Raw genomic sequence first — 144,179 nt, forward strand, 5'->3', positions numbered from 1 at the left:
CTTTAAATCAAATTTAACTAGTCCTTGTGAAAAATCAAAGTGCTGCTGCTGTAAATCAGGTCCTGGCACAGTGTGTGCCACCAGCCAGGCAGGACCTGCAGGATTTTGGTGATGACAGGGAGAGGATGCTCTGGGGATGGGAATACAGCTGATCCATGGGGAAGGAGCAAACCCAGAGCACTCTGCTGTGCCAGAACACACAGCAGCTGCTGGGTCCCACAAAACTGAGATGGATGGAGGAGTTACTTGCTCTGAGTGGGATTTTTACACTTCACTACTGCCAGAGGTTGTATCTCAGATTTTTCTGAGAGTGTTGTAGGAAAAAAGGCTCAAGGCAACACAAACTCTCACGATTTCTCTCTCTCACACACACACATTGATTTTACACCTTCTTGCAAAGTTCCCTTGGCTGAAGCCACTACCTGGATGGTTTCCTGCAACAGAAGTTACTGAAAACAGCAAAAAAAAAAAAAAAAAAAAAAGCAGTGGGAAGGTGAATCCAAGCTTTAGGTTGTGCTGACACGTCCCCTCTGATCTTTGTCCCAGACTATTTAATTCTTTGTTATAGTGAAAGGTGAATGGGCTCAGACTGTGTAAATTTGGGATGTCTTCTGGAGTGCAAGGCAGCTTTTTTCCAATTCCCTCCAGCTTGCCATGTGGCTTACGAGGTCAGAACAACCTTCCAGTGGTATTTTTAGCTTGGCAAACAGCAAACATGATGGCAATAAAATCTGAGCAGTCCTTAGCATCTCGATGGTGCTCTCCATAAAACCTGTGTGGACTCAAAGTCCCTGGGGTGCCCCAGACCAATTAAATCAACATTTCCCAGCAGTTCTCCATCCTGCACCTTTTTAATCTGGAGGAGCACCCAACTTTTCTCGTATTGCAGATGAATAAATAAATAATTGAAGGAGTTACGAGCACTTCAGTCCCACCTTGCTTTGTGGCTGCAAAGCAAGAAATCCCTGTGGCAGGTCTGAGAAACACAAAAGGATGTGAGCATGGGATGTAACATGGGACCAGGGCCTGGAGCACTTCAGCTGCTTGGCTCAGGTGATTCAAAACCCAGGAAGAGAAGGGAAGTGTGGATTCTGAATGCAGGATTCCCTGGATCAGCCCCCTGGGAGATGTGTGCCCTCCTGCCTCCTCTGGGGTTAGCTCCTGGCCCAGGGGAGCTCTGCAATTCCTGGTGCTTCCAGGGCCAGCAGCCCCAGCACTCTGTGGGAATGTCCATCCTCCCTTCAGCTGCAGGCTTTGGAGGTTCGTGGCCAAGATTTTCTGGTTTGTGGTAGTGGGGCCAAAGCTGCTGCTGCCACTCCCCTCTGGCAGAGTGTTAAAATCCCAAAGCAGCAGCCAAAGGCTTCCCCTTCCACCAGGATAATGTATGGAGGGGGGAAAAGGTTTTAGGAAGCACGGGTGTGAAATCCCAGTGCTGCCCTGCACGGATACCAGGGAGGGACAGGGTGACGTGCTGGGAGCTGTGTTCCCATGAGAACTGGATCTGTTCCCAGTTCCAGCAATCCCAGTCCTGGAGTCACCGGTGACGTGGGTAGGGTGGGGACAGAGCTCTGGGTGCTGGGAAGGACAAGGGGAAGCTGCTCTGACGTGGGATGGGGCTGTCCAAGCCACCAGAGCATCCAAGAACGAGGGCGAGGCTGCTCAGCAGAGAGGATATTCCCACTTTTCCCAGTGCTCTCCTTCATCCTTGTGCTGGGAATAACCTCAAGAGCCCAGCTCCATGTCTGCAGGAAGGCGACAGAGGGACGGGCAGGAATGAGGGCCAAGAGGATGTTTGTGGAAATGTCCCTGGATGTCCTGGCAAACGTGCTCTGACTGCACCTACTGCAGCCCTGCAGGCTCCAGAGCTCCACAGCTCTTGGCTCTCTGGGAATTTTCCAGATACACATTTTGGGAATTGTCACCTCAGCCCTGGGTCGGTGTGTCTAGGCTGGATTTATCCCTGGGAATTTCAGACACACATTTTGGGAATTGTCACCTCAGCCCTGGGTCGGTGTGTCTAGGCTGGATTTATCCCTGGGAATTTCAGACACACATTTTGGGAATTGTCACCTCAGCCCTGGGTCGGTGTGTCTAGGCTGGATTTATCCCTGGGAATTTCACAGATACACACTTTGGGAATTGCCACCTCAGCCCTGGATTGCTGTGTCCAGGCTGGATTTATCCCTGGGGAAGGCCAGGGGCTCTCACTCCTTCCTCAGTCCAGTGGGAATTCTCTGGGTGGGAAGGCAGAGCCAGCCCCCTGTCCTTGGGAAGAGTGGCTCCTCTGCAAACACCACACAGCTCCCAGGATCACAGATCACAGGAGATGATCCTCCACCCCACACTGAAAACCAGTTTGCTACAAAAACCACCATCATCTTCATCTCCTGTGCCTGCGTGCCAGCTCTGGTCCATCCCCAGAGCCCTCAGAGGGAGCTCCAGGATCTCCTGCTGCCATGGTCTGATGCTTCCAGCACATCCAGATGTGTCTTAGAACAGCTGGGAGCTCTGGGTCCTGCAGCAGGTCGCACCCAGGCCCTGATTTTTTTATCCTGAACTCCATGCAATTGCATTTTCCACGAGCTGTCCTCAGGGATTTGCCAGCAGAGGGGTCAGGTGGGGGGAATGTGCATCCTCTGCCCTCCTGGCCTCATGTTCTGGCTGCTGTCACAAGGGGAATTGGGAAAAATGTGATATTCCCAGATTTGTAACCTAATTCATTTCAGGCCCTTCACAAAAATCAAGACTGAGTCACTGCTGATTAAGCAAGAAAGGTGATGCAAAATTACATAAATATCTTCCTCTCTCCATGCAGCCTCAGTGCAGGAAAATATACATGAATTTATGTTAAAATATGCAAAACCTTCCGCCTGGGACAAACATATAATTTTATCTGATGCTTTCTAATGTTTGAAGTGGCTAAAGTATAGTGTTATAAAAACAAACTTGTGTTCAGGCATAAGAGAAAAGAAATTCAACTTTTCTCCAGGAACTTGCTACAGCTCCCAGAGTATTTCAGGAACATTTGGGGAGCAGTGTGGGGTGATCCAGCCCCGTTTGTGATGGGTGGAAGTGCAAACACCTAGAGACCTTTTCAATTTATTTGGGAATGACAAGGGTAGGAGCCCTGGGAATGACTGGCTGGAAAGAAAGCTCAGTTTTGCTGAACTGTAAGAGCTGGAACGAGGGATGTGGGACTCCCAAGTGGCTCTTTAAAATGCTGTTTATTGTATCCAGGGGTACAGCAGTTCAGGGGTGGTGGCTGACAGAGCCTGGCCTAAAGCTGTAGGTTTGTCTGAAGCCACTCTAGTTTTAGTTACGATGCACTATAGACTTTTCTTTGCTGAATATTCTAATACACAACAACCAATCAATACCTTTACTATTACCTACAGCCTTCCATAACTACTAACATCACCATATCCATGTCACTGTTCTCTAATCACAAAAAGTTACTGTGTTGCACTTTAAGCTAGAAGTTGTTTTTCTGTTTTCTTGCAGTAGAAAAGTCTAAGACCTTTTTTTCTACTTGCAACATTTGCTTTCTTGTTTGCCTGTGAAAATCTTTTTGCTTGGTAAAAACATCTTTTGTTTGAGGTGGATTTATCCCTTGCTCTGAGCTATAAAGCCCCCTTCCAACTCACAAGCTAACATATCCTTTGCTTTCTAGCTATCCAGTAAAACTGGCTCAGCAATTCTTTCGTATCAAAACTTGCTTTCATTTCCATTCCTTTTTCAGCTTCTACATCCAAAGATCTTTCTGTTATGCGTAGGTACCTGTGAAAATTTCTTGTGCAACCCCACCACTGAACCCTGTGTGATTTGGATGTGTTTGTGCTGGCAGGGGAGCCCCATCTGTGAGCTGGGAGCTGAGGGATGACAACCCCAGGCTCCATGTGAGCGCCTGCCGTGACGCCCCTGGGCTGAGCTGCAGCCAGCTCATCCTCAGGAGAGCCATGGCCAATGACACTGGCTACCTCAGCTGTGCCCTCAGCAGCACCCCCGAGCACCAGGGACCCGTGGCCAGGATCTATGTCTTTGTCCAAGGTAAGAATTCCACTTTCTGAATTGTGCTGGGATGTGGGAGCTGTGTGAAGCAGAAGCAGCAGTGCAGGGGTTATCACCTCTCTGCTGGCCCAGGAGGAAATAGCAGCTCTTTTTATTTTTAGAAAATATAAATATAAAAAAATAGATATGTTATATAAATTAATGGAAAATATAAAATAATATAAAATATATATTAATATAAAATATAACTATATCTGGGTTTTCATGGCAGCTGGATTCTCAGGGACAGGGATGTGAGATCCTGTGGTGGTGTTTTGCACTACTTAATTAGTGGTTTGTTTGGAGTCTCTTCTGTTTTCACTTAGAGCTAGGATTAAAAAAACACAAGGAAATGGATTTTTTTGTGTTTGTGCTCAGTTGTTGATTAAATTTTATTAAAAGTACAGAAAGCTCAGCAATGTTTCTATAAGTGTTGTGTTGTTTCCAGGTAAAAGTGAGGGAAATGGAGTGAGATTTAGCTAGCTACAAGGTCTCTTAAAGCTAAACAGTCCAATAGAGAAATAACACCTATATTATTTATACTTTTAACCCAATAAATAAATTACTGTGATTCTTAGTCCAATCAGAAATTACTGCCTGAAACCATGAAGAAAGAAGGTGAGCACCTAAAATTCTTCATCTTGTCCCACACCTATTACTGTATTATAAAAACCTCAAATCTAAAACTCTATGTGAAAGCACACACCTTTATTTAACTACACGCTTGTGAATTTTAACTTCATTACTTAAATTTGGGAGCCTTCTTTAAGGCCTCAAGCAGTGTTCTCCAGGGGGTCAGTGCCAGAAAGCACAGAAAGCTCAAAACCCAAGGTTTTTGGGATCCAGCAAGAACCACAGATTACCCATCCTGTTCATCTCCAGGATTTGAAAGCCTGATGGTCCCATCAGTTTAGTGGCCCAAATTACAGATATTTCCTTAAACATCCTTTCAAGACTAAATTCTTCAATCCTAAAGGATTTTGCTGTCACGGTGCTTTTCCAAAGATTCATCCTGAATGCCCAAATCCTCTCTCTTTCCCTTCCTCCCCAGGCATGGACCTTCCCAACAGGATTCTTTGTATTTCCTCCCCCTCCTACACATTTGTCCTTACATGTGAGACATTCCTAGAAGAACTGGGTGATTTCACTGGAAATATTTTACTGGAAAAAGTGTCCCATTGCTCATTTTTGTTCCCTTTGAGCTGCCTCCCCCCCCTCCCATGTGTCATTCTCCCCCAGAATCATTGAGTTCAGATCCAGGAACAAATGGAAGCAGGAACTTCAGAGGAGAGTGATCCTCTGTGATTAAGTGAATGCAGCCTATTGAATAACCATTCCAATTATGGGAATTTTTTGTTAGAATACCCCCCCAAAATGCTGGGGTTTTTTTCAAATCTACTTGCCAAATGTATTACTAAACACTGAATGATCTTTGGATTTTCCTAGCTGAGATTGTGACTCCTCAGATGAAGAAGGTGACTTTTAGTGCCTTGAACAGGGGATGACATGAACTCCTCTGGTGCTGGACAGGCTCAGCCTTCTCTTCCCCACAAATACTCACGTGGATGAATCCATTTCATTTTCCTAGTAAATGCTAAAATGTGGTTCTTTGAATCCTCTTACACAAATGCTGCAGAGACAGTGAGTTTGTCTGATGGTATTTGATGAGTGCTGCAAACCTACGCCTCCAGAAAACACAAATCTCTGCTGTCAGCTCTGACTCAGGGTCTCAGGGTGCTGCCAGTGCTGGTGAAAACCAACACAGGGAGTGATTTCCACCTCCCAGGGGACTCTGATATGCCCACACAGCTAAATTCAGCTTTTGCACCTCCAGGTGAACACACCTGCTCGATTCATGTGGGTGACACTTTCCTGCCTGCTGAAAGCAGTCCCTTTTTACCCTTATCCTGCTTTCCCAGCAACTTTTCCTCTAACTGGAAAGTGGCTTTTTGGCGTTACTTCTTAGTTCCTGAAGTCTTTTTATTTTTCTCCCTTTCTATTTCCTCTCTCTGTTGTTTTTTTTTTTTTCTTGGTGCTCAGGTTGCTTTATCCACCCTGCTTCTTGTGCTGAGCTGTTTCCTTTTCCCATTACACCCAGCTCAGATGCCCCAGGTCCAACATTGTTAACCCAGCCTGTCCCACGCTCCAGGAAATTCAATTTTTTGTCCAGATTCAGTGCCCTGGCTGCCTACCCAGCCCTTCATACTCTGTGGCAGGAGCACGTGCAGGAAATGTTGTGGATCTTTTGGGACTGCCTGAGCACTTTCCTGAAGAAAATATCCCAAGTTATGAAATGCCTCACCGGGGATGCTCTTGGAACAGAGCTAATCTTAAAAAAAAAAAAAATAGCAGGATGTCCTCCTGCTTGCCAAGGCTCCCCTGACAAACAGCACAAAATCACCCTCTCAGGTGCATTTTCATTGTGTCCCACGTCCTCCCTGCTCCAAAAGCTCCTGCTCAGACTCCTGTGCTTGAAAAGCCATGGAAGGAAAAGTGGGTGGAAAATTCTCTGGCTTGTCCTGTGCACCCCAAAGCAGGGCTCTGCCCCCACAGCTCAGTCCAGAAGCTGCAGGTTCCTGCTGGGATCTGGCTTGCCAGGCTGAGGAAGCTGCTTGGCCCCTGCAATGGAACTATTTATACCTCAGCATGGATCTGTCCTCAGGGCACGCTCTTCCTGCCCTTCAGCTCCTGTGGATATCTGCTGGAAGCCAGCAGGCTGTCCTGGGCACCAGGAAACTGCCCTGGATTTCTTCAACAAGGAGTTCAGAGCACACCTATGGGTTTCTTCAACATTTAAACGTGCCCTTGGAAGGAAATTGCTGTGACAGTGTCTGGGCAGCACTGAGAAACCCATCAGAGGTCTCCAAGTGAGGCAATTCACAGATCCTGGCAGGGGTGACCCCAAAACTCATCTCTGTGGATGTTTTGTGGGGAGAGCAAGTGTTCAGCAGAGAGTTTGTGAGGCTGAACCAGGAGGAGACAGAAAATGTGGAGCCAGCCCCTGAAGGCTGGAGATTCCTCTGAGCTTACAGGCCATTATTGCAAAAAAAAAAAAAAAAAAAAAAAAAGAATTGGAATGGTATTTTTCCCTTCATTTTCCCTTCATTCCTGGCTGGCTGCTTGACACCGAAATGGGAAGATGATTGTATGGCAAGCCCTGTTACTGGGCATTATTTCCTGTGCTGGCTCCTTTTTTTCCAGCCTCCCTGGAGGGGTTTGAGAGCTCTGGCAGGAGCTGGCACTGGCAGCTGTCCCTGTGGAGCTGTGACCCTGCACATCCCTGGGGTCAGGAGGGGCAGTGCCACCCTCAGCTGTGCTTGGGCACCAAGGGAGGCACAGCTCAGCCGCTTCATCCTGAATTAATTGTTCCCAAGGCCTTTTCTGCCCAAGGATCATCATTAAAAAGGAAGACAGCCCCATCTCCCTGTTGGAAACACAGAGTAGCCCAGGGCTGGAACAGGAATAGCTGGGAGTTCTGAGCTGTGTTCATCCCATCACAGCTCTGAGGGATAATCCCTGCAGGGAAAAGCAGGGTCTGGCCCCACACTGCAGTGGAAGCTCGGTGGAAAATGCTGCCACAGGCACCCAGACACAGCATCTGCTTCCATCTGCCTTCTGCAGCTTCCCTCCTGACCAAGGGACACCTCCCTGTGAGGAATATCCTCATTTATTGCACCCTTTGGGATCCCTGTGCCAAGGGACAGGGCAGGCTGTGAGAAAATACAGACAGTCCTCTTGACAGTGCTCCCCTCAGTGTGTTATCCACTTTATTCTTCCATTAAGTCCAAAACACAGCACTGTTCCACCTAAAGTAAACTATCTGTATCGCAGACAAAACCAGGTCAGCATCCACCCCTTATTCTGTAACTTTTCCATCGTGCCAGGTCCCACATCCCACATTTTCCAATGCCCCATTGCCTATCCTCTCTCACATATACACACAGATATCATTCCCAGCGCATATAAAATTTAACATGGCTTAGAGAAGAAGGAAAAAAAAAAAAAAAAGAACAAATCAAGCAAAGATTCATTCCACCTTCCCAAAGGGCTACCCCAGGCTCCAGTCTAGACAGGAGTCAGGACTTGCAGCTCTCAGCTATTTGAAATACTGTCAGTGTCAGCAAAGTCAGAGTCCTGGGGGTGTCAGCTGGAAGAGCTCCCAGCTCAAATCCTGCCTCAGCTCCCAGTTCCCCCAGTGTGTGTTCCCTGTGTCACAATCAAGGGTCTGCTGCACATTTTGTACCCCTGAGGCAGTGAGCAGAGTAAGGAACGAGCCCACCCAGCCCTGCTGCCTCCACCTTGGGTGACTTTAATGCTGTGGTCACTGGAGCTGGGCACATCTGGAAAAGTTCCTGCAGGTTTCCAAGTTGGGATTCCAATGCCATTCCAATGGCATTTGCTTTGCCACAGCTGTAGGGCTAAAAGAGGCACCTCCTCAAAGTGTGGGGCCAGCAACATCCTTCAGCATCTTTTATGTAAAGCAGGGCTGTGATTCTACTTCTTGAAATAATGATGGCCATGATAGAGCTGCTTTTTAAAATAACTGCTGCAGAAACACCAGTCCCACCTCCTCTGAGCGTGAGCCCAGTGCTGGCTGCCCACGAGGGGCTGAGCAGGACACGGTGGATTCCCAATTCCTGCTTGTTCCAGCAGGGCTGGCTTTAAACACACAAATATTTTAACAATGAACATTCTAACGGTGTGCTCCCACCCAAAGCCAACAGCTGCCAGCATTTGACCAGCTCAGTGTCAGTGTGAGTGAGGAACACAGCACTGAGGGAGTCACTTGCTTCCACCTGCTTGGTCCTTAGCGCTGGTGTTCATGGGAACACAGGAAATCCAGAAGATGCCCCCACAGAAAATTTGAGTTCTGGCTCCTTTTAAAGCTCATGTGGGCACCATGAAGGCACCAGCCACAGTGCAGTCCTGCCAGGAGTCCAGAGCACAAGGATTGGAAATGAAATTGAAGCAGGACACACATTTTTATGGGAGCACAAGTCCTGCTGAGGTCATTCCAGAGGGAAAAGGGGGATGCATCCAAGCACAGCTTGTCCTGCTGGAGCATCTCCCTGCTGGTGAGCTCCAGAGAAGGACGGAAGCTCTGCCTTGCTACTACAAAGAGTGAGGAGAGGTGGTCCAAGAGCTCACCAGGGTGGAGCTCACATCAGGCACAGCCCAGGGATGAGCAGCCCCATCGGCCCCATCCCTTTCCCACCACCAGAAATCCAAAGAGGCTGAAGTGCATGGAAGTGCAGTGCCCCTCAGATGAGATCATATTTTGGTTCTGCTGTTCTTTGAAGCTGATTTCTGCCTCCTTAATCCTCCTGACAGTTCGCAGAGATAATCTAAAAGTGAGAAGCAGATCTGCAGGGCTGGGGTGACAGCTTTGGGCTTTGGCTCACTTTTCCCAAGATATTACCAGTGGGAACAGAGCTGGAGCTGCATTTCTTCTTTCTTGGAGGCTGGGGCAGCTGAGATAGGCAGCCCTGAGCTGTGTGCCCTGCAGATAAAGCTGTGTCCCTGTCCCACAGCAGTGCTGGGAGCTCTGGCTGCACATCCCAGCTCCGTGTCAGAGCATGTGGAACACAGGCTGTGCCCTGGGCAGGAACCTGCAGGATCGAGGGCTGCATCCAAGGGAAAAGCAAGATGCTTTTAGCTCTGAATCAAGGCATTCAGTGTCTTCAAATCACATCCTGAAGGGTCTCACTTTAAAGCAGGAGACTTGTAGGATGCCGTGAGTGAGCAGCAGAAGTTCCTGACAGCCCAGCACGAGGAGAGGATCCCTCCTCATGGAGCAAGAACTTCGAAATTAAAGCCCAAAGGCTAAAATCACACACACTTCCCCCTCTGCTTCCTGTCTGGTTTTTATCCACTCAGTAGCTGCTAATTGCTGAGCTTTCCCCAAGGTGAGAGACCTGTTCTCAATGGGACTTCAGGTGAAACTGGGGGATATTTTCTCCAAAGCCAAACCTGCCTAAAATTTGGTGGCGGAGTCAGAATTTATAAATTCTTCTGCTGCTTGAAACATAATTCCAGACTAAAAGCATGGAGGCTTCTTTTTCCGTGGTGTTTTGTTGGGATTTTTAAAAAAATAAATCTTTCCATTTGCCTTTATTTGCTTGGCAGCAAGAAGCATTTTGCTTCTACAATTTTTGAAGTTAACACTTTTTAGAGTAATATTTTTTTTTTCTCAACAAATATTCCTGTGTTTCTAACAGTAATCTCCAGGGGAAGAATGCATTTCATTGGACCAAAACAGAATGCTTCATGTTGACGCAGAATGGCTTCTGGGGGTTTTGCAGTCACTTTTGTTTTGCCTAAAGAGAAAATATTCTGCTTTCTGTTTAATCTAAACATTCCACCACCAATTCTTTTCAATGGCCTGCCAAATTGAAAGGTCTTTTTATTTTCAAAGATCCAGTTTCAAAACAAGTGCCTTTATAGGAGTTACTCCTGTACCTAGAGGCAGCTTTGAAGGGTCACCAGGGGGAATTCAGCAGGCCAGGCTGTTTCCTTGTGAAGCTTTCCAAAATGCTCTGCCCAAATGTCACCACACTGCTAATGCTGCTATTACTGCAAAGAACAGGTTCTAAACCTCCTCTCGGTGTTTTTGACCTTGATGAAGACAAACTTCTTGGGATTATGTCAAAACATGAACTTAAAGAAGCTGTGAAGCTCTGCCCAGGCTCCCCGCTTAGGTATGGCTGAGTGAAGAAAATAAATGGAGAGGGAGAGGGAATTATATTTCTGTGGAACAAAGGGAGAGGCAAAATGAGAATGTTGAGGAATTTCACGGACATGAACAGCTGTGAATGGATGTCCCCAAAAGCCATTTAGTGCTCATCATCCTCGTGGGCTGGCAGCACCTGAAAGGAGAGGAGATGTCAGCTCTGGGGCTTGGGGTGTGAGATAAATACCATGAGACAAATCGCTGTCATGGTGCAGGAGACATGGGCAGGAATGAACAAACCCCAAATCCTGTATAAAATCTACTGCTTGTGGGTCAGGAGGAGGTTTCAGAGGTATAGGAAAGGAAATAAAGAGCTGTAGGGGAGATTGAATCTACAACATGCTGAGTGCAGTGCTGAGGGGTTTAAATGGGGATGGGGCTGTGATGCCTCTGGGAGAGGGATACAGGTGGAGAGCCCTGGAGAGAGGCCCCTGTTCTGCAGGGGACACTGAACAAAGAGCAGGTGTCACGGGGAGTCCTGGATCTGTGTCCTGGGTCTGTGTCCTTGATTTGTGTCCTGGGTCTGTGTCCTGGATTTGTGACCTGGATCTGTGACCTGGATCTGTGTCCCCTTGCCACCATGGTGTGAGGGGACAGCTGAGATTGCCCAGCTCAGCTGGAATGACCCTCCCAAAGCTCATCTCGAGTAGCAATTAATCTCCTCCTGGACACCACAAGCATCTAAACATGAAGGGCTTCACTGCCTGAAGGAAAACAAGTTCTTGTGGCTGCTTGACCTCTGAGTTGCTTTTGTGTGTTCTTGCTGTCCCTGGGGCTGGCCAGTCCATCCCATCCCATCCCATCCCATCCCATCCCATCCCATCCCATCCCATCCCATCCCATCCCATCCCATCCCATCCCTCAGCTCCCTTGGCTGTGCTGTTTGTGTTCCCCCCTGAGCCCTGCTGGCTCAACAGCAACACCTGGAGCTGTCTGAGCTTGCTGCAGACTTCACTGTCCTGGGCAGCCAGACCTGCAGTCTGAGAGCCAGGGGAAGGGTTCTTGCCCCTTGCTGATGAGTTCCCAGTGTGCTTCAGCTCTTGTCTCTCTTCACGTGGAACGAGCTTTGCAGCCTGCAGTAAATCAGTATTTTTAATTATCCTCTGGGAATTGCTGGGTGCTTCTTTCTGGGTGAGATTCACAGGGCATTTCACCTTCCCAGCTCGGCAGGAACAGATGTGCCAAGCTACAGGGAAATACTCTGTTTTCATTGAGGGTTTCTTTGCCGAGGAATTTCCCCTCCGAGTTCAGTGCTGGTGACAGTGGAGAGGACAACACCTGCATTTCCCATGCCACAGTTCTCCAGATTGCAACGCTTGAGTGCAATTGATTTACACCACCTGGAACTGGAGATCTTCCTCCAGGCTGAGGTTATCATTTTTAAAGAAAAGTGACCCTGTCCCTTTTGTTTCAAGAAGTTCTGTCTCTGAGAGGCTTTTTTACAAGGAGTTAACTGATTGCTGGTGGACTGGAGGTGGTGAGCATGGCTGTAAAGCTGGCAGTGACACTCCTGATGTTCCAGCAGATCATTTTTCCACGGCACCATCAGTCTGAACTACTGAAGGGTCTCAAGAAGGATCCGTTTTTCTGTCTGCACAAACCATAACAAAGGTATCAGCTGGCAGTTGATTAGCTCAGAATTTATCCTTTGCCATTTTGTCAAGCCCCAAAGCTGAGCCACTTTACATTTGCTTATCTGCTAAGTGAGCAGTCCAGCTGCCTGGAAAGTGCTGGGAAGCCTCTCCTTCCCAATGGCACTGCCTTGCTCCTGCTTAGGAGGGGGTTCGGAGCAGCACACACAAGGTTTGAGCTCTTCTCTGTGTCCTGGGGCTCTTTAGTGCTTGATGACTGAGATGCTTGAGGCTGTCCCATCCCTGGAAGCCTCCAAGGCCAGCTTGGATGGAGCTTGAAGTTCTTGGGGTGGAACTTGATGGGATTAAAGGTTCCAACCCAAACCATTCTGGGATCCACCCACAGATATCCACCCACAGGTATCTATATCCACCCACAGGTATCTATATCCACCCACAGGTATCTATATCCACCCACAGGTATCTCCACCTGTTTAAGAGCTCTGATATTGCAGATGGACACAGGGAGGGAAAAGCCCTTTCACAGGCAGAGAACTCTCCAGGCTTGGGTATAAACTGGACAAATCACTGAGATAACACAAATCACTGAGATAACTCAAGTAACTGAGATAACACAAGTCACTGAGATAAATCACTGAGATAACTCAAATCACTGAGATAACACAAGTCACTGAGATAAATCACTGAGATAACTCAAATCACTGAGATAACACAAATCACAGCCATCTGCTCTGGGACACCCCAGTGCTTAGCAAAGAGGAGAACCCATAAAACAGAAAACCTTTTTCTCTATTTCTGGTGAACCCATAAAAGAGAAAACCTTTTTCTCTATTTTTTTTTAACACAGTGAGAACGATGCCCAGGAGACCCAACACCCACGAGTGATTAACAGCCACAGCAGCTGAAGCCATCCTTTCCTTTTCCCAATCTTTATCACCCACAAACTGCCTCTTGCTGCCGTTCAATGATTGATTTTAAGATACCATCAAGATTTCACGCAGTGAATGCAGAATGCCAGATTTATCTAGTTTGGCTTCCAATTCAGATTGGAGCTTATCTGGGATAGTTTATCTGCAGCCCCTGGCTGGACATGTGGTAATTCAGGAGCAGGCTGCTATTAAAAATCAATTAGTGCTGAAATAAAGCTTCTGTCACAAGCCCTGTAAATCCCTGCCTCCCTTCCCATTAGGTGAATCAGTAGCACCATACCTCTCCTATTTGCAGCTGGGAAAAGGTAGATTAATTTTAGGTCACTTGTCAACCTGAAAATTTGGTAGAGATGAGTCTTGGAGGTTGGGAGAGATGGTGGAGAATGGAGTTAATTTTTTTTTTCTTTCTGAACAGGAAATATTTCTGAGGCATTTTATTCTCTTTTGACTAAGATGCATCAATCATAGCACAGTTCAATATTTTCCTGCATTTTAGGATTATTTCATATTTGCTTAGCTGCCCTATTTTGATTTATGTTACTTCTGAAACAAACACTGCTATTCTGAAATTCTTCCTAAAAACACTGGCAGAAATAGTTTTAAATTCAGTGCTTCCATCTTTTCTCTCAAAATTGGATCCTGAATTGTGGATAGTTTGGTATCAGGAGGGTCCTTTATTTCCCCAGCCAATTTCCTCTTGGCCTGTACCTTTATCCATCCATCCTATACCCTTGTCCATACCCTGGACGTGTCCTGTGGCACATTCCTTGTTCTTTTATCCACAGGACAAGAAAGAATTGCGGTCACCTTTCCCCTGACACCTTTCTGCACTTCGTTGCAAATACACAACATTTTACTTTCTCTGCTTTTTCTTATCACAAACAACCCAAGGATCTTCTTTTAATTATCCAGTGTCTTATTTTAAGAAGAATAAAAATAAAAATATTGTCATATTTGATACCTCCCAGTGTGGTTCAACTGGAGAGCAAGACTGTAGAGGGATTAAGCAGCTCAGGGATAAACACTAAACACATTTTCATAATGTGACTCAACAGGAGAATTTAGCATTTTTGGGAAAGTGCACGAGACACAGGACTGAGTATAAATATTTCCTATTTGTTTTGGGGCTTGGACAAAGCTACAAAGTTGTGGTTCCAAGATCAGGTTTCTCAGCTCAAGACTTGATTAGAACCAGGGCCTGCCTGGCCAGAAAGTTCAGATGTGTATCTGAAACTTCCTAAATGTGGGGAGATTAGAGATCTAATGCCTTAATTCAAATTAATCTCTCTCTCATAAGGTTTCCTGCAATGCCCTTACGCCAAAGCACAGCCAGAACAAACCAATGGTGTGGAAGAAAAGCTGGCATTAAAAGACAGCACTAGCAATTAGAGAAGTCATCCACATTTGGGGTTTTTATGTGCCTTGGGTACAGTGTTTGTGCTCAGCCCCTTGTCCACACGGAAATCCCACAGCTGTGATGCTTGCACAGTGCCCCGAGTGCCTCCTGTGAAACACCATCCTCACACACACAGCTCCAACCAACACTTGCTCTCCTCCTGATCAATCCCCTGGTTTGTTTTGTCTGCCGAGGACAAAATTCCCAGTTCTCAGAGCTAAAATGGAGCTGCAGACCCCACAAAAGGCAGCAGGACCACTCTGCTGTGTCCAGCCCTGCCTTGGTGTGAAACTGGGGTGGGCTGTGAAGCCAAGGAGCTCCAGCTCTGCCCTGAGCTCATTCTCTGAGGGTTAATTCCAGGTGACAACACTTGGGAATTTCCATGAGATTCCTTAAGCAAAGGCTGTCATCAGTCAGAAAATTCATTTTGATATGCCCAGGTGAAGGACAGGAGGGCTCCCAAGGCCCAGAAGTATCTTGAGCTGGTAATCCATGAAGTTTTTCACGTGTCTGCACAGCAATTTCTGGGCAATTTCTGTAGGAACGTGGGGCTAAATCCTAGGAATTGGTCATTGGCTCCAATCCCTGTGTGACAGCAGCAGGATGTCACTGGATGTCCTGACACCATAGAGCCTTTCTAGGCAGTTCAGTGCTCACGCTGAACTTTCCAAATGCATGTTCTTTTCCCTGCAGACTACAGGAATCCATTTGTGGAGATGCACTCGGAGCACCCTGACATCATCTACATCATGGATGATAAGAAAACAGTGGTGATCCCCTGCAGGGTCACCACACCAGACATCAGACCCAAGCTCACCCAGGTAAGAGATGGCTTCGGAGAAGCTCAGTTCAAGGTTCTGGGCTGCCAACAAAGAGGGGGAAAGACACAAATTCGTGTATGTGATAAGATACCTACTACTAAGATGTGATTCAAGATGTATAAACATGGGTAAATCATGTAAAAAATAGCAAAAACACTGAAAATGCAGAACCTGTTCCTGCAGTGTGCTACTGTTGAACTGGGCAAAAAGATTTTTTGAGGTTTAGGCTGAGTTATCATATTTTTTTTTATGCTGTTCCTCCATAAATTGGCAGAAGTAGATGACAAAGCACTATTTTCCTTTGTATAAAATTCTTTGTATAACTCCTGGCTCTTTCTGAAAGGTCCTCTATATCTTGAGCCCCCTTAGAAAAATTGCCCATTTTTGCTTCGTTTCATCAATTCAAACCAAGTTTCAGCCTTGGGAATAGCTGGCTCCAGCATCCATCCCTTTGGTAGCAGTTACACCTGAATGTCAAGGTGACAGCATGGTTTGTGCAGGCCAAGGCTGTTTGGGGATAATAAAAATGGAAATTTAAGGTCTGGGCCCTGATCAGTCTATGGAGTCACTCATTTAAAGGGTTTCAGAACTGCTCTCCAGAGTAGCCTCGTGGAGTGAAGAACAGTGAGGTCTCCTGGCTCCGATCCTGCATTTTACATCAGGAATTCTGTGCCTTTCCATTCCCCTGCCAGTCTGACAGCTCAGGAAACCCTAAAAGCAGCAGGAGCTCATCCTGTGCCCCTTTTCCAGCCTGTTCTGGAGGGGCTGTGAGGGATGAGGCTGTGCTGGATATGGCAGAGAGGGGTCTGAGCACCTCTGCTCCTCGTGGCAGCTCCATCCTTAGGAGTTCCCTTCTCCTGGGAGGCAGCCCGTGGGATCACAGGGGCCTGGGACAGGGCTCCAGCTCCTGCTGGCACCCATGGCACATTCCCAGTAGAGGTGCAGAGGGACAGCAGGAGCCTTATTGCTTTGGAGATCTCTATTTTTAAATTCCATCAGCAGGGATTCAAGCGGGGAAAGAGACTCCTCTCATTATTTTAGGCAGGATAAGTGTCACCACCTTCCCTCCTTGGCTATAAAAATGAAGCATCCCCATCTGATCTGAACCTGCTTCACCAAATTCATGGCTGGACCAGTGCTGCAGAGCCTGGCACCATCAGGGTAGCCTTGGAATTCCCATCTCCATTTATTCCCTTGTTTATTGATGGGCAGCCCGGCTCTTCCTGCTTCCAAAGACAAACTGTGGCCTGGCTGCTGGAATGGAATCTCCACTGAAATCCCTCCCACAAAATGTTGTCCCCAGAAGATTTCCCCCCACAAGGCTGAGCAGCTGAGGGTCAGGGCAGGGAGGCAGAGGCTGGGACAGATCCCAGAGGAGCTGGGAGCTGCTGCGACCTGGAGCTTTGGGAAGCTCTGGGATCCAGCTGTGGATGGCACAGCTGGCTTGGCCCTGGCTGGGAATCCCACTGATGCCTTGGAGTGGCTGCCTAGAACAGAGCCTGGGCAACATTCAGAGAATAAAATTAAAGGCCTTCTATAGGTTCTTCTTGGGCAGTCAAAAGCCTTGCAGAGGATACACCCAAGCTGGACAATGGTTTTCAGACAATTAAAAGTTTGACCCATTTATACATCAGGGGTTAATCCTCCAATTACCCTGGTAGTGAATTCATTTCAGGTAATGAATTCATATTCCCCCAGTCTGCTCTCCCTCAATTCACTTTTGTTGATACTTTTTGGGTCTTGAGGCTGTAGAGTATCCTTGGATTTCAGGCTTAGAGGGATTGTTTTGTCTGACCAAAATGGGAAAACTGTTAATGAACACTCTGTATGGAGTTTAGACTTATACATTAATGCTGTACAAGGTTTGAAAAATATAAAAGCTGAAACCCAAAGGCACCAGCACAGTGCTGGGAGGAAGCAGGACAGGAGGTGAGCGTGGGGGAGGAGAGGTGAGCGAGGCCATCAGACTAATTTAGAACATCCTCTCCTTCCAAATTTAATCTCCAGGAGACAACTGGAGAGGGAGGACAGCACTTCAAAGGGAGGAAAGCCACTGTGATTTCCTTCGAGCAGCATTGACGCTTTTTTGTTTGATTGTTTAAATAGGTGTTTGTGAATATTTTATGAAGATGTTTAATCTGTGTGTGGTATTGAAAAAGGCCTCCTGAGCAGGGTTATTTTTTTTCCCCCCTTCCCTCAGGCATGGGGGAGCAGAGCTGCCAAACCCTGAAGTTCAGCTTTTATTATTCTTGTGGAAAATGGACTCTTTGCCACCGTAAATTAAGTTCCTTACGTTACCATTATACTTTAAAATCATTGCAGTGTCTTTAAACGTGCTCAGAGAAAGGTACCTCGTTATGCTGAGCGGATCTCAGCTATCTCAATGCATCATCTTTGCTATTAGCAAACTCGTTCTAAGACACACAACTCAGGCTTTTAATTTGCTTAACGTGATTTTAATTCAGGGCAAAAAGAGCTTTTTCAGTCATGTCAGATCTGTTTAGTCACTGATGTGGCTCAGTGTGTTTGCCACTTCCAGCTTCGACCTTCATGAGTGCTAAAGCATGATTAAGCCTCAGGTTTCAGACCTCTTTCTGTAATTTTTTCCTATTTTTCCTCACGGTTCTAAACAGAGATGCCACAGCTTGATTATTTCAAAAGCACTTACAAGAAATCCTGTTTTTCTACTTCTGTCAGAAGAGATGCTGCTCCAAAAGACAGCGACTGTCTGGCTGTCCCCCCTTTTCCATGCAGCATCACCAGCTCCTCAGAGCCAGAATTCCTTTGGGTTTGTAATTGTAACAACTGACCCAAATCAAGGCCAGCCTGGTCACTTGTGTGTCCAGAGCCCCAAGCTGTGTGGAACAGGAGGATTTTTTCAACTGAATCCAATTTAAGCTGTCCTGCCAAACCAGAGTGCTGACTGCTGGGAGACAAGCAGGAGCTGCACACAACAGGAATAGGAGCAAAACTCTTCCATCGGGGTGAAATTCCTGCTTTCAGTGCCTTGGTTAGCTCCCAAAGATAAAACAGGGTCACTCGGAAAAGGAAAACCTCACCTTTGAGCAGCCAGGATATGAGGAGGAGGAGGGAGAATAAAGTTAATAAACTTTATTAAAATAAAGTTAATTAACATGAGGTAACTGCAGGCACACTGAGGTTTGCCCAAACCTTTCATTTTTGGGGCAGAAGTGATCTCAACACTCCCAAAGAGCATCCTCAGTCCTGAAGAGCCTCCCTGTGTCCCGCTGGGAAAGCCAGAGCTACCTGTGCTTCCATTCCCCACCTGCAAACACCTGAATTGGGCCATTTCACAGAGCTCTTTTAATTTCACTTAGTTCTTTTGTACAATATAATCCAGGATTTTCAAAATTTTTAGTAAGTAAAATGCATTCCCTCTAGCAAATAGAGGATTTCCCCATGTGTTAATAATAACAATAAACTGATTATTCCCCCCAACAAAAGCCAAGCTGCTCGACACTGGTGTTGTCCAAGGGTAGACAGAGGAGGGTTGATTTGCATTAAATGAATTTTTGCTCTAGTTTGTTTTCCACATTTTATATTTTCATTTCTTCCTCATAAGCAGAATTGAGAGTGTTTTTTCAAGAATCTCAAGACATTACATGTATTTATGAATTTAGGAAAAGAAGTGCTTTTATTTCTGCGACTCACACTCCTAAGTCACCCAGGCTGGAAATCCATGGGGTGCTCTGAGGGTGTCTCCCCCATTTCTGTGGGATAGAGAGAATCTGGGCAGTGCTTGTAGATAACCACAGATAGGTGAGTGAGTGAATAATTCTGATTTTAGGGAGTCTAATTTCACACATGTTTTTAAAGTATAATAAGGAAATTCTGTGGTGGCTGGGAGGAAACACCACCAAAAAGGTCCCCCCACAAAACTCATATAAGATGGGCATACTGATTTCCAGAGAAGGGAAATGGGTCCCCCACGTGACACCTGGGAGCACTGGGACTCCTGAATTGGATGTCCGAGTGATGAGTTTCTCTCACTCCTGCCTTGGGTGGTTTTTCTGTTTGCTCAGGCTGATGCAGATCTGTGTTCCAGATCCCCCAAAACCCTGGGATCAAAATCCTGCCCTGCCCCTAAAGCACAGCTCCGAGGGGAGCTGGATTCTCACTCCTTGTCTGCTCCCTTTGCAGTACCCTTCTTCTGCAGAGATCAGCTTCAAGAAGATGCTGTGGGACCCCAAGAGAGGTTTTGTCATCCCCTCCCACTCCTTTGTGCCCTCTGGCATCCTCATGTGCTCAGCCCAGGTCAATGGCAGCGTCTTCAACTCCTACTACGTGGCCCAGAGACTGGGTGAGTGCCCAGGGAGCACCACGGAGCCTCTGGCAGCTCCTGGTGCCATCCCTCAGCTCTAGCTGAGACATCTCCCTGAGCTGCATCTCTAGCAAGTCCAAGATGGAATGTAAAATTAAGCTCATTAAAAGTAAATGAAAAGTAAATTCATCCTTTCCCCCCCCTCCCCTGTCTATCAAATAGAACTTGGATTGGAGTCACTCCTGGTTTTGAAAAATGACCAAGTGCTGAGGTGGTACAAAACAGGAGTGTTTTACTCAAACCCCACCAAGGCTTTGGATTGAGCTGTATTTACAGGATAAACCAAAGAGCAGTTTTCTCTTTGCTTCTGGTCACTAACTACGTGATGATCGTATACAAATCTCACTACACTGCTAATTCACAACTTTGCTTTTATAGATTTTCTCTTGGTGATTCACTACACCATTTCCCTTGGATTTACAGCTGAGCTTCAGCTCATAATTAAAATCTGAATTTGAAGCAACTAAACATTAAATTTTTGAGTGCTGGGCATTTATATGAAACCAATTAGAATTTATGTTTCTTTTGTTTTCCATATATGTTCTTTATCTCCTCATAGATCTTCTATTTACTTGAACTTCATTCCCATTAGCTCATGGCATCCTTCTATACAATCAGCACTCAGCTTTGAACAACAGGCTTGTAAATCTGTGTGGCAGCCAAATAAAAGTCCTGCAAATCTCTCTCTTTCTCCTTTTTTTATCCTTGTTGGAGTAATTTTTTATTAAAATCGTGAATGCAAACCTACAAAACCTCTTAGGCCATCCCTCTGCTGCTCAAAAGGACCCAGGAAATCCCTTTTTTTTTGTGTTAGTGTTTTGTGTTACTGTCAGTGCTCAGGTGTGGTTTTGGTACTGGGCACCAAAAACTGGTGCAAGTTCAGGGTTGATGTATTTAAAACATTTTTAAATGTGTAAGAGAAAGACTTGGAGATCCCATTCAGGGATTGGGGGATCCCATTTAGGGATTGGGGGATCCCATTCAGGGACTGGGGGATCCCATTCAAGGATTTGGGGATCCCATTTCGGGAATTGAGAATCCCATTTAGGGACTGGAGGATCCCATTTGGGGATTTGGGAATCCCATTTATGGACTGGGGGATGCCATTGGGGATTTGGGGTTCCCATTCAAAGATTTGGGGATCCCATTTAGGGATTGGGGGATCCCATTCAGGTAGGAAAGGGAGTTGGGCAGGAGAGGGTAGAAGAAACACATTTCATGTCCAACAAAAGTGGATCCTCTCATTTTGAGGCTCTCAAAAGGAGGAAACCCCTCTGGAAACTTTTCAGTGGAGCTGCTGAGAGGGTTGGGGCCGTGGCACAGGGAAGAGCAGCCGTTCCTGACCGTGCCCATGGGATCGGGGATCCCAAACGGATGCAGGGGGTGCTGCTGCTCACAGCTTTGCCTCTCCCATTGCAGAGACCAGAATACAGAACCTGACTCTGAAGGCAAGTGCCAAAAAGCTGCTGGTTGGAGAAACTCTCAGGCTGGAGTGCAAAGCAGAGACCTTCACCAATGGCCGTGTTGAGTTCATCTGGACCTGTCCCCGTGGCACAGTGAGTGCTTGGAATTCCTCTATCCCCCCCTTCCCAAAATTCACAGGCCTGGGAAAACCTGATTATTACTTATTCTGAAATTATCCATCATTTATAAGCCTATCATTGATTGAACTTTGTTTATGGATGAATCTAAAACTCCTCTGCCTTTCTTGAACCTGCAGATTAAACTGCAAACCTCACTAAAGAAACCCTGGCAAGAAAAGCCAGGAGTGTTTCCTTCTTTTTGGGAAGAAAAACTCCCTCCCTTCTGTCCTGGCTGTCTCACAGTGACAAAATCTCAAATGCAGGTTGTAAGCTGTCAGTCTCCCCATCTATTTTGGTATTTATGAAGGAGGAAAAAGCAAAGGAAAACACAACTGAACCTGTGGAAATGATCCTCAAAGAATGCAATGTAAATTCTGAGTCTTCAGTTTCTGTGGTTACAATACAAAAGTGCCAAATGTGATGTAGAAATAAGTAAGAGGCTGAACATTTGAGGTACCAAACCATCTCACTTCTCCTAAAAAAAACCAAATCAGAGTGGGATCATTTCCCAAATCAGTTCATTTGTCTGAGATTCTACTCTTGGATCTTTTTGGCGCTGAGAATTAAAATAATTATTTTTTTTTCTTTTTACTTCAGCAAAATTCACATTGTAAAGAAGCATCTAAGCCTTTTGGGAAGGTGTAAAATGTGATTCCTAGAAACTGATTAATTCTGATTTGTTTCCTAAAATAAATAAATAAATAAATAAATAAAATTACTGAGTTTGTTTTGGTGAGGAAACTACAGAGAATATAACAAAGAATTTATAGAGGTCCAGGCACTACTGTGTTACTGAATTTGTTTTCTTGAACCCCATATGGCAGAAAATATTTGTTTTCCTGTGAACTCTCCTTATATTTCTAACATTATAAATGTAAAACTTCTTGGCCAAATCTCTGGGATCAAAAGTCCTATCAGAAGCGATAATGCTTTCTAAAATTCCCCAGGAATTTGCATTGGCACTTGGCTGTCATAATATATTATATTTCTGTCATAATACATTTCTTTGAGAAAGCAGGAGGTTTTTAATACAGAAAAAAATACTGACTGTGACCAAAATAAATTTTAAAAAAACCTCAAAACCAAACCCTCGGAGCACAGCTCTGACCCTTGCAGCAGTTTTTCCCTAAAATCCTTGGGATGTGGTCCTGGAGAAGGGCTGGGAGGTTTACCTGCCCAGAATTCAGTACAAAGTGCCACATTTCCACTCTGCTTCTCTCTCTTATTAGACTTGATAATGAAACTTCACACAAGAGCTCTTCCTGCTGATCTACCCTTTATATTATTTATTTCAATGATGGGGAGATGTGATGGTTTTGATATGAATCACTGATCTTTCCTTTCCTTTCCTTTCCTTTCCTTTCCTTTCCTTTCCTTTCCTTTCCTTTCCTTTCCTTTCCTTTCCTTTCCTTTCCTTTCCTTTCCTTTCCTTTCCTTTCCTTTCCTTTCCTTTCCTTTCCTTTCCTTTCCTTTCCTTTCCTTTCCTTTCCTTTCCTTTCCTTTCCTTTCCTTTCCTTTCCTTTCCTTTCCTTTCCTTTCCTTTCCTTTCCTTTCCTTTCCTTTCCTTTCCTTTCCTTTCCTTTCCTTTCCTTTCCTTTCCTTTCCTTTCCTTTCCTAAACTTTCCTAAACTTTCCTAAACTTTCCTAAACTTTCCTAAACTTTCCTTTCCTTTCCTAAACTTTCCTTTCCTTTCCTTTCCTAAACTTTCCTAAACTTTCCTAAACTTTCCTAAACTTTCCTAAACTTTCCTTTCCTAAACTTTCCTTTCCTAAACTTTCCTTTCCTAAACTTTCCTTTCCTTTCCTAAACTTTCCTTTCCTTTCCTTAACTTTCCTTAACTTTCCTTTCCTTTCCTAAACTTTCCTTTCCTAAACTTTCCTTTCCTTAACACAAGAATCCAGTTTTGCTGCTTTCTGACTCTTTTTTTTGTGACTCCCAGCACCCTCACCCCAGGAGAACCATGGACCGGAGCGATGTCATGTACAAAGCTGGCAGCAGCCTGATAATTGAAAATGTCACCACAGAGGATGGGGGGCTGTACATCTGCAGGACATTCAATGAGACAGAGGCTGTGACCAGGCTGGAGGCCAATGTCACTGTCACCGTGTACGGTGAGTGCTGCAGGATGGAGCAGGGACCACGAGGGCTCAGCTCACAGGGTAATGCCAGGCTGTAAAATCTGGTGGTTGAAATGGCATTAGGGAGAAAGTCAACCATTAATCACCCATAACCTCTAATTTGTCAATGAGAGTCGGCTCCCACGTGTACAAATAAATTCAAGAGGTACATTTAAGATGGATATTGGGAGGGAATTCCTGGCTGGCCCTGACACAGGGTGCCCAGAGCAGCTGTGGCTGCCCCTGGATCCCTGGCAGTGCCCAAGGCCAGGCTGGAGCAGCCTGGGACAGTGGGAGGTGTCCCTGCCATGGCAGGGGTGGGAATGGATGGGATTTAAGGTCACTCCCAACCCAAACCCTTCTGGGATTCTGGGATGTCTGAGGGAACTGAACTGTTTGTAAAAGCTGGCACCGCGTGTGGTTGTCGAGGCTCTGGAAAATCCATCCTGCTGGCTCCACTGGACAAGAGATGTCCCAGGCATTTCCCACACACTGATCCAGGGGCAATGCAGGTGCACATCCTCTGCTTTCCACGTGAATTCCTGGGTGTGGGAACAGCCCTTGGTGGCTGAAGCTGGGCTGCACAGGGAACAGCCTGAACCATTTGGTTCTGTGTGGGTCTATACTGGAAAAAATCCCATGTGGGAACAGAGCAATCCCAGGGGTGAGCTCTGTCCCGTGGCAGAGCTGCCATTCCAAGTTCTCCCTGTGTTGTATTGCACTAAGTAGTTTGTTTTGTTTACAGGGTTTGGGGTTATTATATTGCACTCAATGGTTTGTTCTGTTTCCCCTGCTCATTTCTCTCCCCAGAAAAACCCTACATCACGGTGTCACACAAGAAAGGGCCTTACTACGAGATCACCTCAGGACACAAGTCCCTGAAGCTGGCTGCCAAGGTGGACGCCTTCCCTCGGCCCATTGTCACCTGGTGAGTTCCTCCAGCAAGAGCAGGAATGCCTGAGCTCCTCTAGGAACCCTGTCTGGAGCAGATCTCCACCACTCCTCACCACTCAGGGCAGGGAGGGAAGCTCTGAGCCATCCCTCATTCCCAGACTGATTTCCTCTCCTAGCCATGCAAGGAAGGTCCCTGCAGGGGAAAAAAAAAAAAAAAAAAAAAAAGTGTGTTTGACTTTCCCTGGGCACAGAATGATCTGGGAGATCCAAGGAGAAATCACTCGGGGAAGGGTTTCCTGCCCACCCCCAGCAGTGCTGGTCAGCCTGCAAGAGGGCAGGGAACAACAGGAAAAGGACTTATTTTTAATATAAAAAATTGTTTCACTCCAGAACTTTTAAATAATATCCTCCAACCCCGTGCCAGCAGATCCTTGCAGTGAATCCTCCTGAGCAAACTAAAGGCTCCAGCAGGCGTGCAATGGATCTGCTCAACAGGAGGAGCAACACAACAGCAACTCCAGGAGACATTCGAGTCTGTCTTTAACGACCCCATCCAATGCCTTTTACATCTTTAGCTGCATTAAATCCCGTGGCACAGCTGCCAGGGGCTGCCTGTCCTGGCAGAAGGTGGCATTTCCCTGGAGCATCTGTCCTCAGCCAGCTGAGAGCCTGGCAGGCAGCAAAAGGCTCCTAATAAAATGCTTGCTGCATTTTATTAGCAGTGAAATAACATGAAATCCTCTCATTTCAGTGGAATCAGTGCTAGGAGGTGACTGTAATTGCTGCTGTTATTTAGGGATGGGGGTGTTTAGGGAGCTGAAGTGGGGACTGAGCCCTTCTCCCTGCTGAGCCTTTGTTCCTGGGCTCAGCCTGGAGCTCTTTGGTGGCTGCCTGGGACCACCAGAGCTGCCTTCCCTTGGAGCCCCAGCTGTTGCTGCTGGAGGTCTCTCAGGATGGTTGTTTTTATGGCCGCAAAGGAAGTTTCCAGCATCCTCAGGCAGTGGGAGATGCCCCAGCATCCTTCCAGCAAGCCCAGAGCTCCGTGTGTGGCAAAGCCTGGCCTAACCAGAGACCCGTGGGTGGGGTGAGCAGTGACCAGGAGCCTCTCCTGCACATGCTGCCCCCCTGCCCTGGGGGAATATTCTAGGCTGGGAATTCTTCACTGATCTCCCTATGGAGGTCAAGCTTCTCCAGGTCACAGGATTTAATTTTTTCAGAAGCATAAAGGTACACAGAGACATCCTGAGAGACAATTCTGCTCAATTAATCACTTCCTTTAAAACTGTTGACACACATTTCACTATTCCATGATTTCCCGTGCTTGGTGTTGCCCACCCAGCTTCGTTTGGGGGCATTTAGATCATAGCTGAGCATGTGAGAGGCACTGTTCATTCAGATAAAATAAAACACCTTTTTCCTGTATGGAATGAATCCATCCCACAGCACTGGAGATGTGAATCAGTTCTGGTGTAGAAGGACAACAGGAATAAATACCCAGCCCAAGCAGTGATTCCAGACCTGCATTTCCCTTGCTGGGATGTCCCTTTATCCCCCCTAATGTGTGTGCCAGGGTTTCTGAGGGATGACAGGGACATGATGAGCCTCGATGGAACTTCCCAAACAGGTACAAGGATGGCAAACTGCTCAAGGACAACCACACCTGCTATGAACCAGACCCACTGAAATACAGGCTGGGAATTCGAGATGTGAGACCAAAACATGCTGGGAACTACACCATGGTCCTGAGCAACCCCAAATATGGCCTCTACAAGAACCTCACCATGCAGCTGGTGGTGACAGGTAAGGACTTGTGTAAAACTCCTTCTGCTGGCTTACTTATCCTATTTTGTGTGAGTCAGCAGAAATGGGTGGCACTGGGTTTAACACTGCCCAGAGATCCCCACCACCCTCAGGAACCACTCATTTCACTCATTTCAGCTGCTCTGAGGACTTGCTGTGACCCTGGCTCATTCCAGTCCCTTCCCCTGGGACACTGCACCTCCCACAGTGCTGGGACAGTGGCTCCACACAGGGAGGTGGAAATGCCTGGAAAGGGCACACATTTCACATTTTTATAGGAGTTTGGGAGGATATCGAGGTCTTAGAACTGGGGGCACAGTTTCCCAAGAGAAGGGCTGGAAGTTTTATCCCTTGAGATTTCAAAGCAGCTTGGGCAAACATCTGCTGGGACGGGAAGGGTCCCAGTGGTGCTGGTGGAAGGAACTGGAGGAGCTGCCCTGGCTTTTATGTCTGTCCATCATCCTGCTCCAGATCCACTTCCTAAATCTGTATTTTCTGTTCTGTCACTTCTCTGCTGGCAGCACTTGAGGGACAGGTTCTTTTTCAGGGGAGTTTGGAGAAAAACATGGTGTGCACTGAAGTGGGTTCACTTGCCACAGAGGGAAAATAGATACTGGAATGCCATTTATTAGCCTCCCTGGCTGGATAATGCAGGACAGAGCCACATTGTCTCTTTGCACATCCACTGCCTCTTTTAATCCATTGAATTTGGCAATAGAGATTGAATCATGAGGCCAAGTAGGAGTTCAGCAAAATTTAGCTCTGCTTTCCCTTTGTATTTTCCACTTGGGCAGTGAATAGTTATTGAGACAGGTTTGCTCTCTTTTCTGTGGTGAATTCTTCTCTCCTTACCCTCTCTACACCTAAAAATATTCTCAATTGTCCAATTTTTATGTACTTATATATTGTTGCTTCCAGCACTTGTGGTTTTCTCATTTCACCTTTCAGAAAGGAATAATGCCTAAAAACTAGAGAACTTCTCTCTTAGGTACATCTGACCTATTAAAAATGTTCAATAAGATATGATAGGTTAAAAACCAGAAATAAGACATAAATTAATGTATGATTTAGGAGAGGAGGGAGCCAAGAACTTGCTCATGGTCAGGTCCTGCAGCTCAGCTGAGCACGAGGAACGTGTTAAGCTGCATAATGTGTCCACTTGAGATTATTTTTCCACACAATGGTTTGGCCTCTTCAGAGAACGGAAATGTTCAGAGGAAGAGAAAATTAAGAATGATAATAAACTGTCTTGTCAAGGTAAATACTGGGGTTTGCATGCAGAAAGCAGCATTTCCTTGAGGAGCCACGTTCCCCAAACAGGCAACCAAAAACAAACAGAGCCTTTTTCTATCAGCAGGAGGCTATTTCAGGATTCAACCATCCCAGCACAAGTTTTCATGTCCATGGTGTCATCCCATCCCTCACACAGCACTGCTCAACCTCAGCCTCTCCAGGGCTCAGCCCAGCAAAGGCTTCATCAGCAATAATTATTTCATTGCAATCCCCCCCATTTCTCAGCAGCTGCAGAGGTGTCCCGTGGTGATGCACAGGGAAAACACAGAGCAAGTGTCCTTTTTCTGGTGACAGAAAGTCAGGGAATGAGAGCAAAGCAGGGAAAGGCCTGCCCAGAGGTGCTGTGGGTGGAAGCTGAGGCTGCAGACAGGGAGGGTCTGCTTGGGTTTGGCACCCAGGGATCATTCCATCCCTGCAGCTCCCAGGGGATCATTCCATCCCTGCAGCTCCCAGGGGATCATTCCATCCCTGCAGCTCCCAGGGATCATTCCACCCCTGCAGCTCCCGGGGATCATTCCATCCCTGCAGCACCCAGGGGATCATTCCACCCCTGCAGCACCCAGGGGATCATTCCACCCCTGCAGCTCCCAGGGATCATTCCATCCCTGCAGCTCCCAGGGATCATTCCATCCCTGCAGCACCCAGGGGATCATTCCACCCCTGCAGCACCCAGGGGATCATTCCACCCCTGCAGCTCCCAGGGATCATTCCATCCCTGCAGCTCCCAGGGATCATTCCATCCCTGCAGCACCCAGGGATCATTCCATCCCTGCAGCTCCCAGGGATCATTCCATCCCTGCAGCTCCCAGGGATCATTCCATCCCTGCAGCTCCCAGGGGATCATTCCATCCCTGCAGCACCCAGGGGATCATTCCACCCCTGCAGCTCCCGGGGATCATTCCACCCCTGCAGCACCCAGGGGATCATTCCACCCCTGCAGCTCCCGGGGATCATTCCATCCCTGCAGCACCCAGGGGATCATTCCACCCCTGCAGCACCCAGGGGATCATTCCACCCCTGCAGCTCCCGGGGATCATTCCATCCCTGCAGCACCCAGGGGATCATTCCACCCCTGCAGCACCCAGGGGATCATTCCACCCCTGCAGCTCCCAGGGATCATTCCATCCCTGCAGCACCCAGGGATCATTCCATCCCTGCAGCACCCAGGGGATCATTCCATCCCTGCAGCTCCCAGGGATCATTCCATCCCTGCAGCACCCAGGGGATCATTCCATCCCTGCAGCACCCAGGGGATCATTCCATCCCTGCAGCACCCAGGGGATCATTCCATCCCTGCAGCACCCAGGGGATCATTCCACCCCTGCAGCACCCAGGGATCATTCCATCCCTGCAGCTCCCAGGGATCATTCCATCCCTGCAGCACCCAGGGATCATTCCATCCCTGCAGCTCCCGGGGATCATTCCACCCCTGCAGCACCCAGGGGATCATTCCATCCCTGCAGCTCCCAGGGATCATTCCATCTCTGCAGCTCCCGGGGATCATTCCATCCCTGCAGCTCCCAGGGGATCATTCCACCCCTGCAGCACCCAGGGGATCATTCCATCCCTGCAGCTCCCGGGGATCATTCCATCCCTGCAGCACCCAGGGGATCATTCCACCCCTGCAGCTCCCAGGGATCATTCCATCCCTGCAGCACCCAGGGGATCATTCCATCCCTGCAGCTCCCAGGGATCATTCCACCCCTGCAGCACCCAGGGATCATTCCACCCCTGCAGCTCCCAGGGATCATTCCATCCCTGCAGCTCCCAGGGATCATTCCACCCCTGCAGCACCCAGGGATCATTCCATCCCTGCAGCTCCCAGGGATCATTCCATCCCTGCAGCTCCCAGGGGATCATTCCATCCCTGCAGCTCCCAGGGATCATTCCATCCCTGCAGCTCCCAGGGGATCATTCCATCCCTGCAGCTCCCAGGGATCATTCCACCCCTGCAGCTCCCAGGGATCATTCCACCCCTGCAGCACCCAGGGATCATTCCACCCCTGCAGCTCCCAGGGATCATTCCATCCCTGCAGCACCCAGGGGATCATTCCATCCCTGCAGCTCCCAGGGATCATTCCACCCCTGCAGCACCCAGGGATCATTCCATCCCTGCAGCTCCCAGGGATCATTCCATCCCTGCAGCTCCCAGGGGATCATTCCATCCCTGCAGCTCCCAGGGATCATTCCACCCCTGCAGCACCCAGGGATCATTCCATCTCTGCAGCTCCCGGGGATCATTCCATCCCTGCAGCTCCCAGGGATCATTCCATCCCTGCAGCTCCCAGGGGATCATTCCATCCCTGCAGCTCCCAGGGATCATTCCACCCCTGCAGCACCCAGGGATCATTCCATCTCTGCAGCTCCCGGGGATCATTCCATCCCTGCAGCTCCCAGGGATCATTCCACCCCTGCAGCACCCAGGGATCATTCCATCTCTGCAGCTCCCGGGGATCATTCCATCCCTGCAGCTCCCAGGGATCATTCCACCCCTGCAGCACCCAGGGATCATTCCATCTCTGCAGCTCCCGGGGATCATTCCATCTCTGCAGCTCCCGGGGATCATTCCATCCCTGCCAGGCTCTTTCCTGCAGCACCACCTGATGTGCTCTGTGTGAAGCACTCAGCCCAGGATAGACTCGTTTCACTGAAATTCATGTGGGTAGAGCCCAAAAAGGACAAATTTGGGTCTTGAAGCTTCTCCAAATTGCCCTTTCTCTTGTTCTTCCCATCAGTGGGCAGGGATAGCTTTTCCAGGAGCTGCTTTTTCAGATCTGGGCTTTCCTTTCAAGTATACTCTGAAGCTCCAAACGGAAAGAAGATTGGAATTTTCTCCTTAACTCTCCACAAATAACCTTGCACTTTATCTCCATCCATCAGGACTGATATCTGGGTATCACACCTGAATAGATTAAGTTGCTCAGAGTTTCTGCAGACTCTGAGACAAGAGGAGACCAAAACACACTTTGTATCCCCTTTCTGCAGGGATTGCCTGAAAGAAACCACCTCTGAGCTGGAGGTGTGATTAATGTCTCTGCTCAGAACCAGAGGCAGCCTGCAATTACTGGAGCTGGGATTTGAACACAGGGATTAGTGGAGCTGATGGAAAAATCCTCTTGGGCTTCAAGTGGACGCAGTGGTTGGAGTATCAGTTTTGCATCGTGTCTAAAAGGTGGAGCCTGCACCTGATAAATCTTCTGCTGAGTAATAACCACATACCCTGAGAGTGAGGAGCAATTTCTGTTTGAATAGCAGTGTTGCTCCCCAAATCCAGCGCCAGCCTTTCATTTCACAGGTGAAGCTAAGAAAGGGAGTGAGTTCTGATCCATACTGTTAAAGAGAAGAGGGGAAAATTATATAACCAGGCTTTGGAATGAGGAGATAAATGCCATTTGAATGTTTTCTGTTGCTGCATGGGGACACTGCAGTGCAGAAATGATCAGTAATCACACAGCCCTCTCTTCTGAGAGTATCTTCACAACAATCCATCATTAATGTGCCCCAGGTACTCAGCTGGCACTCAGCTTGCTGTGACAAAGCCATCAGCTGCATATTTGGGCTGGGTGCTGAAGAATTTTGAAGTTAAAATGGTTGTGAGTTGTTTTTCACAAACAAAGTAAAAACAGCATCAGGGCTGCTCTGTATTACTTTTGGCAGTGTGTTTTATTCACTAATAATGGCAGCAGAGGAGAGCCCTCTAAGCAGGATGAGAACAAGATCAGCAGTCCCCTGCCTGAGCCCTGTGGGCAGTGTCTCTCCTCATGTGCCCTGATTTCCTTGGAGTCACCTCCTGGGTATTTAATTGGGAGAAATCCCAGAGTTCTGCCCCACTGTAGGCACAGGGTGTTTCACTCCATGGGGATGAGTCAAACATTAGGAGCTATTTCCTCCAAAGTTTGATTTGGCCCCAAAACTGAGGAATACCTGCAGATGGATCAAGAGGAGAGGGAGCAAAATGGGGAAATAACTCCAGAGCTGCAGGGTGGGAACTGGGACAGTAAGGTCCAGCAAGGAGCTGCCTGGCCTTGAGGAGAATTGTGCTGCTATTCCAAAAATGCCTCTGTAAGAAATGGCTTAGCTGTGCCTCTGGTCACCCCTGCTCCCACTGCAATTGGAATTTATTCTTGCAGGAGCACATATGTCTGTGTGGAGTCACCTTGGCTCATTGTAGGACTCAGGTCCCCAGGAGGTAGCTGATTGAATTTTCAAAACACTCCTTCTTTACATATTTACACATCAAACACTGTCCAAGGAGCGGCGGGTTGCTGTGGTTTTGTTTTGTTTGATTAAATTCTTATTGAGAAAAGCTTCAAGAAAATAATGTCCTGAAGAATTTGGAAGGGAGGGAGCAAGGAGAAGGAACAGTCCTAGCAAACAGCTGGTGGCTCAAAATCTGAGCCAGCCAAGAAGGAGAAATGTGGGAGAAAAGAGTTATTCCAGGCTGGAGTGCAAAGCAGTCCCAGAACAAAACATAAACAACGCCCTCAAATCTATTTCTGGGCAAGCAGATTGTGTTTCATCCTCACCCTTGTCCAACTCATCTGCTCCTGCTGAGCCCTTTTGGAGCAGCCAGAGTGCTCTGGCCACCACCTAGGGAGTGAAGAGAGTACCGAAGCACAAGTTCCTTCAAAAGAGGGATGAATAAACTCCTTCACCACTTCGCCTTTCTTCTTTGTCCCAAAGTTTCTCTCCTGTGCTCCCTCAAGGCTCTTCCAGCAAATATTGCTTTGGGTTCCAGATGCTTCAGCCAAGTGAAGGTGCATTCCCTCGTGGAGTTCTTGATCCCCCAAGTTTGTGTTATATCTGTATGAAAAGCAGGATTAAGGGCTGGAAATAACTTCCACAGCAGGCAGCAGCAACTCAGGCTCCAGTGAATTCCCCCTCTCCTGGGAAGGACTGGGATGAAAGGGGTGCATGGGACTGGTCACACCTCGATTTGTTACCAGGCAGGAGCAGCTCCACAGCACTGAAAGATGCACATTGCCCTACTCTGTAGTCAGGCCAGCTCTTCATATTTTGATTTAAAAATCAAAGGCAATTCTGTGCCTGACCTTCCTTGGCTTGCAAGGGATGAGTGGACATCAAAGGAGTCCCCAGTGATCTCCACAAAAGCCAAGAAGTATGTGGTGATCCATGAGAACAAAATGCCATCACCTCCCCCAGAGCCAGAGCAGGGAGAGGGGAAGGAGCCCTGGGGATGGGGTTAATGCATCTGGGCTATGCCAGGGCAGAGGAAAATTGCTTTTAGGGTGGGGGATCTCAGCTACAGTCAGTGCAGGACACAGGGGACATCCCACAGCCCCCTGTGTGTGGAAGGGTCACTGAAATCCTTAAACACTGAGAAAGAATTTTTTAGGATTCTTGGTGAAATCCAGCTGATGTTCAGGCTGATAAATGCTGTCCCTTCCCCAGGGTCCTGCCAAGGCTGGGTTTCCTTTGTGGAGAACATGCAGCTCCTGCCCAGCTCCTTGGAGGACGAGCCACTCAGGAGAAGTCAAAACAGAAAATCAAATTTTCCACCTCCTGGGCCAGCCGAGCTGAACTAGAAATCCCAAAATAAAACCCAGCCAGCCACTGTTCCAATGTGTTTCCAAGTCCAAGGCTTTGCTTTTCTCCTGGGTTCTGGGAGCAGTGTCTGTAGCCCATGGATGCAGGACACAGTGCTCCAGCCTCACTTCTCAGGCACAGGCAGGAGAGAAATAACTTTTTCTGGGGGATTTATGAAAGAAAAATGCAGCAGCACAAGGAGGCTGCAGCAACCCTTTCCTGCTCATTTTTGAAGAAATCCTGAAGAGTTTTCTCCCTGACATCATCCAAACCCTTGCTGCACACTTGCAGCTCCCAGGAGAGCCCCTGATGAAAAAGTCAGACGAGTTATTTTCATGTTGCTGGAAGTGGCCAAAGCAATTTTAGGAAGAGGAAGGTGGGGGCCTGCTGGAGTTTGCCAGAAGGATCTGAAGCATTCAAGTCTTGTCTTTGCAGCAGCAATCTCGGTCTGACAGCCCCTAAAACCCAGAGTGAGTGGGGAAGTGGCAGCTGGTGCTTCCCATGCTGTCCCTCAGCCAACCTGCAGCTACATTAACTGAGTTTTGGAAAGCAGGTAAAGGGGACAGAGAGAAAAATCCCAGAAAACTGCCTGCCCTGCTTAACATGAACAGTTCTTCATTATCCATTTCCTTCTGAGCTCTGTAAAGAATCAGGTGGGGAGAAATAAATGAAAGAAACCCCCCTTTTTTTTTTCCCCCAAAGCTGCACTGGGGGTGAATGACAGAAAAGAGATTTCTTCCTGCATTGGGAAGAGAGAGACATCCAGAAGTGGCACAGGTCAGAAAAACCCAAACCAAGCTGCACTGCCATTTTAACACCAAAATTCTCTGTGGGGCAGGTCAAGTTCTCTGGGATTTTTCTTATTATCTGTTCCTCCAGGATCCAGGTGCCAGCTTCTCTCCCAGCCCTGGCATTCCCAGCCCATCCCAGAGGGTCACAGTGGAGCACCTGAAGGTTAGGCAGGGGCACAGTCCTGTCCCTGATTCTGTTCCTGGCTGTGGAATTGACTCTCAGAGAGATTTTGGGCATTGTTTCCAGCTTTTCCTCACAGGTACCATGGGGACAGGGCTGTGCACTCACCTGGGAGCAGCTCTGGGTGCAGGGCATGGGAAAAACAACAAAACAGCAACAATCAGCCCCAGAAAAACTCCCAGCCAAAATCAGCCAGGCTCAAACACAATGCAGTGGTCAGTCTGAAACCAGAGTTGTGTTTTTAAGGTAGCTTCACTCAGTGTTTGTCTTTCCTTTTAATAAAAAGGAAAGAAATGTGAGGTGAACCCAGAAAACTTTGTCATTTTGGATTTTACTTCAGGGAAAATTTCACCCTTTCCCAGTCCAGGCTTGCAGTAGGAAGTTCCCTCTCTACCTTACAGAATATTCACTTGAATTTCCATTAAGTACTGTACAAACATCAGATGGAAGGCTCCCAAGTGCAAATATTTTTTAGGGTTTGGGAAATAGAAAAGATAAATAGAAAGCAAGTTGCAACTCCATCAAGGCTTTTAATGAAGCCCCATGTCCAGCAAAGTACCTAAGGTTGAGATTAATGCTTCACTGGCCTCTCTATGTTATTTTAATGATGTGCTTAATGTGAAAAGATTTTCTGAAGCCGTTTAAATGGTAGTGGGGAAGGTGCATGAACAGCAGTTCAGTCAGAGGGCACTGAAAGGAAAGCAAAGTTTCTCTACAAAATGAAGAGGAACTTTCTCTGTGCTGTCCTCTATATTTGGATGCTCCTTTGGGTGACAAGTGTACAACCCCTCACAGCACCTGGAAGGAATTTAGGAGGGAAGAGTCTTGCAGAGGGGTTCATGTCCAAATCCTTGTGCATATTATCTGCTCCTAATGCCACAAACTGGAGATAACAGCAGTGAGGAAGGTGAGATTTGCATAATGCTGATCAATTTGAAACCTACAGTAAGCAGAAGTGCTTTTTGATTGCATTTCCCAGTACAGCAGCAGCCAAGTCTTTAGTTATTCAGGTCAGCTCTCACAGCAGCAATTGCACCTCTGCAAGGAGAGCTGGGGATACAATCACACTTGGAGCCAGAGAGGACCAAAAGCCATTTATTTGGATACACTTAAAGCCTTCCCCACACAGCCAGGGACCCAGAAAGCTTTTAAGGTTTGTTTGGCTTCTGCTTGAGAGAGCTCAGGCTGGGGTGGGCCATGGCCAGGGGCTGGGAGAGGTCCTGGGAGGAGGGCTGGGAAGCCACAGTGGGATGGAGAGGGGAGGAAGGGAATGGAAAGAACTGCTCTGGCAGTGCTGGAAGAGGGATCAGTACCCCCAGCCTCACCCACACTGGGCACCAGCAGGGATAAGGGTTTGTGCATAGAGAGAGAGAGAGAGAGAGAGAGAGAGAGAGAGAGAGAGCAAAGCTCTCAAAGGAGGGGGAGAGACAGAAACTCTGCCAGGTGCACCCTCAGGAATGCCAGGCTTTGGGATTTGGGTTTTGGGCTTGGGGATCAAAACCCCTCCTCAGGCTGAAGTGGGGACACTTCAGGTGCCAGCCCTGAGCCAGTGCAAAAGACCAGTGCCACCACAGACAGCACTTCTCCTCACAACTGTGATCACAGATAAGGTCATGACTGCAGAATTCTGAAAATATGGTACGAGATTGGCAAGAATGCAGGTGCACCACAACAGGGATTTTAACATTCCTTTTTTGCACTCTACTACAAACCACCAGAGACAGAATGAAAATTTCCATTAAAGAACTTTTCAGCTGCTAAAATCAGGTTTCCATCACCCATGGAGGCAAGTGCTGTAAATAGGATTTGGCCCAGCTTGGGGAAGGGCAAAGCTTCAGCTGCCTGCAGGGGCACAGGCAGAGGTGAAATGCCCATTTGGAATGGTTTCATCCCAGGATATATCCCCTGTAGGAGAGTCCCACTTTGCCCCTAAACCCTCAGTGCTCCAGGCCAGCACCCTGCAGGGACAGGGGAGCACTGGGGGGTGTGGAAGGGCCCTGTACAGGTGAGCAGGGTCACCTGTCCCCATCCTGTACAGGTGAGCAGGGTCACCTGCAGGGTGACATCGCCTCCACCACCACCTCTTCAGGAGGAAGGCACAGACACCTGGAAAAGTTCTCCAGTCTCAGAATTTGTGCCCACAGTAAGCCACCACCCCATCCTGTGTTATGTGAAAGAACAGATGGGAAGGAGTTTCCCCTCACACTTAAAAAATAATTGTTTGATCATAAATAATGATTATTTCAATTGATGAATCATTTGGACTTATTTTAGGTTTCAAGTCATATTTAATAACACCATAATTGTGGCATGAAGAATTCGCTCCTCACTCCTCTATGTTCTTGTTAGAGTTGGAGCAAATTAAATTATTATTTCTTTGTTAGAAGGACAATTAAAATGACAGTCAACCAAGAAGATAGAAAAATGTTCTGATATTAAATGACTGTGATCAGTCCTTGTCTCCCCATGCTCTCTCACACACACAAACACCAGTCCCCCTGCCCAAGTGTGTAAAGCTTTGTTTTTACAGCCCAAAACACAACACTTGAGTGACCTTTCACACTGAACTTGGTGTCCTTCTCCAAGTGAAATCACACTTGTGAGGGCAGTCCAGGCATGTCAAACACAGGATTTGAGACTGAAAAGAGAAATGTCTGAGATAATAAAAAATGTGCTGGTTCTTCTGGGGAGAATTTACAGAATTATTTTTATGATCAGAAATAATTTATTGATGGGAAATGAGATGCCAGCTAAGGAAATTCATTGTCAGTCCCAACAGTTTGTCCTGTGAGTTGCTCTGGAATCTCCAAGCACTTGGAATCCTATGGCTCAGCTCAATGAGAGCCACAGCAAACAGGGGCCAGGGTTTGGGTTGCTCAGGGGAAATGTTAATCAGGACCTACTGAAGGTCCTTTAAACAGCCAGTGTTTTATGGCAGGATGGGATAGGGCTGAACCTACTCTAGTCAATGCTGCCATGGGGTGGAGAAGGAAATACTGATGTATTTTCAGGCACTGGTGAGGTCAGAAGACCTTTCAGAGCCTGACCATGAGAAATGCCAAGTGAGAGTCCCAACAAGACATGGGATCAGCCTGGTCAGTCCTCTCCTAAGAGGGCTGGAAGGCAAAAAAAGACTACTAAAAAAAAAAAAAGAGAAAAAGCTCAAGATTGATGAGGTGGGCAATAGCTCATATTTACATATCTGGGGCCTCCCTGACAACAGAAAGAATAAGTTAGCCCAAAAAGTAGAAATCTAATCTACATTCACTTCCCAGCTTGTCAGAAGGCCTCGGTGCAGAGCAGCCTCCCTTGGCTGCACAGGGGTGTCCCACAGAGGGACCCCACCAATAAATCTGTTTGATTTCCTGTTATGAGAAGCAGACAAAGAGATATGGCCAGGGATGGGCAGAGCTGTCTGCTCAAGGGAAGAGCCTGTGCTTTCACCCCAAACTCAAACCCCTGTCTGAGGTTAGCAAAAGTTCAGTTCACTTTGGGGCTTTTTTCCCATTATTTCTCCTTTTCGTGCCTTCCCATGGGAGCTGGAAGGAGACAGGACAAAGCATTTCTTTCCTGCTGGCAATGAGCAGCCCTGAAAGTGTCACAGAAAGTTTGCTCTTGAGAGATTTCCAGTCTGAAGGTGTGATCTTGCAACCCCTCCAGATGTGAGTAATGCTGTGACATTTTTTCGTGGCATTCAGCGTGGCTGGTGAGAATTTCTTGGCATTTCTCTCCAAGTGTTTTCCCCACACCACTCCTTCCTAACTTTCTTCTCCCCTCCATCCAGTGCATGTTGCACACACACAGAAAAGGGGAGATTTCAGGTGAAAAAGGTGTTTTTTCCCAAAGCCCTGAGGACCTGGTCCTCAGCCTGATCCTGCAGCCCCGACCAAAGAGATGCTCCATGGCATGAACTTTCAGAAGTCCAGCAGGTCCCCAACAACACTTGAAAGGGATTAGGATGAATGTGGAAGCATTGCAGTGTGTTTTGTGAAATACCACAACCAACACCTTTGTTTCTGTGAAGGAATATTTTCAGAACTGCTGGGAATTCCCCAGAACATCAAGAGCCTCACTGGATCATCACTTCTCCCAGCAAAATGTTTCAAAACCTTTCATGGATGTAAATTTGCTCATTTGCATTGTTGTGGGTTTTTTTTCTTTAGAAAGACCCAAGATTTATGAAAAGGAAACAGATTTTGACAAGGTTGTGAAGGTGGAGTTGAGAAGCAAACACAAAATCCAGTGCACAGCAAGTGGGAATCCTGAGCCCAGGATCGAGTGGAAGTGGCAACCCTGCAGCCTCACAGACACCCTGTAAGTGATGTCCCTATGGACGAACATGTCCTGAATTGTTGGCTATTTCCAGTCAGGTTTTCTTTCCACTTCATCCTATTTATCTGAGCTAAAATCACAAGCAGATTGAAGATCTCCAGTGTTCTGAGCCCAGCTGGTGTCTGGTTGTGTTTGCGCACCTTGTGTATTACCTGAATTGTGTTAAATAAGTTTAAAGTGACTAAAGATCATCGAATTTTCCTTTACCTTGACCAGCAATGCCCCCCTGACTTTCCTGAGCCCTGCTGAATGCTGTCAATATTTGACAAAAGAAAACCAGCAGGATTTGTGGGCAGAGCTAACAAACCTTTTACCCTGCAAGAATTTTTTTCCAGACAAACCTGCTGAAGGCTTGGCTCCCTTCAATCCATATGGGATTGTTTCATGGCACTTCCCAAGGGCTGGGCTCAGGCTCCTGTGTCCCTGAAGCTGGGAGAGGGAATTGTGGCTTACTGGGGACCCTTCTGTGCTGCAGGCTGGGGTGTGAACACACAGTAAAGTTACTGAGTCAGAGAGGAAAGAGGCCAGGGAAAATCAGATTTGCCTAAGGAGATATTCCCTTTGCTCCTGCAGTTCCCTGAGCAGAGGGGGCTGCAGAGAGAGGCCTTGGCTGATGCCCAGTCACTTCCCTGGTAGCCCTTGGGCATGTTCAGGAGCCAAGTCCTGCACAATTCTGACCACTTCAGCTCCTCCCTGAAGTGAGAGGGACGAAATCAGGTTTGTACCCTTTAAAAAATGAAGAGAGATCTAGAAAGCAAGGGAGAAAATTGCTGGATAGTGCCTTATTTTCTCACAGGCTTATTGCTGTGAATGGCAAGACATGAGAGAGGGGAAGAATCAGGGAGAAGTCCTTTCCCAGGTTTTCTGTGCAGCACAGGGATGTTGGGTGATCCAGCCTTAGCTTGGGAGTGAGTTGTGTGCAGTTACAGGGGTCCTGCGGGAATAAATTCAGGGATCTGATGGCTTTGTTGGAATAAACTCAGGGATCTGATGGTTTTTTGGAATAAACTCAGGGATCTGATGGCTTCGTTGGAATAAACTCAGGGATCTGATGGTTTTTTTGGAATAAACTCAGGGATCTGATGGTTTTGTTGAAATAAACTCAGGGATCTGATGGTTTTTTTGGAATAAACTCAGGGGTCTGATGGCTTTGTTGGCACTGCAGGGCAGCAGGAGGCACAGGGCTCTGGTCCTGTATCCTCTAGGAAAACCACAGAGATGACCCAAAATCTTTTCCAGACTTTTCTGTCCAGGAGGAGAGGATTGGCCATGAGTGCAGAACTCAACCAGATCCAAACCAGTGACCTGGTAGCAAAGGACCTCACATAACCCCCGCTGCAGCTCTCTGGCTCTCTGATCTTATCAATTTAAATACAATTGCAGAGTGGCTCTACCTCTGCTGGCCCCAGGGGCAGCCTTATCTTGCTCCAGCAGAAGCTGAAGGAGGATTCCTGTGGGAAATGACACAGCCCCCATTTCCTTCTGTTGTCTGACTTCCTCCCTCTCTCCCTTTCTCTCCCCCCACTCTGCCTCTGCAGTGCCCTTTGAATCCCTGAGCACCAGCATTGTTCCTTAGAGCTGGGATGTGATTTTACTTCCTCTGAGCTTTTCCCCTTCATCCTCAGGACAGGATTGTGCCTTGCAGGAAGTCCCTCAAGATCTTCTAATTAAGACTTTCTGAGAGCTGCAAACCCTGCCCTGACCCAGGGTGTTGTCCCTGTGCTTTGTGTGGCTTTGGCTGATTTATGGAGGAATTTTCTGCAGCATCAGCCCTTGGTCAGTGCCTATAAAAATCCATATTCATTTTACCTCCTGAAATTCCGTGCTGGGCTCCAAGCCTTTGCGTTTCTAGGAATGAGAAGAGCTGTGTCTCTGCTTGGTTTTACCAAGTTGAAGGAGACAGGAAAGTTTTTGGCCCTGGATGGTGCAGCTGGACCTTCCCACATGACGTGTTACACACTCTGCTCCTTGCCCATATTCCAAAATGAAGATTGATAAGTGTCTTCTGTGGAATGTGCAGCATTAAAGGGTCCTTCTGCTGCTCTGTCCCAGTATTTACCCATTCTACTCCCTCAGCCCACACTTCCTGCTGGAAGCTGAGCACAAACACTCAGCAACATCCACCTCCCCACAGTTTGGAGTGACTGGCATTTTGAATTTGGAAACATAACTTATATTAGCCAGATAAAACTCACATGATTTAATTAACTGCCCAGTATTTTCTATTTCTAATCTTTGCAAAGACTGGGGGGTTCATTGCTGGTCATGCAGTGATTTTGTTTGCCTCTGTCAAGGTGCTTTGTAAATAATTCTGAAATGTTGTAAAGAAGGAAGGTAGGAATTTCACAAAGCAGTAACAGACTCCAGCAGCAACTGTTCTTAGGAGTATTTAAAACCTAAGGTTATTGTCTAAGATCGACATTTTCTCACTCCAATAAACCTCCCTGTTTACCTTGAACACCATCTCTGCTTTTCTACCTCCAGGTGCAGCCCCGAGGGACCAAAAGTTCTGGTCTGGGAGAACAAAGTCATAGGAAACAAGATCAGGAGCATCGAGAACACCCCCATAAGGCAGGGGGACAAACAAAAGGTATGTGTGGGATGGCCTGGGGATGATGTCAGGGGATGCTCACCCCCAGCTCCTGGTTCCCAAGCTGCTCAGGGTTCTTGGCATGCTTGGAATTCCCCAGCGCTGGGATCATCCCAGATCTCTGCTGTTTACCAGTGCTGGGCTTTGGGAATGATGTCACACACCCTGTTTAAACTCTCCCAAGACTTCTGGGTCAAAACCTTCTGTGTCTCCCTCAGTCTTGAGAAAGTGTGAGAGCGGTTCAGCTCGAGGGGTGCTGTGATGTGAACGCTGATAAGGACTCCGAGTTCATGAAACACTTGGAGAGCTCTTGGTCCTGCCCCCTTTCATCCTGCCCCCCTTTGTCTTGTCCTCCTTTGTCCTGTCCCCTCATTGTCCTGTCCCCTCATTGTCCTGTCCCCTCATTGTCCTGTCCCCTTTGTCCTGCCCTGTTTTCTCTGCTCCCAGCATCAGGAGCTCACCAGGTGTGTGCTCACAGTGCCACAGGTACCTGCTCTGATTTCCAGAGTGTGCAGGTCTCAGGTTGAAACCACTTTCCTGGGACAATGAAGGAGGGAAAACCTTCCTTGGACACTTCCCTGGCTGCTCCCTCTTCCAAGAGCACTGGGACCACCCTGCCAGTGTGAACTGCAGAGATCCCATCCGGAATTCCCTGTTCAGTGTCCTGCAGGTGTCCGTGGTGATAGTGGCTGAAGTTCCCCAGGTCCAGGCTGGGAATCTGCAGTGGATTCAGAGCCTCCAGCTCTGCTGGGCTCTGGCTGGGATTACCTGTTGGACTTGCAGGGGTTGCTGGCTCCAGGAGTGGCTTTGCAGCTCCAGGTTTTGAGGTGGATGTTCCAGATGTTCAGTGTCTGATCCTGCAGGGTGCTGGACACTGCCCTCCAAATCCTGGTTCACCTCTGAGCATGGGAGAATTCTGGAGTTACTCTTGTGCTTAGAGTTAAGCACAAAGCTAAAGTGCTCTTCTGGACTGGGTCCAGCCTAAATCAGCATCTGATGTCTCAGCCATCTGCTCTTTCTCAGGGAGACTTTCCAGTTCTAAACATAATCCAAACCAGAGCTCTGCAAACATGGAGCTTGGGCTGGCAGGGAGAAATTCAGTGTTCGCCCCTCATTCCTGAGTTTTTCCATTGCTGGGAGATATTTATAGATTGGATTTATTTAGATGGCATAGTGCCCCTTAAGTTCTGGCCTTAATGTATTCTTTAAGAATTTTACATCTTAGGTAAAAGCAACCCCCTGAAAGTGCTAATTATTTATAAAAATGGAGGTTGGTGATATTTACCTTCGAAGCTTCTTCTTTTTCTAAGACTTCTTGGTTGCTGCATGGGCTGACAAGAGCTTGGAGACTCTCAGAGCTACTGTTTTTCTCCATACATATATATATATATAATCAGCTTTTACATATCTCATTATTAAGGTTACAAGCTATAGTTTTACAATTTATAGTATACTCCTTTTTCTCCCTGACTGAAAACACAGTCTGACATGTTTTCTATTAATTCTTATTCTTTTGATTAAGATTTATTCAAATTAATATAACTAAATTATAGGAATCTCATCTTTCCCTCCTTGCTTACACTGCAGACAGTTCCTCTCCTTCCCCCTTTCTGAAGGTCAAGGCCCTGTATTAATTGGAGTCTTTATATTATAGACTATAATTTTTTAAAATGTCTTCAGACTTTTCCTTAAGTTTTATCAATTGTTATTCCCAGCAGGAATGGGACAGGCAACAGCCCAATCCATTCCCACCATGTGCCAGCAAATAATTCACCTGCATTGACAAAGGAGATGAAAAAATAAAAGATGCTGGAGTGTGAGCTTTGTGAGGAACCTGGGGTTAGCTGAGGTTGGGGATTTTCCTGTGGGATTTGAGCCTGTGCTGTGAGTGCTGGAGTCTTGGGCTCTAGGATTTGGGTGGAATTCGTCTGGGCTCTAGGATTTGTCAGCACCCAAGAGTTCACCCTTGGGAGCTGCAGCAATAAAAGCTGGTCCAGCCACAATGAAAACTTGCATTAACTGTTTAGAGCTGCTAAAAATATGGGAATAACTCCCCTGGAATCATCAGAGCCAGAACTTTGCCCAAAGCAAGCTGGCAGGGCAGCAAGCACAGGTTTTTCCAGCAAACCCCTGGTGCTCTCTGATCACATGAAGCTCCTCAGACATCTCCTGACAGAAGTGCCATGTAAAATTGAGCTCTCTTGTCATCATCCTCATCATGATTATTCCATGAGTATTCCACAGATGGAGAAGTGAATTTCACCTGTTCCTGCCTGCCTAAGCCTGAGCCTCACTCCTGAGGAAAAGCACGAGGTTGTGGTTGAGGCTATGATGCACTTCAGTGAAGTTTTGGTCAGACAGTGGTTGAGACAGATGCACTGTGATATTTTCGTTTTCCCTGGGGTTTTGAGTCCACCTTGAACTTCTCACTTTGGGATTTAAAGCACTGTGTGGCTCCTCTGAATCTGCTTTTTCACACCAGGTGTAACACCCCTGAGTGACTGCAGGAATTGCCTGACTTTTCAAGTCACAAGCAGCTAGGTTGCTATTTTATTTTCTTTCCTGTTAGCAAAATAACAAACTGGCCAGAGCTTGGGACCAGCAGAAGGGAATAGCAAGACTCATGCATAATTCAATCCTCACTGGGAGGTTCTTTTCATCTCTTTTCTCCCTTTCATGTCTATATGAGAGTGGCCAGGCCACGTGGGTGTTTCTGCTGGTAAAATTCACAACCACTCAAGAAAAGTGACCCAAAAATGCCAAATTTAGACCTCCTGAAGGAACAAAAAGTCTACATCAGAGCAGTGGGATGTGTGTGGTGAGAAGTGTGTGAGCAGCTCAGGCAGGCTGTTCAAATCTGTCACGCCAGGCTGTGCCAGGGGAGGGGACACAGCAGCCAAGCCACTCCCTGGGATCAGCCCAGGTGTGCCGGGCAGTGCCCAGGTACAGCAGCACGTGGAACTGCCCTTGCTGGGTCTGCTGAGAGCCTGGCCAGCAGCAGGGACAGAGAACTGGCCCTTTGTCTTCCCTGACCTTCTAAATTCACAACCGCTCAAGAAAACTGACCCAAAAAATGCCAAGTTTGGACCTTCCCAAAGGAACAAAGAGAACAAAAACTCTGCGGTCGCTGGAGGAAGGAGCAGGGGGTGGTGACTGCTCAGCACCAGCCAGGATTTACCCACCTGCTCCAGGCTGAAGGGTGAGCAGTCCCTCCACCCCACCGCTCCTCCAGAGGCACCTCAAGCTCCAGTTAGCCCAGTTAGCCCAGTTCCCAGCCCAGTCCAGCAGCTTTCCTGACCACCCAGTGCTGCCACAGCTCTGCTCACACCAAGGAAGGCACTGGTTGCTCCCCTTTCCCAGGGAGAGAACATCCCCAGCCAGAGATGGGAGCAAAGCTGGAAGTTCTCAGCTGCCTCCCAGACCTCTCCTCCCACTCATCCTCAGTCCATCCTTTAGCATGTTTTGAGTGAATGAACTCCAATCCTGGATCAGGACTGTCAGGCTATGCAAACAAGTGTTCTTGTGTGCCACTCAAGTGGATGGATTAGGAGTGAGCTGAATGCTTTCTGTGCATGGTCCCTGCTGAAGTTTCTGTAATTCCATCTCCCTGTAGCCACCTCCAGCCCTGCTCTGCCAGAGTCAGACAGCTGAGAAGTTTTCCACCCACGTTTTCCACCCATCATCCTCACCCACAGAGAGCTAACGAAGTGAAACAGGAAGGATTGTTAACCAAAGCTCTCAGGGGGGAGGGATTAGACAAAGGAAGGAGAAAGCAAGGAATAACAAGAGATATTAATTCATGCTGGCTCCAGCTTAAAAAAAAGGTCTCGTTGCTCCGTCCTTACTACAAGATGTCTTAAAACACTCACGGTGCATGGCTGGGGAATGTTATTTGGCTGCTTCTAAAATAATTTTATCAGTTCTGGAACATTACATATGGGCTCTACTGAACTATCCCATCAGGAGTTTTCCCAGCAGCAAGCTCTATATACTTGTCAGAGCTGTTCTTCAGAAATCAGTCATTTTATTCCTTTGCTTATTGAGTTTTAAACTTAGTTTACTCTTTCCTAGTAATTATTTATTAGCTAATAATCCCTTCCTTAGGCTCACAGTATTGGGTGGTCTTTAGGTGAAGTAATAGGAAATGGAATCCTTAACTCCAAATCCAACCCAGGCAATCCAGCCTGGGATGTGTTTGGTATGCAGTGAACTCCCAGGATCCCATCCAGCTCCCACTAGGAGGATGTCTAGACACGACATGCCAATAATTTGTAATTAATTAGCACTGCCTGCACAGGAGCTGAGGGGGGACAGCTGGGAACGTGTCACTGCTGCTCACAGGGACAGGCAAGCTGGAACTGCACATTTCCAGGCTGTAAATAGTTCATTGGTGGCATTTTCAGTGCAGAGACACGAAGTTGTAAGGCAGTGGCAGGTTTCACATCAATCATTATTCAGCTCAGCAGACGGTGCCACGCTCTGGGTTTTCTGAGAAGCAGCTGTGGGGTGAGCCCTGCCTTGATCATGGAATCCCAGAGGGGTTTGGGGTGTGAGGCACTCAGAGATCCTCCAGTGCCACCCCTGCCATGGCAGGGACACCTCCCACTGTCCCAGGCTGCTCCAACCTGGCCTTGGGCACTGCCAGGGATCCAGGGGCAGCCACAGCAAATCTGGGAATTCCATCCCAGCCCCTGCCCACCCTGCCAAGGAACAATTCCTAATTCCCAATATCCCACCCATCCCTGCCCTGTGGCAGTGGGAGCCATTCCCTGTGTCCTGTCCCTCCATCCCTTGTCTCTCCAGCTCTCCTGGAGCCCCTTCAGGCCCTGCCAGGGGCTCTGAGCTCTCCCTGGAGCTTTCTCCTCTCCAGGTGAGCACCCCCCAGCTCTCCCAGCCCTGCAGCAGCTCCATGGCTTCCTCTGGACTCTCTCCCACACATCCCAAGCTTTTCTACCCTGGCTCTGATTCCAGGAGTGAAAAATACTTCTCCAGGTTCATGGACTAAGCACACACAGGGATTATCCCCTCAGAATTTTTCAGCTGTCCCCAGATTCAGGATTGTGACCCCAAAGAGTACAACAGTTTGTACTGATAATAATGGAGAAAGATCCCTGTGTTTGGATGCTCAATTTCAAACCATTTTTTCACTAGGGATGACTTTAGAAGAACAAAATCCTTATCCTGACCTGCCACTGTGACCAAACACACACAGATTTCAAATTTCAGCTACAAAGCCAACCAGGATTAAGTTTGTTTGACCACTGAGAACTTTATTTCAGATGTTGGAAAGATAACTGGGCTCCCAGGATCAGGGATTTACCCAGGAGCCCACAGCTGGAGTGAAAGGTTGATACAGAATTCAACTGACAAGAAAATAACTCAAAATCCTGAATTGTCAGCTCTGGGATCACATTCAGATCTCTGCTGGATGCTGCTGGTTTAAAAGGCCCAGTTTGGAGGGCTCTAGGTGGTGCCAGCTGTGGAAGTCCAAGTCAGGAAAGTGCTCAGGTGTGTAATGAGCTGGGATCCAAGTGCACAACAATGACTGGAGCATCCAAACAAGAAAATTACTTTCTCTCTATTCCTCAGTAGTTTTTTCTTCCCCCAAGAATTTGTCCTCAGATTGTTTCCCACTGTCATTTACCATCTTTTTCACCTTCCTATCTAGACACGACTGAGATTAGCTCCAATGAGGTCTCAGGATAGCTATTTGCTCTTTGTTTTTGGGTTTTTTTTGTTTTTTTTTTTTTGTTTCCCCACTGCCCTGCCAGACTTTTCCTGAGTTATGGAGTTGGAGATGTCAGCATCTGTCTGTGTGTGTGCTTATGAGCATTTACCTCTGGGCCACCAAGCAGCTTGAGGCATTGCATCAGTGTTTAGAAGAGCCACAGTGTCACCCCTAACACTTTGGACATGTCCCAAAATGGATATTTTATGATTTTGCCTGGCTCTACAGCATTATCCTCCACTTCCCAGCTAGAGCTGTCACTTAGGAAGACTAATTGCTGTTAAAAAGCTGTCCAAATGTATCCCCTTCTATCCTCAGCACGTACATTTATATTGGCTTTTGCTCTTCCCAAACATGAAATGCTCAGATCCAGCAGCCATGAGGAGAAAGACGTTGGTCCTGATTCAGCAGGAATTCCAAAGTGCTGCTCAGGGCTCTGAACATGCGCTCATTCCCAGCCCGTGGCACTGGGCCACTGCTCCAGGACCAGCACCAGGAGGAGGAGCAGGCTGCTTTTATAGCTTTTATAGCCAGGCTGAATTTATGGCCAAGGCAGAGCTATTTTCACATCATAAATCCCTCAGGACTGCACAGCTCTTTCTATGGTGGACACCAGAGGGTGCTGGGTTTGCTGCTCTCCTTTTTCACCCCTAAATCTGGGGGTTCCCCATTCTTGTGTTTGGTGCTCACGAAAAGTAAAGACTTTTCCTCTCAGCCCTTATTCTGTTGCAAATGCTCACCATTAGAATGGCAAATGCACATGGGATCAAAACCTTTGGAACTCATTTCCCTGCAGGATTTAAAGTGCCAGATCTCAGCAAATCTTAAATAACTCAGAAAATGCATCCCACACAGCTCTAGACACACTCATGGGGCAGCTTTAGGAGGGGTAAAGGAATGTCTTGAGTTTAGTTTAGGATATTAAAAAGAAAGTCCAGAGATGCTTCTGTGCACTTCAAAGAGCTCTCTGGAGATAAGGACAAAGGGCCGGAGGGTGTTATAAGTTTTGATTCTCAAAGGCCTTAAAGAGGATGGCAGAGCAAGAGATATTTGTTCCAAATGTGAGGGCTCAGAGCTCTTCAGGTGAATGGCTGCAGGGCAAGCAGAGGAATCCTGCAGGAACATCTCAGGCCCTGTTTTCCTGCTCACACTCCAAAGGAGTACAGGGAATAATTAAAGAGCATTCCTGTGGGTATTCCTGTGTGAGCCTGAGAGGCTGCACCGTGCCAGGGACAGGGCAGTGCCACATGGCTGGGCCTCACCAAAGGGAGCTTTAAGGAGCACAAGGCTTGAGGACATGTTTGGGTTCAGCCCCAGGAGGAACAGAACCACCTCCTATTCCAGGGAGGGGAAGCTCAGGACAGGTGCTCCTTCTCTCTCCACCATCCTCCCTTTCTGCATTTGCCAAGCGCTGGCAGCTCCTCCAGAGCTTCCTTCCTCACTGGACGAGTCCTGTACAGCTCCAGGGAAAGGTTTTGGAATCAAGGGGCTCCTCCACCTCATTCCCTCCCTTCTCTAAGGGAAAAGCAAAATTCTGCAATACTCTTCGTACCACACCCATAGGAGCTACCTGCTTCCCATGCAAATGTGGATATTCCCCACATAACCAGAGCTGAAAAGCAGAAAGGGAATAGAAGGATGTGGGACTGTGTTCGGATGGATCCTCCAGGCCCTTCCCTTCAGCTTTTTGCCTGATGTTGTCATACAAAGACCTTGGCAGATTCTCAAAAGAGGACCCTGTTTTTCATGGGTAAGACAGGGGAAAAAAAGGAAAGCTAAGATTTAGGAATGAGGGGGGAAGAGAATTAACTGAGATGAGATGAGATGAGATGAGATGAGATGAGATGAGATGAGATGAGATGAGATGAGATGAGATTGAGATGAGACAAAACCCAAGTAGCAGCACTTGTCTGGGACTTTCACCCATCATTAACTAGAAACAACTTTCTTAACAGCTTTTCTACCCTAGCACACCCTCAGAGCCATTCCTTGTTTTCTCTTTGTGGGCAGATCGTGAGCACCCTCACCCTGGAGAACAGCAGTGCCTCGGGAATCTATTACTGCGTGGCTTTCAACAAGGTGGGCGAGGAGGAGCGCAGCATCGAGTTCTACGTGTCAGGTAACAAACAGGAATTAAAATACCTCACCAGAGGCAGATGCTGCTGCTCTGATTTCCCTGGGAGTATCGCAGGAGTGCTGGTTCAACTCCCTGTGTGGTGTTGTCCTGGTTTCAGTTCAAAACCGGGCAGAAACACCAGTTTAGTGTAGTGGTTTTGACTCACCAATTTCAATATACTCATTTGCTGCTGTGAGATAGGATTAGGAGAAAAGGGAAGGCAGGCTTAAAACTTAAAGGGTGTCAAGAAAAACCTTTATTAACAACCTAAAAGAATAACAACCTAAAAGAATCATAGGATTCAGAATAAAACCTTCAGACCACCTCTCCTCCCCTCTCCCACACCCTCTTCTCAATGACAACATACAGAAACACTTCAGACAGTTACCCGTTTAAGAATGGTCCTTTTCAGTTCGCTCTAGGGAGAGGAGTCTCCCCTTGTCAGGCTGCAGGGATTTCTGTGGATGCCCTATTCTAAGTGCCAATTAATGCAGAACCAGCACGGTTATGTTTTGGAGCATTCCCAGTGCAGCAATCCCAGGCTCCTCACCCCACACAAGGCAAGGTCCAGCTCCTTGGACACGTCCAGTGCCTCTCCCTGTGCCTTAAAGCAAAACTGGTGATATTTGAGTGCTGTCTTTTGGAAACTTCTGGCCAAGCTGAGGCCTTGGTGGTGTTGCAGAGGTTCTTCCTGCAGGATAGCCAGGAGAAAGGCTGGTCCCCAAGGAGATCAGCAGCCACACAAAGGTGAGCGAGCCCAGGATCCAGCCCAGCCCATGGCACTGCGACATCGGAGCCCTGGCTGCCTTTGCAGTGCCCTTTGTGCAGGGAGGAGGTTCTCCAAAGAACACAAATCCAAACAAATATCTGCTTAACCTTTCAGCACGGGAATTCTTTGGGAGTGAGCTCAAGATGTACATCATGCTTGCAGGAGAGATGGCAGTTTAAAAAGAGAGGAGAGTCCAGGGACAGCCTGGTTCAAGTGCTCACCCAGAACAAACTGAAACGTTTCTGTGCTCACTTTCTGGATGAGTGGATGGCAGGATTTGCATCAAAATATTGATTTTTAGAACAAAGAGTGCAGAAGTGTCCTGGAAAGTAAATGTCTGATTTTCACTGCCTGGTTCCTTGCCCATGACAAGCTGAGAGGGCAGAGCTCCCTCATGGCACTCCTGTGTCTCTCTTCCCTCCTCGCTCGTTTGACTCTGTTGCTGCAAAGGAATCCAGCACCTCTCAAATCCTTCTAGCCAAAAAAGGGCTCACCAAACACTGTTCCCATTGGTGTTACACACAAGTGCCAGCAGAAAAATGCCATCCAACAGTAATGAAGCAGGAGCCATGGAGGGGAAAGATTTCACCTCCATTAGAGGTGACAGGAGACAGGAGAGGCTTTCAGCCTCCAAAAGATGTTTCCCAAAGCTCTAACTCTTATTTACTCAGGGAAATGCCCTTCAAGGTGCATTTTTGGGAGATACAGCTCAGATATAAGAGGTCCCCAAGATGTCCAAGGCAGGCTGAAGACCAGCTATTTGTTTTACACCTCACGCCTTCCAAGTGTTGAGTGTCCTGCTGGGAATTCTGCCAGCTGCTCTGTCTGGGTGGGTTATCCAAGCTCTTCCCAGATCTGCCACACTTGCTGACTAAACCCAAAGACATAAGCCATGAGTTTATTTCATAAGGTCAGATCCAAAGGGTTAGGTCATCCCATGCACCTTGCACAACTCTGGTTTATTTTAATAATTAAGTTATGTAGGAGCTTTTTTTTCCACCCACAGTGAGGTAATATTTCAAATTCTTTATTTTGAGATTCATCTAGCAAAGCTTTGAGACACAAGTGTTTTAATCATGCAGTTTGAATTATGAAGGAAATTACTCACTGGGCGACATTACTGACAGTGGTTATGGTGGGAATGTTTCCATACAAGCAGACCAGGGGGTGAATAGGGCTTGGCAAGACAGATTTATTCCAGCCTGTGAAGGGAAAACTGGGAGTCTGGGCCATTCTGGGGAAGACGCAAATGCTGACCGAGCATGACTGGCTTTTGGAAGTGCTGTATTTAAAAATAGTGGGGTTTATGGATTAGAAAGGAACAAAAGCTTTCTAAAAGTGGCCGTCCTGGTGCTAAACCAGGTCATGCTGCAGCAGTGACCTGCTGTGAGCTTCCTCCACAGGAGGGTCCTCTCTGAGTGCTGCTCCAGCTGTGGGGAGGGTTCTGCAGGTCATCCTCACACCTGGAACAGCTGGAGCAGGCTCCAGGTTACTCTCCCCAGCAGTTTTCCCCTGTCTCAATGTTGAGGGGCATCCAGGGACAGCCTGCAAGGTTCCAGGCAGAGGAAGCCCAACAGCACAGGGCTCTAAGCTGGTCACGTTATGATTTTGAGCTGGTTCTTTGTGTGCAGGTTGAACCTAAGGGCTGAGCTGAAGGCTGGTGTAGAGCTTAAGAGCACATGAGCAACACGTGGGACTTTGGGACAGCTGGGAAATGTCTGCAGCATTTCACAGCTCTCTGCAAAGCAGCTGCCAAGTGTGGCACCCCACAATTAATTCAGCACTTCGCTGATTTTAAAGACCTCTCCCATTCTCTCCTACCAATAAACAAGCTGCTGCTCCCTGAGATGCTTTCAGACCTTCTGGCTGAAAACTGGGCTTAACTCACTTGCCCCTGGTAAGAAATCTGAAGATGACACAGATCCTGAACTCCCTCAAATCCCTGTTCCTGGGGCAGGGTTGAGACGTCTTCCCAGGACATGGCAGAGTGTTCCAGGGACACTTCCTCAGGTGCTGTCCAGCCTGCTCTCTGGGGACATGCTCACTTCAGTCTGATGCTTTCACTACCTTCGTTCCAGAAAAATTAATTTATCCCCGTGGAATAATTGTCAGCGACCATTTTGTTCTTCCACTGCAGAACCCCCACAAAAACTCCCACGGGCACCAGAAATAGCACTGGGCTCTATTTTTAAATCATTTCTCTGCCAGCAGAGTTCATTTCATGAAGGGTCAGCAGGGTTTGGAGATCACTCAGAATCCAAACCTTATAAGGGGTCCAGAGTGATGAGAAATCTCATCAAGCAGTGACAGCCCCTCCTGCAGACGTCCTGACTGTCACTGTCCCTCTGCAGCCCTCTGGAGTCCCTCCTAAAGGGATTTATCCATTGTGCCCTGGCCTAACTCTTACTCCAGGATTTTTATTTTGTGTCAGCCCAGTTAAGATCTGAGCCCTGCCCGCCTTTCCCATCACTGCTCTGACTCCAGAGTTCCCATTTTAAGCTTTGGGTGAGCCATGAGATGCTCAGAAATGTCATTTTCTGCCTCCAGCTCCAAAGGACATGCCAAGCAGGCTGCAAAGTCCCCAGGGCAGTGAAAAGCTGTCCTGGTGACTCGTGCAGGGATTCTCTGCCATGGACAAGTGTCATTTACCTTCTAATCTCTGCTCTGCACTTGGAAAGGGCAGCTCTGCCGAGCTGCAGGTCCAGAGTAAATCCAATTCCAGCCTTTGTCTGACTGCACTGCATTCAGCAAAGTGGGATCCCACCCATCTGAAAACTCGGAGTGTTCTGGGAATACAAATGAATTATGATAAGAATAACAAATAATAACCAAAGTCCTTTTTTTTCAAGGGTTTATCTGATTGCCAAAACAACTGAGAAAAATTGAGTTAAAGATTTCTACCCCAAAGAAAATACTGCATTTCCAGCAGGAGATAAAAATCTGCTTTTAGATAGCAGAACAATGGATGAGCTGGGCTGTTCTAGGATGTTGTGCCACTCCAAACTGCTCATTCCCAAGGTGTTGACAGGATTCCTGACAAACACCACTGTTCCAGAGAGAAGGGCTCCCCTTTCCCTCCATCCCTTTTCCTGATGGCAACCCCCCCTGCCAGGCCCAGGGCTGGAATTTGGGTAAGAGCAGAAGTTTTGAATTACACAGATTATTGTGCAAAGCACAGGAAATTAAAAACAATTAATTCCTTGTAAATACAAATGGAGCCAGCCTTTTTACCTCCCCTCAATGTCTCCTTTCCCTTTTTGGCCACGGAATCCCACACATTGGAGAGGAAAATTCGCAGCTACTACGCTGTAACACAACACCAAAGACAAATGTTTGGTGAGTGCTGATAAAAGGGAAAATGCTCCGTGGTGCATTCTTTCAGCCAACTTATTAGGAGCCTTCTAAAACACAGTATCTGTTCAGAGGGAGGAAGTTAATCACTGCTCAGGTTCAGGATTATGTAAGCAAAGCTGTCTGAGAGATGAACTGACTTGAAATGTGCTCTCCAAACTGCACTCACTCCCCTGATAATCCTGGTAGGAGGAGAAAAGAGAGAGGAGAGTATAAAAAGATAGAGCAGAGCAACTTCTTTTTTTTTTTTTCCCTCTCTCTTTCCTTCCACTGCAATGAAAATCAATGAATATTCTATTGGAGCTGAAAGAGCTGCTTGAAAGGCAAACAAGATGGGAGAGAATAGCACAGGTTCTGGCTAAAAATATTCAAAATGCTAAATAAAAAATGTCAGGAGAAGGAATGATAAGAAAAACAAGCCGGGTCGCTGTTGCCAGAATGTTAAGTTGGTAGGAAAAAAAAAAAAAAAAGGCAACTTTCAAGTCCAGCAACAAAGCAAAACTATGGAGCATCCTTCAAAACTCAGGGCTTGGGAATGGACACATCCCATTCATTGGGAATTTGCACCAAAATGCTCCAGCCTGAGCTGTGCCATATCCCAAGGGATGCAGCACTTGCTCCATGTTTTGGTTGGAGAGAAGTGAAAGGCTGTTTGTGCCACAGCCCATTATTTTCACAGGCTCCCAGTTCTCCCATTTAGAGAGGTTTGGGTGGTCTCAGCCATTCCCCCCCTTGTTGACCGGCAGGATTTGGACATGCTGGGAGCACAGAGCAGCAGGAGTGAGCAGTGGATGTGTCACACAAGGCAGCCTGAGCACACAGCTAGCACCAAGAGAGAGCAACTGAGCCTAACAACACCCTGCAGAGAGCAAACTGCAATTCCAGCACAAGGAAAGAAGAGAAAAATAACAATTTCCACAGCTGTGGCCTGAGGGGTCTCTTTTTGGATCTTTTGTGAAGTATTTCTGGTGCCGGTCTTTAAAAACCATGAAGCAAAAGCTCATGGGTTCTACTCCAGATGACTCGGGAAGAAGAGAGACTTTTAATCATATCTGAAAGCTCCTCCAGGGCTCTGTATGTTATAGAATATGTGCTTTATTATAAGGCAGATTGGTTATTTCAGCAGCCTCACTGTTTCTGCTCAGCTGTAGCTTCTGCAGAACTTTTTGCACTGGGAATTCCAGGTGCAATTTGCAGATGGCAAGTGCAGTGCCCACTTGTTCTGCTTTAACTCCTGGCCCTCCCAAAATCCCACCCAGCTCATCCTGGCTTGAGGAAACATCCCAGTAACTTCTTGGCACTGAATCATCTCTCAGATTTAGGGCAAACCTGTCCCTGGTAACACTGGTAAGAGGTTCCTCATAACTCTCAGCTGCTTGAAAATCCTGTCCTAACAGACAGCAGAATAATTCCAGAGCATCATGGTTATCCATGAACTTTCATTCAGGTGGATAGATCCCTAAAATTAACAAAATCCAAAGGCAATAAAGTATCTTCCAGCCCCAATTTACTTGCAGACAGCTAGGCTCTGGCCTTCCACTCAGTTTTTCTTGTTTTCAAATGGATTCAGTTCAGCACTTCAGGAAAATTGATTTTTTTTTTTTTTCTGGAGTGAAAAGTTACTAAAAATATAGCAAGAAACATCTCACTCTTTCATGGCTAGGTCAGAGTCATGACTCAGAGTATTTCTCTGCTAAAATATAAGGGCCTCAAGGACTTAGACATCATTAGATCAGTTAATCCACCAGTGATCAAGTAAATATCCAGCATTCACATGAGATGGAAATAAATATTGGTACAGTTGGAATAAGAGAGAGTTGAGGAGACTGTTCAGTGGGGAGAAGGTGCTGCTCCTGAGGGATGGGAAAGGGTTTCTTTATTCCTCTGCGATTAATACTTTCTAGCCTTAACTGTGGAGAGGGAAGAGCTCACAAACACGTTTATTTACTTGGATGGAAACAGCTCCTGATTAAAGTCCCCCAGTCCATTAACTCCTTCTATTTATAAGCTTTCAATTCATTACTTGGAGATGGGATGATTTTGGAATGCTGAGGGCTCTACTAGCACTGGGCAGTGAGAAGAACTTTCCCTTCCCTAATTCCCAGCTCCAGTGCCTGTTTCCCCATTTCCATGTGCCTCGTTAAACCTGGCTTGTTCCATTACTGCTGGAAATTTGACCCCCCAAGTAGCAGCCAGGCATCCGAAGACCTTCTTAGCTGGGATTTAATTCCAAACACGTTTTCCCTTCCTTCTAGACGTGCCCTCTGGGTTACAAACATCCTCCCAAGTCACAGCCATCGTGGGGAACGACGTCCAGCTCACCTGCCGGGCCTCCAAGTACATCTACACCCACCTGGCCTGGTACTACCCCTCCTCAGAGCCAGCTCCCAGCCACTCTGTGCTCAGGAAAATGGACAAATATTCCATCTCTTTGACCCTGCTCATTCCCAACGTCACGAGGGAGCAGAGTGGGCTCTACAAGTGCCGAGCCCAGAACCAGCACAACAGCACGGACACGCTGGAGCAGCACAGCCAGCTCCTGGTCAGAGGTACGTGCCAGGGGACAGTGGCACTGGGATGTGTCCTCACACAAACCTCGTGTCCTGCTCTGCTTTGGTTTTATTTACTCTGTGTGGATTGACAGCCTGACGTGGAGAGCGCTCACCCAGCTACTGCTGGGTTTGGATAAAATATCTGAAATCTCATAAAGGTGGTTTCAGCAGCATTTGGTCTTCCCAGTTCCACGGTGGGTGTAGGTTTAGAGTTGACTGAGGACAAAAAGCATCACCCACCATTTACTGACAGCACAGCTGTAATTTGGGATGCTCACCCCAGATCTGAATGACTTTGGTACCCACTCTCAGCTGCCAGGATGAGAGACCTGAATAGATTTGGACTCAGGAGATCCCAAATGTCCCTGGGCAAGTGTAAAATCAAGTGACATGTGCCATTTATTCTGGGTGAGAGGGATGCACTTTGTTATAACAATTACTTTCTTACTTATACCCAAGCCCCCAACTCTTTTATTTCACTAAGATCCTCCAGTATGGTTCTGTTGGCTGTGGGAATACAAAGGGCAGGACACTTCTGGCAGTAAGAAGTCACTGAAAATTAGTGAAATTTCTTCTGCTTCAGAGTGGAGAAGGTGGGTGATCATCTCAAAGCCTCCTCAGAAGAGAAAGGGCTGATGATATGGGGAATGGATAGATTCATTAACCACCTTCCAGTGGTGAAGAAGACCCAAAGCACAGAACTGGAGTAGAAGTGAGACAAGCAGCAGCAAGTCAGGGAGCAGGAGTTTGAGAGCTTCAGAAGCTGAATTTGACAGGGATTTTCAAACTGGCTGCTCTGGCTCTGCAGGGTCAGTGAGCTCTTGGCACTCAGGCACAGCCCAGCTCCAGCCTTGCAGTGAAGGAGCACAATCCCTGTGCAGCCTCCTCCACACACACGGATCCACAGCTCTGAGGCAGCCTGGCAGGTGATTTACTCCCAGACACACACAAACATCTCCCCTTTCCTGAGGCAGAGAGGGAGGGGTCTCACTCAGCTACTGGGCAGTGATAATGGTTTGGTGCTCCCCACAGCACCTGTGAGCATCACCTGCTGTGAGGCACCGACCTTGCTCTGCTCTCTGCATTCAGGCACTTCCCTTTCAGGTGTTTTAGTTCAGTCAGGCAGATTTCCACCTACACACACACACACCTACACAGCGTGGCTATGGGAAAAACAAAGGCGGACTGGGAATGCATCCGTGCAGAACTGGAATCAGGATCACATTCCTGGGAGGATGACTGGGCTCTGCTATTTGTCTGGCACGTTCTTGTGGAGAGCACACATGGGAATGCCCCTCCGAACCAGCTTTCCTTCCCCTATTCAAACATTTTATGTGTTCTAATGCCCCTCATCATCTGTCCTCATTGCAAGTTTGGGGTACATTTTATGCCGTGCTTGTGATTTTATTCATTGCTGTCCTGCGCCTCTCATAAATGAACATAAAGTGGCCATGACCGTGGTTGTAGTAAGGAGTAAACTGCACTGCTGATGGAGGATAGAAAACCTTTAGAACTGTTTCCTCTTTTCACCCTCCTTCCTTCTTTTTGTCTTCAACTCTGCATGTGCACCACCCACTCCCCATCCTTTGTCTTCTTCAAACCTAAGCTTAGGCAATGTGAAAATGAACAAAATAAACTCACCCACTCCTCCCAGAACCTCTGGGGGGGATTTTTGATCAACTGCTCAACCAAACCTTTGCCACATGCAGCCCAGAGAGGCCATGCAAGGAGGGGAGGGGAGGGGAGGGATGGGCCCCCCAAACCTGACTGGGGGCTCTTCTCCTTTGTGGCTGCAGCAAAGGCAGCGCCATTTGTGATCCAGAACCTCACGGACCTGGAGGTCAACATCAGTGGCAAGATCCTGCTGGAGTGCAAGGTCAGTGGGACACCAGAGCCACAGGTCACCTGGAGGAAGAATGGCTACCCCATCTCAGCAGCATCAGGTGAGGTCCCGCTCCCCAGAATTGTTTGGAATGTGGGATAATGGGCTGGCAGGGTCACCATGACACGGGACCTCAGTCTGTGCCCATCACTCAGGGCACCCAAACACAAACCCAAGCATGTCAGAGTGCTGCAGGGAGCTCCAGCCTGGGCTCTGAGCTCAGAGGATGCTCCCGTGTGCACAGCCAGCACAGCACACAGTAGCATAGCACTGGGAAATCAGAGAGGCTGCTCGTGTGAGACCAGAGTTCGGACACAAATCTGAGCCCTGGGGTTTACCTGTGTCTGGTGGGTTTGGCAACACAGGCCTGAGCTCTCAGCTGTCCTGGTCACTAAACTGCATAAAGTGCAGCAAAGTCACATGAAAGAGGGGTTCAGGGCACCCCATGGCATATGAAATGTCCTTTATTTCCCAGAGCACAGTGATGGGAATGTGCTCTCAGCTCTGTGGGACAGAGCCAACATGGGCTGGGAGCCTCACCTGAACCTGCAGCTCCCTCACCTTAGCCCAGGTGCCTTCCCAGCTCTGTGCCATAGAATCATGGGGTGTGCTGAGTTGGAAGGGACCCACCAGGATCATCCAGTCCAATCCTAGACCTGCACAGACCCCCCAACAATCCCAAACTCCCCTGGAGCTCTGGCATCCCTGGGGCTGTGCCCATTCCCTGGGGAGCCTGGGCAGTGCCAGCACCCTCTGGGTGAGGGAAGAACCTTTCCTGATCTCCAGCCTAACCCTGCCCTGGCCCAGCTCCAGCCATTCCCTGGGTGCTGTCCCTGTCCCAGGAGCAGAGACTGGAGCTCTGTTGAAGACCTCACTGAGGTCTCCCCTCTCTGAACAAACCAAGTGCCCTCAGCTGCTCCTCCAGACCCCTCCCCACCCTCGTGGCCTCCTTTGGATGCTCTCCAATGGTTTAAAGTCTTTTTTATGTTCTGGTGCTCAAAACTGCACTGGAGGTGAGACTGTCCCAGTGCAGAGCTGAGTATGTCCTGAGTCCTCCCATAAATCATGGAGAATCAATCCCATGTCAGTAGGTGGTCCTGTGACTTTAATTTTGCAACTTGGACTAGGTAGGAAATCTAGGATCATCCATAATTCAGATCAGAATGTTCTGAGAGAAACTCTTTATAGCTCCTGAAATTTTATAAATAATTCTAGAGGGACAAGCATGTAACTCATCCAACCAATGGAAACATAAATAAAATATTTGGAAAAAACACCTCAGGGTAAATATTTCAGCACAGTGCATGGCAAGTTATGTGCAGTACTCTTGTTAACAACAATGGGATTACAGGCAGAACACCCAGAAATTCAAAATGTCCTTCCCTTTTGGATTCCAAGCCTGACCCTTTTCCCTGCTTCTACCCCAATCATCCCCTCAGTGAAACGGAACTCACAGTGCAGTACCACAAATCAGAAAAATTGAATTGGGAAAATGAAATGTTGAAAAGTCTCTAGACAACCTCTCTACTCCCACTTCACCTGTCTGCCTGTGAATCCAGGATTGTTTCACACCATTATTTTTCCAAGAAGTGCCTAACTTGAGTTCCATATTCCCCAAGTCCCATCCCTTCCCATATCCTTCAGTAATTCCACTGAGTCCCCATTTTTCCTAGTGTATCTTCCTATTATCAGGCACCAATCCTGCATCCCTTTGTTAACTTCTGGATTTTTTCAGGCTCTACCCACTCTAAATCAACAGCCACATTTGTTGTTGTTTAAATGATGCCAAATAATTTGTCCAGGTGTCGAAGAGGAAGAAAAAACTCAGGGAAAGGAGGAGCACAGGATTAAAATGTGTCCTAACACCAGAGCCTGCGTGGATGGGAGCTGACCTTCACCCCTCTCTCCTGAAAGCTTTTTTGGCAGGCAGGTTATTGTGCCAACATTAACCAAAATGCCTTAAAACAGGAATTTCCATGGAAAACAACACCCTGGTGATTGAGAGAGTGAAGAAGGATGATGAGGGGCTCTATGAGTGCCAGGCCTCCAATGACTTGGGCCAGGACAGCACATCAGCCTTCATCAAAATCCAAGGTGGGCCCAGGCTGAGGGAATGCACAATTCCAGTGGGCTCACTCAGGGATTTTTGGACACATTTCCAACCTGGTTGTACATTCACCTGCAGGTTCAGAGGAGAAGTCCAACATTGAGGTGATCATTCTGGTGTGCACAGGGCTGGCTGCCACTCTCTTCTGGCTCCTGCTGACCCTCTTCATTCGCAAGCTGAGAAAGGTGAGAGAGCTCCTGTCCTGCACAAAACCTGGGATCTGCCTCAGCTCAGTGTAACAGCAGAGTTTAGAGACAAAGGTTTGGAGCAGATGGTAGAAAAAACTGCGGAAAATGTCCCTGTAAAATTCAGTCCATGGTTTGTGTTGACTTCTTCAGAGAATCCTTGCACTTGTGAGGTTTCCTGCCACTTCTGTGGAACCATAAAATTGATCTCCTCCCTCTGTCAGTCAAACTGGCTTATGAGAATAGCAAAAATATACCCTAAATCCTCTAAAATGAGGGCTTGATTTCAGCACTTGTCTCTAAAAGATATTAAAGAAGGATCCCAGACTGTGTGCTCTAGAAATGAGCTCAAACCACACAGCTGATTTGATCTCCTTGCTCTTTTTTCACCTCCTTTTTGTGATTCAGAAAGTAAACTTGCAGTAAAGTTTCAAGGAATTTAAGTGTGTTTTCCTGAAACAAACAGCAAACAGAAAGGCAAGCACAGCTCTCTGCTCTACTCTCACCAAACTGCAGTCCCAGAGCTGATTTCCAGTATTTTGGTAAAAATTCCCCTCCTCTTGCAAACACAGGGATTAAATTCACATTTTCATCCTCGACCTCAGTTTATCAGAGCTGTGGACAGCACTGAATTTCCTCTGGCACCTCACGCCTGTGCAAGTCTGCTCACAGATTCCACCCAACCACAATTTCTCACTTTAGCAGCATCACAAATAGCAATTTCCAGCAGCTCCCCATCAATTTTAAATTGCAGTAAGTCGCAGCCATGAAGTGGAGAACTTGGGAGAATCAACACTGCAGAACAGAACAGTGTGGCAATGCCAAAATATGCAGCAGGAAGTGCAGCTCCTGCAGTTCCCATGGAAAAGCGGTGATTTCCCTTTGGCTGATCCAGGTAGATTTTGTATTTCCCAGCATCTATCAGAGCCACGAGTGGCAGCCATACACAAACATTTGTGTCTCAGCTGTAGAATAGCAGCAGGGATGCATTCCTGACTCAGAATAAATTTGCCTGGAAGGCAGGGAACACCCCAGGCTTCCAGACAGCTTCCCTCCCTTCGGAATTGCAGTTTAAATCCCCCGAATAATTTCTCCCCGCCCTGTTTTTAGCCCGATGCCACAGATATTAAAACAGGATACCTGTCAATTATCATGGACCCCGAGGAGATGCCCCTTGATGAGCAGTGTGACCGCCTGCCCTACGACAGCAGTAAATGGGAGTTCCCCAGGGACAGGCTGCGCCTGGGTGAGTGCTTTGGGGTCACATCTGGGGGGAAGGATGATCCCAAAATTCTTCCCAGTGGCTCTTGGATAACCCAGCAAGAGCCTGTCACAGTGCCTCCCTTGGATCTGGGGTCACAGAGTTCGGGATCAGCCTGACTGGAGGGTGAAATGAGGGATTTGGAAAGACTGTTGAAATAGCTGCCATCTCTTTGGACAAGGGAAGAAGAAAAGTACCTCCAGGGGCAGGTGCTGTCCCTGGCAAAAGTGTGATTTCATTTCCACGGAGGAAAAAGGAAAGTGAATTTTCTTTTGAAGAAAGCTATCAATTCATCAAATAATCACTTCCTTATCAGCCATCAGAACCCAGCTTTGAGCTGTAAAAATGAGCTCTCATGGAAAAATGAGCCACATTTCACTGAACAGCTCAGTTCACTGGCTGATGGAGTGAGAAAATGCAAAAAGCTGCCTGTGTTTGTACAGCGAAACTGTAACATCTGTGTGCACTGAGGAGTGCAGGGAAAATATCTGTATTTGTGTGTGCTCTCGGTGCTGCAGCTGGAAAATGTGGAAGGAGGAGAGGACTGACAAAAATCGCAAAATCTGAGGTGGTGGTGGCACAGAGTCAAACTGGCAGAACCAAAAAGCCAGACCCTGGGTCAGAGCCCTCAGAGCACACCGGGTAATAGAGGCAGGGAAATCCAAATGAAAGGGAAAATAAAGAAAAGTTACGATCCTAAATTCCATTTAGTGCAGCTTTTCCATCAAATCAATGTCAATAACATGGGGGTTAAAGGGCTGTGGCTCCCTGAGTGCCTTGCTGGCTCTCTCCATGATTCATGAGAGACCAGGGTGCCACAATTAACCCAAACTCTGCCTTCCCTGGGCTCCAGGAGAGCCCCAGCTTTGTCCCCTCAGCCCGTGCAGGTCTCAGCCCTGCTCTCAGTGAGTGCAGTGATTTCCCCTGCTCTGTTCTCTCCCGTTCTGTATTGCATCCAGGCCATATGGATAGAAATCCCTGGATATCCATATGCTGCAGGATGTGATTCAGGCTGCTGTGACTGTGTCTGTGCACTGTGCCTGGTTCTCCTGCACAGCTGAGGTTGCATGTCCCCTCCTGCCTGGTGCAGCCTGGGCTCACTCTCGACTCTTGCTCCTCTAGGTAAAACTCTGGGTCATGGTGCTTTTGGGAAGGTGGTGGAGGCGTCTGCTTTTGGCATTGATAAATCTTCAACCTGCAAAACAGTTGCCGTAAAAATGCTGAAAGGTACAAAAATCCCTCTGAGATCCTCCCGAGGCTGCTCAGGGAAGCTGGGGGCAGCGAGGGGCACTGAGCTCAGCTCCCAGGCTCGCTGTGTCCTGCAGGGAGTGGGGTTCCAGGAGGGAATGAGCCATCCTGGAAGGATGCAAGGGGAGGAAATGACAGCAGCTCTGTGCTGTGCTGCTGATTAAGGCTTGTATTCCTCGAGGAAGAAAACAGCAGCTTCCAGGACTGTGGGGTGAGGAGGGGAACAGATTAGGGAGTGTAATTCCACAAAATTGGAGCTGAGCCTTACATCACAGCCCGGCCAGATGTAGAGCAGTTCAAGGGGCTGGGAAAAAAAACCCCAGTGCCAGGGGAGTAAATTAGAGACATCTTGCTTGCAGTTAGTGCAATGAAGGGAAGCTTTCCCTGCTGGGTGGAGGGAAGGAGGGCACTCAGAGCCTGTTCTTGCACGCTGGATTTGCACACAGAGCTAGGGATGAACGCATCAGCCACGCACTGCCTGCTTGGGCAGGCTTGGGACTGCTCCCGAGGGAGATTCCAAAGGCTCAGCCCATGCTGCCATGGCCCTCACGGCTCCATCCTGCTGCATGACACCATTAACCCCTGCAATGCCACCAGCCAGCGACTGCTGCCTCGGGACTTGGCTTCTGCTGCCAGCTGCCTCTCCTGGTGCTCTGCTACGCCCATCTCTCTCAAATCACAAAAACACCCATTTATCACCTCTCTGGACCCCCTTCAGGTCTGGTATCCCCTCTCTGTTTTCATCCTTCCCATTATCTTCTCTCCTGCTGTTGTATCTCCTGTTCCATGCCCATTTCCAGATCCCTGAGATCCCCTAGAAGTCCCTGATCCAGACATATTCCCATCTCCATCAGAACATACTCCCCTGGACAGTTCTGGGGTTTCATTCCCTTCCATGCTGTGCTTCCCAACTGAGCCTCATGTCAGCTCTGCCCTGCCAGCACATATTCAGCAATATTTGGCAGATTCTCCATCATTTTACACCTCCTCCCCAGTGGAGGCAGCTGCCTCCTGCTCTGGCCTGCCCCTCCCCAGCTAACATGCCCATAATTCATCACTTTCATGAATAAAGCAGATTCTGTAGTATCAGTCAATCCATCCAGGGAATTCCAAAGGCTCTGGAGATGCCTGTATTTCTGCCATCTCCATGCAGTATGCTCAGATCTGTTCTGGACTGAAGGCTAAAATTCAATGTGCAGAATTATCTAAAACGCTTCTGAGCTGGCTGCGTGTTCCAGCATGTGCCAGGGGAAATCAGGAGTGATACCACCCGTGGACACACCAAACACTGCTGACTGAAGGAATCTTGGAATAGCTCCTTTTTCATGACACAGTTTGGAGAAAGATTATGGGGAATTCTGCAAACAGATAAAAGGTTACACCTGTCACACCAAATGATCTGTTACATAACTGTTTCTTCATATTTAAATCTTACACGATGCAAAGGAAACGGGCCAAAGCCTCTCCTGTTAAAATACATCAAGGAAGTTTTGGAGAAAAGGCTGGGAAGATAAAGCAGCACCTGAACAACCTTCGGGTCTGAGGGTGCCCCTGCCTTAAAATAATGTCACTGGCCAGCCAGGCCCTCCCCATGGCTCACACACAGATACTTGCAAATGTATTTCTTGGGTCAATAAGATCTTGCAGACCTGAGTTTTAATAATGCTGTGAGCTCCCTAGGACATTTTGGGACACGGTTTCCAGATCTGTGGATTCCTCACCACCTGCAGAGGAGAGTTTTGAGGTATTGTAAGCAATTCCTGCTGAAGTGCACAGCCCAGAAGGGAGGAAGGGACACGTTCTGTGTGCTGGGGGGGCTTTGCTAAGCTTGCAAATCTGAGTCCTGGCAAAGGCTCTGTGGGATCAGGTTTGGGGGAAGGGACTGTAACCCTCCATAACCCACACTCGAGAAAGGAAGAGTCACCCAAAAGATAAAGGGTTATCCCACTTCATAAAGGTCAGCAGACAATGAAACGGATGAATTATTATCTGTGTGAGAGTCTGAAAAGCCCAGATACTGCAAGGAACCTGGGTGGGTTTTGTTTCAAAGCATAAACAGGATCTTGCTGTGTCCTGTTGAAAATATCCTGTTGTGTAAAGATGATTTTTTTTCCCTGTTTATCTTAAGCAGAATGTGCAACTACTAATGAATGCAAGGCTCTAATGTCTGAGCTGAAGATCCTCATCCATATAGGACATCACCTGAATGTGGTCAACCTGCTGGGAGCCTGCACCAAAGCTGGAGGTGAGGAGTCCTCAGTAAAGCAGGAGCAAAAAACACTTCTCAGACCCTTTTTGGGTGTTTGGAAGTGCCTGTGGTGCAGTTAATGCAAGTACAGCCATTTCCAGCTCTCTGCTCCCAGGAGAGCTGCTGCTGCTCCTGCAGGATGTGGCTCCTGAACCTCTCCCACCTGTGGTGTCACCTCCTTGTTTTCTCTCTGTTCCCAAAAGGGATTCTGCTCTGAAGGGAGGAGAACACTGGATTGCAGTGAGGTTCCCAATTCCTCCCTGTGGGCATTTCCAGGCTTCTTCTCCCTCTCCTTCCCTGCCTTATCAGGAGGATGCACCAGGCTGAGCCCTTGGCTCCCTGAGCCTCTTTCCCAGCACTTCACCCTCTCCAGGCAAACAGAGCAGCTGCTGTTCTGTGTACAGGAAACCTGGGACAGCCCTGGGTGCAGCAGGAGCAGGGACTCCACGGGGCTGAGCTGCACCATACAAAATCCCATCAATCTCAGACCTTTGTCACTGAAACATCCCTTCCCACACTGCCAGACAAAGCATCCGTGCCTCTTACTGTGCTTCAGCTTCAAGGGAATAGCTCCTAAGGATGGCTCCTCACTGCTGACCTTGAAAGTCTTCACAACTACCCCCAATGGCCTGCTTTAGGGGGCCTGAGGGCAAGGGAAACCCCAGAGTGAAATAAATGAAGGGGGAAAATCAAGAGAGATGGTGCACAGACCTCTCACCATCTGAGAGCCCAAAACCATCAGTTTCCAACAGTTGTTGTCCAGTCATGAGGGAAAAGGAAAACTTCAGTGAGGTAGATTTGGGAGGATGCTGGAGAAGAAACCTTTCCTCCAGCAAGGTGGTTCCAGTTCCTCAGGAAAGCAGCAACCAGGAGCCATGGACACTGCTGGGGTCTGGGAGCCATGGATAGGGAGCTCCCAGGAATTGCAACATTCCAGACCCCAAAGCTTGTGTGAGAGCAAGGGCAGCTCCAGCTGGAGGGATTGAGGGTTCAGGTGCAGCAGCCAGGAGCCTTTGCTTGGGACTGTGAGCAGAGGGGCTGGAACACTGGGAATGCTGGTGACTCTCCTGTGCTGACAAGTCCCTGAGGAGCTCAGAACAAGCAGGTGCCACAAACCTGGCAGCAGGACCAGGGGTCAGTGGTTTTTAACCAAGGCAGCCCCAGAGTTCTGCTTGCACAGCAAGACACTCTTTGGGACTGATCACAGGCTCTGATTGCCCAGTTTCTGAGAAACGTTTTCTCCCAGGAGTTCCTCGATTTCCCATTCTGCAGCCTGCCCCATCCCAGGTGGGAGGAGACCATCCCTGCTCCCTGCCAGGTGCCTGGGGAGATTTTGGGGGGCAGAGTCTGGAGCAGAGGGGTGCAGCAGGACCTCACAGGGCACGGAGGAGCCTCGAGGCAGGCACTGCTTTGTTCTCCTCTGAGCACTGCAAGTGCAGACTAAAGAAAAACAGCCTTGAGCTCCAGAGGCAGACAGGGATCCGAGTTCCTGTGAAATTCCAGTGCTCTCCCTTCCCCTGTTAGGCTTTATGTAACCGTGTATTCCTGATGGAGACTGCTATTAAGTATGCACATACATTATTTTAACAAGGTACCAGATAACAGAATTTAACACTTTGGGAGTGTCTGATGTTCAGCAGTCAGAATTAATGCAGTGTGTGCTTTACAATGAGGGAACAAAATATGGGGAGGCCATGTCTAGGAAGCTTTTCAAAACCATGAATTAATCACTAAGCAGAGCTTTAAAGCTGTTCTGGAATCTGCATTTCCTCAGGGCATCCATGAGGGACATTGGATTTTGGGTTCTTCAGAGCCAAATCTCTTGAGTAGGGCCAGATCGCAGCACTGAGCAGAGCTCTGGGGTCAGCACTGGAACCACTGGGATTTGGGGATTTCGGGTTGGTGTTTTTGCAGCCACAGCAAGGTTTCCAGGCTTGTTCCAGCTGCAGGCGCAGGGACTGGGGGTCCTGGAGAGCCCCAAGGTGTGCACTCAGGGCAGCAGTGGCTTGGGGTGGATGGGTGGTTGGGATGGAAGGGCTGGGGTGGGTGCAGAGCCTGCAGGAACCCGCAGGGAACACCACGGGCTTGGTTCTGCCTGCAGGAATTCAGCATCTCCCTTCTGTGGGACCCAAACTGTGCTCCCAAAGGCTGCTCCTGTCCCTGTCCCACACTGTCCCAGGCTCACTGCTCCCTCCTGCTGCTCTCCCGACTGCAGCCCCCGCTCCTGCCCGGGAGGATGCAGGAATTCCAGCAGGAATTCCAGCAGGAATCCTGCTGAGCTCCTTCCCCAAGGCCAAGTGCAGCTCTCAGCACTTCCCCTTTGAAGTGCAAACTCCTCAGTCTGAACCACAGACTTCTCCAGAGAAAAAGGGTCCGGACATGAAAGTCTCCTGTTTGGGATTGATAATATTCCACGTTTATCCACATCCCAGTCCCACGAATTCACCTTCTCTTACATGTGATGATTACAAAAAAATAAAGGTCCAGAATGCAGCTTTTCCCTCCCCTAACATCTCACACTGCAATATAAAAACATTTTAAGCAGCTCTTAAAACCCTGCATAATTGTATAAAAGCAGCACTGAATCTACAGTGGTTTGTAGAGGAATAATGCAGAAAGTGAGAGCACTTTCCAGGCTTTCACAAACTTCAGACTGAGTATTTTTGCAGATTTTCATTTAGATCTGTCATGGCCCTGCATACTTTGATTTCCTCTAGTGGCATCAGCTCCACCCAAAACAAACAATTGTGAAGCCAGCAGAGAAAATGAAAACTGCTCCATGTACAGAGCAAACCAACCTTAACAGCATCTGGGATAGTGTTGATCATCCTGAATTTTCCTTGTTTATAAATTAGGAATAAATGCTGAGTGTTACCATCCAAGAATGTGTTCCCTTCTCTCCACATCCCTGCTGGTTGTGTCACTCCTGTGTCTCCTCATTTCCTCATCTGTATAATAGAAATGCCACTTACTTTGAAGAGGATTTGGTAGGATAAATTAGAATTACGTGCTTTGCAGTGCTTCAAAACTCATTTGACTTTCACTGACTTTTTTAGGCCCTTTAATGGTCATAGTGGAATATTGCAAATATGGAAATCTGTCCAACTATCTCAGAGGGAAACGAGGAGATTTCATTGCATACAAGGTAAGAAAATGAGATTTCTCTCAGTCACGTGGCAGGGAATCAACAACCATTGACAGAAGCTGGATTTGCTCTGCATTGGCACCAAGGCAGTTGGGTATTTCTATGGGCACTTCATTTTCTCTCCACATTTCAATTTGTTCAAGCAAGAATAGGGATTTTTTTTTCCCTGCAGGATCTCACTGCTGTTCTCTTCTAGCATCTCCTAAAGAGTTATTTGAAAGAACCCAAACATTCCAGAGCACTTGAAAGAGAAGGGATTACTTGTGAGATACTTCCCAGCACAAGGGGGGGGCAACAAAATAGTAGTAAAAAACTGGCTTTAACTGAACTAGGAGAAGGTGAACCCTCCCAAAATAAAAATCTGGTTTGGGGATTTTTGTTTCTAAGCCCCAAGTAAAAGCAGCTCATCTTTCTCCCATCTGCTCATTGCCATCCTCTGCCCCTTCCCCTGTGCCAGCCCTGAAGTCTGTGCTGTAACAACAGCCTGGATCATGGATATTCTGCATCAAACCCATGGCTTGGTTCCCTAACAGCTCTCTGAATCCACACAAACATCTGTGCCAGTGCAGACTGGGCTGGGATGGGAGCAGGACACAGAAACCAGTGCTGGGGAGGGATGGGACTGACTGCTCCTCGTGAATATCCAGCATGGAACAGGCTCCAAGATGCCAGAAACTGCAGCCTCATCAAGATTATTTTCCCAGATGACTCCAGCAGTATTATTATTATTATTATTAAAGCTATTGTGTACAGGCAGCAAAGTACGTGAGGGACATTGTGTGAGTGAAGGAGATTTTCTTGGTGCAGTCACTCAGAATTTCTCTCTCACCATGAGCTGAGGGTGCTTGTGCCTCTCTGCCCAGCACAGACACAACACTGTCCATCATGCACTCACCTCGAGGGGGTTTTTGACATCCTAAGACAGCAAGAGAATTACAGCCCATCTCTGCTCACCTCTCAGCCTCACCCAGCCAGCTTTCAGCTAACTCTGATGTAGAATATTGCTGTCAGTGAAAGAGGAATAGTAAATATGAATAAATAGGAGACCAGGCTTTATTAGTTTATAGCTAGAACTAATAAAGCCTGGTTTAATATTTCTTCTCACTTCAGGAAACATAATGTTCAAACATGCTTATCTTAGAGAACCCTTTCTCCTTATGCCATTCTGTCACAGAGTTTGAAACCTCAAGCGTTGTATCTTACAAAGCAAAAAAAAAAAAAAAACCAAAAAACAACAGATTTATTCAATTTCTAGTCCCAGGAAAACTCTGACCAAGCAGAGAAAAGTCTGGATGAGTCCAACAGTGATTTGACTGAACTGATCAAGAGGCGCCTCGAGAGTGTGGCCAGCACAGGCAGCTCTGCCAGCTCAGGATTTATTGAAGATAAGAGTTACAGTGACTCAGAAGATGATGAAGAAGGTAAAAGAACCTTACCTGATCCCAAATCTTTTATTGGAAAGATTTCTGTCACTTGCCTAGTGTCACACACAGTCACACACTTTACAAGCCTTTACATGGCTTGGCTTGTTCCTGAAATCTCAAATTCTTCCTCTTGCCTGTTCCCCACTCCAGCTGTCTCACAAAAACAGAGCTCTGTATGGTGTACAAAAGCTGCTCCTGTGGTGTGGGAGCAGAACAGGAATGTTTTACCAGCCTTGTGAGGTCACTCTGTCCCTGGGCTCTTGTCTATAAAGTTTCCCTCACTCCCAGCCTGAGGTGGTGTTCCCCCATAGCTAAATGAGTGACTAATGAATGAGGGAACTTTGTTAATCATCTGATCTTCTGCCTGTGGGTCAGTGGTTGCTCAACCAGAGCTGTAACCCTGCAGAGATGTCACACCCAGCACTCAGGTGTGGGGCTGGGGCCACCAGTGCCACACAGCTCTGGAACTGCTGCTGCAGAGTTTTTTTCCATCTGATTTTTTCCTGATCTCTCCTAGATGCTGAGGATCTGTACAAGAGACCTTTGACTCTGGAGGATCTGATTTGCTACAGCTTCCAGGTGGCAAAAGGCATGGAGTTCCTCGCCTCCCGAAAAGTGAGCTCATTCAGACTTCCTGCAGAGTATCTGATATGAAGAAACCCAAACATACTTTTGAGCCTGAGAAATCTTTTTGCTCTTCTGTTAGAGTGTTGGAGATCACGTTAGCTCTGGTGGCTAAGCAGTAATTAGCACTGAAGGGGTTGTGGAGGAACATTCATCATGTTCTTGGCTGCAGGGACTGGCATCTGCAGCAGGAGGGTTTGGACAGAAGGAGTGAATACAGATTGTGAGACAATTTGTGGAACTGCCTCATAAATAAATGCAGAAAAGGCTTGTAGAGAAAGCTCCTTTTAGTGTGGTGAACAGCAGCACTACTGAAAAATGAGGAGGGAGTATCCAGTTATTCCTTTAGTTTGTCAGAGGTGTTGTGGACTGTCAGGAAAGTCAGTACCTCTTGGATAAACAAGAAGTAGTTTGCAGCCTGTGGAACACCTTTCCAGGTAAATACAGTGTGATCCACAGGCCAGAGTGTGCACACAACCGAGCCTGCACTCACACACAGCCACCAGGGCAGCCCCCAGAAATTCTGTGCAGGGTTACCCCATTTCACACCCTCCTGGACCTGCAATGGCAAAAGTAGCTGCAGTTGCTTTTTGGCCTCTCCTAAATTTCTTGGGGATCAGCTAACTAGAAAATAGGACTCCCTTCCTTGTTGTAACTGCAAAGTTATTTCAGACAGAAAAGTCAGAAAGCTGGCTCTGATACTGGCTTTGTTCCCTGAGTTATTCTCTCTTTTGCATATCACAGTGTATTTGGAGCAGATTCCTGCTCACTCCTCTGACCTGCTCCCAGCACAGTTCATTCCTTTCCCCATTCCCAAAGAAGCTCTCCTGCTCCCAGCTCGAGCAGGGGCTCCTTGCCCGGCCCCCTCTGACCCCGTGTCATTCCCTGGCAGTGCATCCATCGGGATTTGGCAGCCAGGAACATCCTCCTGTCCGAGAACAACGTGGTCAAGATCTGTGACTTTGGCCTTGCCAGGGATATTTATAAAGACCCCGACTACGTCCGGAAGGGAGATGTGAGTGCAAGAAGCTTCAGTTGTTATCCTCAAGTTGGGCTTGGGCAGACCAGGAACAGCAGATCTGGTAACCTCTTGTGTCTCTGGCTTTTAGGCACGGCTTCCACTCAAGTGGATGGCTCCAGAAGCTATTTTTGACAAAATTTACACCACGCAGAGTGACGTGTGGTCTTTTGGAGTGCTGCTGTGGGAAATATTTTCTCTAGGTGAGAATGGTTTCAAACCCCTTTTTTCCCCTCTAATTTATGGCTGCTTAGCTAAGCAAAGCTTTTAACAAAAGGTAATCATGTGGAGCAGTGCTACTTGTCCACTGAGGACAAGTGAACGTGCAGATCAGGTGTAAAATAAAGCAAATTTCAATGAGAACTCCACCTGACAAAGGACATGAAACCACTGGGGAGTGGAATCAGAAATCCAAAATCCTGGACCTAACATCTGTACCCACTGAAAGCAGCAGAGCCCAGAGATAAAATGCAAGCCTCTACTGCTGGGGGGAGTGGGAGAATTCTTGGAGAGCAATGAAGAAGTTTCCTATCAAACCATATCTGTTCCAGGGAACCCCACAGCTCCAGGGCTGCAGTCACCCTGCTGTGGGCACCCATGGAACACGAGCCCACACAATGTTTTATCCCAGCTTAATCACCCACCCCATAAAATCTAAGATTTTCTAGGTAAGAAAAAATCTCCTGGCAGCAGCTGCTGTTGGGTTGGTGTAAGGACCAGTGCTGGGCTCAGCCTAAACCCCTTTGGCAGCACAAAAGGGTAGAACATGGGCTCTCGTGGCTGCATCATTTGAAAGCCACATTTCTAAAAGAATAATAATGATGTTCTTTATGTACTCGAGATTTCATCCCAGGGTGCTGTTAGAAATCTCAGCTGAGCTCTGGTTACTGTCCAGCAGATAAAGCTGTGAAACTTAGACAAGCAGCCCTACAGACACTTGGACTGTGCTGCTCTCAGATTCTCCCTGCAGAGTGGCAAGATTTGTTTTCCTGAGGGAATTTAGGAATGTCAGCTCTGGCTTTTTAATCAGCATTTGCAGACAAAAGAAAACAAGAAGCATTGTCAACTTAAGCTGCTGGATTTTAAAGCAAACTCTAATCTCCTTCTATCTTTAGTTCATGGATCAGTTGAAATTAATGATTGGGCTCAAGATGCCAAGTGCAAATGCAAAGTCTGGAGCTGTTTCTATCCTAATCTTTACTTAGGGTTGGCTGCAAGATCATAACCTGCTCTCAGTCCAAGTCTTTGGTTTGCACTTTTCCCTGCTCCACGTCTGCACACCAAGCAGAAAGTTCACACTCGAGTGTGAACTCAAGTGGCAGCTCCTGCTTTCCCTGGGCTTCAGCCCTGTTTATTTAGGGTGTTGTTATTTTGGGGTGAGCCCTTCATGGCTCTGTAACAGCATCACCTGCTGCAGGTTTAGAAACAGCTCAGAAAGACAAAGCTCCAGAAGCACCAGGAATGCCCTGGTTTTATCAGATTATTCAGGAAGATGCTTTAGCACCAGCATCTAGAGACACACTCAGGGGACAGGCTCTCCACTGGGAACCAAAGGAGTGGAATGCTGATGAATCCAAGGGGCACTACAGGAACAAACTTTGTATCACTCCCAAAGGTCCTGACAGAATTTAACAGATGGCCTTTCATACTGAACACTAATCCAAATTAAAATCCAGTCAGTGAAATTCACCTCTATTATAATCTATTTTTAAGAAACCATTTCATCTGGGTTCTTTTAGCCCCTTTCTTGGCACTGTCCCCTTGTGAATTTGGAATCTCCCAAATGGCTGCAGGGGCTGCCACCCGTGCAGCAGCCTCTGCCCTGGCTGTGACGTAGATCACAAACTGCTTTTTCAATTTGGTGGCACAGGCTCAAAACCAGTCATTTTCTCTGAGAGGGTTTTTCATCCAGCTCATCCAGGCATGCCTGTGGTTTGGCACTGCTCACATCTGCAGCTCAAAAGATAAATATTTAATTAAGGATTTGTGTCACTGATTGAATTCTGTCATATAAAAGTTTTACACATCATTGAGAGCCACGGGATGGAAGTTATTTGTCGTTGCCACAGGGTGTGTTTTGGCTCCCATTTACAGCTGCTGCTCTCACTGGGTCCCACAGACTGAGAACCCTCTAAAAAAGGGAAAAATACTGGTTAGTAAAATGCAGAGTGTAGTTTGTGTCCTTGCAGGGTCAGAAGCTGAGTGAAGGACAATAGGCTGCCTGCAGAAGGGCTGGTAGCCTGGATCTGCTTTGGCCATACAAAAGGAAATCAGAACTTGAGGGAATATTAATTTCCATCTGAGGCTGAGCTTGCAATGAGCTTTAAATTATTCAAATGGGGTCAGCACACCTCATGTCAGGTAGTGCCAGCAGTGTTTAACACATCCTGAAATCACTAATGGTACAGAATGTCGGTGTCTCCTGGAATTTCAATGTGCACTGTTCCAAAAGCAATCAGAGATAATTATGTAAACAAGCAGTGCCTGGTAGTAACATCAGCATCTCATTATTCCACTAAAATAAAACCAAGATCAAAAGAGGGCTCCCATATCCAATGCATGCCACATCTCTGAGCATTTTGAAGGAGATTTCCCCTGAGGAAAACATCCTGTGTAGGCCTTACACCATGTGTTCCAGCCTACATTTCTCTCAAGCTGTCTCAGCATTCCAAATCCAAGTTATCAGACTTGTCCCATAGTCCAGATAAAGACAGTGCTGAGTGGAAGTGGGAAAGGGAGAGTTCCTTGCTTTTATGATCTGAGCTGCCTCCAGCTGGTAGGAGGCCAGCACTGGCCAAAATATAAACTACCAAAAGATCTTGCAGTCAAAAATGAATCACAGACTCATGGAATGTTCAGGGGTTGGAATGAATATGATCTAGTCCCAAACCACTCCTGCCATGGGCTGGACACTTCCCACTAAACCAGGTTGCTCAAGACTTTATCCAACCTGGTTTTCAACATTGCCAGGGTTGGGGCATCCACAGCATCTCTGGGCAACCTGTGCTAGAGCCTCACCACCCCCCAGTAAAATATTCATCCTGATATTTAACCCAAATGTCTCTTCTTTCTGTTTGTCCCATTACTCCTTGTCCTGTCACTGTTATCCTTTGCCTTCTCTGTGTTTGCTCTCACCAACATCTTGCAGTTGATCTGATCTGTGATGTAACCAGAGAGAGAACTCAGATTGTGAGAGCAAGGGGAATTCTCCATCCATGAGCTGAGCAGTTAACTCCCAGGTTATTCTGAACATAATGACAGGCCAAAGGCAAGACTGGGAAGGAAAATCTGGGTATAAAACAGAAATGATGATGCTGCATATCTCCAGCTTACATAACTCCAGGAAATAATGTCAGTCCTGTGCTCTGGTACTTGCACATCCAGGGAATTCAGAAGTGCTGTGGATAAGCATCCCTGGACTCTGGATGTCCTGGGAGCCCATTTGAGCTGAGATTCCTTCTCAGGCAGTGCTGGGACCTCAGCTCCCCAGTGCAGGTTCTGCCCACTGAGCAGTCAGCGTCACAGAGTAGGATAATTCTGGAAGCAGCCACATTTTGGTCCCTTCTTCAGTGCTTTACCCAAAAGATTTCTGCTGTTCTTGTTGTGCCCCCAAGTACACAGCACATGATGGTGTTTCCAAATGAGGAAGAAATTGCAGGAAATATGCAGGAATGTTATCGGCAGTAAATCGTACGCAGATTCCTCGAGGGCTGGATACAGATTCCATTCAATCTCCTATGTTAAGACTTGATTAAATTGTTTCCAAATTCATCATCCCAGCCTCTGGGATGACAAAATGTCCAAGACAAGGGTTGTGCTGCACAAGAAGCCTTTGCTTAAGGGGGAGGGAGAGAGAAAAGTTACAAATATTTTTGTTTTATCTACAGTAGGTTCAGTAACATTTCAAACTTCAAACTCCTCCTGAATTTTACCTGTGAGCTCTGGATTACTCAGATGCCAGAGCACTCTCCCAAACTTTTGTGGGAGTTAAGACAATGCGCTTCACAGCATTCAACCTCTGCAAAGCAATTCCAGTTGCCATGAGCTGTCCTGCCAGGGTTCAGCCAACGCTTGAGTGGCACTCAGGGTAAACAGCACTGAACACACAGTCAGGAAAGAAAACAAGGCTGAAAAGCTGGAAGGAACAGCTCCCACTGTCAGGGGGGTTTTCTACTATAGGATAATGCATATCCAGTTGTTGGTGAACCAGGAGAGGAGCAATTCCACACATGGGACTGAACCAAGGTTCTCGTGGCCCTTGGCAGGAGCCAGGTGCCCAGAGCCCCCTCTGCACTTACTCACAGGTGTTCTAAGGCAATGAAGGGTGAGCAGGAATTACTCACTCCGTGTGCATCCATTCAGTGCAGGATACTGGCAGAGGAACAGTTTGGAAAGCACCAAGTCAGCCATTGAATGAGCTGGAACTTCTCTACCACTGACCAAGAGATATTTAAAGTCTTAAACTTAATAAAGTTTATTTCTCCTTTGCCCTATTTTACCTTGGAGTGGCCCTGACTGTGTCAAAAATGCAGAGGAGACAGCATGACTGAAACCTCTGAAGAGACAGAGTGAGTCTGTATCAGAAAATGTAGATTGTGAGTGATTGCAACTCCTTCACTTGAGCTCCTGTTACTGCCGGACTGGATAACCTCGAATGCTCAGCAGAGATCCCCAGTTCCCTGGGCTGGACACAGGGACTGTGCCATCCTGAAGCCCTCTGGTTTCCCCCACCAGGTGCCTCTCCATACCCTGGAGTGCAGATCGATGAGGATTTCTGCCGGCGGCTCAAGGAAGGGACGCGCATGAGATCTCCAGAATATTCCACTCCCGAAGTGTAAGAGCTGCTGGGTGGTGCTGGGAGTGGGTTCCTCTCACAAAAGAGATTGTGGTTAAGTGGGGAGAGGGGGAAGAGAACACAGCTGAGTATTTTACTTTCAGTAAAGCTGTGACTGAGTAGATTTTGGGTGTCTGGCAGCACAGACTAATGCTAAGGACAGCCCAAGTCAGCCTGACCTTTGCCAACAAGAATGAAAAATCAGATGGCTCGTGTCAGCTGCAGGTCGTGGAGCTCAGACTTCAGATTCTGTGACAGAAACCCAGTACCCATAACCAGGACTTATTTCAGCAGCAGCAGCAGGGCCCAGCAGCCAGACTCTAAGTTAGGTGAAAACCAACATCCTGCAGGCTCAGCTGAGGCAGGAATATGGAAACAAAAAGCATCCTACATGGAAACTGAAACAGAATTTCAGCATGTGGAGATCTGAACCTCTCTTAATCCAAAGACTGACCGAACCAAGAGGGAATTAAACAATTTGGAAGAAGCTGCCATATTTTCCCACTCCTAATCCCTGGGGTTTTTTTTTTCCCTCTAGCTACCAGACAATGCTGGACTGCTGGCATGGGGTCCCCACGGAGAGGCCAACGTTCAGCGAGCTCGTGGAGCGCCTGGGGGATCTCCTTCAGGCCAACGTGCAGCAGGTACAGCAGCAAATGCAGATTTGGAGTGGACGTGTACGTGCCTGTGCAGAGGTGAAGGTTCTTTAATACCAATAAGAGATTTCATTTCCCAGCACAGCTCACTAGGAAAATGCCTGCTGGGATGAGTAAAGACAATGTTAACTACTCAAATGTTAATTTTACTTCGGCTTTTCTCCACCTCTTGAACTTCGTCTCTCATTTCCAAGTTTGTGTTCACCAGTGCTCTTGGGAGCTTTCCAGTGATGGAGCTTAAAGCACAGAAAGCTAGGTATATCAGGATTAATTTCATAATAGCTAAACCAATTGTTTTCTTCTTCAGTAAAAACAACCAGATCTGTTATGCAATTGTCAATTTAATTGAAGAAGAAATCAAACACTCTCCTCCATCTCCTTCCTGTTTGTAAACAAATTTAGTGGAGCTGAGTTGAAGAGGGCCCAGTCTGCAACATGAAGAGCTTGTGAGTTTGATTCTATAACCAAAGTAAATTGAGGAGACATAAAAATCATGATAAGGAAATAGGGCACTTAACTGTTTCTCAAAATTAAAACCAAAAAGAAGCACCGGGAAATTTGGACAAATAGTTTCAGGAGCTAAAGGCAGAGTCATTTCTGAGGATTGCTGCAGGGGGGTAATGACAATGCAGAGCTCATTACCACGTGCAGCAGCAGTTCCTGGGAAGGACAAGAAATTAAATCTTTTCAGGCTCCCATTTTAAGGCATGGCTCTTCCCAAGCTCCTGGAGTTGAATAAAAGCAAGCAGTCTGAACACTGGCCATTGCTCCTGACCAGGACTGGAATATCCAAACCCATGTTCAGCCATTCCACATCACAGGGCTCCCAAAGTGCCCCAGTTTCCTCACAAAGCTTCCTGTACAGTAATTCCTGGATGAAGTGTGCATTCTAACTTCCATAACTTCTCCAAGGTGTGAGGAACATGATAACATGATAAACACCTTGAACACACATCACAGTTAAGTTAAAACACAATTTAATCCTTTCTCATCAAAGCTCTGTAGGATAGAAAAACCTCTCACATCTGAGATGCAGCACAAAATTGACTTTCCCAGCTTTGTGCTCTTTTCTGTTATTAATTTCATAGGATGGCAAAGACTACATTCCACTGAACATCACCTTGTGTCCAGATGGAGAATCCAACCCCAAAACCTGCCCTGTGGAAGAAAACTTGAACAGTGGAGTGAATCGCTGGAGTGCAGTGGAAACTGGGTGAGAAAAGCAGATACAGGGTGGGGGGGAAAGAAACATTTCACTGATTTGTGTCCTCCCTTAATATGGCTGGTGAAAGAATCAGACACATTTGTCAGGGAGTTGGTTATTAGATACAAGAGGTGACAAAAGAGAAGGGGTCCAGGAGCTGGGCTGTGTGAGGATGTAACTGAGCTACGTCTGCTGCAGCATCTGCCTGCGATTTCTGCTGACCCCTCGACTTTCCTGCTTTCAGTAACAACAGCAAGAAGAGACCCCTGAGTGTGAAGACATTTGATGAGGTGCCAGTGGAAAAGGAGAAAGTGATGCATGAGGTAAGAGAGGTGACTGCATCCTTCCCCAGCAGGTTCACACATCACTCGTCAGCAGCACCAGAAACACTCATTGGAGCTTTTGGGGTGTGTTTGGTAGGAGAGAACTTCAAATCAGGCAGTTTTGGTTCTGGGATCTCACACCCAGCTCTGTGTGACAACAAAGAGGGACCTGCATTTCTCTTAACAAATAATTTAAAGAGAAGCTCACATGTGATTGTTCTGGCTTTGATCAGGCTAAGGAGCCTTATATTACATATTTCAAGATGTTTTTCTAGCATATGAAAGTGGCAGCTTGTTGCAATGAAGCTCTTTGAGGGAAATGTGTCCAGAACACATTCTGGCTGGCCAAGACAGCAAATCACTTGGTAGGTGTGAAGGTGTTCAGTTCTGGGTAGACAAGAACAAGATTTGAGATCCTGATCTTGATTCACACAAAGGGCTTTAACGCTGGATTTCCCTCCCTGCGAGTGAATGTATTTATTGCCAGTTTAATGCCATTGCAGGGTGGGAGAGTGTCAAAGGGTTTAATTTTCCCTCCAGGGGAAAACAAAGGCTTGTTTTGTTACAGAATGAGGGTTCTGCTTGTTGACTTCCTCTGAAGTTATGGGTTGGATTTTCTTATTTTAAAAAATCTCCAAGAAGAGTTCCTGAATTCTCTCTGTGGTCCAGGCAGCCCCTGGCTGCAGCTGCATGTGCTGTCCCCAACCCCCCTCAGTGGCACCTTCTGTGTCCCTAAGGAGGGACCTCTGCCATGCACAAATGCTCCAGGTGGATCAAAGTTTAGGGAGAAAGCCTGAATCCCTCAGGAATCCTCCTGACCCAGGAGGAGAAGTCTCAGGAGGTGAGCAGCAAAGGAAAGGCTCCAGCTGAGACTTGGACAGAGCCATCCCTCAGAACAGCTCCCTTGAGAAGGCTCAAGTCTCCAGCTCCAGCTTGTCCTGGAAATCTTTCATGTCCTTGACAAACACAGCCTATTTCTCATTCATTCTCTGCTGAGCACAAACTGAGGCCCATTATTGCCTTGTACTTCCCCAGATGGAATTTCTGCCTCTTTATCCGTGCATCTCGGGGATTAGAAGGCTTAGAAACTTCCCTGGGTCCTGCATCTTCCCTCTTGCAGGATAAAATCTGTCCCTGTGAATCACACAAAGACATTTGCTAGGTCAGTGCAGTCTCCAGAGATTATTGCTGCCAGCGGGAGCATTACCTGCCTAAGAGCTCCCAATTCATGGCATTTTCAAATAAGCCTTTACATGAGGCAGCAAAAGTTTCCAAAAAGGGTGATAATACATCAAGAGATCAGAAATAAACGTGATGTTTCAAAAAGGATTTTTTAAATCGGTGTGTGATCTGCTTTTGGACAAAGTAAGTGTACTTTGGTTATTGAAGTTTTCTTAATTATCAACCCTGAATAGTCGCGAGGTCATTATTTCAAAGAGCTGCCCAGAGCTCTGAGTGCTCCACCACGCCTTCCTGCCATTGTGCAATTATCTGCGATCTCTGGAGATTCTTTTACCAGAGAGGTGTAAGCAAAACGCAGAGCAGCCCCCAGATAAACTGTTCCTAGAGCACGTGTTTGAAGGGGAAACAGCCAAGATAAAATCCAGAGACAAGCTGGGTTTTACTGAGGGTTAGACCTCATTAATTCAGGATTTCACTTTATACTTTATAAAATAGCTTATGAACTGATCTTATTAACAACTGATAGACGACCAGAGCGTGTATAAAAAGGCTTTTTCTTGTAATTTCTTGTTTGATGAGATTATTTTTTATATCTTGATTAGTTTGACTAGTAAAATAGACTAAGTAGAGTTTCTCTTCTATGTTGAGGGCTTTTGATGTCTTGGTTCTCACAAATGCACAGATGTGCAACTTTTCAGCATCACAAAATATTTCAAATGCAAAGAAACACCCAGTGCATTTAATATTATGAAATTACTTAAAATGACGACTGTGATGTCTGTGTACTTGTACAAACTTAGCACAGAGTTTAACTTCAGCCTCAGCTTTAAGTGCAAGGGAATCACCAACTGTAATCAAGACAGTTTAGTTGGGCAGCTCATAAAAATCCATAAAGGCTAGGGCCATCTATCTTTACAAAACACCTGCACAAAATGCTGCTGAACTTCCACTTCCTTCAAATCCCAGTGTTTCTAATTATGTGTTTCTAGTGGGTATTTAAGGAGCTTTTCCTCGGAGGAGCCCAGCCAGAATTATTCGATATATTCTTTATGAATCTCAGTCTATTCATATCTCAGCTATCCTACTATGTGGTGCCCATATGTCGTGCTTAATATCAGTTTCAAATTTGAAAATGTCAAATTATTTTTTGATACATTCATTTTAAGGGTGCTCTTTGGAAATGCAGATCAAAAACTTTAATGTCATAAAAACAAGGGAAACGTTCCCAGGCTCCAGAGCAGCATTATTGGGAACACTTGGATAAAAATTGATAATACAGGCCTTGATAAAAGAATATCCTGAAGGATTGGTGGCTCCTACAGCAGTCCCTGATATCCCTGATGTTCCTTCCTTTTGCTCCTCAGGAGTCTGACAGTGGGATGGTGCTGACCTCAGATGAGATAAAAAGCCCCAAGAGGTTGGAAATCCGTTCCTGGCCCTATGGGATCATGGCTCTGGCGTGAGTACTCTGGATGATTTCTTTTTCATACAGTTCTTCCTTTCAGAAAAATGATTTTGAAATTTGCAGTTTTGTTTCTGCTTCTAAAAGGAAACCTCTGGATATCCAGGCAAGCTTAGAGGAGATGAACTCTGAATTTCAGCCCCATAACCAGAAAACTTGGTGATGTGTTTTAAGATCAAGGGGCAGCAGGTTCTGCAAATGGGAAATGATAGGAGGAAAAATGAGAATGTAGAGGTCTAATTTAGTTGTTTGCTCACTGCCTCCCCCATGTTCTCTCATGATGGAGCAAAGTTTGAAGAACTTGATTCATTAATCCAAAAGCTGACATTTGTAATTATACCAGTGTGTATATTTAACTCAGACAGAAGGAGTGGCATCTTTGCAGTTCATGGGATGTGAGTAAACTTAAAATGCTTGTGCACAGTAAAGAGCAGTCCAAGCACTGTGCCTTTACCTGAGCCCTGATTGCTGCATTTGATTTATCATCACTCTGAGACAGTTACAGAGAATTCCCTAAATCCCAGCACCTCCATGATCCCTGGGTCATGTTGTTCATACCTGGTTTACAAACAGAGGTTGGGACAGGGTTTGCTGTATGTTTATCCACTCATAGTACAATACAGAAGATTTAAAGCAGATTTTTAGCTTTTTGCTCACAGTTCTTTGTATTTCAGTAATAACCACACAGGCAGAGACGACCCAGTAGTGAAAAACTTCACCTTCCTATCAACAGTAACCCATTGTACTGATTCAAATGTCAACATGTGGAATTTCAAAGAATAGCTGCCCAAAATATTAAAAAATAAATTATGCAGCAGTGAATTCTTTATCTATTCAGTTAATTAAGCCAATTACTACTTGCCTAGAGTTTTCTCTGAAATCTACTGAGATTTGTATGAGTTTTCTCTATACTGAGGAACTCCATGACCTTTCCCAGCAGAGCAGTTGCTTGTTCTACACCAAGTCACTCCTATTCTACATTGAAAAGAACTGAGGGATGAGAAGAAGCCTGGTGCACTTCTGGATATTCTGGGAGAGTTCCCAGGAAAGGGCATGGTCAGAGTGTGGCAGTTTTGTGGGGTTGACTCTTACTCAGAGAGAAGAGCAGATGGAAAGGGCTTTGCCTTGTCTTTTGATGCCTTAGAAGCATCAGTTCCCTGATGCTTGAAGGCAGGAAAGGAGGAAAAGGGAGAAGGAGAGGAGGAAAAGGGAGAAGGAGAGGAAAAGGGAGAAGGAGAGGAGGAAAAGGGAGGAGGTTTCATAAGGAAAGGTGGACAACACTAACAGGAGCAGTAGAATGCTATGGATTGTACTGGATGGGAGTGTGGCCTCAGGAATGCCGTTGCCCAGCAGGATTTTCCCTGTAGCAGTGTCCCAGGGCTGGATCTGGTGGGATTAGCAGAAATGCTGACCCATTTCCATGTTTTTATCCCCTGCACACACCCTGGCAGCACCATCCATTGCTATGGAGACCAAATGGCACGATCTCTGAAAACAGGAGCTCAAATGTCAGGAACTGCATTAGTGTGATGCTTTACCTGGGCTGATTCACCTCTTTCCTGCATGATGTCACATTGACACAAATCCACAGACACACAGCAGCCTCCCCGGTGGGATTTATCCCTCTGAGGATTTCTGTCACTCACCCCTGACAGCTTTTCCCTATTGCATTTCTCCTGTTTGGATAGAGTTGGCAGAGGAAGGTTTCCTCTCTGCCCCTTCTAGGCTTTCTCCTCAAAGTCTGAGAAGTCAACATCCAGCCAGATGTAGAAACACAAAAGTTCCATAGTGGTCTGGTTTTTAGAGATTTCCAGGAAAACCTTCTGAACTGCTATCAGGGCCACTGGGAGTGGATGTGAGGCTCTGCGGGGGCAGTGAATCCCTCCCTGACCACACCATCTGGGCTCTCCACACTTCCACTCAACACTTCCATGGGGATTCCAGCCAGCACGAGGTTCCTGAGCCCTTGTGTGTCAGGCAGACCCTGCAGACCATGCCAGCAGAGCCTGCAGCAAGCTGTGCTGTCTGTCCTGCTTCCCAGGCCTGGCTGCCATGGCACCCACAGACGTGTGCCTTTCCTTGGCCACATCCTTCCCTGAGAAAGCCTTTTATGCCAGCAGCCTTTTTTATTTATATATATATATATATATATATATATATATATATATATAAAATTTTATATATATATGTATATAATCTGTTCCCTCATTGGCACAAAGAGCAGCTTCAACAGTGCAGAGAACTCCAAAGCTCTCTTGTTTGAGGACAGGACACCCCTGGGTGCTCCTGCACTGATAAGTGGACAAACAAGGCTCCAAAGCCTGTGGAATAATCTAGAGAGGTCAGGAGTGTAGGTTTAACAGGGGAGATAAAGTCACTCTTGTTAATTGTGTATCTCTCTCTATCAACAACATTTACCCTGGATCCTTTTCAAAGTCTTTCTTTTCTAAAACAAAACTGTTCAAAGGCTTAGCATGTTTTCTAAACCAGGGTGGCTGCATTTATTATTTTTGCCAAAATCTCACTGTTTATTTATCCTGCATTCATTCCTCTGTTGAGTTTAAAATTTGCCAACAGCACACACCATGGAGTGTCAGTGTCAAGAGTTTAGTGGGGATGAATCTGATACTCTGGGTCTGGGCTCACTGTTATGCTGGACTAACCAGGTCTGAGCTTTTCCTACTGCTAAAATAGAGCAGCAAAGTTCTGAGTATTTTATGCTGCTGAAGTAGAAAGTCACAGCATTAGCTGCAGTGAGAGATGGAAAGATTGACTGGGATAACAACACTGGAATCAGCATTCAGGGAAGCACAGGGAGCACAGAGGGATTTAATGATGGGATGACTCTGGTGTCAAGTTCCATTTCATAATATTATCAGGCTACTGCCAAGCACTGCTTTAAAATCCTCCCAGAGACTCTATAATCAAGTTATTGTTGAAGATGACAAAAGGTTTGGTATCTGCTCAGTTGTCCTCCCCCAGCTCTTCCCTTTCTCCCCCCAAACCCAATTATCCTCTGTTGCTCAGAAATCCCTGATCTGGTTCTGGCCCAGGCCCACGAGATCAGCTGAGGCTCAGCTGATCCACTCTGGGCTCTGGATGCTGCATCCACATCCCATCACTGAGGGCTCTGCCTTTGCCAAAACAAGCTGGGCCCAAGGCAAGGCAGGAATACTAAAATGATGGATTTTGCTCAGGAACAGCAGGCATTCATGTCCAAACACAAAGAACACAACAAAAACACAGCCAGGATTGGGCTGGAATCCTTTCTCACCTTCTCAGAGAAACAAGGCATGAAAACATGTTTGCTCCAGGGAAGAATGGAGCTCAGAAATAATAAATACATTTATTGCTGCGTCACGCAGAACCTTGTACTGTTACCTGACCTGAGCTCTCCAAACTAGAACTTGGAATGAGTAGCTGCTCAGGAATTGTGTAAACCACTTTTTGTTTAAGGATTATGCACTGTGCTTATGGTAGCCAGGACTAGAAAGGGAACTGTGAGAGGCTGTGGATTTAACTGCAGTGTTTTCCATCCCACTGCTTTTGGACAGGGACAGCTGAGCAGCTTGGCCACACATGTGAGGGAACACAAGGGTGGCTTTGGTCTGGGAAAACTTTATTACCTGCACTTTGTATTTAAAAGTGCTTCCAAACAATAAGCTCCTGAGCCCAACCCCTCGAGTTCTCCTTGCTAGCAGAATGCTGATGCACTGCAGCTGCCAGAGGGGAAACCAGGATGAAATTCCTCCTGCCCAGCACTCAGTTGAAAATATATTAAAGCAAACTGTGAATCAGTCATAGCTACCAGAAGGAAAAAAATAATCCTTTTATTTCTTTAATTGCAGAAAAAATTAAAAAAAAAAACACTCTTACTCTGAGCCTCATTAAACACCTTTGAAAGTTCCTACAAAGCCCTGAAGCTCCTACATGTTATTAGGAGATGCAGTCATGAGACAAACTGCTCTACTTGGCAGCAATCAGCCCAATTTCTCATCTTTCCCTAAACACAGCTTCTGAACATGGCCAGGTTTCCTACATGGACAGAAAAGTCCATTAGTTTTTCCTACTGAGAGCAAAATACTTGGGTTTCTTATTGCAGAGCAGTAGGAGCTGCTGCACTTCGGGCTGGATTCCCTCCCTGCTCAGGGTGGTTTTCCTGCAGCCATTCTTCTTTCTCCACAGTCCTCTTCAAGTCATTGACCCCAAAATTTAGATTAACAGAATCTGGCTCCCTCTCACATAAGATAAACAGCTCTACTAATGGTTTCCCAGCTCTTTGATGATTTCAGTATTTTTCTACCTCCAAAATCTCTGGTTTGTACAGTAGGAAGAAAAAGCTTCAGTAGGTCACTCAGGCCTTCAAGCTACTGCAGGATCATCCTCTGTGGTATCTTCTAAACCACTTTGGCACCTTCAGAAAACTAAAAATTTTGTGGAAGATTACTTAATATTCAGCCTGTGTCCCCAAACAGGACACCTTGTGCAAGGACAAACGGGTTCTCAGGGTGGTCACTGCAATTTGTGACAAGTTTGGGTCAGTGGGCAGTGAGCTGAATTCCAGCTGAGTGTTGTGGTATTCCCACCCTGATCCTCAGTGCTGGGCCATGGTGGGAACACTGACGGGGCAGCCTGGGCTGGGACAGTTCCAGCCAGGAGCAGACTGATCCAAACTGAGCATCTCTGATGGGCTCCCACAGCACTGAGGCATCAGCAGAGGCAGAGCAGTGAGGAAACACCTTGTGGGCAGGGCAGTGCCAGCACATTCCTGAACCAAGAAATGGCCAGCTTTTAATGAAATTACTTCATTATATAACTGCTGGTGACTTCTGGAGCTGCACAACTGTGTGATCAATCAAATCCAAGCCCTCCAGTCAGAGAGTGTTTGTGGGGGCTCAGGGAGAAGGTCTCTGCTTTACACAGGGCAGTCCAAGTGGATAAAGGGGCCATAAAGGGGCTCCTGGTGTCCCCTGAAGCCCCAAGCACTGGCCACACCCGGGCAAGGCTGAGCTCTGAGGGGCTAGGGCAGATTCTGAGATGCCAAGGACAGATGGAAAAGGGATGAGCAGCCTCATCCCCAGGAGCAGCAGCTGTACATGCACAGCAGGCACCAGTGTCGGTGACAGCAGCATGAAAGGGAAAAATGCAAAGCCCCACAGAGAGCTGTAATTAGGAAATGCATTTAGATGAAAGGAAGAGTATTGGAAGTTAATTGCATTTTGGTCTGCCATTAGATAGCAAGTGGCACGACTTCTTTCTGACATAACTCAGCAGCTTTCTGTCTTCGGAGCTGAGAGGAGATTGGCAGCATTTAGGAGTCCTCCAAACCCCAGCCTGATTTCAGCACCAGGCAGATTTATTCCCAGATATCCAATCCAATTCCAATCCATATCCAATTCCTCCCCCTGTAGGTCAGGAACCCAACAGCAACATTTGCTGGGAGTCTACAGGGGGCTGAATATTTCCCATTGTGTGTCCAAACCAAACCCTAATAACTCAGAGATACGGAGGCTGGGGGCCAAATTAAACGGATAAATTAAACAGATACTCTCAAGCTTCTCCCTGTCTCCAATGACAACTTAAATACCTGGCAAATTGGAAGCCAGAACATCCATGGAATTGTCCATGGAACAAGTCAATGGAACTGAGCAACAAGAAGAGAATTCCATGAATAGTGAGGCAAAGTTGTGGTTGCATTGCTCTTGTCAGGGAAGAGTTTATCTGCAGACAAACTGCGTGCATAGAGAATGGACAGCTGCCAAATCTGTCCTAAGGATACGTAAGGAGTTTCCACTCATGTTTCTCTCTGGACAATGAGAATAAACTTAGTTGTGAAAGCAGAGAGGGTGCTACTCTTTCTCTCTGAGTGAGAGTTTTTGTTGAAGCTCTCAGGGTTACTATTTATTTTGGAATTTCTGCTCTGCCACTCCACAGGTTTGGTTTCAATGCTTTGTGCAGGTCTGAAAGCAAAGAAAGAGCAGCTTTGTTCTTTGTAAACTCTGCAGAAATCCTAGAACCCAAGCTCATTCTAGACATGCAAGATGTGGTGGGCTGGCTCTTACAGCTCAGGCTCACTTCCCAAAGCTGGAGATGCAAACCTGCCATGGAAAGCCAGCCCAACATACTAAAATCAGACCCTAAATTAATCAGCCCGTGTCCCAGTGCAGCTGATCAGAGCTGCAGCTGTGTGTTGTGTCTGAATTTGGCTGCACAAGAGCTTCATGGCTGATGTAGAGAACATCAGCACACATTCCCCCACAGCAGAGAGCTGCAGGGGTGGGTAATTCACAGATGGAACATACAGGCTGTTCCTGTGCACTGAGCAGAAACCAGTGCTCCACTCCAGCCAGTGCTCTGAACACCTGGCATCTTTCCAGATGGAAAAGAGAGAAAGAGAGAAAGGAAAGGGAGAAGAAGAGGAGGAAAAGGGAGGAGGAAAGGGAAAGGGAAAAGAACCAGCAAAAATGTTTTGTTTTGTTTTCTTTTTTTTTGTTTTGTTTTGTTTTGTTTTGTTTTGTTTTGTTGGGGTTTTTTTAATATACTGACTCTAGGTCTGTCAGCCAGTGGCAATATCTGCAGCTTGTGGAAAACCTGAAGCTTTTGACAGGTTCCAGATTCAGAGACAAGAGAACACGGCTTGTAAAGCCCCAGCAGCAGAATCCAGCAGGGCAGATTTACCCTTTCCAGCTGAAAGGAGCTGTGTGTGGCCATCCAACCTGCTCTCTCTGCTGTACCATCCCAAAAACATGACCCACACACAGTTCCTGTCCTGGATCTGCTATTTTCCTATTCATGGCTTTTGCTGCCCTCCCTCCAGTTGCTGTGTCTGGCTCCTGGCTGTTGGTTTGTTCCCAAAACTGGAACAGGAACTGGCTCTGCTTTCTTCCTAAAGCACCCCAGTGAGCAAATGAGCAGCTGCTGGGGGACTGGAAGCACTGCAGAAGTGCCAATGAAATGAATGTAATGAATTCTACAATTATTTGATGAACTGTTGACTATTCAGATTTGGTTTAGGGTCATTAAAATGTAACTTGATACTACTTTAAACACATATGAAGTACACACACAGAGTGCTTGGGCACAGCCTGATTTTTAATTCTCCCAGGCACATTCAAGTCATTCTGAGCTGAGGTTTGAGCAGTGCTGTGATGAATCTGTGACTGAGGCTCCTTCCCAAGAGCTGCAGTTAAAGGGTCCTGAGCAAAGTGCAGCAGCTCAAAAGCCACTCTTACACTGGAATCCTTTTAAGAACCCCTCAATTATCCAGGGCTCTTCCAATAAATTGCTCAGAAACCAAGGTTGACAGAACCTTATTTTTAAGGCAGCCTATGACACCTTTTGAGATCTCCACAACCCTTGCTGTTCCTCGAGGTCACCTTGTGACACAAATCTTCTCAGGGTTCTCCTGCTTTTAACCCTGAGGTTGCTCCATGTGATGGAAGTTGCTCTGTCCCATTCTCCATCACCTAGAACTAGGGAGGGCAGGAGACAAAAACAGCTGGAATGCTGCAAAGCACTGCCCTTCACCAGCCCCTGGGTCAGGAATGCTAAAGGGCTGGGGAATATAAGAGGGAATTTTGCCCTGCACTGCCTGAGCGTGTTCAACCCACACTCTCGCTTTCAGGATCGGTTTAAATTAGAGTCTGCCAGAGATTATTCACTATTTCATCCCTTATTATGCTTCAAGAAAAGTCATAGCCTTCAGTTCTGCTTTCAGAAAAGTCAAATTTTTACTGACCTGTGTCAGAACAATAAGGAAGGATTTTACTGTGTGTACAGGACAGGTGCCTTTACAAGTAAGAGATCTGTAGTGCACTGAAATGTGGTGAGCTGAAAGGACAGGGCAGCAGAGCAGGAATTACTCCTAAGTCTACTTTTAAAACACAGAGTTATCTAAAATACCTATCTCAGTTCCCTCATCCAGTCAGCCAAATATCACTGTCTTTACCTCTATGCCATAGAGGTAAATTGATCTTTTTATATATTTACTACTTGAAGAAATAATTTTGACCATTAATTACAGAGCCAGGGTGGATACATCCCAATGTTTGTTCCCAACAGGAGGAGAGCTGTCAGCAGGAGCAAGGAATCCATCCTGTCTGACCATGAGACTGTCAAGTACCAGCCAGCAGTGCAGCTGGAAGAGGACACCATGGACTTCCCCCTGGAAGACTCTGTCCTGCTCCCTATGGATCCCAACCTGGAATGCCACAGCCCTCCTCCAGATTACAACTCTGTCATCCACTACTCGGCCCCCCCAGTGTAACCAGTGCCCCCAGCACAGGCTGCACCTCAGCCTTGCCAGCTTCTCCTGTGCCCCCAGGGAGCCTGGCTCAAACAGAAGGGAATTCTGCTGGGTTAATGCTACACGTGTTTCTTCTGGCACATCTCAGAGTAGAAACTATTTAAGAGCATCTCCTCTCTTCTTCTAAAGGCCTATTGCAAGATCTGCAGTGAATTGATAACATTCTGTCTGTCAGAGTCCTAGCAGGAGCTGTAACCCTGAGCTGCTGCCACTCCTTGCTCCTGCCTGGGGCTGTTCATTGGCACTGCCAGATCCACAGGTTCCTGCATTCCCCTTTCACTCCATGAGGGTCATGCCAAGCTGGTTGGGAACCCAAGATTCAAGCTGCTGGCCTTGACACATCCTGCAGGGATTGGTTAGGACAGTGCTGGAAGGGATCCGTTGAAAACAGCAGATGAATGTTTTGGGCTTGGAGAAAATCTGAAATTGAAACACCCTAACTTGGAATTTCACCTCCTGTAAATATTTCTGAAATATTTTGCAATCCAAGCTATTTTGGTTGCAATTTGAATTTAATAATTTTCCCTGCCCAGAGGATACACTCCTAAAGATGGCATGGCCCAGAGCAAGCTGATAGTGCTCGTGTGCCTGCTCTTTTGGACCAGCAGGGCACACAGTGCTCTTAAATCTGATGCCCTGGGCTTTCCCCTTGTTCAAACAGCAGTTTATTCTGCAGACATGCAATAGGGAACCTTGCTGGAGATGCATCTGTAATGGTTGCAAGGCAAAATCACTGCCTTAAGTAAGAACCTTCTCAACTTAAACAGAATTTCCCAGCTCTCACACACACGTTTTTGTGAATGTGCAGAAGACTCTCATTACCAGCATGAGAGTTACACAAAAACTCACACACACCCTTGAGGCACCTGCAGGGCAGCAGCATTTTTATGTTTCCTTACTGCACACAGGCTATTTACTAAAACAACACACAAAACAAAAAAAGCATTTCCTCTGGATTCTGTGGTGGATGCCCAAGGGTTTGACCCTGGGGATACTCTCCCTGTTAAGCTGCAAGCCCATGTGACACACATTTATCTCTGACTGTCTTGCCAAGGTAAATACTGGTATCATAAGCAAAGCCCTTCCTGGGTTCAGGGTAATTCAAAGCTGTTGTTGCAGCAGGACTGAAAGGATCACAAATTCTTCAATGTGAGACATTCACAGTGGCTTTGGCCCTGCCCCAGAGCTGAGTGTGGCAGGGACTGTTACAAGAGTGCCCAAGTGCCCTGTGTGCCCTGTGCATCATCACAGCAGCCTCACAAATCAATAAATAATCCTTAGCCTTTCACGTGCTCTGTAACAATCAGAGTTGGCTTTAAAATTTAGGGAGGGAAAGGTCTCCAGGTTGCAAGGAGAAAAAAACAGGATGAACAAGACTAACAGCAAGGGCTGTAACATCCTGAGATACAAACTGATCTGCAAATGGCTCCCTGAGCAGTTTCCTCCAAGCTCTGCAAAACCCTTTCCTTTTCTTCCTTGATTTGACTTCTTCAGCAGAAAAATAATTTTTCTTCACGATTCAGACTAGAGGGGGATGAAATCCAAGCCTTGCAAAACGATGATGTTACCTTGGCAAAGACAGCTGCACACCCTCGCAGCAGCAAAGGAAGTTTTCTGCATGAGTGCTTGCAGTGGGCTACGCTGAAGGAATCCCAAACAAGCCTCAGGTATTATCAAAGGGGAAAACAAATCTCCAAACCCCACACCACGTTAACTGTGAACTCTCAAGCATCTGAAGGATGGGCTCTGGGGAACTGCACTGCTTCTTCTCCTTGACTTCAGAGTCGCGTATTAATCACCTGCAGTCCCTCCAGAGCCCCCAGCTCCTCGTGCACCTGCCAGATAGGTGGGGGCTGTAGTTGCTTTGTGTTCATTTTGCACTGCTTTGTATTTTAGTACCTATATATTAAGTAGAGCTGGTCACAGAAGAGAAGAAACTACTGGGAAAGAATTCTGATGAGTCCCAGGAAGCTCATTGGATTGGTTTTTCATCAAATACTATTAGCTATCTATAGCTCTGAATAAGTAATCAATCAGTTCTTGTGGAAATAAATTATTGATGAGGCAAAGGAAAAGAAGGTGCAGTCAGTGTGTGTGGCTCTGCTCTTGATGGCCTCAGCTGGAGATGTTTGTTACTGCACCTTGAGCCGGAGGTGTGAGAAAATGGCATTGAAAACTCTTCACTTAGGAACTTTGAAATGGAGGAACAAAGCCTGCACGTGTGCTCTGTGTTTGGAGGAAGGACGGGAAAGTCTGCTGGGTGAACTGAGCACTGGCCTCCCCTTCTCTGAAGGATGAGCTGCAGGGGTTTCTCCAAGAGCAGAGGCACAGGAGTGTGTTTGGACTGTGGGGAGCCAGGGCCCTTCTGGCTCTCAGTTGCAAACATCAGCCTTTCTGTGCCACCTGAGGTGGTGAAACAGGGCACAGGCTGCAGTGCTCCAGATGTTTAAACCCCTGGTTGCACTGACAGCCCCAGGACTGAGGGCTCCTCTGCAGTGGCAAATCAAGAACGTTCTGAGCAGATCCAGCAGTGGAAGGGACTGACAGATGTTTGGGCAGCTGTTTCCAATGTTTATGAGTGAAAGGTTTTATCCTCCTTACAGTAAATGTAACAAGCAAAAGTATTGCCTGAAAAGTGTTATTGAACATATTCTATTTTATTTACTAATATTTTGTTTGTCCTTCTCTCACCTCCCTTAATTTAATTATTGTTCTCTTCTTCCAACGATGTATATAGTGTACCCTGTAGCAACAAATATAGTCATTCATTTATATGGTAAAATTTGTAACATTTTAGTCCAAAGGGAAAGAAATACCCAGATATAACAGAGTTAAGTATTGTATTAAACATTTCACTAATGCTTGCAGGCCAGGCTTCAGTTTACAGTGCCCCAGTAGTGCCATGGCATAGCAGCTCTCTTGGCTGGGAGTGTCTCTGCCTCTCACTTCCTCTCCACGTTATTTAGTTTCAGTTAGGAAACAGGAATCTGGAGGAATTTGGCAGGTTTATCTCATTCCTGGAAGCATCACCATGTGCAGCTCGTGTTAAAGGTGAGGGATTTCCACTGCCTGGGTTTTAATTGGAGGCTGGTGGATTGGCTAGAGGATCAGAAGGGGTAAGTTGTTTAAATGATGTGATGTTTATTATTTTTTCAGACTTCTCAGGGATTCTTACTCGACTCCTGTCTGCCAGCTGCTTTCTCTAACCTGAGCTCAGTGGGATCTGTACTAACATATACCTTTTTTCCCTTTGATGGTGCTCACTCCTTCTGGTTCTGTGCTTCTGGGAGCCAGAGAATCAGGGCAAAGGAGCTCAGAGCTCTCCATGGAATTGTGCTGTCTCTCCTCCAACAATCACCTCCCACTTAGGTGTCCAAGTGCCTTCACCTGCATGTTCTCATTCAGGCTGGTGGTTGTAACAATCTCCTCTTTTCTCTACTTTTCATTTGTCTCTTGTTATTTGCTGTCCCAGTCTCTTTGGGTTGCTTTGCTCTGCCTTTTCCATAAGATCAGGTATAAGATCATTTCACTGCTGTTTATCCTGTGCTTGCAGAGGCTGAACTAGATAATCTAAAGTGAGATTTTTCACATTAAATCCTCAGTATATAGCCAAGGAAATTTAGTTTGTATTAGTTTGTCTGGAAGTCTCTTTGTGTCCTTCCCTGGATGGGAGAAACTTTTTAATCTACTGATTTTACAATACTGGTGTCTGAAGCAAAATGAAGGCTGATGACTGTGTGAATCTGATCCTTCCCAGAGTCCTTTCCTCAAACAATGAGGTTTCTGTAAGGTTCTCCCAAGTTATCCCCACAAGAAGGGGATCCCCAGCAAGATGTATCCCAAGTATCTGCTTGGAATATCAAAGAAGTCAGATAAAACTCAAAGTCTGAGTAATGGTGCCAAACAAACCCCCTGACTGCTGCAGGTGAACACACTCAGGGCTCCTGCACTGACACAAGCCCTCCCTCCTGTCACCTGTTTGCAAATGCCAGCATATCCCAGAGTATCCAGGTGCTTCTGTCATTGGATTTGCTCTCCTGTACACTGCAGGGATGCCAGTTGCCACGTAAGCACAACTGGAACTGGCCAGGCTGGTTCGTGATTTATCCCCTCACTGACCCTTCATGTCCTGCCTTGCTTTGCAGATTCCATCTGGCCTATCCCAGCTCTGGGGATGTGGGCTGGGCTGCAGGTTCCCTAAATCCCACCAGCATCCAGGGGACACACCAGGAACTGTTTGCAAGCAAATAACTGCAGAGCAAGATAAGCATTAGCAGGTTTCCCTGAACACAGGAATTGCTCAGGATCAGTATCATACTCGCAGATCAGCCTGGAGGGGTTTTTTTATCATACAGTGAATGAAAAACACAAAAGGCAGCAATAATTCTTTTTTTCCTCCCTGAAAATGTAATGGCCAAATGCTGGGATCCATTTTCCTGGGATTTTACTACACCACAAAAGAATAGAAAGAATTTTGCCAAACTCATGGCACCAGCACCATCTTACACAAGTAAAATTCAGGCAGGAGCTTGGGATTTGGCCCTCTCAGGAGTCAGGCAGTGTACAGGGGACCATGGAGGTGTTGAGCCCAAGCACTGGGTGGTTTGTTTGACACTGTTATTCCCATTTTTGTGAACAAAGAATGCAAAACTTGCTGGCCTGGGTCAGTTGGGACCGCAAGGGTTACAGGGAGAGAACAATGTGGGATGCACTGAGCAGTGTCCTGTTCTCCTGGTAGCACTCAATTCATTTTTCCTTGGACCTTGAGTTGGCAAAGCAGCCACTGTAAACTGGGGGGGGGGGGGGAGAACAATAACTTGGGACCTACAGAAATAAACTAAGGAAAACTGGGAAAAGCTGGGAACTTGGGACTTACAGAAATAAATCAAGTGCCATGTTCAAACCACCGAGGGATGTTTGTCTGCCATGTTTCTGCCTGTCTGAAGAATGTATGCACTGAAAACAACGCTTTCTTATGTAGTCCAAAATTGTACTGTATCTATTAACCAAACAAATAAAAAGATTCTATATTTATACAGCCCAGGGCTCCTTTGTGTCATCTCTTGGTTTGAAAAGCGTTGTCCTTGAAGCAGAATAAAAATAAATAATGCAACAGTTTTGAGAGATTTTTGCAAGGCATAGATCTCATCCAAATTTCTACAGGGGATTCCAAAGTTAGGACAGAGGCTGCCACACTGCTCAGAGGGAACTGCCCACTGTGTTTGCTTAAAAGATTCACAGACCTCTGAAAAAAAAGGGCAATTTGCTGGAGAAATGCACCAAACCAGCTACTGCCAAGAACAGCCCATGGAACACAGACATTGTGTCTGCTTACTTCTAAAGTAACTCAATAAATGGGGCTGAGAGAGAAGAGAGAATCACAATTCTGCCTTCTAAGGACAGCCCGTGGTCACCAAAGTGTGTCAGGATGGAAATCTGCAAAGACAATCAGCAGAACGTGGGAGCATCTGGGGCTTGTTCAGCCACAAAATTCCAGAGATTCTGTTGGATTTGGTTTGCCATAATATTCTAAAAAGAACCCCATTAAATAAATACTTCCCAATACATTACTGAATTCTCTTTTGAATAAACTCTGCACTGTTGAAATCCAGAATATTCCATGCTTTCCATTTGTAGTGAATGTTTAACATTCAGAATGACAAGAGAATCTCCCAGCTCCATCCAAATGCAGCAGACCCACTGCCATTTTCCTCACCAGCTGGCTGGTTTTTCTGGAATACCATTCCCACTTCTCTTTCCACTTTGGTGGCACAGCGAGTAACTACCACCAGAAAATAAAACAAGATTTTTTATATATATATTTTTTTTTTTTTACATAGTGACAAATACCAGTTTCTGCTCATGGCTTAAAATAAATACTGGTATTAGGGAAAAAAAAAAAAAAAAAAAAAGGTGTCTTAGAGTTTGAGAGCCATTCTTCCATTAGCAGCATTAAAAGTTATCGGGCTGTGTATTTTGCCAGCCACATTAAAAACTATGAAGCACTCAAGTCACTTCAAACATTTTAGTTTCTCTTCATTCCCTGTTCCAAACAGTCCTAGAAATAAGTGTCTAAATTATACATGTCATTTGAAATGCAGCAATCTCCTTTCATCCCCATAATGAGCAGGAACATTCTTCTCTGTAAACTAAAGAATGTTTTAGTTCCTTATGTAAGGCATGAGTCACCGCGAGCTTCCCGCGGAAACCGACGGATTAAAGAGGGGAAGCAAAATATACAAAATTAACTCTGATTTGCTTTTAGCACTAAATGTGAATTATTAATCACAACCAGCTTGAGTTACACTTGTGGAAGGGACCTTGCAAGGCTCAGAAAGGAATTTGGGGGAAAAGGGCAACGTTGGGAATGCAGAAATGGAAACTTTGCTCGTAGGTCTTGGCCTGGGGATGTAACTTCTCCATTCCTTGCTTTTGCTGGATGGGATGGAAAAGATTTTTGTTTTTGCAGCAGCAGCACGTAGAGAGGCCAGGTCAGAAAATCTCAGCCTAAAGTATCGAAGCTTGGTGGCTTTGGGTGATAAGAATCCCAGGAGAAAATAGAGACTGGCAAGAGAAAGATTTAGGATTAAGATACACGGATTTCGTGGTGCTGACATTAGAAAGCTGAGAAGAGAATCCAGCTGATTTCCATCAGGTCCTTTTTCCTTCTTCCCATAATCAGACTTAACTTGAGAGGGTTTATAAACTGCAAAGGTTTAGAAAGAGTAGAAAATGCTGTTCATTTTCAGTGCTTTGGACACACCGAGGCCATGAGCAGTAGCTGATAACGTTGTGTCAGAATCTTTCAATATCTCACAGCTTCCAGAGGCTCCCAGCACACATTGCATGTTGGCACACGGAATGTCCCCTGCTGGCTGCACTGGGATGAGCTGGCTTAGTGTGGAGAGTGGAAGAAGCCCTGCAAGGACCATAAAATAACCATTCTTTTGTCAGCACAGTCAGTGATGAGTGGCAGTTGTTCCTACAGCCTGATGAGATTCATTAAAACTCCGAGAGGAGAAACTGCTCTGTCTAAACTCCTCCAGGGGCTCAGGAACCAGAACTGAATCCCAGAAAACAGCAGCTGTGGCAGATCATTTCACCTCCCTCCATGAGGCACAAAGTGAGACCTGTCTCTTCCTCTCCTCTCGGCAGGCAGTGAGGACTTTACTCCACATCTGCACCTACCACAAGGGCAGAGTAATGTAAATACTCCTGGTCCAGATTTCCTCAAGGAGCTTTTCAGAGAGGGCTGTGGCTCCCAGGAAGTAACAGGACTGACACCGCCATAATATCAAATGTCAGGATAATGAAATAAATTAGGAGAGCCTCCCATATTCTTGCTGTGAGTTTGTCCCTCATTATGCTTACCCTGAGTATGTGATCCACACAGAATCCCTGGGGTTGATTCCAGCCTCTTCTTCACTGAGCAGAAATAACACCCAGTAAAGAAGAAATATTTCCTCTGAGCTTTAAGCTGTTCACCTTCTGGGGCCAGAGATTTTTCTTCAGAGTGTGAGCTGAGAACAGAGGAGATTAAGAGATGGAGTTCCTCTGTCAGACATTCCCAGGCCCATGAGCACACGGAAGGAGCTTTGGTTGAAATGAGAATCTACAGCCCTCTGTGAAAAATCAGTAATCCTTATAACCCAGTGGAGGAAAGGATAGGAATGGAGGTCCACAGGGTACTTTTGGCTAAATCCATGGTAAGGATTAAGCCCATCTCTTGCATAGTTTTAGGGCAAACTGCACCTCCACAGGTGGTTTACTGTTCAGTGATTTCACTCAGTGATTTGACCCATCCAAACAAAGGCAAAAAAATACTCTTTCAAATATTGCTAGTGACATCAGGAACCTTATGACATTCACTGAGGACAAATCCTGCACTTGAGAAAGACTAAATCCTCTCTGTGACACATTTGCTCTGTGCAGGAGGGTTGAGTTTGGACCTCTTGAGGTCCCTTCCAGACTGAATATTCCAACAGCCAAGTCTGAGTCATTGTTTCATCCTAGCGGGCAGTAAATCACCAGGATAACCCCAAAAACCTCATAGGCCTGGTCTTTCCAATCAGTGGAGATGGGGTTGGTGACTCACCTGGAGCCTCACCAGAGCTCTGGGAATCCTGGAAAGTGGAGTCTGCTCATAATTAATGACTTTTTTGTCTACATCCAAACAAAAGATGTGGCAACACTGATCTCATATAGCAAAGTGAAACAAAACAAATCACATTCTTCTTATGTAAAGACAAGCTTAAATTGGCTTTTCTATGAAAACTCCCAGGCAATTTTATCTCACAGCTTCATAGGTACTCTTGTGCCTTTTGCTTTTTCCTCCTGCTCCTCTGCTTCACTTGTCATTTAACAAACAGCATTCAGTGCTCTCTCCTGACAGAACTGATGCATTTATCACACCTAGACAGTGATATTAGACATTAGCTACTCATGTCCACTCTATTAATTGTGAGCTGTCCACTTCCCTGAATCTCTTTCAGGGAAAAGACTCATAATGCCACGATCCTCTGGAAAGTCAAGTCTCCAAAATCAAATCAAATTCCTGAAATCGTTATAGATAGAGAATTTTTTAAAACCTGAGTTTTCTCCTTTGCAGACGAAGCAGGAATTTTTCTCTCTGATGTCATGTGGGGGAAAGAAGCCCAAGCACCTGTCAATAATACACTGATCCTTGTCTGAGTCAGACACGATGAGTGTTTTCTCCTTTTACCGTGATTTTTTCTGCTCATAGTTGTTACAGTGAAAACTTTGTAATTTCTGGCTCTTCCCTCTTGTCTTTCTTTCTTCCCCTGTAACATTGTTAAAGAAAAATTCTAGCCTGATGGCAGGCAGGATCAAAGACACCAGGAGTATAATGAAGTCCTTGTTTCCCCACTAAAGAAAACTCATCCCTGGAACAACCATATGTAGGGCTGTGCCATTGCCCTTCCAGGAGGAGCAATATTAGCAGGACTTTATAAAGCCAGGACTACACACTCAGTGATGCTCAGGGCCAAAAGAACAAACCTGGCATCTCTGGACACTCATCCTGGAGCTGCAGTTGTTATTTTTAAACTGGACCACTGTCACAGTGAATTCCTCAAAATCCCAAAGGTTAAGTTGTTTTTCATAACTATGCATTAAAAAAATCAAACCAAAACAACAGGAAAAAAAAACCAACCAAGAACTTTATTATTTTCTGGAAGAGTTTTGACCTTTTATTCATGTATATTTTTCAAAGCCAGCCCTGCACTGTTTATGCCCCAAGCTAGAATGTCACACGCCATCTCAGCAGGGAGCAGAACCACAGAGACAAGCGGGGTAAGGCAAGGAGAGCAGGTGGAAGGGGGTGAGAAGCAGCAATGTGGGGGACCAAGGTAATGGGTTCCTTCGTGTTGTCTGCTGGAACATGTGGGATGGACAGGATTACATTCCTCTTTTTCCCCAAAGCCTCTGAAACAAGCACCAAACCCCCTCCTGAATGTCAAGATCAAAGTGCAACACAACTTTCCAGCTCCATGAAGAAGGACAGGAGGATGGAGTGGAGCCAAGCCCTCGTCTCCCCAAGCACTGAAAGAGCTGCACCCAAATCTGGCTGTCACAAATGACTCCTTGCCTGGTTGATGGATTGCTTCTGAATCCAAACTGCTCTGGAGGTTACAGCAGCAATTCTTCCTGCTGTCAGGATGACTCAGGGCCAGCTCAGACACTGAGACCTATTGACTCAGCATCCCTCCTCTGCTGAATGAGATTTTCCTCTGTGCTGATGAAACACTCTTTGGCCTTGATGGTAATCTTTGAATCTGTGAGATCCCAGATGCCTTCAGGATGTTGTAATAAATGGGAAGTGCCAACAGGTTGCAAAGGAAAGTGAAGTTGTCTTGTCTTGTTTTCTTCTTCTTCTTCTTCTTCTTCTTCTTCTTCTTCTTCTTCTTCTTCTTCTTCTTCTCCTCCTTCTTCTCCTTCTTCTCTCCTTCTCCTTAAAGAAAGAAAAGCAGCAAAAGCAGAGCAGACCATCACACTTGTGCCTGGCTTTCTAGTTTTCCATTATTTTAATTCCCCACTGTATTTTGGAGCCAGGAAATTTAGGAAGTTCAAACCAAACAACAAAGTAGGGAAGCACATTCAATTTCCTTGAAAGGCAGACAAAGGCTGGAAAATATTCTGGGAGCACAGTATGAGTTACCTCAAAAAATATTAAAAATGCCAAAAAAGGACAGCATAAATCCCAAAATGGATTCGTGATCCTCCTTTTCTTTCTTCAGTGGCAGCCTGAAACCTGGGAAGAAACACTGCATAGGCTGCATTTGCTGGGGTTTATATCCCCACAGTTCAGAATCCACCTCAGCACTCCCAGTTACTCTGTTTGGGCTGGGATCAGTCTTTGCTGCTGCTCTGGAGGGATCAGGCACATTTCTGTTATTATTGATAGCAAAAGATTCTGACTTAAAAAAAAAAATAAAAACAGGCACAGACCAAAGACAGGTACAAACCCAGCTTCCAGAATTTTTGCAGCTGGTTAATTCCTGTCCCCATCATCAAAAGTGATTGTGAAGTCGGAAAATGATCCTTCAAGAAGACAACTGGAATCAGGTTGAAAAAAAAAGCTCTTATCGATAGAAGGTAAAAGTTCTATACTTGAATTTTTTACCATAAAGGAAAATTTATTTTTTCCAGAATGATTCTATACTTCAGAGGAAAGGAGCACAAGATATGTTCAAGATAAATAAAAACTCCCAGAAAAAGGAGAACCAGTACTGTACTTTTATTTTAAAAATCCACAACCTCAAAAGTGACAGGAAGCATCATATGAAACATTTCCAGTGTGAAGTCAAAAGAAAACCACTTCCCAGAAGTTTGTCACATATGCCTGCAAAGAATGCTTGTTAGGGCTCCATTTTAATGAGGGATGAAAGGGATTGCAAAGACAGTCGATGAAATTTTAACACAGCTTCAATATTTACATTTGCTGGTGAACATAATTTGCTCACAGAATGATTGGAAATGTCATAATGACACTTCATATTTCAATATTTTTGTGTGCCTCACAGATAGGAATATGTATATATTTGCAAAATCATTTCAATGCATCATTGCTGCTTTATGTGTCTTACAGGGCTGAGAAAATGTGTAGAAATTTTAAAAATCAGTAAAATATCAACTTTGATCAATTGAGAGTAGACACTACTTTTAAAGTGAGGCACTCATCTTCACAGGACAGAGAAATTACCATAGCTCTTTCCTGAAAAAGTTATGGATTTTGGGTATAGATTTATTAAAATGCTCAGACTTTTGTAGTTTTTTAGATGAAAGAGCCTGTGGAGGGGAAGGTTTGGTCTGTGTCAGATAGTGTCTGCAGAGAAAAACTCCCTTAAGGAAGATTTGCAGAAGGCAAATAAGAATGCGCTGGATTTTTCCAGAAGAAGACATTAAAAATCAAGTTTTTAGGCTTGAAAATCCATCTATAACTGACTTTTTTAGGGAAAAGTGTAAGGTTTCACCCCAGCCACTTCAATGCAAATGTAAAGGAACAGAGTCCCTTTGTCATCCTGCAGTTGAACTCTGCCTCTGACAGGACAGACTCAAACCCTGCCACACAACAGCTGGGCCCACTTCATCAAAACATCTGAGAAATTACAGTGAAAGAGCTGGGAGCTCTGTGAACTGAGGGATGTGCACAAGAAACCGAAAGTACTACTCTAGAGAGTAAAAGACTAAACAAAACCTTAATTATATTTACTCTAAAAGTGCCAAGTATCATAAAAGTATTAATTTTGGAAATCGGAGGAACTGGAGTTTTGCATGATTTCATTTATTTTGTTAATTATGTGATTGTCTCTGCTGAAATGTTCATTCCTCTGCCAGGTGTGCAGGATGCCACCCACAGCCCCTAAATATCGATCCAAAAATATTTTTCTGAACTCTGTGGATGAGTATTCCCTGCTAAACTTTGACCAAAGCACCTGTCAGTGCCAGGCTGAGCTAGACTGGGGAAAAGGAAGGCAGGAATATCTGTAACCACCGTTGCCACAAAGCCCTGATTTCTGCTTTGCTCCTGAGCCAGCAGCCTTTGGGCTGTTCCACCTTCCCTCTGAAGACACAATCCAGCAATAAAAAAATCCCCAAGAACCCCTGGCAGGGAGCAGGCAACAATCCTGGCCTTCCTCAGGATTCCCAAAATGTGTTGAGATGAGTCAGGGGATTCCTGGTTTTTAAGCAGTTTTTGTGCATAAAGTACCTTTAATTCATAAGCTCAGAAGCCTGGTGTCCACTGAGCAGGAATGGGATGGGTGCAAGAGAATTCCAATCTTTTCCTTCACTCCCACAGTGCTTCCAAGGCACAATGTCCTTGCTTGCAATCTTCTTGCTGCCAGTGCTTTTGTGAGGGTGCCTGGAGGCTTTTGTGCAGGCAACAGCAGTTTGTCATTTCAGAATCCACTCCTGCCCTTGGAAATTATTAAAATCCAGGACATCTTTGGAATGGGAAATGAAATGTGTTCTCCAACAAACCCCTAAAACTGCTCATGTTGCTGGCAGCTATGTTAAAACAAGGGTGTTCAAATAAAATTCCTATTAAAAAATTGAATTGAACTTTTCAATGGAATTAGATTTTCCTGAAATTTTATTAGCTGGCAGGTTCATAAACTACAACAGAAACAAAGCAGGGAAACCAAATCATTCTTTATGAGCTATAAAAAGGTAACAAAGGTGACCAAAAAAAAGGGAATCTTTTGAAATATTAAGTCTACAAATGGGAGCTTTGTCTTTCTGACAGTAAGTGGCTCCTACAGATTTGTTAAGGTTATAAGCTCATAAAATGTGGAGTAAAATGAGGTCTCAGCTAAATCCCAGCAGCACTCCCAGCTCCATTCCCATTCCAGTGCAGGAGGGGATTAATAAGCCCCCCGAAGTATCCAAACCCTGGTGGCTCTGGCTTTTCCCAGGAATCCCAGGGGAGTGGCGGAGTGATCCCAGCAAACTGCTCAGCAGGAAAGCTGGGATCCAGTTTTGCACAGCAAGTATTGCACTGGGGAATGCCAGCCACCAGCTCTGCCCCAGCCATGGCTTTGCACATTCCCCACCCACACATCCCAAGTCATTTGGGCCTGGATGTTCCCAGGCTTGCCCAAGGAACTCCACGTGGCACATCCCAAGACACTCCCCATGATCTAAATGTCCCTCCTGGCCTTGCACGGCACAAACAAGAGATAAGTCTTGGCTGACTTTGAAAAATTTCCTTTTGCCCCTTGCAGGATTAAATCCTAAGGGATTATTTTGCCTTCCTTCCTCCTGCATTCTGAGTTAGAACCATTTTGTTCACCTGCTCTCCTCAAAGCACCACTCAGTAATTCAAACCACACTGCTCTCCAGAACAGGCTGCATTCCACAGCAGGGAAAAAATACCCACTTTTCTGTAAGCAATTTTGTAGAGAAGAATACTCCGGCCTGAAAAGCACTGTAAAATGGATTGTTTTCAAAGACTTAATTGCAAGTACTCTTGAAGGGCAATACCCAATTCACTGTCACCCTCAGTGCACACACTGCTCATCCCTCCAGGATCACAGACTGGAAACTCTCTCAGCTGCTGCTCAGCAGGTGAATCCTTTGCACTGGGAGCTTATAGGAATATGCTAAATATATACAGCTGCTTCTATTTATCAGCTTGGTCCTGTTGCTCTGGACTTACTCAGCAAAATAACCCAAACAATGGCTTTGCCTTTGGGAATTGGTTGCCAGAAAGAAAAAAAGAAGTGAAACAGTCTGAGGTCAGCCAATACTTTGACCAGGGCACTAAATATCTAAAATGTCTTCATGTCTAAAATAACTCCATGTCCCTAAACAACCAAGAGCATATCTGAAGCAGTGTTCTAAGTGTTTGGAAATGAAGTGAGAGGCTTCTAGTGGAGTCTGTGGATTATGGAAGAGGACAAGTGGTCATTCAGCAAGGTTTACATCCTCTTATCCATAGCACTCTATGATGGAGATAACGTTATGAGCTTCTTGCTGTTCCCTCGTTAATAATATCATTAATGCTAATACAGATTAATACTTTTACCAGAACAATCTTCCAGAACAGTTTGATCACATTTGAAGAGTAATTTCAAGCCAATCCCTCCTTTTCCCAGATCCTGTGAGAGGTTCTGACTCTGCATCAGCTCCACCTGCAGCTCTCCAGGAGCAAATCTGGGAAGAGGAAAACTGGCAGGGAACAAGAGGTCCAGACACATTGCTGGTCGCTGTTCCTGCCCAGTAAATGCATTTATAATTCCAGATAATGACACAATTGCATGGGGAAGGGATGGGAAGGGTTGCTGTAAAATAACCTCTCCAAAGAGTGCACGGAACACTGTCGTGCTGGAGCTGAGGGTCAGGCTGCCCTAACTCCCAACATTTGTGCATATTCAGCAGTGACTCATGAAATTATGAGCCAGGGCTGGTGACCTGCAGGAATTCAGTAAGAGCCAAAAGACAGCTGAACATTTGTGTGGGTAATTAGAACGTCCACATTTAGAAGGGGTCAAAGAAATACAATATTAGAGGAGAAATAAAAACCCATTGGGATTCTAAGTCAGAAGACATGAGAAAAAAATTACCAGAGGTTGCTTATTATACTTTTATCTTATTGGCAACTTCTTGCACCTTTCCCTGAAAGAAGTGGTCCTGGAAATGCTGGGCATTAAATGTAGCAGCAGCTGGCACAAGCTTTTGGACAAGTTTGAATCCTGTGTTCCCATGTAACCAGCAACTTCAAAATACTCACTGTGAACTGAGAGCCAAAAGTTCTCATCTACATGTCCTGACAGTGGACAAAGAACGCTCAGAAACATCTGGGAGTGCTTCACTCTGTACAGCGGGCAGTGGCAGCACAACCTGGAATAATCCAGACTCATCCCAGTGCCCCGGTCTGGAATCTCAGGGAGTGTTTGCAGAACTCCAGCACCATGCACTCCCTTTCCCCTGTATTTCCTCATGGATACGCACCAGGTTTGCAGAAGGTGACTCCTTAAAACTGGAGGCCACCATTTGCTCATGGAAGAACACCTGGAAGAGCAGAGGCAGGAGCACTGGGAATGCATCCTTGATGACATTGATCCCACCCCTAAGGCTCTTTCTTTGATTCAATTCTTTCTTCCCTTGTGTTGAAGTCAAGCAGACAAATGAAAGAGCTGCACTGAGGAGAAAATCTCATCTGCACAGGGAGTCACTCACAAAGCCATTTAAATACCACCTGCTCTGGCATTCCTAGAGCTTGGTGCCAGCTCAGGACTGTTTCTCTGGGGCACAGCTCAGACTGGCTCTCAAAATACAGGTGAGGAATCAAGGAATGGTTTGGGTCAGAGGAGCCCTAAAGATCACCTGGTTCCACGGGCAGGGATGACACCCAAATCCAGACATGGTCCTGCTGTTCCAAGATTTCCCTGCCTCTCCTAGGACCGGGGCTTCCTCCTGAGGGATTTGCTGGTTTCCACACCCAAAGGCTGGTAGAGAAGGCAGTTCTGGAGACATTTGATTATCACAGCCATTTTGTTAATTCTCCCAAGAAGCTGAGTATTAATTTGGCAGCTTCCCAGGAACATTGATGCAGGAGCTACCACAACTGAAAGGTGCTGTGCTCAGCTTCTTGATGGGTTTTGAGTTTTTATCTTTTCCAGAAAACAAGAAAGCATCAAGGAAATTGCTGTGATTGATTAATGTTTTATACACAGCATTTTGAGGAAAGGGTCAATAAATATCATCAACAAATCTCTAATCCCATTAGAATCACAGAACACCCTGGGTTGGAAGGGACCCACCCCTGCCCATGCACAGACCCTCCAACAATCCCAAACTCTCCTGGAGCTCTGGCATCCCTGGGGCTGTGCCCATTCCCTGGGGAGCCTGGGCAGTGCCAGCACCCTCTGGGTGAGGGAAGAACCTGTCCTGATCTCCAGCCTAACCCTGCCCTGGCCCAGCCTGGGTAAGGGAATGGTGTGAACAGCACCCATGGGGGTTTCAGTGTTCTTTAAGGCAGCACATAGTGTGGTAATTCAGTCTCCAAAAACTGCTCATATTGCCTTCTTTAAAGAGTGGTTCCTGAGGGGTTTTTTTCTGACTTAAAATACCTTTGAAAAGAATAAATTCACTGAGCTAAAATAGACTTAATGGACTCTGTTAGGTCGGAAAGATGTGGAGACCTGATTTGCTCTTACCTCACTGTAAATCAGTGTGAGCCACCAGAGAGTTTGCTCACACAAGAAAAGGGAACCAGACCCTCATTTTAGGTTGTCCTGACCATTTGTGACCCCTGTTTGCAAGACCAACAATACATAGCCTGGTTTCAGGCATTCTAATCAACCAAAGCTTTTATTTTTCATGATAATTTATTCAGCACCCATAAAGTCTTCCTGTGGTTAATTAGAGAACTCACTGGAGCCTGTCTAAAGATTTCATAAATATGAACACATCATCTCTTATTGTATCTCCTTTCCCTTCCTATTAATCTCACAACAATTAAAGTAAATGCTTCTTCAAGAAAAAAGCTTCTAGGAAACTCCATGCTAAAAAGCAACGATTATTCCCAAGTTCATTCCTAAGGGAAAGAATAACCCAAAATGCTACAAAGCAAATGAAAAAGTGGTAGAGAGAGAACATGTTGGAGAACAAGCTGCTTATTTTACACCAGGATGTAATGCTACACCAGTATGAACATTAACTGCAACTGGAAAGAGATTAAATCCCACCTTGGATATATGTCTTGACCATTCCATGACACTGAGGAGCTCCTTTATCTCTGTTCTTTGAATACCCAGAACAGAGATATTCCAGGAACAGATCCTGGAAAAACTAGAACCAAAATAATACATGGCTTTTCCTGGAGATAAATTTGATTCTCCAGTAACTCAGCTTTAGTGAGAAAAAGTTCAAGTTCAAAGAGCTTCCACACCTCGAAACAGAATTTGAAAAAATCAAGGGAATTTTTGGGCAGGTAAAAATCTCTGCATATCTTGCACTGGCCCTGAGACCTTCAAAGACACGTGGCTGAGGAAATTCTTAGCAAAACAAATCAGTCCCTGCTGGACCAAATCAATCCTGGCTGTAGCTGCAGGGAGGATCCCATGCTATGGCCCAGCACAAACACTGCTGATAGGAACCGAAACATTTCTGAGACACTCCAAAAATTATTGGATACCACACTCCAAAAACTGGGCATTCTGAGGGCTGGTTCTTTACCAGCACATTCTGTTGCATGCTTGAAGAAGGTGTTTGAGACAGGAACAGGGGAGGGAATATGCAAAAGAGCCATTATCAACATTTACTTGCTCTTCCACAATTCAGTGGAGCAGCACAAAGTAAATTTAGCTCTGAGAAAAAGCTTCATGCAGAATCCTGCAGAACTCGGTTCCTCTCAACAATATTGAAGGTCAAACTCAGGACTCAAGAACTCTTGTTTAAGTGAGGATAAAGATCAAATATAACTAATATTCATTCTCTGGAACATAATCACAGACAGTGGTTGACTTCATTAAACAACTTCTCTGGTCAATTCTGAATTTGTGCATTTAAATAATTCCACAGATGAGACAAATGGATTCAAGAGAAATGGCCCTGAAAATTGAAATTGCTCCTTGTGTAACTGAACGGTTTTTTTGCAAATTCCCCTGTGGTTTCACATGGAGACAGAATCTTTCAGCACTTCCTCATCTCAACTGCTCAACAGTGGGATTTGTTCAAACACTGCTGTGCTTCACTTAATCGACACCATTAAAAGGCAGAATTCTTGCATTACCCTGTCTATCCATAGAAGACTTCACTTCACTAGAGAAGGAAGTTTATCTATCTAAAATTGCCACATTTATAGGGAGGCTGGATGAAAACACATCCAAAAAGAGAAACTCCACTTCTCTTCCTGATTTTTTTGTGGTGTATTTCATTTACCTGATCAGTACAAAGCATGCAGTTGGCTGGCAACCTGCTCAAGCTCATATTTCCCCAGTGCAGAATGGAGATTTCTACAACACAAACACTCTTGTTAATTCTGGGAGCTGGGCTAGATTAGGTTAGATTTAAAGTCTTGAGGGGAAAAAAGTGAGCTTCAGCCACAATCTTGACAGCAAAATAACAACGTCTAAGTTTATGTCTGCTGTTCAGAGCCCACAAAATAAACACTGGCCTAATAATCTCATTAGGAACTAATTTCATGAGCTGGCTATTCCAGGGATGACCTCACTGATAAACAATCCCAAGTATTTATTGCCTGCTTGGACTGTACACTGGAAATATCAGATGAGAAAGGAAAAGGATAGGTTTGAATTACAGTGCATAAGTAAGTTCTACTGCTGTAATCCTACTTCTCTGCTATTTTTATAATCACAGGAGTGTTCTATTTCATTTTCCCCAAGGTGAATGGCACAAAGGGATATGGAATAAAATGAATTTGCCTTCTTTAGGACTATTTTATCATCTTACTTTAGCAGACGAATAATGCAAATTTCTTATCTCCTGCCCGGCAAATCTTTGTAGCCTTTATTCCACATTATTGTGGATGTAGCCACATACACAGTCTCATACATACAAATTTAAACAGTGAGAGCAGTATTTGAAGAACCAAAGAGCAAAAAAAAAAAAAATGAGGTGGGTTATGTAAAAATAGTCCTGATTACAAAGGCAAACAGCAACATTACCATAAGGGCAACATTCACTCGGAATGTGCATTTATATTAACTCTTTTTAATAGATATTTCCTTCCATTTTCTTTTATTTCAGAAGCTGAATTTAAATTTGTTCTCTGTATTTGCTAACAGAATAAAAGTTTGTCAGAATTGTCACTCACTCTGTTACCCCTCTAGAGAAAAACTGGAGTCATTACTGAACCAAGTGCTGACGTGGAACCAATAATTCTTTTTTTAAAATTTATTTATCCCGACCTAGCTAATAAATCATTACAGAAACAAACCCAGATTCAGAATATCCATCTAAACAATTAAAGAGATTTGTTTCAGTGAGAAGACTTTGAATGCAATTCTGGGAAGGGAATCTGTATCCCCAAATCTGTCACTGCAGCAGGAGCATTGACAGGACTGGTGAGGCATTGAGGACTCCTGACAAGGCACAGTCCCAGCAGTGAGAGGTGAATGTTCCTGTGGTTCCATGGCCAAAGGGAATCTGTCTGGTCACAGAACCCTGGGCATGTGCAGTCCTGCAGTCAGTGGCAAACAGCAGCAATGACATGGGGCAGGAATGGGCAGGGGCAGGAATGAGTAGGCAGGAATTATCAGAAGTAGGAAAGGGCAGGCAGGAATGACCAGAGGTAGGAATGACCAGAAGCAGGAATAAGCACAGGCAGGAATGAGCAGGGGCAGGAACGACCAAGGGCAGGAATGAGCAGGAACAGGAATGACCAGGAAGGAATGACCAGGGGCAGGAATGACCAAGGGCAGGAATGACCAGGGGCAGGAATGACCACAGCCTTTTGTCCCCTGACCCCAGTGATGTCCCCAGCACCACAAAGTTCAGGAGCAGCCCTGCAATAGCTCCAGCTCCAGAGAACAAAGCAGATCTCTGCCAGATGTAATCCCCAAACCTTCTTTTCACCCCGATGAGCAAATTCTACTGCTCCCTGAGCTCAGGACAATTCCTGCGTGCAGCAAACTCCATCCAGGCAAACTCCAGCTCCGGCTCTAAAAGTGCCTGGGTACTATTTCCAAAATAATTACACTTAGCACTTGTTATTTTTAGGGCATCGAGGAGAAAAATGTGTATTAACTTTAAGCAAAGCGGCATTTATTAAAAGCTCTGCACCTGGGATAAAATGTCGGAACGCGTGGGACAGGTTCGCTGCTTCCCAGGCGCAGAGCGGGGAAGGAACCGGGAATCCTTTTTTGTCCTGGTCCCCTGCCGGAGCCCCAGCGGAGTTCCCCGGGGCTGTGCCGAGTTCCCATCGCGGCCGGGATGCGGGAATGCCGCAGTGCTGCCCGGAGGAGCGGCTGCAGGAACGCCGGTCTCCCAGGGACATCCAGCGGTGGCTCTGGGGAAGTCAGAGCTATCCTGGATCCCGGATGCTGCGGGCTCCTCGCTGCTACACACAACCAGGAGAGCTCCCGTGGGATACAGGACTCACTTCTGTAAACTGCAGCGTGGCTTGGATCAATTTTAATTTCCTTTTTATTCAAAACAAAAAGCCTGCGAGCAGCTTTGAGAAGAGGATTCCAAGGACTCTGAGCACCCAGGAACAATCGGTACCCGGCACAGTGAAAGCTGCCCAAATTCCAGGCTAGATTTACATGTTTAATTGAATTTATGCTGTTTGCATCAGCCCATGGAGGTTTCTTGACAAGTGTTAAGAGAACCCTTTGGAGCTGTGTTCCTCCTCCACCCGGTCACTGCTCGGGCAGAGATTCAGAGGTGACAATTTGGTGTCTCCCCTGAGCCAGGGTGATCCACACTCGAGACTGGCGTCTGGCAGTTCGAAGGCAGGAGCTGACAGACGACAGCCGCTCCTGATACACAGAGATGTTTGGAATAAGCAAAGAGAAAAGGACGGGAATTCAGAGAAAGACCTCCAGGTTTTATCCACCCTCCTTCCCTGACAGTATGGATCTGTTCAAGATACCGTTTCTAAATTTAAAAGGTCAAATTTAATTATTAATAACATTTTTTTAAAGGTAGAATTAAGACTTTTAGCCTGTTATGAAGAAGCCCAAGCTCAAGCCCTTTCTTTCCTGTTCCTCAGCCCTCATTCCCACAAATTCTACCCCCTGGTACTGCAGCTGTGCAGCCTCAGCTCCCACAGCCTGGCAAACTAGGGCTGGACATTGCATTCCCAAAGCACCTTTGGGCCTCTTTCTTTTAGAACTTTTGTGCAAATAAGTGGGAATTAATTCAAAGGTTTGTCAATACCTTACTTGCCATTTTTTGTCTGAATCATTTAGGAAGTTCATCTTCCTTCCTTTAGGAAAACCCAGTTTTCCCAAGCTTTGCTTTGCTGTTTCCCCAGAGAGACATGGTGGGTGGAATATTCTCAGTGTTCTATTACCTAGGTCAGCAGCTTTAACAATCCCTTTATATTTATGATTACATATCCTTCTTCAAGATTGCAGGTGCTTATGTTACTGTGGACAGGCTAGTTTAAAATTTTCTTTCTCACCCCTCAACTTTTGTTAACTTCTAGGAGAAGTTATGGAAGGGGAGAGAGGCAGGAAAACTTTGAGGCTGTAGGAAATAATTTTTTCATTCAGATCTTTACGCTTAAAGAGACTGGGAGGTTTTTTTTAATGAAGTTCTAAAATACCAAATTCTCAAAACAGTGATTACACTTAATCAAAAGCAGGCTACTGTGCTCTGAGACCTACCTCAATATCTAATAATTGAGTTAATTTTAAAACATTGGCTCAAAGTAAACTCGTAGCTTCAAAGAGAAATGAGAAGTTGATGAGAAAATTCTTGGAGCAGCATCACCACTGTAAACAGTGAGGTACAAAATAGGCTGAATGCAAAAATTCACGTGGAATGGCACAAAATCGTTTCTGAGGCACTGAATAAAGAGGGACTTTAATTTGTTGAATTTGAGTTGGTGATTCTTTTTCAAAATTGTCTTCTAAATTGCAGAAAACTGATGAGTAATATTTAATCTTCATGTTTGGGGATGGGATTTTAAAGTGCCCTCTGGACTGTAACTAATTCAGTGTAACACAAGCACAGTCAAAGCAATGAAAATTCTGTCCTGACGCTGCCAGACAGGCTGGGGGAGAGTTCAGGTTGAAACTGCACCTTCTGTGCTTTACAATGGGTTTCTTTATTTCAGTTTCTAAACTCCAGGACTTTGAAAACAAAGACTGCTAATTGAGTTCTAAGGGTTTTGGAAAAGAAAAAAAAAAAAACAAAAACATAAAGAAGACTCTAAATTTACTTTATCAAAATGTTATGGAATAGAATTAAATGTAATTAAAGTAAAATGCCCTGAAGAATATTGCTAATAATCAATGTCTTTCTTTATAGAAGAGCTGGGGCTTTCTTTTAGCAATTATTCTAATATTTTCTATAATCCTCTAGCTCAGATAAGTCCTCCACTGGTGGAATGTGTGATATCTCTTTGTGTTTTGGGTCCTTGTAAAAAGTTAAACGGTTTTAAAATCCAAAGGAATTCACTCATGCCACAGGTAAGGTTGTTCAAATGGGAGTTCTTTGTGTTTAATCCCTGTGAAACTCCAAATTTCTCCTCGAAGATGGACTGACTTCAAAGGGACCTTGAGCGAAGCAGACAAACTGAAGTTCCCTCAGATAAATATGGCCCATCTGGAATTTTGAGCTATAATGGGCCTCAGAGACTGGAAATGAAGTTCCTCCCTCTGGAGAGGACGGAGCGTGCTGGAGCCTCATCCCCTCCCAGCTGGAATGTTAAAGTGAGCTGCTGGGGCCTCTTGGCTGGTTTCAGGGACAAAGCAAACCCAGCTGAGCTGTGTTCAGTGTGTTCAATTCCCTCTGCAAACAGCAGCTTTCCCCAGTCCTTCCTGGCACAGCTAACTCCATGCACGTCCCCTGCATCCCTGCAAGCTCGTGTTGTCTGTTTTCCCCGCGTTAGGCTTCATCCCTGTGGGTTTGACAAACCCTGTTCCTTTGCTGTGCACTGAGCCAGGCTTTATTTGGGTGGAGAACTGAGCACTGCAGCTCCCACCCAAACCTTGTTTGCATGCAGGTGTTGCTCCAGTGTTGAGTAGATTCCAGATCTGAGACTCCTCAAATACAAGATTTTTATACAGTATCACAAGCCATTAGAAAAGGAGCCTTTAAAACTTTTGGAGAACCTGAAATTGTTAAATGCACCTGTCTGAACTCATGGGGAGAGCACAGGGGCCAGCTCAGCCTTTGCCTCCACCCCTCTACAGTCAAAGAACTCTAATCTGGCCAGGTGGAAATATTCTGACTCGGCCATTTAGCTTTGCTGGGGACAAACTAGAGAGTGCCTGTCAAGCTTAGCCCTAATCTACTGAGAAAAGCTGCCATGATCACCTCAGAGAAACTGAACATCAGGGTGATGTGGAGTTACATCCGAGCCAGGTAACAAAAGCCAGTTGGGTTCATTGTGCTACCCAGGCTGTTAAATAAATCCCTGGTCAGCCTTTCATCTCTAAATATGCAATTATATTGCACATCATCTGTCCCCCAGGAGCAGCCAAAGGGTTTGGGGTATGGCACTGCTGTCCCAGAGCTTCTGTCCTGTGGGGCTGACACTCCTCTGACAGCTTTGGGTCAAGGGATCCCCCAGTGGTGAAGGCACATGAACACACCTGACAGGTCAGATGCTAAACTCACAAATGTTCTGTTCTGCACAGTTTAAGTGGGCACTGATTACTTTGTCACCTCTCAGTAGTCATCTCTTTATTTCTATAATTTTTAAATAATCTGGATCATTGTTTTTAATTTGCCTTAAAAGGGAAATTTTGCTTTCCAGCTGTATTGCAATCCATTGCCTAATTGGGATGTCAGGGTTGTCACTGCTTCATGCTGCATCCTCACAGGCCTTGATACAATCTCATTCCAAATAATTCAGGTAATCAGTTCCAATTCTATTCACAAAAATTCTTGTTTCTGAACTCTTCTGGTGAAGAGCAGAAGTGCATTTACAAATGCACACAAACCAGTCCACAAAACATTTTTTGCTACCTGGTAGTTCATGAAAAATTCTAGCTTGGCTGTGACAATTCCAATTGTATCATGAGCTAGCAGAAAATGAAAAATAAGATCACTGCATCTCTCAGCATTGAGTAACTTTAAAAGTGTTTGGAAGGTGTTTTGTCTATAGTTTGTTCTGATATTACAGTAATTGAATTCTTCCAAAAAAGCAGGCATGAAAATAAGAAATTTGCAGTCCCTCAGACTCCGTCAATGCCTTTTGGTGACAGCAGAGGATAATTGCCTGTGCTTAAACTCTCGGTGGCTCTTAACAAATTTCATGAAAACTTGGAGCTGTTGAAGATTTTTCTGTTTGAAATTGGCCTCCTGTCATTTAAAAAGTAACAAAACTAAGTGTAGTTTAAAACCACGTTGAGGAGAAAGACAAGGTTTCCTGTAGAGGAATTGAATTGTATTTGGAGGATCTATGGAGCAGAGGTGAAGATGCCTTGTCTCTTCCAGGTGAATATTCCAGATGTGGCAGCACAATTGGGTAGGCAGCGCAGTTTTCAGTGATTAATGCTTTGTCCTTTGGCGCCACCGCTGCACTTCAGTCTCTGACTTCCCCATTTAAATGCAAATGTCCTCGGTGAAAAGGCAGTTCCATAGCAGTGCGTAAGTTTGGCGGGAGTTCTCACTGTGATGCCTCTTAATCAGGGCACAAAGGTGACTGACAAGGCAGCTCCTTCATCCCTTGGTGAAATCAAAATAGGTCACTCCATAATTCCACAATGTTTCCGGGCACCAAGTTCAACAAGGCCTTTGTGAATGAGATAATTCAGCCAGTTCTGCAACTTCCCTAGCTCAAGATAAATGTGTTCCTTTATCTGCAAGTTTTTTACTATTGCTCTTCTTAATGATCTGAATTACTTCTCCAGTTTTAAAGATGTACATTTTAAGCGACCTGGCAGATTTCACATCCTCCCACTTCATCCTTCGGATCATTTTTGCCTCAGATTCAGCCAGGTGCAAAGCAGTGATTCTGCTACAGGCTCTGCTCTTGGTTCTGTCCACAGAGAAGGAATGGGGAGAGAGAAGGGAGCTGTTCCTGGATAACACATTTAAATTCCTTTCACATTAGCTATTTGTGTGTTCATCAAACATTTATTCAAAGTGATCAGGAGAAACTATTTCCTCATCCTTGGAAGCACCACAAGCAGAGTTAAATCTTTGAGGAACAAGCTGTTGTTGCCACTGAATCACTCCCTAGCTGCTGGTACTCAAGCCCTCACAGAGGCAAACTAAACCAATTCCCAGATGCTCCCAAATTCCAGCTTCTGAATGAACTTCATTCCAAGGTATAGTTTCTTTTCCATGGTTAGGATGAGGCTCTGATGTAGTAGTGATTTTAGCAATGCACTGAGTCATGCTGGGCTCCTAAACCTCTCTGGGGTGCTCTGCTGATCACTAAACTGATAAACCAGGGTTATTTTATCATCTCTGAATCCCACTGCAGGAGTTAGGGATTCAAGTCTCCCAGAGACACAGGCAAGGAGAAAACCAATCTTCTCAAGTGCAGACACAGAAGGGTTGAAGGAGATCCTAAAGCAGAGGACACAGGGGTAATTTCATCCAAAACAGAGATTTCAATCATTTCAATTTGGCCCCACTAATTACTCCAGTACAAGGTTTGTTTTGAAATACAGGATGAAGGGATGCTCCATGAAAATAAGAGGCTTTGTAGATAACACTGACCAAAGAGATGTGACAGAGCTGCTTGAACATTACCATCATTCACAAATTACTTTTGAGGCTTCGAAATAATTTTTGTTTTCTATTGGGATGTAAGAAACTCTGTGACTAGAACTGTATTAACCTTCCTTCTGCTCCAAATGCAGCCTCCTAGAAGTCTCCTAAAAGGGACAACTCTCCCTCAAGTGAGGGGAAATGTGGGCTAAACTGGAGATGAGAGGATGGACACTGCAGAACTGGAGGTGAGAGGATGGACACAGGCTCCTCTGGCTGACTCTCCAAGAAGGGAACTGCTCCACCCACTACAGCACTGCTTGCTGCCTTTTGCTAACAACAACCTCAGAGACCCAGGAGGCCAAAATTAGGCAGAGCAGCCCAGCTGACCCTGGGAGATATCATCAGTGTGCAGCAGGCAGCTCTTTATTTAGTTCCAGTTAACGTCACTTGTCACACATGGGGATGCACTTTACCTCCATGGTGTGTTTGAGAGGCAGATAAGCTTGGCCTCCACACCCCTCAGTTTGTATTTGTGAATAGTTCTCCCGGATCAGCTGCATTCCTCATTCAGCAGCAGAGGAATGGTCGAGAATTTCAAGCTGGAGAGTGAAACAGGACTTTAAAAAAAACCCTTTATTTCTTCTCCTTATTTATTCTTCCCTCATCCAGGAGCCCCAAGTCCCCTTGGCAGTGTTTGGCCAGGGACTCATTTCCCTGGCGCTGGGCATTTGCATGCCAGTGTAACTAAGTCGAGAGCACAGATTGTGTTTAGCCTGTGTAAAATAAACCAGTGGTCTTGAGGTTAGGCCCTCACACCCCAGGAACATTTCTGTCAGGTCCTCTGGCCCAGGAGAGGCTGGCTGTAAGTCCTTCAACCCCAGTGCTGCATTTCTTACTTAAACAGAAATGATCAACAAGGGATGCTCATTCCAAATAACCTCCTCTCCCAACCTGGCTTGTGAGGTTTGTGCTTGCTGCAGTGCCACTGTGGGGAATCACTTGGTTCAAATCCTTTGATTTAGAGTTTTCCTGGAGCTCCTTCAATCAGAGCAGTCCTGCCTGACCAGTCCCTGTTCCCCCCTGAAACCAGTATCAAACTACCCAGGGCTGAGCACTGTGGCACAGTAAAATGCATGGGTTTGTACCCAGGCAATACCCAGGCACCAGGCTGCCAATTGCTCAAAAAGGAAGGGTTTATTTTTTTATATGGACAAAGATGTTTGCATTCTGCAGCAATTAAAGGGGAAGTGGGGGCAGTCAGATCAGCAGGCACAAATTCGACCGTGGCAAAGCTGTTGAATGAAATGTGAGAACTGAGGATGGAAAAGAGAGGGGAATGTCAGAATTCAACAGAATTTACTCAGACAGGCTCAGGAAGCAGATAAAAAAGTCATGCAAATGCTCAATCCTGTCATCTATAAAGTGATCCAATGTACTGCCTGGAGTTTATGTTCACTGTGCACTGAGAGGACTAAGCACTGTTCCACACCTCTGGAATCTCTGTTCTTTTTAGGGGATTTACTGGCTGGGCCAATGGCTTAAGATTTAGTGCTTTGGGAATCCTGGTCTTTGTTGTATTCCTGTTCTTGCTCTGTAGTTTCTAAATGAAGGTCACCAATGCAGCCTTTACTCTGGAGAAGTACAAAACTTATTTTCTCTAGAAAGGATGGCAAACACTGCAAATAATTCCACCTACAACATATCTGGCAGTTGCTATTGTCAGCCTTAACAAATGTTTCTCCAAAAGACATTATGTAGATATCACTATGTAGGGAGATACATAAATTAGTGGCCAAAATTAGCTCGAGAAGCTGATAGAGAAAAATATTTCTTGCAGTCAGGGTCAGCATTTGACTGGGCTAAGTTCCAACTAAGCTTAAGCAAGTCATTTAACAGGGAAAAGTAAACACTGGAAAAGCAAATCAGCTGAGAGCTTTTGTTGTGTGGCACAGACACATCCAGCAATATTTTTGTCCTGCATTTCCCACTGTGGATCTGCTGTTTCTCACACTGTGATTATGTCCCTCTGTCAGGTGCATTCAGCTCAGGGAAGCAGGTAGAGACAGATTTGACTTGACTGAACTGTTAGGCCCTGGAAGAAAAACTTCTCCAGATCTCAGCTGTCTCAAATGTACCCAGTGTGCCAGGCATCAGTTTTGCAGTGCTGCTTGTTTTCAGCTAAGAACAAAGACCAAATTTGGGGTTTGCTTTAAAAATAGATTGAAGATACTGAAATAAAACACCACCTTGTTGTCTCAAAGTTGTGACTTTGAGAGTTGTGGCTCTCTGGGAGCTCTTCAGAATTCAGTGTTTAAGTGTTGTTCAGGCTGTGAGTGAGTTCTGAACTCTGAAATGCCCAAACATATTAGTGACTGGAATTTCTACAGCCAGACTTTGAAGAGGAGAGAGAAAATCAAGTGTTCTGAATGCAAGGACTTGTCACTATCAGTTACTGGGGTTCCTCATGTACCAAACACTGAGCACAGCTGGGTGGCTGTTTCCTGTGCTGTGCATGAAGAGCAGCTCTGTCTTTTGGATGGTCAAGAAAATCTGTGAAATGAGGAATGTGAAAAAGGAGGAACACAGTGTCTCAAAACTAGGATGCTGCTCATCCCTGCAGCAGCACAGCTATAGATTGCAAAAAGCACATGATATTGGCCAAGGTGGCTTAGAGCTGGCAAACTCCATGGAAGCAGAAGTTCAGGAGGAATATGACTCAGGTTCTGCAGAGAAAAGCATGAAAGGAAGATTATGTGGAACAAAATGATGCTGGGAATGTGGAGTGCGTGATCAGGATGAAGGAGAACACAAGAATCATCTGAACAAGCACTCATTTGGGACAAACAGTGAACAAACAATGAACCAAAAAAAAATAATGGTAAAAATATCAGAAGTCTCTCTCCAGTACAATTTAATTTCTTCTCTGTTTGGTGGTGGGGGTTAAACCAAAACACGAGTGAGTGAATGCTGCTTGTTGTGTGCTTGTGTCAGGCTGTCCATGAGCTGCAGACACAAAGTCTAAAATCTGTGATCTGAATGTGCTGTCTCCCTCCACCAACTGGTGCTGACAGAAGCTGCATAATGAAGAGTAACACAATTTTCAAAATCTGTGACTTATTTTCTCCCTTTTCCTTAATATTGAGCTAAAATAGAGCCAATTTTCTCAAAATGTAATCTGATATGTACTGTCATGTTCCCAGAATTTAGTTTGCGTTGTGGTTTTGAGCTTTTTTGGATGTTTTTTATTTGGGTAGTTTGTGGGATATTTTATTTTGTTTTGTTTGGGGGGGGTGTTGTTTGTTTTGGGTTTTTGATTGTTGTTTACTTTTTTTTCTGAGGAACTATAAAGAAGCTTCTTCCACAGAGATATTGGAATTTCTTCCAAACTCGTTCTCCTGTCACAGAATGTCAACATTCACAACCCACAGTAACATCACACAGATCCATTTATTTATCCAAATAAATGCTTTATGAGGGTACCTCCATGTACCCCTGCTAAAACCAGATTTTGCTGGTGAGACTTCTCTGCTCAGCTCAGTTACTCAGCCATGTGTAAGTGGTACCAGCGGAGGGTTACTTGATTTAAATCCAGCTATTCTGATTTGCTTCTTCTAATCTCAGTCTTGAGTAGCTGTGAGTCAAATGGGTTTGCACCACTTGTAGCATTTGCAGATTGCTTGGAAAATGTGAGGCAATGCAGCCATTCCTGGAGAGTTTGTGGACTCAAAAAGAACTTAATTCCTCTTGGAGACTTTACTTTTGTTTCCTAAACACGTTCATTTTCTTTCAGAGGAATCAAAATTAACTAAATATCACTGTCTGAACCAAGCTTTTCCACCGAGCAGTCTTCTGGGCAGTTTGTGGCTCATCCATCTTCTCGCAGCAGGAACAACCAGAGGAAAATGACACCTCCTCTAAGTCCCAGCTGCATCCAGAGGCTCTCCTGTGTCCCCAGCTGCAGTGATCTTGGGCACTCTGCAGGACTGGGAACAATCCAGGTATGAACACTCCTGCTGTGTTCCTCCATGGAGGCCATGTCCTGGGCATGTCCCTGCAGCCTGAAGTATCAGTGGGACGCACACCCACTGTAGTGTCCCTCCAGCCACGGAATTCCTCCTGGGAGCCTCTCAGCAGCTTGGCTGCCACATCAGGTCAGCCCCAGTGGCAGAAAGGAGCTGTAGCACAGCCAGAACCTCCCCACTGGCTCCTCTCAGAACACCTTGCCAGGATTGTAATGAAGTTTCTGCATGTGGTGAGTGGCCATAGGAGTCAGGTCCTCACTTCCAAAGCCTTGGGAAAGGCCCCAGAAAGGGAGCCTGGGCCTTGTCAGACTGTGGAAAGCACAAAGGGTGAGTTCCTCAGGCACAATGCTCCTGGCAATTCCCACTTCCTCTCTCCCAGAGCTTCTCGAAGTGCTGCTCTGCTGCTGTGACATCTGACTTTGAAGCAGCAGAGTCATGAGTGACACAGGTCCTTACAGCCCTTGACATGGACTTTGCCATTATGTAATCTCTGTGCCAGCCCAAGTTTATTTTTACAAGCAGTTCTGTGCCCTCCATAAGCACTTGGCAATTACTGTGACACATGCTCCATGATTTGGGGACATGGGATTGAAAAGGACATCACTGGTTCACAGAGTGCAGCCTCCTGCATATAATCCTGTTAATGAGTTAATCAAGCTTTAATTTGGGACTAGGTACAGAGTCTGCCTGCGCTTCTCCTGTTAGATTCCGGATCCCATTCCTGAGTCAACAGGAGAGGTGTGGAGGTGAGGGGATGGACACTGTGGATGTTCTGCATGGGAAACAGCCAGGGAAACACTGCTGCCTCCAAGAAAACTGTCTAGATGGGAAAAACGCTGCAGGTGTTGTTCCCTGATCCTCTGGGTCTGAGCAGATCTCCACCCTGAGGAGCCAAAGGGGGTCTGGAGCTGAGGAGAAAGATTCCACAGAGCTCCACTGCACAGCTCAGTGCTGCTCTCCCTGCAGAGCTCTGCAGGCTGTCCAAGACAGCTGGGACAGGAGAGGATTTTAGGGAATGGTAGCAGAGCTCTGCTGGGTCACAGTGCCGAAAGGAAACAAACACAAAGCATCGACTTCCTAACTTTTCTTTGGTCTTCTCTTCAGACTCAGAACTGATAAGAACAACTTCGCATCAAAATTTTATTTTCGTGGATTGTATTTCACTTTATACTGATTTAATTAGACATTTTAAAATTCTAAAACATTAATTTTGAATCATTTCAAGTCAGAAAACTGAGGGGCTTTTTTATTCTTATGCTTATTTTTACATTATTTTTTCTATCAACAGGACTGGTGCTAAGAATAACAGATGCAAAGTGGGAAGGTGTTTCAGTATGCAAGAAGAAGGCATCTTGCTCTAGAAAAAAAGAAAATACTCATCTAAATAAGCAGCAGGCTTTGCTTAATAATTGTTTCTTTGTTATAGATCAGCTCAGTTTTAGTGTTATTCAAAAAGTAGAATAAATAATACCCAGACAGGCCTTCAGTTTATAAATCTCCAGGTAAACTTTTGTGGTTGAAATCAGTGTTCCTTTGTGCAGTTTGATTTCTCCTCACCTGACCCTCAGGAGAGCCTGGTGTAGGCAAGCATCAAGCTAAGGACTGTTTGCAGACAGTGACTCCTCCTGGTGACAGAATTTTGGGGTCAGTGTTTGCTCATTTTCACCCAGCCCAGATCCCAGGAAGAACCAGACTATGCAGAACAACAGAAATCTTGGTTTGCACTGAGACCAGAATTTGTTTTCCTAGAAATCAAAAGTATTTCATGACCACACGTAGAAAGAAGATGATGCAGCTGTGCTCCCTTGCTACATTAAAATTTACTATTTCTCATGTAGATGAATATTCATCTCATCTCATACAACTTTAGAAATTATTATCTCTGGAAACACAACATTTTAATCCAAAGGAAGGTTAGGAACAAGCATTTCTAGGGGTAGTACCAGTATTTCCCAAGGTTTGTAGCACAGTGTGAGGGAGCTCACAGCACTCAGTGACCATGGGGGAATAACTTTCCCTCTGGAGATGGAATACAGGTGAATAAAAGCCTGGGCCAGGACTTTCCATGGCACTGAGATAACAAACTGCACTCACAGAATAAAAATCCCTGCATGTCCTCGCTGCCCTCAGGAGTTCAGAGACCCAGCAGTCCATCCCGTTCCGAAGGGCAGCTGTTGCTATTGGATTTTCTGTTGAAAAGGCTGAGTCACAAATAATTTCTTTCTGTTTGATTTTCTCTGGCTATATAAGAGGATTTGATTTGAAAGCTTTGAAGGCCTGAGCTCTGCCCTGGGCTGGCACTTTCTCTGAACCCCCCCAAGCTGGTAACGTCCTTCCCATCCAGCTCTTAGGTGATGCTTCTGTTCTAACTCTACTGCTGTCTGAGAAGTGATACTCAATCAATGATGTTCTCTCCCCTTTTTCCCTCCCTCTTTTTGGCTGCACTATCTATTAGACTCTGAGCTCTTTGGCAGGAGGAATGAGAGTTACCATCTGTCTGTGCAGTGAGGAGCACTCTTAGATGCAAAAAAAAAAAAAAAAAGAGAAATGCTTATGATAGCTCATCAAAAGATCAATTAATGTTAAGGCAGAAAATACTGAAGTCAGGAATTCCCAACTTGTTCCAGCTTTGAATTCACTTTTATCAGACAAATACTATCAAAAACTCCTCTGAATTACTGGGGACACTTCTTGAAGCTGCCAAATGTTTGAGCTGCAACTGCAAATCTGGTAAAGCTCTCTGTGGAAAGGCTGAGGGAGACACAATGGTACAGTTGGGAAATCCCTTAAATCTTGGTAGCCAATTACCTCAGGAATTACCTGGTAAATGTTTAGCAGAACCTCTGCTCCCTATAACCAAAGCTACAAACACTTCTCAGCACTCCACACCAAGCTTAAGCCATAAAGTTTGCAACTCCAAAGCCACAAATCACGGATGTAAAAGTTGCAGTTACCCAAGAGCACTGGATAAAATATTAAAAGCTATCATCTATAATACAAGCTGTGTCTCCTGCTGTCTGGCAGTGAGAGGGTGCCACCGAGCACTTCTGCACACCCTTGGTACAGAATGAGACACCTGACTCCCCTGCAAGTGCTGCAGACAATCAGTTTTGTTCATTTTTGCATGTCCCAAACTGCCAAGTCCTTGGAACAAAAGATGATGATAATAACAGATTAACTCCTTTTTTCTGAGTTCAGTCCAGGGAGCCCTCACAACATGGTTCGTGCAACAGTCTTTGATAACCTGCAGTTAGACAGTCAAAGACAATTTTGAAATTATGATGGCCGTTGCTCAAAGGTGAATCTCGAAGTTTTGATAAAATACCAGTGCCCTTCAGGTAAGTCCATATAGGTGAAAGGAGAAAGAGAAGGAACAGCAACATCTCATACCTTCCCTTTCACAGAAGCCTCAGCCAGCTTAGCACTGATCCCATGTAGCTGTGTACCCAGACAATGAGATCCTGGAGACTCAGAGCTGGAGTCCTTACATTCTGAAAGAGGTAATTAGCTTTTCTGTGCCTAAATTTCTACTCCTTGAAGAATGGGAATGAAACCAAATTGAGGAGGGATATGTGGAGATGGGAAAAGCTGACCTGCTGTAAAGAAAGGCAAACAACTACCCAGTACATAAAAAATAGGCAGGATTGATGGATTAGCTCTCTAGGCTAGTGCCTGAAAACTGCTCCTGCAAGTCAAATATCACACCCCAGGCTCTCCTTTAAAAGTGAACACACTCCTTGTGCACACAGTTATGAAGACACAGTTGGTAAATAAGGACCAAGCAGTCCCAAACCACAAGAACCTGCCAGATCCATTAACTGAGCTCCAGGTATCCCTATTTCCTAGCAGAGGAGGATCTAGACCTAATCCTCTAGGACGAGGATTACAGTGACATGGTATTATCCAGCACAAACTTCCAGACGTGAGGAAAGTATTGCTGCTACTTCTGTCTCTGTGATGATCAGCAGGATCCCTGCTGGCTTCTCTTGAGCCTAAAGGACCAGACTGGGAGACTATGGGGGAAGGAGGCCCAGAAGTTGCCCAGTTCTGGTAATTCCTCCTGGCAAGCAACAGAGGTGACACGGCAGAGGGATCTGATCTGATTCAGAAATGCCTGGGGGTCTGGGTTTTATTTTCCATTAAATTGGCACTGCTGTGGTGTGGGATTGTGCTGTGAAACGTTCCACTCTGGGGCTAGAGGCAGCCCAGGGTGGAGAATCCACCCCTCAGAGACAGAGCAGGAGAGGAGCCTCCAGCCCTCTGCTGTGAGAAGGTGGCTGTGAAGACAGGAGCACTCAGCAGCCTGCAGCAGGTGGAACAGTGCCTGGCTGATCCCAGCATCCCAGGAAACCGAGGGGGTGGATGTGGAGGTGACTCAGCTCAGAGGAGCAAGTAGCTCAGCTGAAGCTGAAATCCTACTGAGCCTGAGCAGTCTCATTATGGCCTTTAAAGGACCTTTTCCATGATGTGAAAATACAGCCTAAGAAACTGCTTTTTTTTAAGGTAACACCAGACCTCAGCCCCATTTCTTGGGCTTTGCTGGCTCCTTTTTTCACTCGAGCTCTCCTGGTCACTGCTGTGATCTCCAGCCCTCATTATTCACCTGGAAGGTGTCATGGCTCAAAGCCATACCAAGCCTTCCTCTGCCCTGGACAGGTACCAGTGTCCTTGTCACCTCCAAAAAGAAGGAATGAGCCTGTTCCTCCCCTCACATGGATCTGGACCTGCTCCCAACAGCACTTCATGGAAGCTGCAACAACAACCTGAGGCTCAGAGTGACACTTCAAACTTCTCAGAACTACCTAATTGTGAGGAGAGTGACCCAAAAAACATCCCCCACACAAACACAGCATGACAGGAAATGTAATTGCAAATGATTTTTTTTGCCAGTGCAGCAGAACTATTTTGAGCACTTGCTGTGGACTCCAGCAATCTTGACAAACCTTTTAAGGATTACCAAGCTCTGAAGTAGAAGTTTATTTTCCAAATACCATGATGCAAGAAGGGACCTGCAAGAGCCACTCTGGTCCTGCTACTTTCCTTATCACCAGAAGGGAGCAAAAATATCTCCCAACTCCTCTGTGATACAGCAAATGTGCAAGGAAAGCAGGTCTGTTCTCTTCATCCTCTTGTTGGGCTCCTCTAATCAAACAGAACAGAATAGAAAAGGTTTTTCCTGAAAGCCATTAGAGTTTGCTAATTATTGTGAAATGAGGATCAGTTCAAAATAATGTGTCTTTTTTAATTTGCTAATATTTATACCATCCCTGAGAGAATTAAAAAGGGCAGCGTGGAAGAATCAGAAAAAAACAGTCTGCAAATGCTTCATTTTCTCTCTCCTATTGCCTAAAGCAGCACTGGCATCAGCTGAAATTAGAAAGGAATATATTGAAATAGTTCTTGCCCTCCCAATGTGTTTCTGAGCAGTTGCACAGTGCAGGTGAGTTTGGGTGGAGATGCCCCAGAGAGGACAACACTCACACCTTTTGAGTGACCTCTCCTTGTCAGGGACCTGTCAATCTTTCCTGTAGTTGAATTCCAATCTGCCTCCAAACAGAGAAGCTCAAGAATGCCATTTCCAGAGCTGTGCACTCCAGTTGTGTTTCAAAGCTATGCAATACTTTGATTTGATAAAGTTGCCAGCTAGTACCTGGTTGTACAGAATATCTTTCTCCTCACACTTAGACACAATATTATTTTAGGATTTCAGGAGACAAAATCGTGGCCAAAGAGGTGCATGAAGCAACTGGGGCTGATAACTCTCAGACAAAGATGTAACAGCTCTAAAATTCACTCTCTAAGCTCAAAGACCTTATTGCAAAGCAGTGTTTGCTTAAACCTTCAATTGATGGACCTGGAAATAGCAGGAAGAAATACTCTGTTCTATTGACACTAAGAAACCCACAGCTCATTCTTGACTTCCTCATTTAAACACATCATGGCTTCACTGATGGTTTTATAATTAGCTTCAAAGCATTTAGTGTTAACCACAGATTCACAGAGTACATGGAGTTTAAAGATCCTACATTCCTTACAGTATCCCCTGGTCTAGCACTTCTGGTCCAACACCTTCCTCTTCTTTACATCTTCCTATTGACATTTTACAGAATAATTTAGAATTTTAAATTTATCCTCTGGTCTAGCACTTCTGGTCTAATAACTTCCTCTCCTTTAAATTCTCTTATTGAGATTTTACAGATTAATTTATAAAGAAATCCTCTCCCTCTGCTGTTTCACCAGATCTCCAAGCAGACCGACAGCTCTTTGTGCTTCAGTCTCTCTTCCCTGATCCATTTGCAGGACATGCAAAGCTTCAGGGATCCTCTCCCATCCAGAATCTCATTTTAAAGCCAACCCTTCATTTGCCATTTTTCTTTGAAAATCTACATCACAAATGTGGTTCTTTCTATTTCTGGTGACATCCCAATAGTAGAAATATTTTATTAACAAGACTCCAGCACGTTGTGTAAATACCAAAATCACTGAGGCTGCATCATCTGGCAAGAACAATCTTCTGGATAGGGTTTGGATCAAACCAGCCACTGCAGCCAGCCCAGAGTCCCTGTTGTCTCATAGCAACAGGATCATTTGCTGAGGAAGCAGTGCTGATCACCAGCTGGAGCACTTTTTGTTGTGGCTTATTCATGAGGCAAAGTCAGATGCATCCATGGCTCTGAAATATCACTAGAACATGCCTTGAAACCCAATTTCATCCCCTGTGGCTGATGCTCTCAACTCAGCAGCTACAAACAGGAGAAGGGTGAAGCTCTCTTCTTGTTTCCAATAGTAATATTAGAAATATATTCAGGAATATTTGTTACACTGAGCCACAAGGAGAAGCTGCAGTTCTTCACTGGTCTTTCTCTGGGCTACCTGAAGCTCTCAGAGTTTCTTTACTGCTCCCTTCCCAGCAATTTCTGGGGCAAGGAAGATCTCACCATACTGGATTTGAGCTCTGCTCTGCTCAAGCAAAACAAGGTTTTCCTTTAACAACTACTTGGATCTAAAAGTGACTAAAACCCCGAAGGGAACAAAAAAAAAAGGGTAATCACAAGCATAGTCAGGCTTACAGAGGTATTTCTATACCAGACTGTTTGTTTGGTTTTGTGGGGAATTTTTTGCAGGATTTAAGCCCAGACTTTACTAAAACTTTTATAAAACTTTTTGGATGAGACAAGAAAAAATATGAGTTGTAGCAACCTTTTGAAAAATTCCTACATATGAGATTTGTTAATGAGATGAGGTTTGCAATTACAAACCATAATCCAAAGAGAGGCAAGTGGCAATAGTCTCATCATCAACTACTGACAAACAAGGCAAGAAACCCCCCAAAACTGTGATTTGGAGAGATCTATGGAGCTGTGCTGAAACGTATTTGTGTGCAGCCTGCAAGAAAAGGATGTTTTCATCTCAGGCTGAAGGTTTGACACGAGCATAACATAACTGTGCTAATGGAAAAGCAACTAATATATCAAATGTGACTTCTGCCTCTGATTTGACCAGCCTGGAAATATTTGCCAATGAAGGAACTTCTATGGCTTAATAAAAACCTGGATGATCTGTCCCTGTAACAGCACATCCAGTATCCTGTGACTCCAAACAACCAAACAAGAGCTAAACCTCAGCTGAGATTTCCAATTGCTTTAAATGTTAAAATTGTGGCTGTATTATGAAAAGTGATAGCACTTTGATAAAAAAGATCCCACTTTGAACATATTTAAGGAATAGCTCTGCTAAGGAAGAGGCTGCTATTTCCCCCTGTTGATTTTAAGAGTAAAACTGTGGTTCGGCAGATGGCTCATTAAATTTTTGCACTGTGACTGTAGTAGGAGAAGAAAAAAAGGAACAAAAAAGAACAAAACCAAACCTCCTCACCACGAACACAGGAATAAGATGCACTGACTGCTTGCTGTGTAATAAAAACTTTTTAAAGCTTTTATTCATGCACTAATCAGCAGACAATATCTAAACCTACTTTACAAGTGAATTCTCCTCATGTTTACAAGCCAGTCCCTATTTCAAGTGGCTTTGTTTGTGGATAAGACATCTCTTTAGAGGAAAGACTGAAAATTCAATCTCGCATTTCCTGCTGTAATTTCTTTTCCTTAAAAGCCTTTAAAAAGGAAGATTCCTGTTCATGATCTATACACCTTCTGCTAAAATCTGAGTTCCAAGTTTGGACATCTCGGCAACAATCTTTATTGCCATCTATTCCATGGCCTGCCCTTCCTGTTTTCCAAAAACAAAATGTTGTATTTATTTTGAAAATGGGATATCCTGTTGGAAGGCTTTGACCAAAAAAAAAGAACATACTGAGCTTGGGACCTCAAGGATTCCTTCCGGTGCCTTAAGAGAAATAAAGAAATAGTTCTAGTCAAGAAAAGGAAACATGGCAGGAAAAAACACTCAAGAGTTACAGTCAGAGCAATCATAGAGAAATAAATAGTACAGAAATAATTGGAATTACATAAATGGTTCTTTTTCCATGTACACCCACAGTCCCATTCAGGAACTGCAAGGAAAGGGGACATGACAGGACATTGGGAAGGGTTGTCCACACAGCACAGATCCTCAGAGAGAATTACTGCCACTGAAACAACCAACATTATTAGAGAATTCTATGAACGGGAGCTTCTAATAATGCATTTCATTAAATGTAGGATCCTACGCTCAGCAAACATTCAAATAAATGTTGTTAACCATGACTCTCTATTCTCAGAATGTCCAAACTCCACACAATTATGCCAAGTGAGTTCTAATTACTTCCTAGAAGTATCTCTGCAGATAATCATCTACCCCCAGACTATCTCACGATCAGCTCAGCAGCCATAGAAGTCCCAGTGTAACAGATTAGATTGGAACAGAAATATTTATCCTACTGCTGGAAGTACAAAGATAGAAAATTTCTGTTAAATACTTTGATCTTGAATATCAGGCACTGTAACAAGTATGAAATACCATTATACAGCTGTAAAAGTGGAAACAAGGACTGTAATGCAAAGCAAATGCAATGATGCATTTATTCAAGCATGCCATCTTCCAAATAATCACAATTTAAACTCAGATACTTTAGAGAAAACTACACTAAACCACACTGCACAATCCTGGAAAACTACACCACAATGTAGCTCGAAGCCTAAGGACTGAGATTATTTAAACATTGTATTGCCTGTGACTCATGCAATTATCACATCTTTATTCAGCTTCTCCTGAGCCTTTTGTTCACAATAATATCTTGCAGCAGTAAATTGCACATGCCGTTTGTTCTGGGCTAAAAACAACTGCCCCTCCCACTCAGCACCTGGGCAAGAGGAGCAGGCAGAGGAGCATCTCTGCCTTTTTCCTTTCGGAAAATGTTTGCCCCTGCATCTGGTTGCTTTGAGTACGTTCACTCAGATTCTGAGGGACAGATCAGCACAGTGAGCTCCCATGGAAGGGACACTCGCAGGTATTGTCACTTCCCAAGTAAACAGATTAAATGCCCACACACTGCTATTTTAAATGCCTCTCTTGCTGCAGCACTGCAGGTACACTTAAAGCTGCAGAGCCAAAAAGAGACTTCAGAGCTTCTCTCAGGGTGATGTTGGAAGTTTTGCTTTTAACACCAAACTCAGATGTTTCCAACTCATGAGTTTTTATACCAGTATTTGCAGAAATATATTCAGCTAACAAGTACAAGTGAACCCAAAGTATTTGATTTATTTTTAATAATCTCATCTGGCTCATAATGAATTTTTAACAATAGCAATTGCAATCTACTACTTAGAGTAGCTTCCCTCAAAAGAGCACAGCCAACACAAACAGCTGAAAGGCTCTTTTTGAGTTTACTAAGTAATTTTTGAACCCTAGAAACCACTCAGAGAGCCATATGCAAGCTTAATGCTCACAAACCCATATTTCAGCTGCTGAGCACGAATTTGTGTCCTTAACGGGACACTGCAAGAGACTCAGTCCAGTTCTCCCACTGACTTGAGCTCCTCTGTTCATAAACCACGGTGAAGAACAGGATTTTGCCATTGTACCCCTGAACAGCTTAAGATTCATTGCCATAAATTAAAGATTAAATAAGATGGCAACAGCAAAACAAAATTTGAGCTGTGCTAAAATCTAGCTCTAGGTTTCCTCAGCTGCTGTGCTGTATTTTTAGCATTTCTGCTCTCGCCAAACAGCTGCACACTCAAAAGTTTGGGCTGAGAAGCATCATCAGTAGCAGTGAATTGGTTATGAGGTGCTGTGTGAAGCCCCCCAAGCCAGTGTCAGACAATACAAAACCAAATATTCCCATTGCACTTTTGCAACTCCCATTTTTCTCCACTTAATTAGTTTCTTTGCCTGTTACTCCTTGCAGTCACTTCTGTCCTTGTTTAAGGCAAATTTTATTTGTGCAAACTCCAAATTTCTGCATCACTCTGAGGAGAGCCTTGAACATCAATGGGAACAGAGTTTGGGGAGTTGACACTTACCTGGACACTTTAAATAAAACCATAAAATTTTTTAAACAACAGTATTAAGTCTCATTTCCAGGGACATAAACAACTGGTTGGCTGGGGGGCTTGTTTTTGTTTTGGGCTTCTTTTGGTTCTTTTCAAAGAACCTTTGGGTTCTTTTGGGTTTCTTTTGGGTTTGGGGGTTTTAGTTTGTTTTGGGTGTTTGCAGGATTTTTTTGGAGGTGGGAAATTGGTGGGGCAGTGGAGAAAGCTGGATGCAGGGATTGGGAAAGGGGATAATTTCTGTTCTAATGCTCTTTCACACAGAGCTGGGGGTGGGGATTTAATCAATGTTGGCATTAAACGGAGCTGTGAAACTTGCTGCAGGCAGCACTATATTGATCCTTTTTTAGCTTGGTCAATCACTAAGTACAAACCCGAGTGGCAGCTCAAGCTGCTCCATCAGCCAGGGTTCTGTCCGTGCGATGGATTCAAAGTGCCACCTAGTGGGAATTGTCACTTGGGAGAGGTGACTTCCATTCAGGAGTGACTACACAGCTGTAGGAAATTTAGCTGTGGATCCCTCACCTATACTGAGGCACTCTTGTATCCAGGGATATTTCTTATAGTAAGGGAGGGGGGAAAAAAACCCACACTTCTGGAAAGAAGAAATAACAATTCTTGATGTTAGTTAAGAATTCGATGAACATAATCCACATGGAGTCTGTGCTTAGCAGCCAAGTGCCCAAATCCAGAATAAGCTCCCAGAGCCAGGTGTTCACAGAGCTTTCCAAACCATCACCTAAGGAAATAATTTCCCCAGACAGGATTTAGCAGCCCTAATATTAAAATACAACACAGTTTCCTTCTAAATTTCAAGGAGCTGCAGCCAGGGGGGTTTCCAGCAGCTGAGAAGTGTTAACCACACACACACAAACACAAATCCCACAGATGGGAATGCTGGATCCCGTTCTGCTGAACTCAGCTGCTCGCTGAGCAGGAATTCCCCTCAGCCTGGGGTTGTGGGCAGGGACTGGAACCTTGTGTTGTGCACCAGCTGAGAAGTGACCAAAGGGAGCTCTTGGTGGATGGGTTTTTCTCTTGTTCCTGTGGGCAGCAGAAGGACAGGTGAGGCAGCAGGCGCTGAACAGAGGCTGTGATCTGTCTGCACTTCTGGGAAGGTTCTAGAGCAGTGAATTATCAGGTTAAGGCTGCCACAATGTCACCACTTCAGAAATCCCATTGCAGCAGGGTGGTGACTCACACAGCCCAAGGAGATCCAGGTATTGCAAGGTGTTAAAATTCAAAGCACAGGGAACAACAGGGAGGAAATAGATGCTTTTTTTCAGAACTAGAAGTGTTCTCAGAGTTCATGGGAGACAGCTGTTTCCTGTAGCCATCCTACACGATACACTTCTGTCAGCAAATTTTAGCTGGAAGTTGGGGGTATTATTTTCAGAGCATATACACTGATTAACAAAGAAAATACATTTGAAGCCCAGCTACTCTTTAGAGAATACCGGATTAAAATATCACAGTCCTGCTCTTGGCTCCTCACTGTCATCACCTCCTGAGACCATTGCCTGGTGCGCAGTGGATGCGACATTCCAGCCCTGCGGCTCGATGCCACGTTGGATGGCAGGAGTGCCCCAGCCCTGACTGCTCACACCCCAGCTCTGCCACTGCTCAGCAATCCCACTCTGTATTGCAGCACCTTTCAGACCTTTTTAGCCCAGAAAATCCCATGTAAAAGTTAATTTTTCCATAATAGTCTACTTCAGGTTTCAAAGGAGAGATGTTACCATTAATCAAACAGCAGAGCATTTAAAAATCCCTGCAACATATCCAGTATTCCAAGGCAGGATTCTTCAGGAGCTTTGCTGCTTCTTGTAGCTGGACGTGTGACAGACACGAGTCCTGCTCCCAACAGAACTGAGCAGGCTGAGAACTTTGAAATGTGAATAAGGTCACGGGCCCTGCCAGCCCGGAAAGGTCTCCTTGCCATGCAGGCAGCTGACCACCAGCTGTCCCCATTGCTTCACCGGAGTCAGAGATCGGGCTTGGAACGGGAACACGCCTCCAAAAACGGGTGCTGCCACTCTTTGGAGACCAAAAAGAAAAATAAAAACTCAGGAAATTAAAATAGAGCTACTGGAGCTCGGTCAGTCCCTAGATAAGAAGATGGGATGTGCAGGAGAAGGTTTGCATCCCAGGACAGGGATGTGGTTAAAATGTGAGACAAATCAGCCTGGAAACACAAGGATGAGACGTTAGCAGATCCACGGCTTTGGGACATGACAAAGGAAAGCTCTGGAGACTCATTCGTGTAGCAGAAGACAAATAAAGTGGATTGGATCCAAGTATTGTTGCTTGGTCTCTGCTCACACCATCATCACCTGATAAAACCTCCTTCAGGGATGTTTTCTTATCCAGGATCTCTGGTGGACTCCACTCCCAGTTCAGAGGATGGAAAATATTCAAATTTAGAACTAGAAAAATGCATCTTACAGAGGCCCGAGGGCAAAGGTGTTTTAGGATCATCTCAATAAAGTTCTTTCCCCTCTTGAGAACTCAGGGAAACTTCTCATTTCCATTCACTTTGCATTTGAGAACTTTTGATAATATTTCATTTTAAATTACCTACATTAATATGTGATTATTCACACAGCTCCAGCAATTACAGATGAATGATTGTGGTTTAACTAATAGGCAAAATTGAAATTATATAAATTATGAACGCTTGGACTAACCAAAGCTTGTTGGAGCCAGACTAACTTAGGGTACTCAGGAATCCAAAGGAAGCAGTTTTCTGCTTCACGGGCACAGCATGTGGCCAGAGGAGCAAAGCATTGTCAGTTCAACCATCCCAGATTGTAAAGCCCTTTCTTTAGACAGTATGGAAGAGGAAAAATCTCCTTCCATGTCATTATATCCAAGTATTATTGAAGACATCAAAAAGGTATTTAATGTGATTTTTCTAATACACAGGAATAATCACCATTTTACTGCTTTCAGTAGCTCCATGAGACAAATTAAACCATTGTGAGAAACAGATCAAAATGTTCCTCATGGAACAATGTTGCAGTGGGGGAGAACGAATCCATGACTGGTGTATCCAACATTCCTGAGCACTGAACAAGGGCAGATCCAACTCAGCCCCTCTGCAGAGCTCCGTGTTGGGGTGGGTGAGGTAGATAAAGCCTGCAGGAAAAGTTTTGTTGAATGAACATAATTAGAACATTTTGCAGACAGCTGGAGGGCTCCAGTAAAGGAGCAAATAAATGCTGCTGCTGCTTCTTCTGGCTAATTTATTGCTACACCTGCACTCAGGAGAGGCACTGAAATGCCTACAAAGATGAGGCTTCAACAGTTTTGAAGAGGAAGAAAGGAAATGAAATCAACTTACAACAAAAAGATGTAAAGAATCTTTCTTTGTGACTATTTCAATGCTCAAGAGCTACTGAGCAAGCACAGCGCTCTAAATCTGAGAAGGGAGAAAAACACTCGAGTTAAAAAAATAGGAAGGTCCCACTACATTAAAATCACACTTCAACTGCAGACAGGTTGTCCAGAGACACCTAATTCTAAATTAGACGCCTGTGATTTATTTTGCTGCTGCAGCAGAATTGAGCAGTTCAGACCCATGACCCACTGATCACTGACATCCCTGGATTTGAGAAGTCCTTCCCAGCAACTCTGCTGGGTAATTTTGAGTGGCCAGCTGCCACAGATGTGCAAATTGCAAGTGAGTAAGCTCACATATGCAAGCAGCAGAAACAGCTTCTGGCAACTTCCCGCCACCTAATGATTTTTAAAATAGCTTTCAGCAATTACACTGGCAAAACACCAGTCCCCAAAAACAAGCAAACAAGCAAAAGAGCACAGATTTTACCCAAGTGCACAGCAGGAAAATCTGAAATACTCTGAGCAGGTAGCTGTGCTTCAGAAATTATCAGTCAAAAAAGCTTTCTCACAAGGCATGTTGTGAATGCAGCCAAAGGACACGGTTCTCTCACTAAAGGTAACAACAGAGTTGTCAGGTGTGCAAAGTGATTCCTTCCTCCCAAGAACCTGGAAGTTTAAATGGTGTTAAAGTGAAAAAGACTCAGAGAAAAAATACACCTCTGAACAAAGAAAAAACTCATTATACTTTGCACCTGTTTAAGGAAAAACTCCTTTTGACAAGTCAGACCATTAATAAAGGTGCAATTAAGTATCACATCATTAAAGGAACAGGAATGAAAACAGAGTGAGCTCCCATTAAGAGACAATGCTAAGGTATCTATCTCGCTTAAAAAAAGAAATGCACACTTTCTCTCCTTGCTCCTGGTTACAGATGATCTTGTAGGGATTTGTTACTCACAAACATGAGATTGCTCCTGAAAGTTAGGAAACTGCTTTCCTGAGCTAAAAAGCTATAATTTGTTCCCATATTTCCAAGAAAAGGTGTTACTTATTGTGAAGAAGCACAGCAATGAGAACAAAAAAAAAAAAAAAACCTACAGGGAAAACCATCACTCATTTCAATATCACAACTAAGACATAAGCACAGGGAAAGTGACAAATTCTGCATTCTCTCAATAACAGATTCCCTTTCTGTGAACGTTGGAGGTTGGAATAGAGGAACTTCAATCGCTGTGGCAAGCAGCCAGCTCATGAATAGCTTGCTAACATCAACAAGACTATTCCTATGAACAAATGCTCAAAATGACTATGAGACTTCTTGTATATCCTTTGTAATGGTAAAATCACCAGGATTACTGTGGTTACTAAATGCTCTCCCACACAGATGAAGAGCTGAAGTCAAGAAGAGTGCTCATGTGAGGAGCTCTGTAAGAGCTGCAGTTAAACGCTGAACTGCTCCTTTGGTTTTAGTTTAAAAAAAAAACAAACAGAGCACATTGGAGCAGAACTACTACTGGACCAGCAGACACCAGGCTTTGAGTAACTCTAACCGAGTGCCCGAAGTGAGATCCTGACATGCACTGCTCAAGAAAAATACAACTTCTACTGCCTGAACAGTTATGGTTAACTACGTGCTCAGCTCCGCTCGAAGACCACGGGATTTCAAACCACATTCTCAAAGTAAAGAACGGGGCTGGCAATACATAAAGATCTGTGAGAAAGGAAGCACTGGAACTAGCAGCAAGGTGGGGTTGCCTGCATGGGCAGCCCTTCATTTGAATGCAAATGTAATTTTGGGGCAGGCAGTTATCTGTGACATCAGGCAGGACCTTAGTAAACTGTTACCACCAGCACCTGGTAAAACCATTGTTAATCATGTGTAGTAAAGGGACATCAGGACTAGCAGGAGTCATTTATAGAGCCAGGCTGGGCTAGAAAAGAGAGAAAGAAAGAGGAGGGGAAGGGAGATCAAACAAACCCTGCGAGGAGCAGGATGTCCCAGCAAGACAAAGGCAGGCTGTGAGCATCATGTACGTGAGCTATCTGTTGGATAAAGACACCAGCATGTATCCGGGATCCGCAAGGTGCACCAGCAACAACCTGCCCGTGCAAAACTTCGTGTCTGCTCCAGCCTACTCCGACTACATGGGATACCACCCTGTGCCAGCCCTGGACACCCACGGGCAGCCAGCACCAGCCTGGGGCTCCCACTATGGCCCCCAGCGCGAGGACTGGAGCGCCTACGGCCCAGGCCCTTCCAGCGCCGTGCCCGCTGCCCACATCAATGGCTCGTCCCCTGGCCAGGGCTCCTACAGCTCTGCTGATTACAGCTCCCTGCACCCCGCTGCTGCTGCGGGGTTACCTCCTGTAGATACAATTAATGCCCAGCAAATCTCTCCCAACAGCCAAAGGCACAGCTCTTACGAGTGGATGAGGAAAACGGTGCAATCCACTTCCACAGGTAGGAGGGCGCGGAGGTTTTGTGCTGAGAAGAGGTTTTTACTCGTTGTTGTGTCATTGTGGGGGTTATGCCAGGTTCCCTGTTCAGAGGGAAGGATTCAGATGAACAAAGAAAGACCCTGATTGCTCTGAAGGATTTTCTTGCTAGCAGTTAAACAGTGGTTCAATTATTAGATGCTGGGTTTGATCAGTTGATTATTTCTTATGTTTCTTGCTTGACCTTTAATCCTGTGGGAAATGAAAAGCAATGTCCCTTCACTTCTCACTTCAGATATGTTTTTAAAGTTTGTGATGTCCAATAGTTGCTTTTAATAGGAGTCCTATCGATTGGGATGAAACAAAGTTATTGTTTTCACCACCACCTATTTATTCTTTGCTTACTTTCCTCAAGTTTTGGAGCACCTAGGAAAAGTTCAAGTAAAATATTCGTGGCAGGGGGTTGGCAGTAAGGCTTTCTACCAGAAACAGACCCTCCAAACCTCAGAACACTGAAATGAGATCTGCAAGATCAAACAATGAGTCAATGCTTTAAAAACAGCCATGATAAGGAAAGGCTTGCTTCACTTTGTAGTAGCAGCTCTCAGAATATGCCATGGAAACATTGGTAATACAGCCACAGATCAGGCTCTGCTGCATGGCAGTCAAGGAGTACAAAACAATTCTTCAGTTGTACTTAAGCAGTAAAAATAAGTCATGAAGCTTGAGGGAAAGATTCTGTTTGATTGGGAGGAGGAACAACAGAAAAAAATATAAATATTAAGCATCCTTAAAACAAAAATCTGTGCCCTGTATATGAAAAGAAATTACAGAAGAAAGGGGAGAAGAAAAAGAGGGAAAACTGCCTAAAAAGAACAGAGGCATAATCTGCTGTATGAAAGTATTTGATCCTCTGAGGTGCTGAGCAGCTTTGGCATGCACTGAGATCAGTAGAAATTAGGGATGCTCAATTCCTCCCCAAAAGAGATGCTCCCAGTATTTGAGTGGTGCATCCCAGGAAGGTTCCTTCCCTTTCCCTCCCTCCCTCCACAAATGCCTGTAAATAAAAGTCTTCAAAGCAGGGACTGAATCAAGCTCTAGTGGAAAAGCAATTACTTTTAACTGATAGTAGAGAATTGAAAGCAACTGCATAGAAAAGTTGTCTGTATTAAAATAATGCATCTAATTTGTATGGGCAGAGTCCATACTTCATTCATATTCCTGCTGAACACAACTTTAGTTCATGGAGAGTTCACAGAATGCAACAGAACAGTCAGAACAGGCTGCTGCTCTGTGTGAAGAAGAATTTGGGGGGTAAAAAAGCTTGTATTTGAAAACTTGTATTTGTCCTTCACTGAATATTATCCAAGAAAAAGCCAAAGAGGGCCTGTTTTGAAAAAACTTGCAGCTTACTTTTGAGGAATCCTTACAAGGACAACAAAACTGCTCAGTAATTGTGGGATTTACAGATGGCAGAACCCTTCCTGAAAAAAAAACACTTCTCCTCATCCATTCCTTACCTGCTATGTGTTCCTGTGGATTCCAATGACACCAAGGCATGATTTGCTCGGTGGTGTTCCTTTGATAATGGGACACTGGGATAGACTGGTACAGCACACACACACACATATACATATACATATACATATACATATACATATACATATACATATACATATACATATACATATACATATACATATACATATACATATACATATACATATATATGCATTTTATAAAATACCACATTCTAGTTGCTACACAACAAGCACTTAGAGATTTCTCACATTCCAAATTTCAAGCCTGCAAAGGTCAGAGCACTCACAGGAGAGCTGGGAGTGTCTCCTTTCTGGAGTGGTCTAACAAGATATTGAGCATATCTGTGTCCAGAACTGGAGAAATCAGCATGCCATAGGAACAGACCCTCCCAAATGCTCATGGGCCAGTGGAAAGCTACATGTAAAAACTCCTGAGTGCTGCTTTAGGGAAAAATCCAGAGAAGGAATTCTCCTGTGCTTCTTTCCCTCTAATATATAGTTTTTCTGCTAGGCCAGGCAGGCTCAGAGCCAGCAGATCTGTTTCACTGGAGTTGGTTCCTTTCTCTTCCTTCTCTCCTTATCCTATGTCTTTTTCTGTTTAAAAGTAAGGGCACTATTGTCCTTCATGGTTTCCAAAAAATAAAATAATTTAAAAATATTTTCCCTTGCAGTAGTGTTAGCTCTAGGAAAGCAGCTGAGTGAGTTTGGTTCTGTACATGCAGGTGTTGCAGTGATTTCAGGTGTGTGACCAGGCTCACTGCAAATGTTGTGTGCTGGCTCATGATCAACTCCCCCCATCATTTTCTCAGATGGAATCTAATTCTTTTTGCATCCTTAAAGCTGACCCTGTTCACTGAGCATTAGCCCTCTGTCTCTTTACAAAACCTTTGGGAATTTCAGTAAAGGTTTGGTGTTGCAAGAATGAAGGAATCACATTTATTATTTTATTAGCTTTCCTTATTGCCTGTGAATAGATACAAACTTCTGTTCTTAATTATGAAAAACAAAATGAGGCTCAGACTTACCTGAGGTGATCACAACAGAAATCATTTCAACAAATTAATTTTGTTATTTATTCATTACAGGCTGCAAAGTATTAATTATTAATACTAATACTACCAATAATATTTCACTATGAAAACAATTATTAAAGCAAGTAATTTTTTCAAGATATTCTCAGAAGTGTGCAAGAAATACTCTGTAATCTTATCCCTTTAAGACTGGGAGAGATTCTTGCCAAAGGTTTACTCACTTTGAGTAGTATGGCTTGGAGCAGCTACAGAAACAAGGCACCAAATCCGTGGCATTCCCATCTCCAGAGATTTCATGGTTATCTTCTCTAACTGGTTCTTTGTGGCCTCATGTCCTGACAGATGACAAACAAAACACTTTATTGCAATTTCTACTACTGCCTCATGCCCTCCAGGTCCTTCGATACTTAACTACCCTAAAACAAAGGAAGAAACTATTTCAAGTTTTACTCTGTAACTTTTAAAACAACATCAATGTGGAACCATGTGTTCAACTGGCGCAAGTGAAATTTGTGAGATTCCCTGAAACCTCTGGAAGATCTCATTATTTAATGTGAGATTATCATCATATTTAATACTAACAGAATGCATTTCCTGCAGAGAAGTCCTGCAGAGGTTTTCATGCATCCTTCTGTCTCTGACTGAAGGATGGCTGAGTGTCTGGCCCTGCCTTGGCACTGCAGGGATTGGGGTTTGATCCTCAATGCAGAGCACGTAGAATCCCTGTCTGCACTCCTCAGGGTGTTGAGGATACAGGAAAAAAGCCAGTGTGTTTTCACTCAGAACACATGAAGGAGGAAGCACTGAGTACTCAGGATCTTCAGCCACAAACACTCAGAGAAAAGACTCTACTCTAACCCTTACACTGCTCCTGTCCCCTAAAATTCCCTTTGGAGAGGGTGAGCACAGCCAGGACAAGGAGCAATTGTAGCACAGAACAGAACAAAGCCACAGCTAGAAATGTGAGGTGGTAATTCCACATGCACACACACACACAAGACATAATTACAAGCAAATTCTTTGATGGAAAGTAGAATAAAACCACTTTAGAAGAAGCTACAAATCTTGTCCTGTTGATGTCAGGATTTTTATGGAGCTGTGTCATCACTCACACAGCAGTAGACTTGACTTTATGACTGTGTGAGAAAACAACACACACCTGTGGTAAAAGTGTGCCCAAAACACTGAGTTTGAGCTGTGAACTCCCAGGAGAATTTGCTCACAAAGCTGAAAGTGCACCTTAAGATCAGCACTTATGTTACCATAAAACAGGGTGGGGACAAGTTTTGAAACAGGTGAACTGACTTAGAGGTAAGATTTTTTCCTGTACATGACAACTCTCCTAGCATTCTTCTTCAATAAAAATTTCTTCTGCAGACATAACATAAAGACAGTTTGCTGCTGCTGACAGGAGAACTGAGAGCATCACGACTAAAGGCACTGTAATGTCTCACACTTAGACTTTGAAGGAAGGAGCTCTAGTCCCTCAAAACTAAGGAAGAGGAACAAGCCTCTTTAGAGGTCATTCTTGTAAAAGGGTGAATGCTAAAGGACATACAACACCTGGGGAAAATCTCAGTTAATCACTTTTGGTTTAGTCTGTACAGTCATTAGCAATGGGATCTTCCCTGCTTTGTCACTCAGAAATCCACCTACATTTTCTGCAGGTTGGGTGCTTCTGCCTGTCCAGTCATTGCTTAAAGAGAATAAAAATTATTCTGCTTCAGATCCAACTCCTTCTGTATGATGAAGATGAGTAGAGAAGTTTACACTAGCAAAGGGAAGAACAGAATTTGGCCAATGAGCTTTATTCCAGAATAGCAGAAGATATTCAAAATTGAAAACAGAAGGGGAAATTTGAGTCTGTTGAAAGGTTTAAAATCTATGATTCTATTCTGATTTTTTTCAACATGAGCAATCTGAGCATGTATTAAAGAACAGATGAGCAAGATGCAGCAGAAAATACAAATACAGAATTTCACCAAGTTTTACAAACCTTTAGCACCTAACTTTGCAGTAATGCACAGAACCAGGACACCTACTTATCACACCAAGGTTTCTGGCAGGAATATTACACAGGATTGGACCTATGTCATATGTTCTAATACATGGGCTGGTTTTTGTTTGTTTTTTTTTTAAATTTAGCTTTACAGAACATCATGTGCAGCACAATGTTTGTCTTCAAAACTTATTTAAAATTACTTTTGCTTCACAACTTCAATTAAGTAATTGAAATGATTGACTTAAGGAGAATTTGCCCCTTACTTTTCCTACACTTTATAAGTACACAAGTAGTTAGAGTCATAAACAAAACTCTGAGGCCTGATCTGTCAGTCTGTATCTTCATAAACTCAAGAATTAACAGTAGTTTTTTAATACTGAGATAACAGAGAGATGCAGGTGGGAACTGATCATATCCTCAGGCCAGGAACTGTTCCACATTTCTGGGATGATTTAAGGTAACATCCAGTCTCCAAGGACAGACATCACATCCTCTGAAACACTGCTAAACCCTGGAATCCAGGTTGCAATGCTTTGTCAGCAATCCCACAGTAATCCCACACTATCCTATCCCAGGATATCTTCAGGTGGCTTCTGGATTTTATGAAAGATGCTGGTTTCAGTGCCTGCAGAATATTCCTGAAAAGTTAAGAGAGGAGGCTCTGAAAGAGGGCCCAGGGCTGGTTCTAATGCTAATTTATTTTGCTTTGTAAACTAGTTGTGAGGTCCGATGGTGGGGTTTTTTTTCCCTTTCCTGGCCTACATTGTCTGAGGTTTTGAGGCCTATCTGTCATATTGAGGCAACAGACCCTTTTAACACTTCACTTTGCTTTGATATGCACTCCTGTCTCTTCCTTCTCCCTCCTTTCTTCAGGAGTTATATTGCCGGAAAGGGTGATGATTTTCACAGCAAATAAAGAGGCCTTCTCCCAGCTTTATTGTCTTCAGAAGAAATACTCTGTGAATTTTATGACCAATGGGAAAGCTGTTCCCTTCCCCCAACTCAAAACTTGGCCAGTCACAAAAATTGCCAGAGTGGGCGTGATGGAACAGAATTGTTAAACTATATCCCACAAAAAGATTTCCAGTTATGAAATGTCTGATTTCTCACTGGTCCAAAGGCACTCCTCAGTAGCCACTAGTGCAAAAAAGGATTTAGACAAAACTCCCTCTTCTTATAGAGTTCATTAAGCCCAGGAAATCCACTCCCCCAGCAGAGGCAGGCAGGATGCAAAGGTAGCTGCTTCAAAGCCCTTTTGTTTCATTTCTCTTCCACACGAGTACCAATAACCTCTCCAACCACAATTCCACTGTCCATGCCAGAACATATTTCCTACAGAACTGACACAGTATTGCTGATGATAATTTTAAACTGTCACTAACAAAAGATTAATTAAGATGGTACAAAGTCAAGTGTTGGCTGTTTCTCTCACCTAAGTGAGGAAAATATGCAGGATTTCACTAAAGAACTGGATTAATACAAGGACTTTTATCACTGCATCTTTGAATTCTGCCATTATGTCCTGGGAAGTGAAGAATATCCTCCCACTGTCTATGGGGTGAATCCATTAGTCTCACCTCAAATTTGACACAGGTAATAGTTCTCCTGGAAATAAAATGCAACTAAAACTAAAACCAGTAGGTCTGCAGAACACAGTGGAGTGGACAGATGGAATTTAGAAGCTGAAGTCCCGAACAGTTTAGGGACGGCTTCTGTTGCTGCTGTTTGTTAACTCTGGCAAATAAAAGTGTGCTTTGCCTTTGAAAGGAAACACCATGTGCAGACTAATTCCAGCCCAGCATCCAGCAAAGGCAGTAGGAAGACTCACTGACATCAAGCAGAGCAAAGGCCTAACAAACTAAAACATGGCTCTGACAGAGTTAAAAGTAACTCTTGGAAGATTCTGGCAGATTTCAGCTCCCACTCTCTCTTGTCTCTCACAGATAATATTACTTTACACAGAAAAAAAAATCTAATTATTAAAGACAAAATTTATGTGACACAATAGAGAATTTTTGTCAGAGTATTTCTCAAAGTTTCCTTACTTTTGCTTTTTTTACTTTTTAATTTTCTTAACTTTAAGAAAGGAATTAGATGTCAAAGCTCCCAATATTCAAAAAGAATCTAGATATTATCAGTTCCATTAAAAAAACTGAGATTTACTAATACAGAAATAAAGGATCTTATGGGAGAAAGTTCTGTTTTCCATGTACATTTGATTTCTTCTTCAGCTTAAAAAGAAAAGAAACAACGAACTACAACTCTCTCCTATTCAGGTTTAATAAGCTTCAAGCTTATTAAAACTTAAAACCAGAAACAGGAAGGTTTTTCTTGAAGTTTACTACCTTGTTTTGGCAATAGAGGAACATTTGATATTTGTCTGTGCCTTCTGAATGAGAACAGAGGTCAAGATAAGATCACCTTGTTGCTCTTTTGTGTACTCCATCTTAACAACACAAAGGACACTAAGGAAACATGTTAAACATTTTGTCCCGTAGAATGACCCCAAATTCTCATTTGAAGAAGAAAAAAACCCTTAACCAAACCACCAGTTAGAGAGATCAAAAGTTTAAAAATATCAAGTGAGGCATTAAAACACCACAGGTGACCATATGTTAAACAAACAATTTACACTTCTAGTGAAGGAAAACAAATGTCCTGGTATTTATGTGGACTGAACTGAATCACTGCTGTTCCTTAGAGACTCTACAATTCTTACCTTAATGTTGTAAAATTAGCAGCACTTTTCACTTGATTATAAGTGTAAACCTCACTGGGCAGTTTCAGAGTGGTGGAAACCCCAGTGAATGAGAAATGTCCTGGACATCTTCCCCAGCTAGGCAGCACCTTCACAGGCAGGTAACACATTTGAGACAAGGAAGTTTGGCTGCATGGATTGATCAGAACCCACAGCCAAAGGAGCAATCCCACACCTATTTCCCCTATTGAAATATTCCAAGTAATCAGGCTGATGGCCTTAAGAAGAGCTGGATGATGCCCAGGGCATTGTAAAGGCAGGATGGATGCTCCCCCAGGGCTGGAATATAGAAGCTGAAAGACCAAACTCTGATGAAGACTTGGTCCTACAAGGCTGGGGACAGTCCTAAAGAACCCCTGCCTTGTAGGGTGAGCCAGAATTATCCCCATCCAGGCTATAAAAGGATTTCTTTACAGCATTGCACTGCCCAGGACTTCCAGTGCTCACCAACTCTGGCTGTGGGATCTATACAAATACTGCAAAGAGGAGCAGAGCCTGAAGAAACTTCAAATGCAAGCAATAGGTTGGTGAGCCAAAAATTCTTAGAAATGGCAAAGTACTGACTGTCAAATACTGGAAGAGGTGAAAGTGACCCTATATAGTGTGCATGGCAAGTGGAAGGCAATGCTAACTTCAAATATATTCCATTAAAAACAAAGAGACACCACATCTCCCTCCACGGGAGGGGAAAAACATGAACCCAAGATTCTGCTGTAGTCCTGTATGCTGAATTCTGATCTTTGGGTGCTCTGAAACTTCAAAAGCAAGGGAAGTGGGAAGGAGGGGCTGGGTGGGAATCAGGCCTTTGGCAGCACTGAGAGATGACTCCTCCAGCTCCTCTCTCCAGCCAGGGAAAGCTGATGGCTATGGGGCTCTGTGCCATCACCAACTCCACGCCTGAGAATCGATTTCACCCCATTCAAAATTAACTGTCCTTATTAGATGGCAATTATTAGGAGTTTGTGGCACCTGCTTTTTTGAGGAGTTAGGCATCCCAATAACCTTGTCAGAAAAAGTTCTGTAAGCAAACAGGAGCTGCTGTGCAAAGCCACACAACACCTGAAGCAACAGCAGATGGGTACAGGTACAAACACTTTGAGTTCTGTGCAACACCTGAGAGAACCTGAACCTGGGGGGCTCTTCTGCTGCAGTGGCCACTGAGGGGACAGATTCACAACCTCCAGCACCACAATGGAATACAGAGCAAAAAACACTGAAAATATATTCTCTGTCCCAGATAATTCACTGGATAAATACACACATCTCAATGAATGTCCATGTAAATACAGGTAAACAAGGAAGCATCAAAAAAGTAAGACTGTGGTCAGCAAAGATGATAACACTGGTCTTAACACAACAATGATCCAATCTGTTAAAAATGTGAGAAGACCTCAGGCTTTGGCTTTAAGCAGGTGCTGATCTCCAATATATTGATTGCCTAATATGAGCATAAACCACAGAGGAAGGGAACCACCAGCAGCCTTTCCCATTCTCAGCTTCTTTCAGAGCAGCCACACATTCTGTTCTCAGAAATGACCCCGTATGGAATCCATAAAATTTCAGCTCCTTGCATCTGTGTTCCCTGGCTCCTGTCATCTGCCATTGCCTTTTAATGCCCTGGATGCTGCTGAGCTGTGTCTGCTCTACTCAGCTGCACCCACAGCTGAAGGGAGGCAGCAATGCTGCTCCCAAAACAGCAGATGCTGCAGTTCCCTGCCCATTGTGAAGTATTATTGCTTGCCTTTTCTCTTTTTTATGAACTGCCATCTGAAAATCTGTGCTACTGCTCCCTGTGCTAGTATCAGGTCATGGGCAGATTGTGCCAGACTTGATGGGAAACCACAACCTCCAAATTGCAGTAACCATCACAGTGTTGTAGGATTTTTTTTTCTAGCAACAAGAAGTGAGGAACTTTGGAAGCTCTCAGTGTTTTCTATGCAGTGAAATGTACTTCACAGTTTTCTCTGAGGCAGGTAAGAGTGTCAGCTCTAGGGACAGAGACAAGAGCAATTCAACACCAGGCAGGAAGCTTGCAGCAGAGCTGGGAACAGAACCCAGGTTTTCTGGCTCCTTATTCTTACCAGGAATGCCTTCTCTTTCCCAAATGATAACACAGGGGTGATAAAGAACACGATTATCTATTTGCTAAAGAGAAAACCTAATATCTGATGGTATGAACCTCTTGTGTTGTAAATCAGGACCTAGTTAAGGGAGTTACTCTGGGTAAGTGCATAGACAATCAGGCCTTAATCCCCTCAGATATTTTCAAACATACAGCCAGATATTTTGTGTTACTAAAGTGAAAAAATTCTACCTTGAAGCAATGTGTTCTTCTTTCAAAACAGGTAAAACAAGAACGAGAGAGAAGTATCGAGTGGTTTACACAGATCATCAGAGATTAGAATTAGAGAAGGAGTTTCATTACAACAGATACATTACAATCAGGAGGAAGTCTGAACTTGCTGCAAACCTAAGACTTTCCGAGAGACAGGTAGAGTATGGATCACCCATCCTTCAAAGGCTTTCCTTTGAATTTATGATTGCTGCTGAGGAGATGACTGTATGGTAAAGAATACAGAAATGTTAATGCCTCGAGTAACCAAACACTGGGTTCCCTT

The 144,179-nt window shown here is 45.5% G+C and overlaps 2 protein-coding genes across 2 annotated transcripts in view; both read left to right on the plus strand.

The window, feature by feature from the left end:
- The first annotated feature begins 23,401 nt into the window (after positions 1 to 23,401).
- Positions 23,402 to 88,571, plus strand: LOC134049902 (vascular endothelial growth factor receptor kdr-like). Its single transcript, XM_062502643.1, has 24 exons — positions 23,402 to 23,552; positions 24,369 to 24,486; positions 26,077 to 26,252; positions 38,228 to 38,378; positions 40,881 to 40,986; positions 48,725 to 48,833; positions 55,206 to 55,499; positions 57,299 to 57,445; positions 59,353 to 59,478; positions 59,570 to 59,676; positions 60,787 to 60,922; positions 62,060 to 62,164; positions 64,317 to 64,430; positions 67,490 to 67,578; positions 68,834 to 68,999; positions 69,520 to 69,617; positions 70,519 to 70,641; positions 70,736 to 70,847; positions 75,379 to 75,478; positions 76,017 to 76,122; positions 77,223 to 77,347; positions 77,583 to 77,661; positions 80,208 to 80,302; positions 88,367 to 88,571. The coding sequence occupies exons 1-24, from the start codon at positions 23,402 to 23,404 to the stop codon at positions 88,569 to 88,571; spliced, it is 3,138 nt and encodes a 1,045-aa protein (XP_062358627.1).
- Positions 88,572 to 133,821: 45,250 nt separating this feature from the next.
- LOC134050137 (homeobox protein CDX-1-like) overlaps positions 133,822 to 144,179 on the plus strand; it is a 13,545-nt gene continuing 3,187 nt past the window's right edge. Inside the window, exons 1-2 of the mRNA XM_062502997.1 lie at positions 133,822 to 134,254; positions 143,907 to 144,052. Of these exons, the coding sequence (XP_062358981.1) occupies positions 133,822 to 134,254; positions 143,907 to 144,052 (579 nt within the window). The remainder of the gene's footprint in view (positions 134,255 to 143,906; positions 144,053 to 144,179) is intronic.

Source organism: Cinclus cinclus, chromosome 15, assembly GCF_963662255.1.
Source record: "Cinclus cinclus chromosome 15, bCinCin1.1, whole genome shotgun sequence".
Lineage (NCBI taxonomy): Eukaryota > Metazoa > Chordata > Aves > Passeriformes > Cinclidae > Cinclus > Cinclus cinclus.

Coding starts and splice junctions, on each gene's coding strand:
- LOC134049902 (XM_062502643.1), top strand. CDS start 23,402: ATGGACCGGAGCGATGTCATGTACAAAGCTGGCAGCAGCCTGATAATT. Junction 24,487..26,076: donor CCTCGGCCCATTGTCACCTG/GTGAGTTCCTCC, acceptor CTTCCCAAACAG/GTACAAGGATGGCAAACTGC. Junction 40,987..48,724: donor GGCAGGGGGACAAACAAAAG/GTATGTGTGGGA, acceptor CTTTGTGGGCAG/ATCGTGAGCACCCTCACCCT.